Here is a 119249-nt window from a genome sequence, read left to right as displayed (position 1 = left end):
AATTGCAACTGCCTTATTGTCTCTAGGGTTCCATATAACATTTACACTTGGACATTCAGTTTCCCAGATAACTGTAAACATATTTTCACATTAGTTTGTTTGATTATACTGGTAACAAAAGAATACAAACCTGTTTTTAAATATGTACTTCTTTACATACATGTTCAATTTCCCATTCTTCAGCCAGTCCAGCAATTTTCAATTAGAAATTTTGCAGAAACCAAAGGGAAGTGCTAGAAAGAGAGGCAAATTAGCAAAAGTGTGTGTGTGTGTGTGTAATCATCCCAAAGAAACAGACAAAAAAAAAAAAAAAAACTGCCTCCAGGTTTACATAAAAGAGAACAATCAACAAAGTAGAAGCTTTTACAAGAGAGGTAGTGACTCTCACAGATGAAGCCTTCTCCCAGGGGAAATTAATGTCTGTAGTTTAATCTACCCTGGAGCGTTAGTGCACTGGGAAAGTGGAGAAAGAATATGCATAGTGAAAGTGGAGAGTGGAGTGTAGCATTGAGTTGGAGGCAGTAAGAGTGGAACCACGGAGAAGATTTGTTTGCTGGATTTACCAAAGGTAATAATTTTAAAAAAACCTTATTTTACCTTCATTGACTTCTCTTTATTTTATTTTTATGTGGTGCTGAGGATCAAACCCAGTGCCTCAAGTATGCTAGGCAAGCACTCTACCACTGAGCCACAAACCCAGCCCCATCAAAGGTAATATTTGGGCCACATTTATTTATACCAAAAAGTGATTAATTACTTTCTGAAATTCAAACTTAACTGAGCATCCTATATTTTATCTGGCAACCCTAGGAAAAGAAAAATAAAGTCCAAAAAAAGAAAAATAAAGTCCAGCGCAAGAGCCAAAAGAGGCTAAACAGAAGTACTGGAGTCTTAAAGAGAAGCTATTTCCGGTGTCGGGCTGGGAAAACGAGGGGGAGGGGCGGGAAGATTAAGAAAGCCGCGCTCAGTCCGCCAGTGTCCCACAATCCTCTTCTCTCGGTTCCTCTTTCCTCGCTCAAGATGGCGCTGCTCGCGATACATTCTTGGCGTTGGGCAGCCGCGGCGGCTGCTTTCGAAAAGCGCCGGTATTCCGCGATTCTGATCCGGTCTCTAGGCTCTGTTCGTCGCTCAGATCCGCGGTGGCTGTCACATCATCGCGGCGCCTCAGGAAACGCTCGAATCTACCAGGTGAGATGCCGTTCACTGGGAATAGTAGGGTGAAGGGCAAGGGGACCTAATAGGAAAAAGGTTGCTCTCATGACTTCAGGTGAGAGAGAGCACTTAGGAAAAAAAACAAAACAAAACAAAACATTTTCAGGGCTAACTTGAAGCAGCAGTAAGTGAAGGAAATTAAGCTGAGTAATTTTAAAAAGGGGTTAAAAAAAAAAAAACCTTTAGGGAAAGTAAAGAGGGATCAAGCCAGAGGTTCCGGGCTGAGGGCACCTGGAGTGCTGGAGTCTCATAGAATTTGTAGTTTTTTTTCTGATAGTAAAAAAACTAGGCACCATTCCCAGCCTGCTTACATTTCTAAATGAGTAGAAGACTGTACTTTTTTCTAAAGTTAGTAATGGAATTTGGTTCAAAATTGCCTATAGTTTGGATTTTACTCAGAAGTAGCATTTTGGAGGGCACTGTAAAATGACAGGAAGCCACCTATAAACAAGTGGAAAATTGAATTGGCATCAATTAATTCCCTTGCTGATAGGCGTACTCCTTGATAGGTGAAAATCATAATTATCTTTCCAAAACATAGACCGCCCTAAATTCATATATAAACAGGATGGTCCTTTGAATATTCAGAAGTATTCTGTGACCACAAGTCACTTTGGAGGCCATAAGACTGTTTTTCCTTAATTTATGAATGTAAACAGTGATTATAGTGCCTTTTAACTTTTGTGTGCATTATAATCTCTCAGGACAGTTTTTAAAAATGTTATCTGTACTTGAGTATTGTCTTTATTTCCCATATATTGACAAAAAAATTTCATTTTCACCTCTTGTTCATCGGTATCACTTTAAAGTATTGTCAGCTTTGTTTGAGAAACGATTTTTGATTGTCAATGAATATTTCATGTCCCCAACTTCCAAAATTAAAAATAATATTTAGTTGTCACACAATTGTATATATTTATAAGGAATAGGGTGATATTGCAACACATGTACGCAATGTGTAATGATCAGATCATGGAAATGGTATATCCATCACCTCAAACATTTGTCATTAGTATATTGCATAATATTTCAGATCTGGAAGGAAATTTTAGTGTAGTGTTGTGAAATCATGTCAGTGGGTTAGATCGGCACTTTTAGATGAAATTTTGTAGAAAAGAAACTAGTGCTTTTTAAACAGCTGTGCTGTGTAGTAAGGTAACCACTAGCTTGATGTGGTTATCCATTTTAACTACTCAGTTGCATTAGCCACATTTCAAAGGCTCAGTAGTCACATATGCCTAGTAGCTATTGTATCAGATGACACAGGTAATGAACATTTCTTCCATCATCTCAGAATATTCTTTTAAAAATTTTTTTATTGGTTCTTTAAAATTATACATGATGGTAGAATCCATTATGGTATAATTATACAAGCATGGAATATATCTTTTTCTTATGAGTGTATATGATGGGATTCACTTAGGTATTTTTTTATATATGTACATAGGAAATTTAAGTTAGATTCATTCTATTGTCTTCCCTATTCCTATTCGCCCTCCCTTCCCTTCATTCCCTTTTGTCTAATCTATTGAACTTCTCTTCTCCTCTTCTCCCTTATTGTGGTTTAGTTTCTACATATCAGTGACATCATTTCACCTTTGGTTTTTTGGGATTAGCTTATTTTACTTAGCATGATAGTCTCCCGATCCATCCAATTACTGGTAAATGTCATAAAGTCATTATTTATGGTTGAGTAATATTCCGTTGTGTATATATACCAGAAATTCTTTATCCATTCGTCTATCGAAGGGCACCTAGGTTGGCTCCATAGCTTAGCTGTTGCAAATTGTGCTGCTATAAACATTGATGTAGCTGCATCCCTGTAGTATGCTAATTTTAAATTCTTTGGATATATACTGAGGAGTGAGATAACTGAATCAAAGGGTGGTTCCATTCCTAGTTTTGTGAGGAATCTCCATACTGCTTTTCAGAGTGGTTGCACCAATTTGCAGTCCCACCAACAATTTATGTGCTTACCCTTTTCCCCACATCCTTGCCAACATTTATTTTTTTCTTGTGTTCTTGATAATTGCCATTCTGACTGGAATGAGATGAAATCTCAGTGTAGTTTTAATTTGTGTTTCTGTAATTGCTAGAGATGTTGAGCATTTTTTCATATATTTGTTGACCATCCATTTTTTTTCTCCTGAGAAGTGTCTGTTCAGTTCCTTTGCCCATTTATTAAGTGGTTTTTTTTTTTTTTTCTGGTGTTAAGTTTTTGAGTTCTTTATACATTCTGGATATTTATGGTCTATCTGAGATTCGGGTGGCCAAGATTTTCTCCCATTCTGTATGCTTTCTCTTCAGGTTCTTGATTGTTTGCTTTGCTGTGAAGAAGCTTTTTAGTTTGATGCCATCCCATTTATTGAGTTTTTATTTTACTTCTTGCACTTTAGGAATCTTGTTAAGGAAGTCAGTTCCTGAGCCAATATATTGAAGTGTTGGGCCTTTATTTTCTTCTAGTATGTGTAGGGTTTCTAGTCTAATTCCTAGGTCACTGATGCACTTAGAGTTGGTTTTTGCATCATGGAAAGTTCTCTCAGACAGTGCTGCTATAGAGTGTTATATCCAGCCCTTCTAATTTTGCAAATGAGGAAACTAAGTGCCAATATGGATAAATGACAGCCTTCAGGGCCTTTCATTTATTGCCTTCTGTGTGTCAGGTACTTATTTAAGGGTTAAAAGGACTCTGGCAGTTACTAAGGACACAATAAATGTTGACTAATAAAGATAATTACTAGAGCACTTTTATTAGAGAGAAACACCTTAAACAAAAATTATTCTTAAATTGGAATATTTCATATAAGATTTAAATTGTATGATTTATTATACAGCTGCCAGTCTACTGCATCATTTAATATTAAAAATTTTGTAAATTTTGAATGATAGAATTTTGGGTTTATTTCATTAATATGTAAACTGAGATATCATATAGTTTCTCCTCAGTATCTTAAAGCTGAGTTCAAAGACTTCTTGACTGTTGATCCCAATACTGGTTGTACATTTCTTCATTTATTTTTTGTAACATCTTTATTGAGTTATAATTCATATGCCATATATTTCACTTATTTAAATGTGCCATTTAATGAATTTTAGTGTATTCAGTTTTACATATCACCATTGGCACAATTTTTGCATTTTTATTAACTCAAAAAGAAACCTAATACCCTTTGGTTGTGACCTTTCTATAACCCCTCCTCCTATCCTCCTTACCCCTAAGCCACCACTAATCTATGTTCATTCTGTGTATGTATATAATGTCTATTCTGGATAGTTCATATGAATGGAATTATATAATTGGTCTTTTTTGATTGGCTTCTTTTACTTAGCATTATGTTTTCTACATTTATTCATATTATGGCCTATATAAGTACTTCATTCCTTCTCATGGTCAAATAATGGTCCATGGTATTGATATACAATATTTTCTTTATTCATTCATCAATTGATAGACATTTGGGTTGTTTTCATGTTTTGGCTATTATGACTAATGCTGCTATATAAACATAAATATATTAGTTTTTGTACAAACATAAGTTTTTAATTCCTTGAGATATTCATATTCCATACTTCCGTAGAATTGCCAAATCATTTAATAACTGTTGAATTGTTGAAGGGACTGCCAGACTGGTTTTTCAAAGTGGTTACACACTTTATATTTCCACCAGAAACATATGATAGTTCCAATTTTTCCATGTTCTCACTAAAACTTTTTATCTGATTTTGCTTATAACTATCCTAGTGCATGTGAGATGGCATCACATCTTGGTTTTGATTTTTATTTCCTTTATGACTAAAGATATTAGGTATTTTTCAGTTTGCTTTTTGACCATTTGTTTATCTCTGGAAAAATGCCTATTCATATCCTTTGTGTGTTTTTTTAATTAGGTTATTGTTTTTGTTGTGCTTTTGTTTGATGGAGGGGAGTGAACTTAGCCTAATTCATGCTAAACACATGCTTGATGACCAATACACCCATAGCTTAGGGTGTTTTTTTTAGATTAATTTTCGGACTGTATTTTTTAAAAAATATTTATATTTTGTTTTAGGTGGACACAATATCTTTATTTTATATTTATGTGGTGCTGAGAGTTGAACCCAGTGCCTCATGCATGCTAGCCAAGCACTCTCTTACTGAATCACAACCCTAGCCCCTAAGTGTTATTTATTTATTTATTTTTTGTACTGGGATTGAACCTAGGGACATTTAATCACTTAGCCACATCCCAGCCCTTTTTCCCCAGGCCTTTTTATTTTTTATTTTGAGACAGGGTCTCACTAAATTGCTGAACTTGTGATCCTCTGGCCTCAGCTTCCCAAGTTGGTGGGATTACAAGTATACAGCACTGTGCCTGGCTAATTTGATCTTTTAATGGCAGGAGATCTTGTGTGTTTTATTATTTAAAATATTTTTTACTTTTTTTTAAATGTACTGTTGTGGCAGAGTTGTTTTCAAGCTCTGATATTCTTCTGATTGATCTAATATGTTGTTGAGGCTTTCAACTGAGTCTTTTGTTTAATCTGACTTATTGAGCTTTTCATTTCTATAATTTTGATTTGGTTCATTTTGAAAACCTCTATTACTGAAATGCTCATCCATAATCTTAATTGTCTTTCACCTGTTTATTAGTATTCTCTAGTATTTATTCACCTGTTTATTAGTATTCTCTTGGATTTCATTGAGCTTTTTTTTTAACCTTTATTTTATTTATTTATTTTTATGTGGTGCTGAGGATCGACCCCAGGGCCTTACACGGGCTAGGCAGAGTGCTCTACCCCTGAGCCACAACCCCAGCCAAAATGAGCTTTTTAAAAATTTTTTTCTTACTTATACATGGACACAATATCTTTATTTTGTTTATTTTTATGTGGTGTTGAGGATTGAACCCAGTGCCTCACAGGTGCAAGGCAAGCACTCTGCCACTGAGTCACAACCCCAGCCCTTCATTGAGCTTTTTAAAGATAATTCTTTTGAATTTTTTGGCATTTCATCCCCTTTGATATCTTTGGCACATGTCACTAGAGTTATGAACTTTTGAGGTGTCATATTGCCTAAAAAATTTTCATATTTATTGTGTTTCTATGTTGAGATTTGTACATCTGTTGGGATGGGTGTCTCTTTCACTTATATACAAGGACCTTAATAAGCAGCCTTCTCTTGGTGATGTGTTCTGGGATATCCATTTGTTGTGTAGTGTTGAGTTGAATTTCAATTGGACTTCATACTGTCGTTTCCTTGTGGCTTCTTTGGCTGTGATTAGTGAGTTTTGACACAGTGTGTACTGGTTCAGAGCTCGAGTGACCCTCTTTTTCTGTAGGTCTTGTAAGAGTGGAGTCCCTGTGATAGTTCAGGCAGATGTGGTGTAAACAACAGAATATGTGGGGTGCAACCTCTATGGTTACTCCTAAAGTGGGAATAGAAGTTCTTATCAGGTTTGGGGGGTTTTCCTCAGGCTCTGTTTATATTGGCTATGTTACTTGAAAGCAGTTTTGCTATTGGTTGTTCCCATTGTGGCAATGAGTCTAAAATTTTTCTCCTTTTGTTTAGACATTGGTGTCATTCCAGTTGTTTCTTGGGGAGAGGTAGGGGCCACTATAACTGCTCCCCTTCTGTGTCACTCACCTCTAGTTTATCAGCATTGTGCTATCTGATAAGGTCTGGGAGTGACTGATGCTGAGGTCCCTCATAGGTTTGGTGCCCACAACAGTTGTGTTATTTTTCTCTGCTGTTGCTATGTGGATGAATGTTGAGAAGTAGGACTTCAGATCTCCCCTTGCCTTTCTTTTTTATCTCTCCTGTTCTTTTTGAAGTATCTCCCAGGGTTTGAGTGGACCTAGGTCATGGCCAGAGCAAGATATAATTACTCTGAGCTGGGCTGGGCATTGTAGCTCAGCAGGAGCACATCCGCTCAATGTGCTGGACATACTGGGCTCAATCCCCAGCATCACAAGAACAGAAGAGAGAATAGGAAATAAAGCAGATAAAGAAAGTAAAAACCAAATAAAAACAACAGCAACACAATCAAAAACCCAAAATAAAGGGTGAAAATAATATTGAATAAAATGAAAAGCTAAAAAAATTGAAGGAAAAAATGTAGCAGGAGATAAGGGAAAAATGAGAAACTGGAAGAAGAAAGAAAAAGAAGAAAAATATCACTAAGAAGTGAAGTGAGAGAAATAAAATATCAACAACAAAAAAGTATTAATAAAAATAGCCTCTTTGCTGAGGTGCTTTGATGAGTAGGCAAGAGTGAAAACTCAGCCTATACTGATCAGAGCTTCTCTTCATCTTTACGCTGCACAGAGCAAGGGCTGGGGGTTTCTCATATTCCCCTTTCTTTTTTTGTGGTGCTAATCAGGTGACTAATGGAATGGATTTGTAGCTGAAGTCAGTTGGAATACCTCTCAGCTTCTTTGTATGCTGGAACAAGCTAGGGCAGAAGGCAGAACTTAGAAAACAAAATCTCTTCAGAGCATTTGGGTCTTATGCACTCCAAGAACAGGGTAGATGTTTTTGCTGGGGTATTTCAGAAAGCCAGCACAGAATGCAGATCTCTCAAATCTTCTGTGCAAATCTGTACACTTGGAGTATAGGGCTGAAACTGGTTCTGCAGTATGCCCTGTCCTAACCTGAGGGCAGAGGGATGCTATGTATTCTCAAAGATCTTTGTTGGAAGGGATATCAGCAAGTTCTGCATGATCCCAATGCCCATGATTTTGATTTTCCCACTTCTATTTCCTGTGCACCGTCAACAGGTGATTGCTCACTCCCCTAGACTGATAGATGGCCTGGTAAATCACTGATTCCAAAGGGAAGTGCCTTTGTTCTCCCACATGATATTTCCAAAAGCAGCAAATTCAAACAATAGGGCATTTCTCAGGATGGCTCCTGGTTAAAGTACTATCAACATATGCTGGGAAATGCAGAGAACTTCTCCATACTGGTTCCTCATGCGAATCTTAGGGCTATTGTTTGTTTAGCCTGTATTTCTGCAGTGTGTTCAGTCCTATGCCAGTGGTGTTCACTGGGACTTTGCCTGTTTTCTCCTCTATACCCACCGAAGGTTCCATGCAATCAGTGCAGGGGCGTTCTGTATCACTTACTATTCCACTAATCAATGTCTCTGGATTTCTTCAACTCTTTCCACTGTTGAACTCCAGTGTTCTCCCATGATCATCTACCTCAGTGAGCAGCTACCCTCCACTTGTTTTAATTCTGTTTCATAGAAATGCAGGTGAGGGCTGGGGTTGTGGCTCAGAGATAGAGCACTTGCTTAGCACGCGTGAGGCACTGGGTTCGATCCTCAGCATCACATAAAAATAAAATAAAGGTATTGTGTTCACCTACGACTAAAAAATAAATTTTTTTAAAGAAATGCAGGTGAATGCTGGGTGCCTTTATTCTACCATCTTGGCAAGTCTCACTTTCATTTTTGAATAATATCTTATTGGATATAGTATTCTTGCTTGAGAGTTTTTTCTTTGAGCATTTTTGAATATGCTAACCCACTGCCTTCTGGCCTCTATTATTTCTTTAAGAAATATTCTATTATTCTTCAGGTTCCTTTGTTAGTAAGAATTCTTTTTTTCTTCTTCTTTCAGGAGTTCAGTAGTTTTACAATTATGTCTCTGTGGCTCTCTTTGTATTTTTCCTATTTAAAGTTTGTTAAGCTTCCTGTATGTGTATGTGTTTATTCTAGTTAATAAACTTTGGGGGTTTTCAGCCATTTCTCATCAAATGGTTTTTCTTCTACTTTTCCTTCTGTTCTGGTACCCTTGTCATGCATTTGTTGGTGTGCTTAATAATGTCCTATATTTTTCTGAGACTCTGCTCATTTTTCTTCACTCTTTTGTCTCTCTCTTATGCAGATTGAATCTCTATTGAGCTGTCTTTTCTTTCACTAATTCTTTTCTCTGTTCAAATCTACTGTTGAACCCCTCTACTGAATTCTTCAGTTACTGTACTTTTCAACTCCCATATTTATATTTAAAATAATTACTTTCTGTTCATTATATCCTATAACGCCACATTGTTATCACACCTTCCTTTGCTTCTTTGACATGGTTTCCTTTGATTTTTGAGCATATTTATGATGATTTTGAAAGCTTTCTCTCTTCAGTATAACTTCTGCTCAAATCCATAGACAGTTTCTTTTGTCTCTTTTACCCCGGGTCATATTTTACTGTTTCTTAGCATATTTCACAACTATTTTTTGGAGCTGGACATTTTAGATAATATAGCAATTCTGGGTACTGGTCTCCCTCCTAGGGCTTGTTTTGCCTTTTTTTGGTTATTGTTGTTTAGAGACTAGGTGGATTATTTTAGTGCTGCCTCTGCCCTGTCACTCCCCACCCTTCTGTTAACCCTCTGACCTTGCTTCTCAGAGGCAAAGCCTTGGGAGTACCTGTGGTCACCCTCGGATGATAGTGATTTGGGCAGGGCTGTCTTTGTCTCTCTCCCAGTTGTGCTCGCATTAATTGCTGGTAGATCATACCATGCCCTTGGGCACAAGTCAGTTTCCCTTAAGGGGTGGTTGCTGAGGTCTGTGTTTGAAAATTTCTTTCTGACTCCAGGATAGTGCCTTCCAGTCGTCTTCCTCATTGGTTTTCTTTAGGCAAGCCAGCTTACCTATAGTTTAACCTCTATGTCCAATGATTTAGTCAGTCTCCTTTCTTTTTTTATTTTTAATTTTTTTATATATATATTTATTATTATTAGTTGTTCAAAACATTACAAAGCTCTTGACATATCATATTTCGTACGTTTGATTCAAGTGGATTATGAACTCCCATTTTTACCCCAGTCAGTCTCCTTTCAATTGCTTTTCACCACAACCTCCACTTTTAAGAGAAACTTAAGGCTTGAACTTTTTCACACTGAGTTGCAAATGAGTCAACTCTTCTGGGAAGAGATTAAGAGCTACCTGTTCTAGGACCACCTTCTCCTGCCAGACAAAATCTCTGAGTCACAGTCTGGAGACTGAGGTTGGAAACATTGGTACATTTCTGAGTTATACTCTCACTTGGGGAGCTGAGTTCAGGTGAAAGTGGGAGCAGTGGCTTGCCTCTCTTGGTATAGAATCAAGATTTTACAATCCAGCTCTAGGGTAAATGAGGCCTCATTATTCTCAAAAGTATCACATCAAGGCAGAGCTTATATTGTTCCAGTGGGGATGTGTGGAACAAGGGAGCTCTTTCCTTTTTGGCACAGTAACCCAGAATTTAGATTCAGCAACAAGTCCCTGAGGGCAGAATGAGAAATGCTTCAGTTCTGCCTTTCCTAGAAGATAGGAACTTGAGGGGAGCGGTCCATGTCTCTCTCCAGTGGACTTTTCATATCACTGAACTGGGACGGGAAGGCAGGGAGTATGTTCTGGTTCATCACCACAGGCTCTTGCTGTTCTTGGGAGCTTTCATATATTTTCTTCAATAAATGTTATTTCATTTGCTTTATGCCCTCAGGACCATTTCTAGGGACTTCAAATGGTTGTTCTTTTAGAATTTTACCAGTGTTGCTGGAGAGTAGTTTCAAGGAGCTGCTTATATTTTCATGCCAGATTCAGAATTTTCATTTGTTTTTTACCAGCTCAAGCCCTTTGACATGCAGCAAAATAGTCTATTCTTTCTCTTAGGTTTGTGTGAGATATTCCCAGTGAGGTTTAACACACCTTTTTTCTTAGCATGCTTACTTTGTACCATTGTGTAGTTGTTTTGGATAGAAACTGTTTATTTTTACTTGTTGGCTCTGGCCTCAGGGACAATGGATGGGAGTGTTAATTTCTTCTAATAGTAAGTTCCCTCTTTACACTTTTCATCTCTGACTGACTCCTGATAGTTAACCAAGCAGATGAAAGTTAAAAGACCACTTTTTTTTAGCATTTATATTAACCAAAGTGGGAATATAATGATGATTAGGCAAATAATCTTCTTACTCTACTTTTTAGAGATCCTAGTTCATGTTTAACTTTCCCAGCATAGGTGCATATCACTACAGTGATTACTGAACAGACCAAAAATATACTGAGAATGAAAAATAGAACTTACAGGAAAAAATAAGGGTGTCTTTAAATAGATGGTTTAGCATGGAACTCAAAAGGGTAGGAGGAGATTTGGTGACACTTAAAATACAGGAAAGATGATTGCTTAAAGTTAAAAGCTGTCCTTCTAACAGTTGAGTAATACCGACCCTACCTGGGGCATTAAATTATGATATAAAGATGGTGAGTTAAGTTGAAGGAAGAGGGATTTAATGTGCATATAAGAAAGAATTTCTTTTTTCTCTTTGCAGTGCTGGTTGTTGAACACAGGGCCTTGCATGTGCTATGCAAGTGCTCTACCACTGACATACATCTTCAGCTTCAAGAAATAATTTCTTAGACTAATCATCTTAGTCTATTTGGGTTCTTGTAATAAAATACTATAAATTGGATGGTTTCTGGTGAGTGCCTGCTCTTTGGTTCCTGAACGATGCCTTTTAACTATGTCCTCACTGGTGGAAAAGGCAAGGCAGCTCTGTGGGGACTCTTCTGAAGGCACTAATCCCATTCACAAGAGCTCCAATTTTATGCCCTAATCACCTCCCAGTGGCCCCACCTCTTAACCCATCACATTGATGATTGTTTAAACATAGATGTTCTGGGTGAATATATCCATAACATAGCATAGTACTTTTATTGGGAGACCAAGAAAGACATTTACATTTAAATTTATTTTTAACTGATACATGAAAACATAAAAATTGGTATTGAGGTTGTGGCTCAGTGGTAGAGTGCTTGCCTAGCATGTGTGAGGCACTGAGTTCAGTCCTCAGCACCACATAAATATAAGTAAATAAAATAAAGTTATTAAGAAAAAAAGAAAACATAAAAATTATCCTAATTATGAGGTGCCATGTGATGTTTTAATACATGCATACATTGTGTAATGTTAACCTCTAAGAAGCAGAATAAATAACCATTAATGATAACTTAAATAGGTATCTTCTTAAAGATAGAACTGACTTTGTATCATTGAGGATCACAACTCACTTTAAATATGGTTAATCTTACAGAAAGAACATTGATAAACCAGTGATCATAAGAGTTGGATTTTAGTCTTGGCTCTGGTATTAGGAGATACTTGAACAAATCAATAAACAATAATTTGCAATCATTACAAAAACAAAAGCTGTTAGGAAATAGCCAGCTTGATTTTAAGAAGAATAAGATATATAGAATTTATTCAGTTCTTCTTGAGAGTGACAGTGCACTTAAAAGTACAGTCTATTTTGATTTCAGTAAAGCTTTTAATTGTTCCCCTGTGTCATTTTCACCTAATAAGCTACAGAGGAATGATATTGAATACTATTAAGGGGTCTGAGCCAATAATAATTTAGTCTTACTATAAAGAAAATACAGATAATTTAAAACATTTTGATTTTAAAATATTAATGAGGTTAAAACAACTGGTGTTCAAAGGGCACAGCATGTCATAGTGGAATGATCATTGGGCCAGGACCCTGGAACATCTAAGCTAAATTTTTATTTTTTATTAACTTCTTTAATTAATGCATTTGTTCTTTAGGATCTCTGATTCTGTAAATGAATAATATTTGGCTACCAGATCACTAAGGTGTTTCCCAACTCTAATTTATTGGGACGTGCTCTTTGTATATAGTGCCTCTTTGTGAGTCTGTTTTATTGGTAGTAATAAGCTTTTCAGAAGCAATGTTGGCAAAGTGGAAGTATGAATTTTTTGGGGGGGAGGGGGGTATACCAGGGATTAAACTGGTTACTCAACCACAGAGCCACATCCCCGGCCCCACTTTGTATTTCATTCAGAGACAGGGTCTCACTGAGTTGCTTAGTGCTTTACCTTTACTGAAGCTTGCTTTGAAATTGAGATCCTCCCATCTCAGCTTCCCAAGCCACTGGGATTATAGGCATGCGCCACCGTGCTCACCTTGTATGAACTTTTAATGGCACAAATTTGTATTTTTCTGCCTCTTCTCATGGCACTTGTAGATCTAAGGATAGGAGTAGAAAAATTGAGACTGATGACAAATTTAGTATTTGTTATTATTGGAGAGATGGTAGTAACATGGAGGAAAAAGTAAAATAAGTTCTGAAATCACCTAGGAAAGTAAGCATAGGTTTTAAGGTCACCTAGTGAAGAACAATAGCAGTATTATAAAAGTTGTGAATAAAGGTGAAGTTTACATAGACTATAAATGATAAGGAATAGAAATATAAAAGTCTTAGTTTGAAAATGGCAGTGGGGAATTGAGAGGAGTAATTCAAAGGACTCATCAATCAGATAGTTGAATAAATAACATTCTTTAAGCCATTGACACATTGATTTGAATTAGTTATTAAGATTAGTAGGGGGAAGCCAAAGTTCATAACAGTGTTATAAGCTTTTCATTTACAGCACTAGACCCTTTGAGACTAATAAAAGCCATGGACTCTCTCCTTAGAAAAATGCACCAACACACACTTTATTTTGCATGTAGTTTCAAGAGGATCAGGTATGTGGTTTCCTCTGTGTGTGTGTGTATCCTGATCTCTGCTTAGAAGGACACTAGTTATATTGGATTGGGGCCCACCATAAAGACCTCATTTAACTTTTTAATTGCCTCATGTAAGGATCTATATCCAAAAGCAGTTATGTTATAAAATACTGAAAATTAGGACTTCAAAAATATGAATTTTGGAAGTGTGGGACACAATTTAGCCCATAACTGTGTGTGTGTGTGTGTGCGCGTGTGTGTGTGTGCGCGCGCGCGCACATGCATGTAAATGCAAAGAAAACTGGAAGGATGTACTCCAAATTGGCAATGGTGCTTACCTCTGGAAGAGAGGATGGGTTTGGAAGCTAGAAGACAAACTGTACCGTGATATTTTAGATAACTAGGCAAAGTTTGATATACTTGTGTTTTTTCTTTCTTCTGTATTTTTGTTTTTGGTAGTACTTGGGAGTGAACCCAGGGCCTTACTCATGTTACTCTACCACTGAGCTACATCCCAGCCATCCCTCCCCCCACCTTTTTAAAATTTTATTTTGAGACAGGGTCTCGTTAAGTTGCCCAGACTGGCCTCGAACTTGTGATTCTCTTGCCTAGGCCTTTCAAATAGCTGGGATTACAGGCATGGGTTACCAAGCCTGGTATATATTTGTCTTTATAATAGAAAAAAATCTTTTTTAATCTTTTCAGTTGGTGAACTGTCCTTTTTTAGGTTGTGTTAATATATTCATTTATTGGAAGTCTAGTTCACTTTGTCTACTAGTAATACATATTAACATCCCTGTATGTGACTCAATGATTATTTTGTATAATGTGAAAAGGTCTTTAACATGTTTGCAATGTTTTCCTGGAAATATTCTGCTGCTTTTAGATTTAACCAATTTTTCATTGTTATTTTATTGTAGGATTCTTTAAAGATTGAGGCCCCGTGTTTTTTTGTTCATTTCAGTGGTTTCTTCTACTCTGTAACACAGGCATTCTGCTTACTGTATTTGATTCTGCCTAATACAAAGCTATATATACTTAGCTTTCTTTTTTCAAAACAGGTTCTTATATTTAAAAGAGTTACCAAAACAGTACATACCCACTATTGAAAGATTAGGAAATACAGAAAAAAAAAGAGAAAGAAAGAAAGAAAGAGACAGCTATGCTAGCACTTTGGTGTAACCTATACTTATAATAGTACTAGCTATTTTTACAATGTTTTTAGTTTACAAAATAATTTAAAATTTCACATTTTCTGTCTCTACTTACTTAGTGGTTTTTCTCATGGATCAGGAAATAAAATAAAGGCTCCATATTAGTGCTTCACTGTCTAGTATAGTAGGTATTAGCTACATGTAACTATTTAAATTTCTATTTAAATTCATTAAAAACAGTAGCTTAGTCACATTAGACATAATTTAAATGCTAAGCAGCCATATGTGACTAAGTGGCTATTGTATTTGACCATACAAGCTGATAATAGAATATTTCTGTCATCACAGAAAGTTCTTTTGGACATGTCTAGTCTATAAAGTATAGTAGATGCTCCATATCCCTGGGTTCTGCATCATAGATTCAATCATTTGCAGATCAAAATAGTTCAGGACAAAAATTGCATCTATATTGAATATATATAGACTTTTTTGTCATTGCCCTAAACAACACAATATTGTAGTTCTTTATGTAGCATTTACATTGTATTAGGCACTAAAAGTAATCTAGTGGTGATTTAAAATATATGTGAGGATATGTGTATATTTTATGAAAATACTATGCCATTTTATATAAGAGACTCGATTGTGGTATGGGTGGTGTCTTGGAACTAATCCTCCCTGGATACTGAGGGATGGCTAATATTAAATAAGGGATGACATTTTCAAATTTGTTTCAGGAATGTGCTTCTGGCTGCAGTTTGAAGGACAGATTAGAAATAGACAGGAATTGTAGATAGGGGCATCATAAGTTAGGAGGATATTGAAGTAATATAGGAGAGAAGTGATAAGGACCTGCACTGCCTGTCATGAGACTTTTTAGGACTTGTCAACAAATATTTTTGTACCATGGAAAAAGGGCAGGGTTTAGAAGCAGGAGAGTATTCCCTTCCCTTAGTTACTTTATCTCAGTCTCAGTGTGTTTAGACTACAAAATGAGCATTTGAATAAGATTTACCTTACTAATTTCCCACAATTCTGGAGCAATGATACATGTAAAAGTACTTTGTGAATTATTAAGTCCTTTAAAATTCGCCATACAATTTTGGTTTACTATGATTCTTTAATAAAATACAATCTTTGTAGAGACTGCCTATACAGCTCATATGGTTAGGCTATTATATTTATTTCCATTTTGAATTCCTCTCAAGTAGTTCAGTTACGCTCCAGCTAATTAGTGACAGAACTAAAACTCTAATACAGGTCTTTTGAGTTATTTCTTTCCCTTCATCTTGTTAGCTCTACAGTCACAATTTTCATTGATGAATTTTACTTCCTATTTAGTTGACCTTTTGTGTACCCAGATCAATTACCTTGATGAATAGCTAGATTAAAGCTTTTAAAATAAACCTATATGTAAATTTAAAAACTGTCTTTTAAGCTGATCTTCATATATTATTAGCTTAGAATATTGTCATACATTCAAAAGTAGTAAAATCATACTATTCTTTTAGGCTTTATTACCACCTAACAGTTCTATATTTACAAAAGAAATGCCACTATCATCTTAAGCCATTTTTGGGGTGCTGGGTATTGAATTAAGCCATTTTTACTTTGATTTAGCACCTGCCATTTGGTAGACGCTGGCAGACAAGGTCATACAATTTTGGTTTACCATGATTCTTTAATAAAATACAATCTTTGTAGAGACTGCCTATACAGCTCATATGATTAGGCTATTAAGAAATTAAGATTTTTAAGGAGAAAACAGATAAACCAATCCAAGTAAGGTGTGGGAATTGCTTTCATAGAGCTGTGTACTAGATTTTATGGGAGCCCAGAAATGGAGAAACACCTTCAATCTAGAGAGGTCAGGAAAGATTTTCCAGATGAAAAATTTGTAGATAGTCAATAAAGGCTTGTAGGTAGATGTTGGCCTGGTGGGTAGGTGGAGAAAGGGTATTTTAGGGGGATGAAATGGTAAATAACAGGTCTTCTTTGGAAAATTTGAAGATTGGAGGGTGGATTGTAGGTAGACAAGATTGGAAATGTGGAGACATTTTGTTTGTAAGTAACATAGAGTGTTTATAGTAATATTGGAGAGAAGGGACAAGGTCTTAGGGAGAGTTATGGTGTTGATTTTGGAGATGTTCAGAAGGTAAAGCTGCAAGAGTTAATGATTAGTTTGATACAAAGGGTAAAGAAGAATAGGGAATAGCTCCTAAGTTTCTAGCCTAGACAGCTGGGTGGATACTGATGCTGTGAATTAAGATAGGGAGGAGCAGTTCATGTGGTGGGGAATTAGAATAGATGGAAAAAATAAGCTCATTCAGTTTAGGTGATATAGAGTTTAAGCTGCTTGAGATATGGTGAAAATGTCTCATATATAGGGTAAGTACTCAAGGAAGAGGTCTGGGCTTAAGGTGTAAAGTTTGAGAGTCATTGTCTTGGAGGTGTTTTGTTTATTTATTTATTTATTTTGGGGTGGTAATGGATAATTTCTGGGGACTTTATAGGATGAGAAAAAAATAGAGGGCCAAGGAAGAATCTCCTGAAACCATCAATATTTGCATGTATGTGTAAGTGCACATGCGTGGGGCACATTTTACTGGGAATTGAACCAAAGACCTTATGCTTGCTAAGCAAGAACTCTACCACCAAGCTACATTCCTAGCCCCTGAACTCATCAGTATCTAAAGGGAAGGAAATGTTTAAGAAGAATCAGTAGTGCCAGAGAGGTTAATAAAGTGGAATAGATTGGTATGCTAGAAGCTAAGGGAAAAGGGTCTTCAGAAAGTTAGGAATCATTAATAATGTTATACCACAGAGGTGATACATAAGATGAATATGTGAAGTGTTTGAATTTGGCAATATGAAGCAGTTTCAGTGGTAATATGGAGGTAGAAGCCATATTATAATGTTGTAAGCAGTCTTAAGAAATTATGCTGTGTCCTTCTTAATGTATCCTATTGGGGGTATGTGATGTTGATAAATCTTATTCCTGGTGATGTTGATGACCCTCACTTGGTTAAAGTGGTGCCTCCTGCGTTTCTGCATTGAAAATTACTCTTTCCCTCTTTATAATGAAAAACACTTTGGGAGAGATTCTTTGAGAGTGTGCAAATATCATTTTTCCCCCTTAACTTTCACTAGTTAATTTTAGTATGCATTAGTGGATCTTGTCTATAGCAATTATTATTGTAGTGTTTGCTTAATTACATTTTTCTCTTTCCCTCATTCCTTCTGTATTTCTTAATTGGAATTTTTCTATAGGAAGAATTGTTCCTTCTCCCTCATGTAATTGTGGACTTATTTATTACAGGATGGACCCATAGATGTTGATCTAGCACGCTCATTATTTTGTTGTTCTGTTGTTCTAGCTTTAGGCCATTGGGAGTGCCTTAAGATTGGCTCCTGAATCCTTTGGTCATTCCCCCCAACTTTTTTTCAGGTTCTTCTTTACTTTCTGGCATCACATGAAATTCCAGGTTCATTTTACATTTTCTCTGACCTAACCCTCCAATCAGTCTTTTTTCAAGGAACCTTGTACCTTGTATTGGAAAATGGTATTTAGAAACCAAGATTGGTTTGCTGGATGACTATATATTTTTAAAAATATCAGTTTTCAAGTTCTAGGGACCATCATTATCCACGAACAAGTGTATTTCCTGGTCTTGCTACTAAAATTTTGTATGCTTTACAATTAGTGATGTTAACCATTAATATCACATGAGACCTGTGAGACCGTTAAATCTAGTTTTTGGGGAAAAATTACGATTATTTTATTTGATAAACTATCTTCAGAAATATGTGTCAGATTTCATTTGATACTTATAATTAAGTACTCTTGATATAATTCTGTCATAGATCACTTTTTTAAAGCACTGAGGTGAAATTTACACAATATAAAGTTAACCACTTTCAAGTGAAAAATTCATTGGCATTTAGTAAATTCCCAGTTGTAAAACCAGTACCTTTGAGTACTTCCAAAATATTTCTATCACTTCAAAGTAAAATTTCTTATCTGTTGAGCAGTTTGTCTTTATTCCTTTCTCCCTTTAGCCCCTGGCAACCCATCTCTGTAAATTTATCTGTCTCATACATTCCATGTAAATGGAATCATATAATACATAGCCTTCTGTGTTCTCTTTTCTTTCACTAAGCATAATGTTTCAGAGGTTCATCTATTTTGTGGCATGCATTATTACTTCAATTTTTGTAACTGGATAACTGTTTTGTACTTACATACCACAGTTTTTTAATCCATTCTTCTGGAGAGGACATTTGAACTACTTCAAGCCTTTTGGCTATTGTGAATAGTGCCATCATTAACAAGCATGTTCATATAGTTTGTTTGTATTTTGAGTACCTGTTTTCCATTATTTTGGGTATATACCTCAGACTGGAATCGCAGGGTCATGAGGTAATTCTATATTTAACTTACTGAGGAACTGCCAAACTATTTTCCACAGCAGTGAACCACTTGCATCCCTAATAGCAATGTTTAAGGTTCCATTTTTTCCACACTTCTGACAGCACTTTTTATTTTCTGTATTATTTTTATGTGTGTGAGCGTGTTTGTTTCTATTTTTTAGTGTAGCCATCCTAATAGATAAGAATTAGTACCTTACTGTGGTTTTGATTTGCATTTTCCTAATGACTAATGATGTTGAGAATCTTCTTATGCGTTTCTTCCACTGCCAAAGCTAAGGTCAGGAGGATCCCCCCTTTTTGAGCCTAAATTCTTTTGCACGTGGATATCCAATTGTCTCAGCACCATTTATTGAAGATACTGTTCTTTCTCCTTGGAATTATCTTAGCGTGCTTGTCAAAAGTTCAACATTTTACCTAGGGGTAGCACTTTAAGGTTTTTTCCTTGGCATATCCAAATTGCCAGCATTACTACTTTTGTGCTTGGGGGTTGTTATTAAGTAAAATAAGGATTGCTTGTACACAAGCACTGCAGTACCTACCCCAGTAGCCAATCTGATAACCCAGACAGCTACTAACTGACTAACAGGCAGGCTGTATATACAGTGTTGATATTTGCAATTTATGTATCTGATATGGAATTAATATCCTTACTTTGGAAGACTCACACTTTCTGATTTGAAAGCCTACTGCAGAGCTACAGTAATTGAAGGTGTGGTTATCAATTTAAGGATAGACCAGTGGCATAGAATTAAAAGCTCAGAATTAAACCCAGAATTATGGCCAATTGATCCTTCCCCATTGGATAATTTGTCTTTTAATGTGCAGAAGTTTTTAGGTTTGATGTACTCCTATTAATTTTTATTTTTGTTGTCATATCCAAGAAATAATTGCCAAAATTCTATTTCATACAGTCTTCCCCCTGTAATCTTCTGTAAGTTTTTTAGTATAGGTCTTACATTTGATTTTAATCTGTGTTGAGTCTATATTTGTACATGGTGTATGATAAGAGTCCCATTTCATTCTTTTGCATGTATATACCCATTTTTCCCAGCACAATTTGTTGAAGAGACTGTTTTTTCCCCACTGTGTATTGTTAGCATCCTCATCAAGCATCATTTCACTATATGCATGAGGGTTTATTTCTGGGCTCTGTATTCTGTTCCATTGGCCTATATATGTTTATGCCAGTACCACATTATTTTGATTTCTGTAGCTTTGTAATATGTTTTGAACTCAAGAAGTTGTGAGGCTTACAATTTTATTCTTCTTAAGAGTGTTTTGGCTTATTCAAGATCCCTTGAGATCCCATTGGAATTTAGGTTGTTTTACTTAATTTCTGTTTAAAATGCCATTAGTATTTCAGTAGGGATTGCATTGACTCTGTAGATCACTATGTATTGAATGGTCATTTTAACAATGTAAAGTCTTCCAGTCCATGAACATTGGATGCCTTTCCATGCATTTGTGTCCTCTTCAGTTTCTTTCAACAATATTTTGTAGTTTTCAATGTATAAATCGTTCTCCTCTTTGATGAAGTTTATTCCTAAGCATTGTATTTTATTTTTTGATACCATTGTAAATGAGATTTTCTTAATTTTCTTTTTGTAATGTTCATTGTTAGTGTATAGAAATATGATTGATTTTTGCTTTGCAACCATTACTGAATTTGTTATTTTAACAGGTTTTTTGGGGGAAAGGCAGTATTGGGGATTGAACCTGGGGCGCTTTAGCCCTGAGCTACATCCTCAGACCTTTTTAGTTTTATTTTGAGACATAGTCTCAATAAATTGCCAAGACTAGCCTTGTACTTGTGATCTATTTGTCCCCGCCTCCTGAGTAGTTGGGATTACAGATATATGCTACTATACCCTGTCTTTAACAGTGTTTTTGAGGAATGTTTAGGGCTTTCTGCATATATGATCATGTCATCTGATCATTCTTCCTGTACACTTTGGAGGCTTTTTATTTTGTTTTCTTGTTTAATTTCTCTGGATAGGACAGCTAAATACTGTATTGAATAGAAGTGGTAAGAATGGGCATCCTTACCTTGTTCCTAATCTTGGAGTAAAAGCTTTCAGTCTTTTGCTGTTGTATATATTTTTTATATAGCACTCTTTTTATATTGAGTTAGTTTCCTCCTGTTCTTAGTGTTTTAAACATTTTTGTCATGAATGGTGTTGAATTTTGTCAAATGCTTTTTCTGCATTGAGATGATAGTGTGGTTTTATCTTTCTACTAAAGTGATGTCTTAAATCGACTGATTTTCGTCTGTTGATTCATCCTTGCATTCCAGGAATAAATCCAAGTGTTGTGACCAAACTTAATTATTTTATTTACTCTTTAATGAACTTACTTAGTTTATTTATGATATTTAAACTCATCTATATCTGAACTATCATCAGTGTTTTTAAAACCTTCATTTTAATGTTCAGACGTTTAATAATTTAGGTTGTACTTAGGATAGAAAAACATTGAATAGCAAGTAATTATAGTTTTTATAGCTAATATGGTTTTCAGGTTACTAGTCATAGGATGTATTATTCTAATATGTTAAAATTTCTTACAAGGCACACAACTGTGTTCTTTTTTTTTTTTTCAAAGTAATCTTGTCCTATCCAAGATCCCTTGGGAGTCTATAGGATATTTAGGATGTTTTTCTCAATCTCAGCACAAAATGCCATTAGGATTTTGATAGGAATTGCATTGAATCTATAGATCACTGTGGGTTGAGAGGTCATTTTAACACTGTAAAGGCTCCCCATCCCAAATGTGTGTACAATTATGTCATGTAGTCATTTTTTTTTTTTTTTTTTTTGGTATGAAGGATTGAATTCAGGGGCAGTTGACCGCTGAGCCACATCCCCAGCCCTATTTTGTATTTTATTTAGTGTCTCACTGAGTTGCTTAGTGCCTCACTTTTGCTGAGGCTGGCTTTGAACTCACGATCCTCCTGCCTCAGCCTCTGGAGCCTCTGGGATTACAGGCATGCACCACCACACGCGGCAGTGATCTTTTGATGAGTTCACTTTCAGTTTTGATTTGCTGAAGTTTGAAATTCATAAGTACTTCATGAAAGAATTTTACTTAAAAATAGAATTTTAGTGAATAAAACAGATTTCAGTGATAGTCATATTGGAAAGTCAAATATTGTATTCCATCCAAATTTCATTTAAGTAAACTTGGTTTACTCTTGGATGGCATTTCAAATGGCTTGTTAGCTAATGTTTTAATTGCCAGAAAAAGCAGTTGCTTTTCTTAAGTACAATAAGCAATTACACATGAATCATAGATTTATCAGATTTGGCATTAGGAGACTTCAGGGGTAATCTATTCCATTTTACTGATCTTACAATTGAGAAAATGAAGAATCACATGGCTTGTAGCATAGTGAGATAATGAATGAACCCAGCTCAGAAGAACCAAGTGCTCCTAACTTCTAATAGAAGATTGTTCTGCCATGGCATTTTAGGATTTTAATTCTCTTCATTTCAGCAGACTTTTATGTATATTAACCATTGCTCAATTCTTCCTGGAATTCTGACCTAAGGACTACTGAGATGAACATCCACAAAGAAATTCGGGAATGGGTGGAGCTGTCATTCTCTTCTTTCCTTGGGTTTTCTGTTACCATTATATTTGAAATCAACTGAAAAGTTGAGAAGTTGAACCAAATTTTAAAGACAGTTGCTGGTAATAGAAATGTCAAGTTACCCCAGATTTACTGTTAGTGTTTTTAACTGTTAATTTAACAAATAATCAGAAAGAATATTGTGTGTCAAGAAATGTGGTTGGCCAGGGGTAAACAGGCTTAGTCCTGCCCTCCATGGACCAGATGGGTCAAATAGATGGGGATATGGAGATACAAACATGAAATGATGACAACAAATTAAAATGCAGAATTGGAAAAGTGACAAGTGCTATACTGGAAGGTGCATGCTGCCATGAGACTTGCACCTTATCAAGAAAGTTAGGAGAGCCTTCTATGAGATAATGATGCCTGAGCAAAGATCTGAAGGATGAGTAGGAGTTAAATAGGCAAAGAAGAAAAGGGAGAGCATTCCAGGCAGAAGGAAACACATGTACTAAAGCTCTGTAGTGATTGGGAGTCCAAGAGCACAGGGTAAGATACTATAAGACTAGAGAAGAAGAGATAGAGGTGTGGGTCTAACTATGCAGGGCCTCCTGAGTCATGTTAGGAAGCTGATAGTCTTAGTAATTATAGCAATCTATTCTTGGGTACTTATAAAGCATTCAAGATTTCAGGAAGGAATGTTGCCTAGGGTTGGGAGTTGAGGGGAGAATATATTCTTTAAAAACACCTTAATTGATTCTCACAGATGGTTTCTGTGGAAATTTCTACATGCAAGCTTTTAATCTATAAATGTATAATCATACAGGTTAGTACAAAGGTTCCACATGCTTCCATGTATTGCAGAGATGTTCTTAGTTTATAGAAAATAAAATGAGTGGATTCTCATGATATCAATAGTGTATATGCACATTAGCAATAAATTTATATAGAATGTTTGAGACCATATGACCAAAACTGTAAAACTTAACTGAAGTACATTAAGGAAAATTCAAATGAGAAAAATACTAGATTATCCAATATTATATTGATGTTGATGTTCCCCAACATCAATCTAGTTAATAGATTGAGTGGAATCTAGTCAACATACCTACAAAAATTTAAGGAGGCTTTGACAATATTATTTTGTCAAGCTGCTCTGGAAGTGTTAACTGGTGAGACAAACCAATGAAATTTGGTTTAGAGAGTAATGCAGGTGTGTTTGAAAGGAAAAACTGATCCTATCCGATATTAGGCTATATTATAAAGTAAGCAATTTGGTACTGGCATATGTATAGTCAGGGAGGTTAATGAGACCAGATATCAAATGTTGAAACTGACCCAAATATAAATTTGGTATTTGACAAATTTTTCAGAATTCAGATCAGTAGAGGAAAAAAGAGATTTTTACTTAATATCATATGCCAAAAACAGCAAATGAATTAGGAATTAAATATTACCAAATTCAACCTTAAAAGAAAAAAATAATATGACTATTCCTTTTAATATTTGACAAAATAATTTATTAAGAAAACTATTCTGTGATTATTTGTTGTTGATGTCAACATTACAAAAATGATGATTTACAACAACATAACAATTGTGTAAATCAGATATATCAGAGGGAGAATTATCACTTTCTAAATAGTATCATTTATGAGGGACAAGGTGCAGTAGGGAGGGCAGAAACCATAAATATATCTTAAAGAGGTATTATTTACAGGGTAAGAATGGATTTTCTAAGCATGAGAACAAAGAAACAGAATTAATAAATTCGATGGTGGAAAAATAGTACATATGTCTTTGTCAAAGATGACATAAAAACCATAAACATTTATAACATAAGGTCAGTAAAGGGTTAATACACTTACACACGAAGAACTTATACAGATGAATATTTTTTTAACAAAAAGACCAAAAACCCAATTGGAAGATAAAGAAGTGATGAGGCTATTCATAAGCAAAAGGAATATGGGATAAATAGTTAATACGTATAATAAAAGATGCCCAACTTTGTTTTTTTAATTATTTTAGTTATAAATGGACACAATACCTTTATTTTATTTGTTTATTTTTATGTGGTGCTAAGGATCGAACCCAGTGCCTCACACATGCTAGGCAAGCTCTACCACTGAGCCATTACCCCAGCTCCCCAACTTTATTTTTAAAATCAAAGAAATGAGTTAAAAACAGGAAGATCCTCAGTCCTATTGACAATAGTAAAAAATATACATACATATACCTCAGTGTTGCTGTATTCAAATGATTTTTATGCACCACTACTGGGAATGTAAGTTGACACAGCATTTCTGGAGGGCAGTTTCTCAGATAAAATAAAAAAAAACCTTAAAAAATGTTCATGCCCTTTGACCCAACAATTCTACTTCTAAGAATCTATCCCAAGGATACAATTAAGAAAGTGCACAAGAGTTTATAAATGAATTCAAGGATATTTTTTACTGTATTAATTGTAATAGAAAAGTTGAAAAAGTTTTATAACACTTAGGGAAATAAAATGATGTTTTGCCAAGAAAATTTAATGACAGAGAAAATGCATGTCATGTAATGTTCAGTATAAAAAGCAGGATACAAATTCAATAGGCCAAATAATTGTACTTTTAAAAAATTTTAGCCAAATTTTTAATTGACATAGAGATTATAACATTTATGGCACATGATAATTTGGTACATATATTCAATGTGTAGTGATCAAATCAAGGTCATTCGCATTTCCCTCTCCTTAAATTGAAAAAAAAATATATGTGAGAGAAAAAGAAATAGTTTGAAAGAAAGCACATGCAGTGCTTGCTTTGGTAGTAAATGTACTAAAATGGGAATGATGCAGGGAAGACTAGCATGGCCTCTGCACACAAGGATGACATACAAATTTGTGAAGCATTCCATATTGTTTCTAAAGAAATAAAAGAAAGCACACCCAAAAAAGAAAGCACACCCAAATGTAAAAACTGTTTATTTCTGGGTGCTAGGATAATATATGATTATTATTTTCTAGGCTCTATATTTTCAAATTCTGTATAGTGAACCTAATTTATTTTTGTGATACTGTAATATGTTGAAGTAAATATAAATTTTAAGATCCCACTTATATTTTCCCCTTTGCTGTTACCTTTAAGTTTCTCCAGGAAGCAGCTGCTAGAACCTGAACCGATTTCTGCCTGTGTGACTTGATTCAAAATTATAAAATACCAACATGCTGGTGAGAGATGACTTTAGCTTGTCTGTCCTGTGCTGCACATTGCATCCTGATCACATTGAAGTCTACCATTTAAAAAAAAAAAAACTTCTCAAGATTTTGTCCTGGTAGTATAGCTTCTGTTTTTTTCCCCCAAGTCTGATAGTTCACAGGTAAAATTATGAAGAATATAGGAATTTTGTGATAGAGGAGGAGAAGAATAAGAGAAGTGCTATAGCTTTGTTTTCTGGTTTCTCTGGATTTTAGTTTTGACTTGGGATGCCTTGTCCTTCCTACATCCTACCTTTAAATTAAAGGAAGTATCAAAATAAGGCCAGAGATGAGAATGTATGGAAGTAATAACTGTACACTAATAAAAACATAAAAGGAGAAATCTTTCCTTTGACTCCCAAACCTATGTTAACCTTTCATCCTAGTTCTCTATCAAAGTGAGAGTGAAGACCTTCCAGGTGGAAGGGATTTCAATTAAATCAATGTTTATATGAGTATTTTCTTAGTGAAGCATTATGAAACTTGGTATGGTAGATACAAAATATGTTCTATGCCCTTATTGAGTATATAGACTAATTGGATAAAATTTAATACTTAAACCTAAATTTTAAAAAAATGATTTAAAGAATAGTTTAGAACCATAGTAGAAGAGATTACGTGACCAATTGATTAATTGACCAATGAGGTAGGTAAATCAGTACTCAGAGGAGGGAGAATTACTTTAGGCTTGGAGAAGAGAGTGTATGGATAAGATTTAGGAAGGAGGTAGCGTTTTGAGTGAAGTCTTGAGGGACTTGTACTCAAATAAAGAAGGGAAAAGACATTCTAGGCAAGAGAATTGGTGACAGTAAAAGTGCAGAACCATGTCTGGGGGTTAGTGAATACAATCATCCCTCAGTATGTATAGGGGATTGACTCCAGGATCCTCCTCATACCAAAACCCACTGATATTCAAGCCCCTTATATAAAATGGCATAGTATTTACATATAACCAACACTCATCCTCTCGTTTACTTTAAATCGTTTTTAGATAACTTATAATTCCTAATGCAATGTAAATGCTTTGTAAATAGTTGTTATACTATATTGTTTAGGAAATAAAGACAAAGGGAACAAGCCTATATGTGTTCAATACAGATGAAACTTAAAAAAATATTTTCAATCTTTGGTTGTATCTGTGGATGAGGAACCCATGACTAAGGAAGTCTTAACATCAGTTTGAATAAAGTGTTGAATTTATGAATTAGAGCTGAGGGAGACAGGACTGAAAAGGTCAGTTGGCATCAAATCAACAAAGAACTTGAATACTATTCCAATAGTGTTATAGTTTGCAGGGAGCCATTTGAGAAATTTTGAGGAGGAAGACTAAGAGTTTTAAGGGTTTTGAAGAAGATGAGTCTTGAATGGTATATAGCAATGAATGACAGGTGTGAGCTTGGACTTAGGTACTGGGTTAGCTGCATCAGAATTACCTTGGGGTTTTTAAAAATAGTTTCGGATCTCTGTATCACATCCTTGAAGATTCTTGTGCAGCATGTCTGGGAGCATAAAGAGCCTATATTTTTAAAAAGCTCCCAGAGGATAGTCAGGCTAGGAAACAGCTCTCCTATAGAAAGTATGAGAAGGAATAGGGATTGTTTAAAAAGTTGTTCTATGTTTCAAGTTCCTTGCTAATGGCTATGAAATGATATGAAATGTATTTCTTAATTTCCTTTTTTAGTATTAATATCTGGTTTGTAGGAACACTTATAAAGATATTTTATCAAAACTTAAAAAGAAAAATATTCTAAAGCAGCCAACACTTAAAATTGATTAAATACAGATTTGACCAGCATTGCCAAGCTTGATTTTTGTATATTGTATACATACATATCTGTGTATATGTGTGTGTGTGTGTGTGTGTGTGTGTATATATATATATATATATATATATATATATATGTACATATGTGCCTAATAACTATAGAATACATACTTTTTCTTCTGTTGGAGCTCATTTGTATATACAGTATTCTCCCCTTATCCACATTTCTCTTTCTGTGGTTCATTTACCTGTGGGTCATCTGTAGTCCAAAATATTAAATTGAAAACTCCAGAAATAAACAATTCCAAAGTTTTAAATTATATGCCTTTCTGAGTAGTGGAAACTTATGCCTGATGCATAAATTATTCCTTTGTCCAGTGTATCTAGACTGCATGTACTACAAGTCTATTAGTCACTCATCAGATTGACTGTTGGTATCACAGTGCTTGTATATAGGATTTGGTGCTATCCACTAGGGATCTGGGAACATATAGATATGTGCAGATAAAGAGGGACTACTGAGGGTTCCAATTTCTTCATATCCTTGTCAACATTTGTTAATATTTTTTAAAATTTGAGTCATACTAGTAGATGTGCAGTAATGTTTTATTGTGATTTTTATCTTGTATCCTCCTGAAGACCAGTGTTATTGAACATCTTTTCATGGATTTTTTTCTTAGGCTTCTTTAGAGAAATGCCTGTTGGATCTTTTTTTAAAATTTTTAATTGGGTAATCTTTTATTGTTATATTACAAGCATTCTTTATATATTTTTGATACCAGTCTTTTACCAGCAGAATCATTCTTAAGGATTTTCCTGTTCTGTGAGTTGTCTTACACTTTCTTGACATGTCCTTTAAAGTAAACAAGATTTTAATTTTGGGGGTGAGGGTACTGGGGATTGAACTCAGGGACACTTGGGCACTGAGCCACACATCCCCAGCCCTATTTTGTATTTTATTTAGAGACAGGGTCTCACTGAATTGCTCGGCACCTTCCTTTTGCTGAGGCTGGCTTTGAAGTTGCCATCCTCTTGCCTCAGTCTCACGAACTGCTGGAATCACAGGCGTGTGCCACGGCACCCCACTGGTTTTAATTTTATTTAAGTTCAATTTGTCTGGGTTTTTTCTTTCTTTGCCAATGCTTTTAGTGTCTTATCTAAGAAAATTTTGCCTAACCAAGGGTCATGAAAGAATTCTGTATTTTCTCCTAGGGCTTTTATGGTTTATATTCTTCTAATTTGGTATTTAATCTATTTTGAGGGTCATTTTGCATGTGAATATCCAGTTATCTTGGGAGCATCTAGGGAAAAGACTATTTTTTTGTCCCATTTAATATTCTTCACACTCTTGTAAAAATTAGATAACCATAAATGTTTAAATGTTCATTTCTAGAATTTCCATTCTACTTCATTGATCTGTATTTCTGTCTTTGTGGTAGTACCACCCTGTCCTAATTACTGAAGTTTGTAGTAAATTTTTTGTTTGTGTGTTGCTGGGAATTGAACCCAGGGCCTTGTGCATACGAGGCAAGCACTCTACCAACTGAGCTATATCCCCAGCCCCTGTAGTAAGTTTTGAAATGAGGAATTGCATTTTTAATTTTCTTCTTCAGGAATATCTATTACTCATTTGCTGGATCCTCTTTGTCTATGGTAAGTAATGTTACTTTCTCTTGAATCCTTTTTTGTCTCAATACTTCTTTTTTGGGTGGGCTGGGGTCCTGGAGATTTTATCCAAGGGTGCTTTACCACTGAGTCACATCCCCAGCCATATATGTATATTTTAATTTTGAGACAGGGTATCACTAAGTTGCTGAGGGCCTCAGCCTCCCAAGTTGCTGGGATTGCCATTGTGTGCCACTATGCCCACTTGTCTCATTTCTTCTTGAATTTTAACATTTTCTTACTTTTTACTTTTTATTTTTCTGGAGACATTATTCGTTATGTTTATTCTTATTTGGGCTTTATTTCTAAAATACCTTTTCTAATTCTTTCTTGAGTTCTCTATTATTTATGAATTTATCTAACTTGGATTTATGTTGTTTTTTCATGTCTGGTATCATTTTCTTATTCATCTGTTCTGTTCTTGGTTTTATCTAGTTGTTCTGTTTTTAACATGAGAATTTGGGAAAATGAAAATAATACACTTCCATTGCCTTACCATCTCCCACATTCTGTGCTTTTAAAAACTCTTTATTGAAGTATAATTTATATGTAGAAAATGCAAATATCATACATTTTATATAGATACATCCATGTAAATTCGTGCCCTGTATGCCATCATATTTGAAAGACAAATTTAATTGCATATAGAAATCCGGGTTCAACACTCATTCTTTCCATTTAATGCTTTGAAAATACTACTCCATTATCTTTTTTGAATCCAGTATAACTATTGAAAAGTCTGATGTCCATCTTCTTTTTTTTATTTCATATGTTATTTGTTTTTTCTAGATTCTTTTAATGTATGTTATTTTGCTTTGATATTTTAAAATTTAATTATGAGTAGGTTCAGGTGATATTTTCTTATTTCTCCTTTTGGCACTTTGTGGGTTCTTCTAATATGAACTCTTTCATCTTTAATTTTGGCATATTTAATCTCTTATTTTTATAAACATTTCTTTCTCTCCATTTTATTTTTTCCTTTCAAATAGATGCTAATACACCTTTCTTTTCCTTTTATTTATTGTTACTTTTCATACCTAATATTTCTATTTTGTTTTCTCAAATATGTCTTCTTCCCCAGCCTCTTCCTTTTTAGGCTTTTTATTTTCCCTGCCTGTCTGTTATTCATTGCCCCAGGCATATGTCTTTGTGTCGGACCCCTCACCGGCAAGGGAAAACACGACACAGGATTCTTCTTTCAGCAGTTTATTCAGGCCTTGATTCAAGTATCATCTTCTAGTGACCCCCTGCCGAGCGCCCAAGCACAGCCTAATAAAGCCTCCCGCATACCAATCCCAAGCTGCCACGTGGACCTTTCTCATAGGGTGGGAAGGGATTGCGTGCCAATTCTCCATATTAGGAGTTGTTTATCACAGGCCACAGTGGAAGCCAGCGCCATCTTCTAATGGCGGCCACGGTCTAATTAGAACGGCTCACCACATCTTTGTATGCTTTCAACATATGACCCTTGGTAAACCACTTCAGCTCCAAGGTAGTTTTGATGAGTGCAAAACAAGGTGAACTCTTGACCTAGTTATTCAGGGATCTGCTAGACAAGTCAAAATGTACAACCAGATTTCTTTGAGAGCAAGGTCTCTGTTTTTCCCTCTGATTCCAGCAAGTAATATCTAGAATATGGGTTGCTATCCCTATGGGGGATTGGGAGGATTGTATGTGAGTAAGTATAAATGTCACAACACTTTTCAGAAACTTAGCAACTTCTTTTTTCCTTGTGTACTCCTGGTTGCTATTAGTTTTTCATTACATTCCAGAGTTCAGAAAAAGTTGATTTCTATCTGACAGTTTTTGCCAGTTTACTCATTGCATTAGTGAAGGGATGAGTTTTTGGAGTATTATACTTTTGTCATTTTTTTGTTACATCACTCCTATATTTTTTAACATCTCATTTACATTGATGCTTGTACCAAAAAATGTGTATCTTATTCTTAGTAGAAAAATCATTCTAAAAGTTTCAAGATTATTGATCTGCAAGTGACAGTAAATTCAATAGGTCCACTGATATTGTTAGTATTAATAGTGTGTTAGGAATAGATATCTCTATTTCACTACTTACTGGCTTTGTGACCTTGAGCAAGTCAGCCTCTGAGACTCAGTTTCTAGTCTGTTAGATGGCAATAACAACAACAACAATAATAATACCTATCTTATAGAGTTGGAGGAAGAATGAAGTAAAACAGTGTAGTGTTGGGCATTAGACCAGCCAAATAATATGTGCCCAGTTAATGGTAGACACTGTTGTTCTTTACCAAATATGATTATAGAATTGCTGTTCTTTAAAAAAAAATAATGTTGCAGTGGCAGAACAGCAAGGGCTATATTCAAAGCAGAAAGTGGACCACTGTTACATTTTCCCTCTGTTAATTTCTACATTTCATTTCTATGGAAAAATAGGCAACAACATCTCCAAGCTCTTCCTGCTGAAAGAGAGTCAGGTTGGGAGAAGTAACCCTTGTTACTTGTTCTCTGCCAAAGTCCTATCAAATGGGGTGTGGATAGTTAAGGGCATTCAGCATCAGAGCATTCCAGATGTCCACAGTGGCAGATGGCAGGTGACTGGACAAGGCATACGTAGGGCAGGGATCATGCTAAGACAACAATAAACAAGACAGAAAAGCATTACTATTTTTGTAAACAATGAGCACAAAAGCAATTAGTTAGTATTTCATGCAGTCTTGGAAAACCATGAAGACAGTAACTCATAATCATATCAGTGAAAAGCAGATTGAGTTTATCAATATAGGAGGTTAGGAAGATTTGTAGATCTATGAGATCAGACTCAAATTAACTCAGGACAGCTTGTGACTTTGTGATCATCATTATTAGGCACTCCCACACAAGAATCCTATTTTATAGCCTCCAGCTTTGCTTACTTTTGGTAGAGCTGAAACAAGTATACATCTTAAGTTACATTAGAATAGCTGTTCTTATAAACATTGCTGTATAATATAAAAATCCTTAGAAGCCAAGATCAAAATGAAAATATGGAAAATTGTAATATAATAACTATTCTATCCGTTAGTGATATTACAACTGTTTTATATTACAACTGTTTTGGACTAAGCATCTCTAGGGATGAAGTAAAACTAAAGGTTTTTTTAGGGTAGATGATGGTGGCAAGGCAGTCAAGAGACCATCTCATAGCATTTGTCTTGCTGTGACATTTATTTCTGGATCTATCAGCTTTAGGTTATGAACTTTAAAAACATAAAGATTGTGTATTTAGAAATTTTTGTTGTACACAGTGTGTAAGATAAAACCCTTATTGTATCGCAATAGTGAGTACAGTTCAAGAAGTTTGGGAAATTTAGAGCAAAGGTTTGTTCTTGTATCATTCTAGAGTGACTTGAAGGCTCTAGGTGCTTTTTTCAATCAGGGCAGCTTTTTAAAAATATAACTCTTTAAATGCTTCTAGGAGAGCTGTCAGTTTTCTACCTGGCATTATTTGAAAACAAGAGTTCTAGCTATTGTATTGTATGAATCATGATCACCTTTTGGAATTGTTGAAGTGTGTTTGAAAAGAAGAGTGGATATTTTTAGAAAAAAAATGGACAGATTTTCAGGGCTTTTTTTTATAGAAAAATGAGAGGGAAGAAAAATTAAGACCTTTTTTTCTGTTTGTGTTTTGAGGGTGAATTTGCAATATCTTGAAAATGTCCTCTTTTTTATTTGAGAAGCTACTTCAGTCAGTTCAGGCAATAATAGTGCTATCAGAAATACACAGTTACATTCTAAATCATGTTTCTGTTCAAATAGACCACGAGAGATAATTGAATAGGGGTTAGCAACCTTCTCAGACTTGAGTATCATTAGCAGTACTAAACTAACAATTAAAAATAGGCAGAAGAAAGAGAAATCAATACATAAAAAGAGAGAAACAAAAAATGGGGTAGCAAGGAGATAAAGAGAAGACACTATGTTGTGGAGAGTGGCAGATGATATCAGAAATTGCCCCAAATGCCTGTGCTCACCTACCTCTCTCGTAGAAATTAGCCTTTAGCATTCTATAGAAACTAGATATGGATAAACCAAAAGGCATTTCAAATCTATAAAACCAAATACTTTCTTGAGTATACCTTTTCCTTTGAGTGCTAAGCTTCTAATTTCATTGGGTATCACTTGTAAGTCCTGAGGTTGGGTTTGCATTTATATCAGTATTCTTTTAGAGTAAACCTATTTATAAGCACGCTGTGTCATGAATTTCCTACCAAAGGACTGCCTGTTATCAGCCTTGCTGGAATGCTTATAAAGAAAACCAAGGTGTTTTGGATATGACCTGCATAGTAAGCCTTGCAGAATGACCCAAGCAAATGAAAATACTATCTTTTGAGTTTAGGGTGATTTTCCAGGTAATTTAGTCATCAGTGGCAATTTGATCCATCCATAAAAAGCAACAAATATAAACAAGCATTTATAGAAAAATATAACTAAACAGAGTGGCATATCTACTGATTGAAATTGTCTAGCTATGGAACTGAGAGTTAAGACATGTGCTTGAGGGTGCTCTTCCAGGTACACATTAGTAAACAAAGAATAAGATGACTAAATTACTGAAATTTGAAACTGCAAAATAGCATAAAATAGGTCCATTTCCACTTTCTCAACCTCTCTCACATTATCTCAGTATTCCAGTTTCAGAGGGAAATGCGTAATAATGTCTCCATTCTATGTGCAAATACAATAGGGCTATGAATCTTAAAAGTACTAAGATTCATACCAATTTTAAGTTTTGGGGTTCTTTTTTTTTTTTTTTTTTTTTTTTATTGTTGGTTGTTCAAAACATTACATAGTTCTTGATATACCATCTTTCACACTTTGCTTCAAGTGGGTTATGAACTCCCATTTTTACCCCATATACAGATTGCAGAATCACATCAATTACACATCCATTGATTTACATATTGCCATACTTGTGACTGTCATGTTCTGCTAGTTTTGGGGTTCTTAACACAGTGTATTCACTATAAAATGTGTCCTTGGTAAATTCACTCTTAATATGATAATGAGTTTGTGTTTGCCTCCTAATTTCATGATTTAAACGGAGTTGGTTCCGATTTTTTTCTTAACTTTTAGTATTCAGGTTTTTGTGTGTGTGTGGTTCTGGGGAATGAACTCAGGACCTCACAGATATTAGGATAGTGCTTTGCCACTGAGCTATACCTCCAGCCCAGTTTGGTTTTTATTGCACTGAATTTGGCAAATGCTGTATAATTCTTTGTTAGACTATTAGCAAGCTGCATGGAATCTCACACCACTTAGCTAAAACTTACACAGCAGTTGATTGTTTCATGACAAAAAAGTGTCATGATAATGATCTTATGTGAATGGGAACAAGGAAACTTACTTCATAGAAGTTGCCTAAACAGCTATTATATGAAGCCTTGTATTAGCTGCTAAATAGGACTAGCTGCTGGTGTTTATGTCCCTAGAGGTATGGAAATATTGGTAGATAAAAGGAAAAATATTTGAGGAAGAGGGGAAATCTGTACAGACTTTTCGTTTGTATGTTGTTTTTTGTGATGGTATTGGAGAAGTTTATTGATGGGGATTTCTTTTTAGCATGTCATTCTCAAAATCCTTGGAGGTTGAAGGATTTTATAAATCATCCAGAGCAGGGGTCAGACTTAAACAAACATAAGACCTGAAACCAATTCTAGCATGCCACCTATGTTTACAAGGCCCCTGTGCTAAAATATTTTTAACCTTTTTAATGGTTGTGAAAACAATCCAAAATATTTTATTGTCCATAAATAAAGTTTTATTGGAACATGGCCACATTCATTTTACTTTTGCATTATCTATGGCAGCTTTCAGTGCTAAAATGACAGAGTCCAATAGTGTCAGAGACTCTATGCCTTCAAATCCTAAAATATTTACTATCTGGAAAAGGACCTCAGAAGAATAATCCCATTTATGATAGCATCAAAAGGAATAATATACTTAGAAATAAATTTAAACAAGGAGGTAATATATCTGTCCAATGAAAACTATAAAACACAGATAAATCAAGATGCAAATAAATGGAAAGATAATGTGTGTTCACAGATTATAAGACTTATTATTATCAAAATTTCAGTAGTATCCAAAGCAATATATACATTGAACGCAATCTATCAAAATTCCAGTGGTGGTTTGGGGATGTAGCTTAGTAGTAGAGTGCTTGCTAGAATGCATAAGGCCCTTGGTTCAAGCTTTGCCTAGCATACATAAGGCCCCTGTGTGTGTGTGAATGTGCACACATGCATTTGCATGCATACACACACAAACCCAGTAGTTTTTTTTTTTCACAGAACTTGAATAAACAATCCTAAGATTCATATGGAATCACAAAAGAATCCAAATATTCAAAGCAGTCTTGAGAGGGAAGAACAGAGTTGGAGGCATTCCACTTCCTGAGTGCAAAGCTATAATACTCAAAACAGTGGAGTACTGACACAAAGACAGACACATAGACCAATGGAACAGAATGAGAATCCAGAAAGAAACTCACATATATAAATCAAATGTGAAAAGAAGTCTCTTCATTAAATTGTGTTGTGAAACTGGATATTCATATGAGAAGGAATGAAATTGGACCCTCATACCATATACAAAAATTAACTCAAAATGAATAGCAGACTTAAACATAACACCTGAAACCATAAACCTCCTAGAAGAAAACATAAGAGAAAAGCTCATTGATAATAGCCTTAGCAATTATTTTTGAATATGCCACCAAGAGCTCAAACAACCAAAGTAAAAATAAATAGGATTACATTAAACTAAAAACCTTCTTCACAGTAAACAAACAATGGAATGATAAGGGAACCTGTGAATTGGGAGAGAAAGTTTGCAAACTGTATATCTGATAAGTGGTTTATACCCCCAAAATATAAGGGACTCATACAACTCAGTAGCAAAAAATTCAATTTAAAAAATGGGTAAAGGACCTAAATAGACATTTTCCAATGAAGACATAAAAATGCTTACCAAGTATATGAAAAAGTGCTCAATATCACTAATCAACAAAGACATGCAAATCAAAACAACAATGAGATACCACATCACTTCTGTTAAGATGGCTTATCAAAAAGAGAAGCCAGGCACAGTGTCACACACCTGTAATCCCAGCGGCTCAAAAGGCTGAAGCAAGAGGATAGTGAGTTCAAAGCCAGCCTCAGCAACTTATTGAGGCACTAAGCAACTCAGTGAGACCCTGTTTCTAAATAAAATACAAAATAGGGTTAGGGATGTGACTCAGTGGTTGAGTGCCCCTGAGTTGAGTCCCTGGTACCAAAAAAGAAAAAACAAAGAGAAGAGAGATAATAAATGGTGGTGAGGTAGTGAACCCTTGTTCCATTGTTGATGGAATTGTAAATTTTCATAGCTATTATTGCATTCTCACTTTCATTGCAGCATTATTCACAGCAGCCAAGATATGGAAACAACCAAAGTGTCTGTGGATAGATGAATGGATAAAGAAATTGTGGTGTGTGTGTGTATACAAAATGGGATGTTATTCAGCTTTTGCAAAGAAGGAAATTCTGCCATTTGCAATGAGCAGTTGAATGAACCTGGAGGATATTGTGTTATGTGCAATAAGCCAGACAGAAAAATACTACATAGTATCTAAAGAAGTCAAGTACTTAGAAACACAGAGTAGATAAACAGTTATGGGAGTTGGGCAGAGAGGCAGGGAAAATGGGAAAATGTTAGTCAGAGGGCACAAAGTTGCAGCTGTGTAGAATATGTAAGCCTAGAGATCTGTTGTATAGCAACAGATCTAATTCTACATTGAATATAGGAAATTTGTTAAAAGAGTAGATTTCAGGTGCAGTCACCATACACACACAAAAAATGTAACCATGTGAGGAGATGGGTATGTTAATTGCTTTGACTAATAATCATTTATATATATACACATACACACACACATAGTCATCCATCATGTTGTATAATAAAAATAAAATAAGTAAATATAAAATATGTCATGGCGATAAGTACTATTAGCAGGAATAATGCCAGTGTTGAGAGCCACAGCCGAAGGGGCCCCAGCAAACTTCCAGCTGCCAGCAAACTTCCAGCTGCCGGCTGATGATTGGCTCACAGCGGCCCCAGCAACATCTAGCTGATTGGCTCCTCTGCGGTGATGCTCATTGGGCTGTTTCCCTGCCCTTTCAGACCACGGAGATGCTCATTGGGGGACTTTTTTGGCTCCGCCCACGTGACCCAGCCAATCGGCCTCAAGAGCAGGAGGATTGTGGGAGGGGGAGAGAAGCTGGTGTGGGAGGGAGAGGCTTGTGGAAAGCCGGTGGTGGCAGTTGAGGCTCTGAGGGTTTTTCCTGAGAGGCTGTTTTGTTTGGCGTGTGTGGTTCTAAAAATAAAGTTAGTTTCTTTTGACAAGTGGCTCCTGATTGTGCCCAGCCAGACTGCGGCATGCCAGATACTGGGGGTAGAAAGTAGGTTAGTATTGCTGTTTTTGGTGTATTATACTTTTATGTTATCTTCTTAAAGTTAACCTTGTTAATAAATATTCTACCCCCCAAATTACTATCTAGCTCTTTATAATTACCAACCCCATTCTAGAGTCATCAACTTTTGTACTAATAGAGGTCTACCTGATGATTTTGTGGCTTAATGAATACTCGGGTGATGAAGAGAACTGTCCAAAATCCTTATGCTATGCTGTCATTTATCCATTCATTGTAAAAGCATTTACTGAATACCTAACACAATAAACAAATCCTTTATCCTTCAACTTTCAGCTGAGAATTATAATTAAAAAATATAAGAAGTCATCCTACCATTCCATTCTGTCTCCCTCTCTCTCTTTCTCTCTCCCTTTTCCTCTTTGTCCCCTACACCTCTCACCCCCAACTAGTTTCTAGCCAGTTGAGAAGAAAATCAAGTTTTATGTTGTAATTTTATACTTTTAAAGTACACTAAATGTAGTTTTTTTTAAAGAGAGAGGAGAGAGAGAGAATTTTTTAATATTTATTTTTCAGTGGACACAACATCTTTATTTTTATTTTATGTGGTGCTGAGGATCGAACTCAGCACCCCGCGCATGCCAGGTGAGCGTATTACCACTTGAGCCACATCCCCAACCCACTAAATATAGTTTTAAATCATAGCAGTTTCTCTTTAAGAATGTATTAAGAGCTTAAGTGCAAATGTTTTAGGTTATGATCACAGTTGATTAATGATCAGATGTTAACAGTATTCACACTTAACTCTTTACATTGTTAAGCATTCCATGCATATTGTATGAACAGATGTAAACTTTCTTTTTGTTCCTGAAGCTTCAGGAATATAGAATATGTAATTGACTCCAAAACCTTGATGGGTTGATAGTGAGTACATTGTTTTAAAATTACTTTTTATTTATTTTTTTCCTTTTTGCAATGCTAGAAATCAAATCCAGGACCTTATGCCATGCAAGTGTTCTACCAGTGAACTACATCCCCAGCTTTTTAATCTCTCTCTCTTTTTTTTAATTTGGTGGTAGTTCAAGGGTTATAAACATAACATAAATTAAATTATGAAAGTTAAACATCATTAATAAGTACTAACTAAATTTATTAGTAGAATTTTTATTGTAAAGATTGAATTTTATCCTAAAGGAAAAAAATAATTGTAATGTGAATGGGTTTCGATTTTATTACTCTTTTCTCTTGAGTCTTGATCTCATTTACTTAAAGAAAATTTTTTTCTACGAGGTCAATGATTTTAGTATTAATATTCATTTAATAAATCTTTTTTTTTTTGTACATTGGTATTAAACCCAGGGGTACTTTACCACTGAGCTACATTCCCAACTCTTTTTATTTATTTTTTTAATTTTGAGACAGGTTCTTGCTAAGTTGCTTAGGGCCTTGCCAAGTTGCTGAGGTTGACCTAGAACTTGTGGTCCTCCTGCTTCAGAAGCCTCTTAAGTTGCTGGGCTTACAGGTGTGCACTACCACGCCCAGCATTATTTTATAAATCTTGAATTTCTGCACAGAACATGACTTTATGCCCATTCAACTGTTTATCAAAGATTTATATATTTAATGATTAGTAGATGGAAAGTGCTCTCCTACATGAGAACATGCATTATTGTGCTCAGAAGTCTTAGATTCTTTAATTTTGGATTCTTCCAGAATTTCTTCTGTTTTAGGTGAAATAAACACAAATCTCTAGGGAAAACATTTTAACTTGCCTCTTAAAATGAACTAGCAGATTATCATTTTCAGTACACTTGATTTCTTTGGTAGCTGTGCACATTTGTCATGTCTGTTATCTTCAGTAATATATGGTTTATTACTTTGTATGTCTTTGGAGGGATGGTGTTCTAAATAAATTCAGATGCTAGGTATATTAAAGAAATAAGTTATAATCTACTCAGTTATGTTTTTAAAGAATTCTATTAATAATACCAGGCTTTTTGTTTCATTTCATAAAAATCATAGAATTTCAGAGTTGAAATGGCCTACAGAGGGCAACTAATCCAAACCTCTAATTTTCAAATCAAGTTTCGTAGAATTAATCTTGTTTTCTCCTATTGTCCACCTACCTCAGTTTGTATGAGGAAGATGTTTTGCTATAAACCCTTCCCTTGGGATTTTAAAATTAGAGCTATTCTCTAATTTACAAAAGCAAATTGTTTTAGAAATGTTTATTAGTCTATTGTTTAGATTTCAGCATTTTTCCATAGACACAATAGGGTAAGGTTCTAGGACTAGCCCTTAAAGGTGTTATACCATTATGTGATTGAAATTTTTATCCAAATGAAAGAAGTTTTGAATAATCAGTGCTGGTTATCTCTAGGGAACAGGAGTAATGACATTTTAGAGGAATATGTCAGGGACTCTCTTTTTTATCTCTTACACTAGACTGGGTGTGAGTACACATGTATTCATTTTATTGTGTTTTGTTTTTTATATGCCTGAGATATTTGAGAATTTTAACAATGCTGTTTTAGTACTAAAAATTTAGTTAGGATATGAACATTCAGAAATTATTTACCTTGAATACTGATGCTTAAGGGAAAAAAACCAGTTGGATTAGAGAAGTATAAAGAGGTAGCTAGATTTTCTGAAGGGGTTTTATGACTTCTTTCAAGGACTTAGGTTTGATGGTGGTTATCTCATTGTGCAAAGTAACACTTCAGAATATGTTTTTGCTGTTAATTTAAGTATATTGCCAACAGTCTTTTATCTAGCAGCCATATATAGGCATGGTTTTGAGCAAGGAGAGAAGAGTCATTTACTTGAGATAACCGGACAAGTTGTGAAAGGCAGATTAAATTGCAGATGCAAGTACAAATATAGGCAAGATCTTGCTTTGATGTAGTTACTCAAACTAAGGTCTTGTGAAAAAACAAGAAAGTGGGGGAATAAAGCTTGTGCGAGAGCCAAATATGGAGAAAGGGGGAATGAGGAAAACGTGCAGTTAAGCACCAGAAGGGCATCATTGATAGTGAATGGCTTGATTATTGTGGTAAAGAGGGTATATGAAATGGGGTAGGAGCTTTAGTTCAGCCCAACAGTGTGCAAACAGCCATTGGTATTATTGAGATCTTCCTATATTAGGAATTGCATTAAATATTTATAAATATAGGGCTGGGGATGTGGCTCAAGTGGTAGCGCGCTCACCTGCTGACATGCGTGTGGCCCGGGTTCGATCCTCAGCACCACATACAAACAAAGATGTTGTGTCCGCCGAAAACTAAAAAATAAATATTAAAGTTCTCTCTCTCTCTCTCTCTCTCTCTCTCTCTCTTTCAAAAAAAAATATTTATAAATATATATAAGCAAATCAACTATTTATTACATTTTAGGAAACATCTGGGCTAATTTTCTCAATAACTTGGTTACTTATTTGTGTATGGAGGTGTTTTGTTGCTATTGATTATTTAGTTTTTGGTATTTTGCAGTGTACAACATTGTTTTTTTTATGTTGAGGCATTTATCCAGCTGTACAACCCACATATAGCTTAGGAAATCCTAAGTATTACTTGCCTTTTGGGGAGAAACATGACTTAAGTGAAGCTTTCCTCACTATATCCATGATGCATATCACAAAGATATGTGTCCATTTTACAGCTATTTGGTATTACCATGGAGAGATTCTTTATTCTGCCTTTTCCAGCTCTTCTTCTGGAATATTACCAAGAAAAAAAAATGCCCCCTGAGGAAACTTTCATTGGATTCCATCAGCTAGTTACATAGAATTGTTTGGCAAATCTTGTGACTGGTATCTATATTTATTTATTCAGATTAAGACTAAAGAGGGAACAGACATTTGGTAGAGCACAATTAAACACAGTAAGGGAGTTAGAATAAAAGAGGATTGTTTGAAAAAAGTGTAAAAGCCATTTAAGAAAGAAATGAGGTTGAAGACTTTGGGGGCTTTAAGAAATAAAGATATAAAAAAAGAAGAGAAACAAAGACAGAAACTATTATGGTTTAGTTATGAGATGTCCCCCAAAAGCTCATGTGTGAGACCATGCAAGAAAGTTGAGAGGTCACCTGATCGAGTTATAAAAGCCTTAACTTAATCAGTGCATTAATACACTTGAATGGATTAACTGGGTGGTGAGCATAGGCAGATAGGATGTGACTGGAGGAGGTAGGTCACTGGGATCATACTTTTAGGGTATATATTTTGTCCCTCATGAGTAGAACTCTCTATCTGCTTCTTTGTTGCCATGTCCTGAGCAGCTTTCCTCCTCCCTACTCTTTGCCTTAATGTTCTCCTTCATTTGGGGCCCATAGCAATGAAATTAACTGAGACCTCTGAAACTGTGAGCTCCAAATAAACTTTTCCTTCACTGTGTTGTTATTGTCAGATATTTTGGTCACAGAAGCAAAAAAGCTAACTAAAACAGAAACTTATAGAAAAGGGGGATAAAAATAAAATACAATTTGACTTTTTTTTATTTTTTATTTTTTTATTGGTTGTTCAAAACATTACAAAGCTCATGACATATCATCTTCCATACATTTGATTCAAGTGGGTTATGAACTCCCATTTTTTACCCCAAATACAAGTTGCAGAATCACATCGGTTACACATCCACATTTTTACATAATACCATATTAATGACTGTTGTATTCTGCTACCTTTCCTATCCCCTACTATCCCCCCTCCCCTTCCCTCTCATCTTCCCTCTCTACCCCATCTGCTGTTGTTTAGAGAATTTGACATTTTTAATGGGTAATATAACTTACTTTCTATAGCTGGACCATAAATTTGATATTTTTGCTTTTCAGACATGTGTTCAAAACATAACCAGTTCTATAACATTGCTATGGTTTTAACTTTAGGATTATTTATGTGTTAGTCAACTTTCCATTGCTGTGAAAAAAAATATCTGAAATTAATACCTTAAAAAAAAGGAAAGGTTTATTTTGGCTCATGGTTTCAGGGTTTTCAGTCCACAGTCACTTGTTCCTGTTGTTTTGGGCTTATGGCAAGGCAAAACATCGTGGCAGGGAGTGGATGGTGGAACAAAGCTCCTCACCTCATGGCAGCTGGAAAACAGAAAAAGAGGAAGGAGCCAGGTTCCTAATATACCCTTCAAGGCATACCCCCCAGTTACCTATTTCCTCCAACTAGTCCCTACCTTCTAAAGTTACCACCAGCTTCCATAGGGTCATCAGCTGGGGATCATGTCTTCAACACTTGAGTTTTAGGGGACATGTAAGTGTCCACTCTGAAATTCTGCCCCCCTTTTTTCTTTTCAGGTCCCAGAGTCATTAAGAAATGCTACATGGCAGAGATGGGGAAGAGACAATTCAAGACTGTTATTAGATGCTACAAAGGTAAGATTAAGCCAGTACATCTACATATAGTAGGAAAAGTGTGGAAGCCCTTATAACATTTTCCAATTTATACTACATATGTTTTATATTTCCCAAATAATTACCCATTTCACATTTTTCTAAATACTGGCACGAAGGTATGTTACTGTTACTAGAAATGTAGAGAAAAATCTTGATATTTTTTCTACCCCTGGAGAAATCTATCTGAATCTCTTGAGATCAGTGCCAACGGGAATAACATTTTTCATAAAGCTTTTATACAAGTAATGGCAGCTTGTTGACACTTAAATTTATCCTGGTAATTTGTACCTGATATATGGAGTGCTGTAGTTTTTCAAGTGAGTTAAGATTTTCAGATAGCAGAATACCAAGGGATTCTAAGCTTATTAGAGCCCATGGGGTAAGTGATGCTGAGTTTACATGTTGATGAGGGTTATTTTTCATTGCTAATGTAAGTGAAAGACATCTTTAAAAATTCCCAGTGCTTTAAAATGAGACACGTAAATCTCCACGATAGAAAAAGACTGAAAAATTAGAAGATGGTCTAAATCCTTGGAACTTCTGTATTTTTTATTTCTGATTAATAATTATTTGCCACTAAGGTACAAGGCATTGTTCTAATTTATGCAGAAACTATAGAAATTAATTAGATTTTCTATTATTAAATTAAAGCTTTAAGGGGAAAGTGTGCTTAATCTTATTGCCCATGATACCACTAAATTTATTTATATTTTAGTTTTTTGCTTTGTTGAAGACCTCATTATCTTGTGTGTGATATGCAACAAACCCTTTATAAAAGTTGTTGCTCAGCCTTTTAGAGGAAAAAATGTGTCATAGAGAGGCATTGCCAGACTAAAAATTACCTTTTGATGTTTTTCTTTTACAAAATACTTTAAGGTTGTTGATCTAAAAATCAGTAACCCATTTATAGCAATTGCTTTTTGTGTCTCAACTGGTGAGAACAAGAAGTTACTTTTGCTTTTTTTAATTCCATTTTCATAACTTGGACCTGAGCTGATATTGTTATGTGCTATATATAGTATCAATACATGTTTGTGTTTGTAAAGGACTCTGTCCTGGTTTATTAACTACTGATTATTATGAATACTGAAAAAGCATCATTATGTTAGTTAGCTTTATACTGCTGTGGCAATATACTTGAAAACATGAACTTAAAGAAGGAAAGGTTTATTTTGTCTCATGGTTTCAGTCCACAGTCACTTGGTCCTGTCTCTTTGGGCCTTTTGGTGAGGCAGAACATTATGGCAGAGAGCATGTGATGGAGCATAGCTGCTTCTCTCATGGCATGTGGGAAAGAGAGACAAACAGGCAAGCAGGCAGGCAGGCACATGGGGGAGAGAGGGCGGGTAGAGGAGAGACAGAGACAGGGGCGGGGACAGGGACAGGCAGGGGACTGACAAGGTGTACCCTTATCAGACATGCCCCCAGTGACCTGCTTCCTCCAACTGGGTTCCACCTCCTAAAGTTTCCACCACCTCCCAATAGCGCCACCAATTGGAGACCAAGTCTTCAACACATGAGTCTTTGGAGGACATTCCAGATCCAAACTATGTCACTAAGTCTGTGTTCTTAATTAAGTATTTTTTTTTAATTGTTAAAGCACTTTCAATATTAATAAGCCTAAATTCTAAGCCTTGTTGTTTGTATCTTGTTAATTATTATAGCAACAACCTAAGGTAAGATAATGAAAAAATTTATAATCGGTAAGATAATAGGTAAGGCTAGTTGGGAGATTTGTAGATAATGCTATTTTATAAGCTAACCTAACAAGCATTCGCCGGTATATAAGACACTGTGGTATGTACCATGGGAGATAAAAAGACAAAAGATACTGTTTCTAATCTTAAGAAATTTACTGTGTAAGAGGAAAGACAAAATGTGCTAACAAATAGCTATAGCACAATATAGACTGAAATATTAAAACGTAATATTTCTAAATAAGTACATTAGCCACAATAATAAGAAAAAGTATCAGTTGTGTAAAATCAACATTTTAATTGTAAGACAAAAATATATGCACAAGAAAAGCAAGTGATATATAAATTAAATATATATTATCCTTGTTTGCCAATAATAGAGTAATAGATTACCAACTACAGTAGTGAATGACAATAATAGAGACAGATTAAGTCAAAAGTGTAATACAAGTTAAATCTTTTAAATATTAATTGCAAAAGCTATTTAGAGAAAGTGACTTCCATGTGAGTATTTGTTATTTCTCAGTATTCCTTATATAAATTTAGCTATAAGTTAATTCTGAAGGTGTATTGCTTTACTATGCCAGGCTAAAATCAATGCCTTTGAATTTGTTTTGGGGATATTCATTAGATTACAATGTTGAATCCAGACTTTTAAACTTCTGAAATTCTGTAAAAGCTAATGGGTTGCTTGGTATCATTTTTAACTAGGCTCTCCAGACATGGCCACTGATAGAAAAGAGGAAATGTTGGCATGGTCACGCTGGTGGAGGACTCCACACAGACCCTAAAGAAGGGGTAAGAGAGAATAGCAAGTAACCGGAAATTCTTTTTGAGGATTGTGCTTACATGGAAGATAGGCACATTTAAGAGTATCATATTCTAATATATTTTGATTGACCCATCAAATTGCATGTTCTTTAATGCAAAACCACATGAACTGACCAATATTATATATATGAAATTTTCTTTGGCTTACAACAAACAAAAATTCATGACTGACTAAAATGGAAAAGGTATTTATTAACCTAAATATTCTTATTTCTCTAAAATAACAGTTTGACTTTGTTATATAATCTGCCCTTATCAATAAATAGGCAAATTAGATTTAGAATTTGTAAATACTTTTCAAGTTTGTGTGTTTGAAGGTTAATATTTTCTCTTTTATATACTTAGATCTTAGAATATCCCCTAGCTTTATAGTAAATCCTCTACCCTGATCCATCTATTTAATTATCCATATTCTTTATCATTATCATTATCATTGTACAAACATGTTAACCAGTAGGGCTGCTGAAATAAAAAGGTTTAATTGCTCTATATTTTTTCTCAGTGAGGGAAAATATCATTGGAATACTGTTACATATTTCCCCATCTGGCCCTTTTTCTTTTTTTTTTTTTTTAATTTTTTATTGTGGGTTGTTCAAAACATTACAAATTTCTTGACATATCATATTCCACACTTTGATTCTAGTGGGTTATGAACTCCCACCTTCACCCCATACACAGATTGCAGATTCACATCAGTTACACATCCATTGATTTACAAATTGCCATACTAGTGTCTGTTGTGCTCCGCTGCCTTTCCCATCATCCACCCTCCCCCCTCCCCACCTCTCCCCTCCCCTCCCCTCCTCTCTCTCTACCCCCTCCACTGTATAACCCTGAGGGTCTCCTTCCATTACCGTGCAATTTCCCTTCTCTCTCCCTTTCCCTCCCACCTCTCATCCCTGTTAAATGTTAATCTTCTTCTCCTGTTCTTCGTCCCTACTCTGTTCTTAGTTACTTTCCTTATATCAAAGAAGACATTTGGCATTTGTTTTTTAGGGATTGGCTAGCTTCACTTAGCATAATCTGCTCTAATGCCATCCATTTCCCTGTAAATTCTATGATTTTGTCATTTTTTAATGCAGAGTAATACTCCATTGTGTATAAATGCCACATTTTTTTTATCCATTCGTCTATTGAAGGGCATCTAGGTTGGTTCCACAGTCTTGCTATTGTGAACTGTGCTGCTATGAACATCGATGTAGCAGTGTCCCTGTAGCATGCTCTTTTTAGGTCTTTAGGGAATAGACCAAGAAGGGGAATAGCTGGGTCAAATGGTGGCTCCATTCCCAGCTTTCCAAGAAATCTCCATACTGCTTTCCAAATTGGCTGCACCAATCTGCAGTCCCACCAGCAATGTACAAGTGTACCCTTTTCCCCACATCCTCGCCAGCACTTGTTGTTGTTTGACTTCCTAATGGCTGCCAATCTTACTGGAGTGAGATGGTATCTTAGGGTGGTTTTGATTTGCATTTCTCTGACAGCTAGAGATGGTGAGCATTTTTTCATGTACTTGTTGATTGACTGTATGTCCTCCTCTGTGAAGTGTCTGTTCAGGTCCTTGGCCCATTTGTTGATTGGGTTGTTTGTTCTCTTATTGTCTAATTTTTTGAGTTCTTTGTATACTCTGGATATTAGGGCTCTATCTGAAGTGTGAGGAGTAAAGATTTGTTCCCAGGATGTAGGCTCCCTATTTACCTCTCTTATTGTTTCTTTTGCTGAGAAAAAACTTCTTAGTTTGAGTAAGTCCCATTTGTTGATTCTAGTTATTAACTTTTGTGCTATGGGTGTCCTATTGAGGAATTTGGAGCCCGACCCCACCGACTGTAGATCGTAGCCAACTTTTTCTTCTATCAGACGGCGCGTCTCTGATTTGATATCAAGTTCCTTGATCCATTTTGAATTCACTTTTGTGCATGGCGAGAGAAAGGGATTCAGTTTCATTTTGTTGCATATGGATTTCCAGTTTTCCCAGCACCATTTGTTGAAGATGCTATCCTTCCTCCATTGCATGCTTTTAGCCCCTTTATCAAATATAAGATAGTTGTAGTTTTGTGGATTGGTTTCTGTGTCTTCTATTCTGTACCATTGGTCCACACGCCTGTTTTGGTACCAGTACCATGCTGTTTTTGTTACTATTGCTCTGTAGTATAGTTTGAAGTCTGGTATCGCTATACCGCCTGATTCACACTTCTTGCTTAGCATTGTTTTTGCTATTCTGGGTCTTTTATTTTTCCATATGAATTTCATGATTGCTTTCTCTATTTCTACAAGAAATGCCATTGGGATTTTGATTGGCATTGCATTAAACCTATAGAGAACTTTTGGTAATATCGCCATTTTGATGATGTTAGTTCTGCCTATCCATGAACAGGGTATATTTTTCCATCTTCTAAGATCTTCTTCTATTTCTCTCTTTAGGGTTCTGTAGTTTTCATTGTATAAGTCTTTCACCTCTTTTGTTAGGTTGATTCCCAAGTATTTTATTTTTTTTGAAGATATTTTGAATGGAGTGGTTGTCCTCATTTCCATTTCAGAGGATTTGTCGCTGATATACAGGAATGCCTTTGATTTATGCGTGTTGATTTTAAATCCTGCCACTTTGCTGAATTCATTTATTAGCTCTAATAGTTTCTTTGTAGAGCTTTTTGGGTCTGCTAGATATAGAATCATATCATCTGCAAATAGTGATAATTTAATTTCTTCTTTTCCTATTTTTATGCCTTTAATTTCTTTCGTCTGTCTAATTGCTCTGGCCAGTGTTTCGAGAACTATGTTGAAGAGAAGTGGAGAGAGAGGGCATCCCTGTCTTGTTCCAGATTTTAGAGGGAATGCCTTCAGTTTTTCTCCATTCAGAATAATGCTAGCCTGAGGCTTAGCATAGATTGCTTTTACAATATTGAGGTATGTTCCTGTTATCCCTAGTTTTTCTAGAGTTTTGAACATAAAGGGATGCTGTACTTTGTCAAATGCTTTTTCCGCATCTATCGAGATGATCATATGGTTCTTATTTTTAAGTCTATTGATGTGGTGAATAACATTTATTGATTTCCGTATATTGAACCAGCCTTGCATCCCAGGGATGAATCCTACTTGATCATGGTGTACAATTTTTTTTATATGTTTTTGTATCCGATTCGCCAGAATTTTATTGAGGATTTTTGCATCTAGGTTCATTAGAGATATTGGTCTGTAGTTTTCTTTCTTTGAAGTGTCTTTGTCTGGTTTAGGTATCAGGGTGATATTGGCCTCATAGAATGAATTTGGAAGTTCTCCCTCCTTTTCTATTTCCTGAAGTAGCTTGAAAAGTATTGGTATTAGTTCTTCTTTAAAGGTTTTGTAAAATTCTGCTGTATACCCATCGGGACCTGGGCTTTTCTTAGTTGGTAGTCTTTTGATGGTTTCTTCTATCTCCTCAATTGATATTGGTCTGTTTAGGTTTTCTATATCCTCCTGACTCAATCTGGGCAGATCATATGACTTAAGAAATTTATCTATGCCTTCACTGTCTTCTAATTTATTGGAGTATAAGGATTCAAAATAGTTTTTGATTATCTTCTGTATTTCTGAAGTGTCTGTTGTGATATTGCCTTTTTCATCCCGTATGCTAGTAATTTGAGTTCTCTCTCTTCTTCTCTTCACTAGCATCGCTAAGGGTCTGTCGATTTTGTTTATTTTTTCAAAGAACCAACTTTTAGTTTTGTCAATTTTTTCAATTGTTTCTTTTGTTTCGATTTCATTAATTTCAGCTCTGATTTTAATTATTTCTTGCCTTCTACTTCTTTTGCTGTTGTTTTGCTCTTCTTTTTCAAGGATTTTGAGATGAAGTATGAGATCATTTATTTGTTGGTTTTTTCTTTTTTTAAGGAATGAACTCCAAGCAATGAATTTTCCTCTTAGAACTGCTTTCAATGTGTCCCATAGATTCCGATATGTTGTGTCTGTGTTTTCATTTATCTCTAAGAATTTTTTAATTTCCTCCTTGATGTCTTCTATAACCCATTGATCATTCAGTAACCTATTGTTCATTCTCCAATTGATGTATGCTTTTTCCTTCCTTCTTTTATCGTTGATTTTCAGTTTCATTCCATTATGATCAGATAAGATGCATGGTAATATCTCTACTCCTTTATATTGTCTAAGAGTTGCCCTGTGACATAATATATGATCTATTTTTGAGAAGGATCCATGTGCTGCTGAGAAAAAAGTGTAACTGCTTGATGTTGGGTGGTATACTCTATATATGTCAATTAGGTCTAGGTTATTAATAGTGTTATTGAGTTCTATAGTTTCCTTATTCAACTTTTGTTTGGAAGATCTGTCCAGTGGCGAGAGAGGTGTGTTGAAGTCTCCCATGATTATGGTGTGGTGGTCTATTAGACTCTTGAACTTGAGAAGAGTTTGTTTGACGAACATAGCTGCACCATTGTTTGGGGCATAAATATTTATGATTGTTATGTCTTGTTGGTGTATGGTTCCCTTAAGCAGTATGTAGTGTCCCTCTTTATCTCTTTTGATTAACTTTGGCTTGAAATCTATTTTATTTGATATGAGTATGGACACGCCTGCTTGTTTCCGAAGTCCATATGAGTGATATGATTTTTCCCAACCTTTCACCTTCAGCCTATGTATGTCTTTTCCTATCAAATGCGTCTCCTGTAGGCAGCATATTGTTGGGTCTTGTTTTGTGATCCATTCTACTAGCCTGTGTCTCTTAATTGGTGAGTTTAAGCCATTAACATTTAGGGTTATTATTGAGATATGGGTTGTTCTTCCAGCCATATTTGTTTATTTCTGTTACTAAACATTGTTTGTTTTCCTCTTTGATTGTTCCCCCCCCCTTTACTGTCCTACCTCCCACTGTTGGTTTTCATTGTTATTTTCCATTTCCTCTTCCTGTAATACTTTTGCTAGGATGTTTTGAAGAGATGGTTTTCTAGCTGCGAATTCTTTAAACTTTTGTTTATCGTGGAAGGTTTTAATTTCATTCTCCATCCTGAAGCTTAATTTCGCTGGATACACAATTCTTGGTTGGAACCCATTATCTTTCAGTGTTTGAAATATGTTATTCCAGGATCTTCTAGCTTTCAGAGTCTGTGTTGAAAGATCAGCTGTTATCCTGATTGGCTTGCCCCTAAATGTAATCTGCTTCCTTTCTCTTGTAGCTTTTAAAATTCTCTCCTTATTCTGTATGTTGGGCATCTTCATTATAATGTGTCTAGGTGTGGATCTCTTATGATTTTGCACATTCGGCGTCCTGTAGGCTTCTAGGATTTGGGATTCTGTCTCATTCTTCAAGTCTGGGAAGTTTTCTTGTATTATTTCATTGAATAGACTGCTCATTCCTTTGGTTTGGAGCTCTGTACCTTCCTGTATCCCAATGACTCTTAAGTTTGGTCTCTTAATGTTATCCCATATTTCTTGGATGTTCTGCTCATGGTTTCTTAACAGTCTTGCTGAGCTGTCTATGTTCTTTTCCAGTTGAAATACTTTGTCTTCATTGTCTGATGTTCTATCTTCTAAGTGTTCTACTCTGTTGGTAGTATTCTCCATTGAGTTTTTAAGTTGGTTTATTGCTTCCTGCATTTCTAGGATTTCTGATTGCTTGTTTTTTATAACCTCTATCTCCCTGTATAGTTGATCCTTTGCTTCCTGGATTTGTTTGCGTAATTCGTTGTCGAAGTGATCTTTCATTGTCTGATTTTGCTGTTTAATGTCTTCCTTGATACTCCAGATCATCTGAAGCATGTATATCCTGAATTCTTTATCTGACATTCCATCTGCTGCAGCTGTTACCTCTTCTAAAGTTGCGTTGACCTGCATTGCTTGTGGTCCTTTCTTTCCTTGTCTTTTCATACTGCTTGCGTATCTTTCCTGCAGGTGCGGGCGGCGGCTCTGCTCTCTCCTTATTCCAATTGGGGTGTCGTGGCTACCACGCCGGCAGGTCACTGGGCCTGTTCTGGGAGCTGGTGGCGGCTCTGTTCTGCCCCTACTCCAATTGGGGTGACGTGTCTGTCGTACCAGCAGGCCACTGGGCCTGTCCCGCTGGTCGGTCGCAGATCTGCCCACCTTTCGGGCACGGGTGGAGGCTCTGCTTTGCCCCTACTCCAATTGGGGTGTCGTGACTACCCCGCCTGCAGGATGCTGGGTCTGTTCCTGGCAAGGGAGGCGACTCTGCTCTGTCACTACTCCAATTAGGGTGGTGTTTGTACCCCGCCGGCAGGCTCCTGGGCCTGATCCGCCGGTCTGTTGTAGGTCTGCCTACCTTGAAGGCGCGGGCGGCGGATCTGCCCTGCCCCTCCTACCACGCCTGCGGACCCCTGGGCCTGATCTGCAGGTTGATCACTGGTCTGCTCACCCTGCGGGCACGGGTGGCGGTTCCGCTCCACCCCCACTCCAATTGGGGTCACGTGACCACCACACCGGCAGGGCCTGATCCGGGCGTGGGATAAGGATCTGCTCTGCCCCTACTCGAGTTGGGGTGACGTGTGTACCACACTGGCAGGCCACTGGGCCTGACCCGCCAGGCTGTCACAGGTCTGTTTACCTTGCAAGCGCGAAGGGCGGCTCTGCCCTGCCCCTCCTACCACGCCCATGTACTACTGGGTCGTGGGTCTGCCCACCTGGCGGGTGTGGGTGGCGGCTCCGCTCCGCCCCCTCTCCAATTGGGGTCACGCGGTCACCACGCTGGCGAGCCGCTGGGCCTGCTCCGGGGGCTGGCGGCGGCCCGGCTCCTTCCCTCTGGCTCGAGGACAAATTGAGGAGACTCGGGTGACTGTGCCTCACCCCCCTTACCAGGAGACCAACTGCTTATGTCACCGCTGGTATTGATGAAGATCTCTCCTCCACCGCTTTCTGCTGACATCAGATCTCTGCCATGTTGGTATCCTATGCGAATGGCAGCATTTCGTTCCCCTTGCCAGGCAACCCAAGCAATGGGTGAGTCCTGACCTGCCCTCAGCAGGACCCGGACCGAGACACAGTTTCCGCGGGCTCCTAGCCCCGGTCCAGGGAAGTTCCGGGAGCCGGAACTCGGCCGCTCCGTGCTCGGTGTAAGCTCCTGTAAGTGTAGGCTCCAAGAAGCAGCCCCCGCGGGCTCAGTTCCGGGAGCCGGAATTCGGCCGCTTAGTGTTTGGTGTATGCTCTGATAGTAGCAGGGTCCAAGAAGCAGCCTCCGCGGGCTCCGCAGCCCTGAGCCAGGGCGGTTCCGGGACGGTTCCGGGAGCCGGAACTCGGCCGCTCTGTGCTCCGTGTAAGCTCCTATAAGTGTAAGCTCCAAGAAGCAGTCCCCGCGGGCTCAGTTCCGGGAGCTGGAATTCGGCTTCTTGGTGTTTCGTGTTTGCTCTGATATTAGCAGGGTCCAAGAAGCAGCCTCCGCAGGCTCCGCAGCCCGGAGCCAGGGCGGTTCCGGGACGGTTCCGGGAGCCGGGACTGGGCCGCCCCGCGCTCCGTGTTCACTCCGATAAGATCAGATTTTAAGAAGCCCCCAGGCGCTGAACCCTAGCAATCTGTCTGCAAGCCGCAGGCGAATTGCAGCCTGAAATTACCTGTTCTATGGCTGAATGAGCTGCGGTCAGTCAAAAACCTGGCCCTTTTTCTTTGAATTCGCCTTTGTTTTCTTCCTCTTTCTTGACCCAACCAGTTTGTGTGTGTGTGTATGTCTCTCAAGTAGAAATGTTTTCAGAGTTGGTAGTCAAGTGAACAGATTTTATGTAAAATTGCTTTATAGATTGTAGAGATCTAAGTAAATATTAGTTATTATTGGTAGGAACCAATTGATATGAGTAAGTTTTCAAATGCGTTTCTTCCTCTTTCCTTCATTTCTAATGCAACTTTTTTTTTAATTTCAAGGAACTCAAAAGCATTTTACATTCATGTTTTTATCCCATTTTTGTATATTACTATCCTTCATGGCTGTCTTTAGAAACAGCAAAGTATCATAAGAGAGAATTTTTAAAAATTAGCCAAGTAGTGAGATTTGTTTATCCATGTGTTTATCTTTAGCATGATATTTGACCGTTTTCAGGATCATCTGTCCCCAAGGCCTCTGAAGGATAGCTGCTAATAATGGTCTAAATATAACTAAGGATATGTTGACTAAGGAAGGACAAGTAATCACTTCTCTTTAAGCTCAAGCAACTTCAGGACAATTTCTTTTCCAATAGAATAGAATAAAGCAAAAATTATTGTGATACTTTATATTTGATCTTTATTCTTTTCCCCCTGCCATCTTTGTGTTAATTTAATCTTGTTAGCCAAATAGAATCCTAATAACATTTAGAGGTTATGCCAGAAAAGAGGTAATATGGAGTTGTTAAGAGCCTGAGCTCTGGAACCAGAGTGCCTGGATTTGAATTGTGGCCCTATCACTGTATAATGGATGGACCTGCGCAACTTACTTAATCTCTGTGCTTCAGTTACCTCATCTATAAAATGAGGATGGTGATAACACTAAAAGGTATTTAAATGAGTTAATTCCTCACACCACATTAAATTTCTCAAATAGTGCCTAGCACACAGGAAGTATTCAGTAAATATTAACTGCTGTTATTATAATAATGTGAGATTGTAAGGTCTATCCTTTACCATAATCCATTCATTTACAAAGCATGTATTGAATACTTGCTTTGTGCTGAACTCTGTGCTGTGTACAGGAAATACAATAATGAACAGGACAAAGTCCCTGCTGTCTAGAAACTTAACATTTTAGATGACAGAATATCTATACTACCATGTAGAAGTTTAATCAGTCTGAGAAATAATACATTTTACCTTAAAATAAACTGAAATCTCCACTGCTTTCCTTTTTATTCATTTCAACTTGTGTATTTTTAACAACTACTAATCAGAATAACATATCTCAGAATTTATTTCAATCATCTATTTAGCCAATGTGTCTATCATAAAGGGTTTGTGAAAAAGGAGTGATAGTTTCAATATTTGAATACTCCTGTTTTTAAATTAGATGAACTAAGGAATTATTTGTTTTGTCATAGAACTTTAGGATTTTGGAGTTTTATTCTTAAATTTACAATTTTAGTTATATCTCTTTGTAGGAACATCTGTTAGTGAATTTATTCCTGTGTTCTTAATAAAAACACAATGCAGAACTTAATGAAGGGCCTACCTTCTTTTCTTTCTTTTTTGTGATACTAAGGTTTGAATTCAGGGGCATTCTACCACATCCAACCCTTTTTCATTTTAATTTTGAGACAGGGTCTCTCTAAGTTGCCCAGGCTGGCTTTGAATTTGTGATCTTCCTGCTTCAGCCTCCTAAGTATCTGGGAGTACAAGTTTGAACTACCATGCCTAGCTACTTATTTTTCACTAAGAACTTTGCTTGACATAGTCTTTTTTTATATTAGAAATACTTCTTCTTTGAGTGGATACAATCTGAAGTCAGTATTGCTAAGAAAGATTAGCCAATATTACTGAGAGATTACTAGAGCAATCAGAGAGCTTTGGTACAAATCTTGATGTAATCGGAGGAAGTGAAACAGCAACTTGGAGTATTTAAAATTGGAGGATTGGAAAGATAATAGAATAATGAATCTCTAGGCTTGTTAAAGTGATTGTGCACACAGATGAGAGACAAGAATACCTGGATGACATGGGCAGGCTGTTTTATAACCTGATTTTATACAGCATCAAGCAGCTCTATGATCTTTATTTGATTTCTCAAATTGGCTTCCTTTTGGGATAAAGAATTCACTGACTGGCCAATATGAGCATCAGTGAACTTCGTAGTTATTTTTTTATGGTGAATTAAATGGATTGTCAGGTACAAATCCATTTCAGGTGTAGCATAATCCATTTTTCTCATAGCCTAATCACTACTAGTTAAGCTTTTCATTGAAATTTCAGACCAGCAGAGCTTGGAAAATAAACTGAGTTATAGAGAAAAATAGCAGTAATTGCAAAGCCTTTACTGACAGTTTGTATTTTCTTCAACCATCCCAAACTCATATACCATGTCCCTAAAAATGTAGGGAAAGTTTTCCAGTCACCCTCTTAGTTTTTCAAGTCAAAAGACTACTGAATTTTCTTCTTTTTTTGACCGAACTTTTATCAAGTCATTGTTATCTCTAACAGCATTGAAGTAGTTGTTTTAATTTTTAAATTTTTTTTCAGTTGTTTAAATAGGACACGTACCCCCATTGTTTTCATTTTTTATACATATGGTGCTAAGAATCGAACACAGTGCCTCACATATACTAGGTGAGCACTCTACCACTGAGCCACAACCCCAGCCCTTAATTGTTTACTTAAGTCACCATTAGTTTGAATTGAGGAGACAGTTCTCTTCCTTGGACAGTTTACCTATGCCTGAAATTGTGCTAGATTAATTTTTTTAAGGAGAAGATATTCAGCATATGCCCATATTTTTACAAAACAGATACCATTCTGAAATTGTTTTTGTAGTCTTTTTTCTTTCTTACCACAAGTTTTGTTCCCAAGTAGTTTCTTTCAAAACCAATTACTTGCTTTCTGTGAGTTAGTACATTTCTTGCTATTAAAATTTAGAAATGTCTGTAAAGCCAGAATTCTTGGGTAAATTCCTCATCAACTAAGGAAAAGGTGATTCTGCTATCTTTGTCAAAAGCCCATTTCCTCTCTTCTTACTCTTTCATTTTCTTATCCAAGCCTAAATGAGCTTTGCTCCCTTGAATGGAATTGAGTTCTTGGTGGGAAAATTTGCTGTGCTTCATGCTTGAAAATCTTTTCTGGTTAGTGATATCAAGTTACCTACCTGAGAAGCTACTGTCTGAAAGTTCTACCATGTGAAGCACTCTGGATGTTTTGATTTTTTTTAAAGTTCTTGTTCCTAGTCTACATTATTATTAACTATAAATTTTCACTTATGACACATTTGGCCATGAAACTTCTCTTCTGCATGTCACACTGTTAAAGGAAGCACTGCCACATGTAATCAGTACAATTTGTGACTTTCTAATTATACTCTATTGAGTCAGGTACTTGCAATTTTATTTATGTACAGACATGTGCCTTACAATGAGGTTTCGTGAACAAGGGACCATATGTACAGTGGTGATTCCGCAAGATTCTAATGAAGTTGAAAAACTTATTGCTTAGTGAACACATAGCTAAAGAAGAGTCAAGAGAAAAGGAAACTACAGAAGAAGAAAAGAAGTAATCCTCAAGAAAATTTGAGTGATGGGTTTAGCAGAAGTTTTTGCAGACTGAACAAGCTCCTTAAAATGTTTGAACACATGACCCCAACATTAAAAGGTTTTCATTAAGAGAAAAGAAGGTTCATGGTGTTTTATATCTGCTTACAAACAAATCTGTGATTAAAAAAAGAAGCAAGCCACCATAGACATATTTCTGATAAAAAAAATTATATCTCCTCAATAAGAGCTTCAGGCAGGTCCTTCAAGAAGGGATTTCAGAAGGAAGCATTGTTATCATAGAAAGATGACAATTCCATGGGTGTTAAATGCATTGCCCCTGAAGACCTTCCAGTGGGTCAAGTTGTGGAAGTGGAAGATTTGGTGGTCCTGACCCAGTGTAGGCCTAGATGAATGTGTGTATTTGTGACTTAGTTTTTAACAAAACAGTGTAAAAAAGTTTAAAAAACTTTAACATAGAAAAAGCTTATAGAATAAGGATATAAATAAACTATTTCTCTACAGCTATATAAGGTATTTGTATTTTAAGCTAAGTATTATTACAAAAAAGTTAAAATAACTAAAAAGCATATAAAGTAAAAAGAGTTATAGTAAGCTTAGTTTATCATTAAAGAAAAATATTTTTATAAATTTAGTGTAGCCTATTGTAGAGTATTTATAACATCTACAGCAGTGTACAGTAATGGCCTAGGCCTTCACATTCACTTACCATTCACTCACTAAAACCCAGAGCAACTTCCAACCTGGAAAACTCCATATTAAGAAACCTAGACAGTTGTACCATTTTATGTATCTATTTATTTTTATTTTTTGTGGTGCCGGGGAATCAAACCCAGGGTCTTAAGCATTATAGGCAGCTACAGGTGTACTGTAGGTGTACTCTACAGCTGAGCTACAGGTGTACCATTTTAAAATCTTTTAATATGTACTTTTACTATATCTTTTCTATGGGTAGTTATGTTTAGATACACAAATAGTTACCCTTGTGTTATAGTTACCTACAGTATTCAGTACAGTAATCAGCTGTAAAAGTTTGTGGCCTGGGAGCAATAGCTGTACCATTGTAGCTTAGGTGCATAATAAGCTAGCCCATGTAGGTTTGTTTAAGTACATTCCATGAGGTTCAAACAGCAAAATCGTATAACTATGTATTTCTCAGAACATATTCTTATGACTATATTTGTTTTGGGCCTTTTGTGTGTAATTGTGCTGATCTGTCTTCCTGTGTAGATGTTCCTTTCATTATTTCTTTTAACCTATCCAGCTTTGTGAGATTATTTCTTTTAACTTGTCCATCTTTGTTAGGCTTTGAAGCTATATTTTAATATGAAATAAGTGAATATTTAAAAATCTGTCAAAATTTTTGGCAGGGGCTGATGTTGTGGCTCAGCAGTAGAGCACTTGCCTAGCATGTGTGAGGCCCTGGGTTCGATCCTCAGCACCACATAAAATACATAAATAAAATAAAGACATTGTGTCCAACTACAACTAAAAAAAAAAAATTAAAAAAGTTGTGGCAATTTCTTTTCCTTTATTTTTTTTTTCTTTTTGCAGTATAGAGATTGGAACCCAGGTTCTTGAGCATGCTAGACAGCCGCTCTACCACTGAGCTACATCCCAATCCCTTTGGTAATTTATAAATTTATCAAGTATTAGATGTACATCCAGAATACTTTTATGAAGATTTTGTTCTTATGTGTTTGAGAATAAATAAATTAATTGAGTGAATATTTATTGAGAATTGTTGCCGATATCAGTCAAGTTTTTTTTCTTTTGGCACCTGCTTTTTTTCTCTTGGGTCACCTTGTTTTCAGTTACTTTCATTTCCCCTGACAGCTCTCTGACGTTACTAAAACTTTTTCTTTTAAACTCATTTCTAAAACAAAAAAGCACAATAGAAATTTGTTATTATTCAAGGATCTTAGTGAGCCAATTCGAATTTCTTCTTTTGTTACCCTTAAGTTTTTTTTTTTCCTGAATCTAATTACTTTCATGTAATTGTGGCTGTCTTAATTCCAGTATATAGTTGAGACCTTTCTTTAAAAACCTTCATTTCTCATACTGACACAGTACTAGTTTTACATTATAATGAAGCTTAAAATGTTAGTTCCATGTGTTAAATTTGAGACTATTTAGCTATAGCAAGAAAGCCATGTTGCATACATACTGTTAGCAGGGAGGAAAGTAGATTGACTTCTACTTTTGTGGGCCTTTAAAAAATATTTCCGTAGCATTTACTTTTAGAGAGCTTTAGTTTCATGATATGATCATCACCATTATGTTTTTTAAAATAATTTTAAATTCAATTTATTATGAAAATGATAAACAGAAAAATTAAATTTCATGATTTCTGCTTACATATAAAAAAGACTTAAAGAAAAACTATTACAATATCTTCCATTAGTTACTTCAGGAATTTTGATCCTGGGAGAAAAAACTTCATTTCCTTAAATCATTGCTTCATTTATTTTCCCTATACTATCATGCTATTACTCTTAAGACAGTATTTTCTCATATAACCCAATTTCTTGTCATATTCCTTGACTATTTCTTGTATTTCTCATCCTCTCTTTAAAAATGTGGTCTTACAGGCCTGACATGGTGAAATCAGTGCTGGGCAAGGCCCCTCAACCCCTAACATCAGGCCAAAACTCATGGGGTTCTCAACCACTGGATTTCCATTCAGCCAGTTGGCTGGCTGCCTCCTGCTCCTCTTCCAGCCTCGGGCAGCAGAACTGGGAGAAGAATTCTGCCCACTGTGAGTGGGGCACCAGACCTTGCACAAAGTTTTGTCTCAGAGCCCAATGCCTAGCCAACTATGGTGAGAACCACTGCTTGATAGAAACTTGAAGTCTTATATACAGGCCTGAGCTAACAGATGGAGCCTCCAGACCAGCTCACGCGCCCAGTGGAAGCCTGCGTGTTTGCAGGGCAGACTGGAGTTTTGGCTGTATTTCCAGCCTTGGAGTGGACCCAGGACAGACCTACCCTCCCCCCCCCCAAGATTGTGCAGGGCCTTGCAGCTGTGAAACTGAGAGGCAGCCCAATTTAGCATCAGCCTTAGGGGCCAAGAAACTATCTCTGCCACCTGTCCCCCAACTTTGGGCAGCACAGATATTGCCAGGCCAGTGTGCACAATTGGGCTCTAGAGCTGCCCCAGCACCAGGCAGAGACTTATGCCCCATGTGTCAGCTTATATCACTCCCAGCTGCGTCATGGGCCCCAGTCTACCCCTGAGACCATGCAGGTCTTTGCCACTGTGAGACCCAGGAGCAAACCAGCTTAAGGTCAGCCTAGGGGACCAAGGGACTGACTTCACTAACACTACCCAGCCTCAGGCAGCATAGCTTGGTGTGAGACTCTAAGCTCTGGGGTAAGACAGATGGAAAATACAAGATTTTGCCCTGAAACTCAATACTGGGCTGCTGAAACCTAATGCTGGGCAGATCCCAGCAGAATCAACATTGCTAAAATATCCATACTACCCAGTGATACATAGATTCAATGCAGTCCCTATCAAAATACCAAAGGCATTCTTCACAGAACCAGAAAATAAATTCTAAAATCCATATGGAACCACAAAAATCTGAATAGTCAAAACCATCTTGATCAAAAAGAACACAGCAGGAGAAATTATACTACCTAACTTCAGAATATACTACAATGCTGTGGTCATCAATACAGCATGGTATTTGCATAAAACCAGACACATAGACAAATGGAGTAGATTAAAGAGCCTAGAAGTAAACCTATACATCTACAGCCAACTGATTTTTCACAAAGGTGCTAAGAACATATATTGGAGAAAGGACAGTGTTTCCGAAATTGCATATCTACATATAGATCAATGAAGCTATACCTCTATCTGTCACCAGTTACAAAAGTCCACTCAAACTGCATCAAATAATTAATTGCAAGACATGACACTACTAGAAGAAAATGTAGCAAAACACTCTAGTACATTGAAATGGACAAGGATTTTTCAGACAAATCCCCAAAGCAAAAAGGGACAAATGGGATTACATCAAGCAAAAAATCTTCTGCATGGCAAAGGAAATCATTGATGGAGTGCAGAGACAACCTACAAAACAAGAGAAAATATTTGCAAACTGTAATGTGACAAGGGGTTGCTATCCAGAATAAATAAGGAACTCTAATAACTCAGTAGCAGAGAGAGAGAGAGAGAGAGAGAGAGAGAGAGAGAGAGAGAAAAGAAAGAAAAAAGTGAAAATATGAGCACTAGATCTAAATAAACTTTTCTCAAAGAAAATATACAAATGGGGCCAACAGGTATCACTCAGTATCATTAATCATCAGGGAAATGCAAATCAACATTTCCTTACAATCAGCTATCACCCCACCCTGGTAAGAAAGGCTATTATAAAAAAGATTAAAGATGCACACCATTGGTAGTAATGTAATGTAAATTCATTCAATCATTGTGGAAAACAGGATGGAAATTCCTCAAAAAATTAAAAATAGAACTACATATGATAGAGCAACCCCATGCCTAGGTTTGAATACACAAAAGAATAGAAATCAGTATATCTGCACTCCAAGGTTCATGGTAGCACTATTCACAGTAGCCAAGAAATGATAACAGCCTAAGTCTCCATCAACTGATAAATGGATAAAGACATTTTGGTACATATACAGCAGTGGAATACTATTTAGCCATAAAAAGGAATGAAATTCTGTCATTTGCATTAACATGGATAGAACTGGAAATCAATCATTATGTTAAATGAGATAAGCCAGGAATACAAAGAGAAGTACCACATGATCACTCATGTGGAATCTAAAAAAAAATCGATCTCAAAGAAGTTGAGATAGAATGTGGTAACCAAAGGCTGGGGAGAATAGAGGGAAGGTAGGAACTGGGAAAAGTCAATCAGTATGTATCTAAGCTACAGTTATGTAGGAACAAGATGTTCTGGTATACTGTTTATTGAACAATAGGGTGATTATAGGTAATAAAAGTATACCATACATTTCAGAAAACTAGAATAAAGAATTCTGGAAGATTTTACCATAAATAAATTATACATGTTTGGGAGATTTTTACCTGAATTAAACATTACACATTACATACATGTATTGAAATATCACATTGCCCCATTAATATGTATAGTTTTTATACTTTAATGAACCAGTTAAGAAATTTAATTTAAAAACAACAACAAAAGAAGAACATGGTCTTAAAGAGGTATGTATACTATTGGTGTTATCTGTTTATATCCTACTGAATTGGAGTGAAAAGTGTTGCTAATTCTGTCCCAAGCTAGCGGCTGGTCTCTTTCTAGTTTTAAATAATCCTTTTGTCTTTCAGGATTACCCTTGGGTGTCCAGTATTAATTAACTGAGGTAATTTTGAAAGATGGTGTATTATCTTTCAGGATCTTTATTGAGGCCACCGATTTTATTTTATTCTTATACAACAGGAGTAAGTTGGTTTAAATTTTCTTTAAAAATGTGCCTCAGTAGCATCTGAAATGCCTCATTGATTTGGCCTCCACTTTTTTTTAAAAAAAAGACATTATTTTTCAAACTTTATAGTTTATCTAAACTATAGCTGAAGTCATGTCCTTTACAGCTTAATGGACTCATAATGCATGATTACACAACTTCAGAACCCATTTTGTTAAATGAAGTGGTGACATTTTATGCACTATTAAGCCAACTAGAATAATTTTCTTGCTCTTAGCCATAACTTCTCTGTGTCCTTATTGAAAAAATTCTGGGGTGTGTTGTAGAAGGTTTTGACAGGAGAGAGTGTTTCTAAAGATATGTGGAAACAGGGCCTTTTTACCATTAGTCCATCAAGAAAAATATGGCAGAAAAAAATTCATGCAATGGGAAAGTGGTTGAAATGCCCCAGTTTGTGTTATAATGCATTAAGTTATATTTATTTTGTAATAGTTCGATTGGAAAAGTGAATTTTAAAATTACTGCCTTATTTCCTTTTTTTAATGCCTTACCAGTTATAAGAGCACTAGTGTGTGTGTGTGTGTGTGTGTGCGCGCGCGCGCGTATGTGTGTATGTGAAATAAAAGTATTAAAAACTATACTTTTAGCATTTCATATTTGTGCCATCTTATTTATTTAAAGCATTTCAGGTTGGTAGTCCTTCTGTTTTCAGTACAATATGAACAGTTTTATTTCTGTTATGTTTTGCACAATAAACTGCCTAAAAGACTAGCAAAATAATTTTCTGAGCCCTATGGGGATAATCATAATATAAAAGTACCCTGTATTATATAATGTTCTGTCTTGGGTTTCTTATATGTTGACAGTTTTCCCTATTCCTTGCTGTGAAAATATACTTGAAATTGTATAACCCTTTCCCCTTTGAAATGAATTAATTTTTTTTATTATGTGTAAATTATAGAAAATACAAGGAACCAAAAAGAAGAATATAAAAAATTATCAAAGATTCCACCCACTCCAGCTACTGTTGTTAACACTTTGGGGGGTCTTGCTTTCTGTATCCGTTTGTATGTACATGTGACTCATTCATATGTCATGTTTTTTCCCCACAAAATAAGTTTTTTATTCTGTTTTTATCCATTTAACATGTTTTTGCGTCACTACATATATTTCTGAATGAATGTGTTTTGTTATATGTATTCACTCTAATTTGTTTATGCTATTCTACAATGTTGATCATTTACACTATTTCCAATTTTATTTCTATTAAAACAGCATGAACATAAACATCCTTCTAACTAAATTTTCATTCCTTTATGCAATACTCATTGAGTAACTACTGTATGTCAGCCACTACATTTGGTACTGGATTACAACTGTGAGTACAAAACACAGAGTTACTACTCACATGGAATTTAAATTCTAGCAGGAGAGTGGATGTCAATCAAGTGATCATACTGCTGTATAGGTAGATTATAACTGAAGTGGATCCTTTTGAAAAGGTTGTAGGGCTGGGAAGGGATGTATTGCAAAAAGAGATTATTCTAGACACAGTGAACACTATTGCACAAAGGCCCTTTAGCAGGAGGGATTATGGCATGTTAGAGGAACTAAAAGAAAGCCAGTGCAGCAAGTGCAGTGCTATAAGTCATGACTGAAAAGGAGTCAGGGGCCAAGCTAAGCAGAGCCTTGTAAGCTATGTTATAGGCTTTGTTCTTTATTCCAAGGATGATTGGATGCTGCCTAATGGCTTTAAGCTGGAAGTGCTATCTGATTACAGGTGAATTTATTAGATAGGGAACAGAGTAGATGCAGGGAGATAATTTAGGAGGTCATTGCAGTGACTGAATCACTGTGAGTATTGATGATAGCTTGGTGGTATGTTGGTGGTAGGCAAATTCAAGAGATTTTCAAGAGGTAAAGTTGATTCAACTTGGGGCATATTTTAAAGATGTTTTTAGCATAAGTTCCCAGAAGTTGAATTTTTGAGACAAAGGGCAGAATTATTTTAAAGGCTTAAAATAGATATCAGATTGCTTTCTAAGATTATTTCAGAGTACTCTTCATTAATAGTGCATTAGAATGCTTATTTCTGTACACCATCACCAGCAATGAGCATCATCTTTTCCTTTTCTTTTTTGAAACTTTTCCAGAAATTGAGTTAATATTTCAACTTTTTGAATGGGGACTTTTATACCAAGTATAATGATGTAGTGTGTGTGTGTGTGTGTGTGTGTGTGTGACACACACACACACACATCCTTATTTTGGTTTTAGGAAGTATAGATATGATTCTTTTTGCGGGTGGGCAATTGAACCCAGAGGTTCACTTAACTACTTAGCCACATCCCCAGACAATTTTTAATATTTTACATAGAGACAGGGTCTGTCTGAGTTGCTTAGGGCCTCACAAAGTTTCCGAGACTGACTTTGAATTCGTAATCATCCTGCCTCGGCCTCTGGAGCCACTGGGATTAAAGACATGTGGCACCATGCTTAGTTGGATATGATTCTTCTTCTTTTTGTGGGGGGGGGTTACTATGGATTGAACTCAGGGGTACTCAACCACTGAGCCACATCCCCAGCCCTTTTTTTGTGTTTTTTTTATTTAGAGATAGGGTCTCACTGAATTGCTTAGTGCCTCGCCATTGCTGAGGCTGGCTTTGATCTCATGATCCTCCTGCCTCAGCCTCCAGAGCAGCTGGGATTACAGGCATGCACCAACACACCCAGCTTGGATATGATTCTTAATATTCCACCTCTAAAGCCGAAACCAAAACCAAAAGACTTAATGGAACTGTTGCCCCAGGAAGATGGAAAAAAGAAAATTGTGAGCTGAATTTAGGGTAGATTGATTATGACTGGAAAATTGCATTTTTGTTGACATTTTTAATAACCACCTCTGCTTAATATAGCCAATACCAAAACCCCTACTTTCCTAAATGCAATATTGTAATTCTTCTTTACCATGAGTTTGAACCTAGGATTCCACAATTGACTACAAAGGTGGAAATATTTGTAAAGTTATATGTAGTGGTATATGGCTTAATAGATAAAAAAATAAAAAATAAATGTATAGTATATGCCCCCTTGCCATTACTCAACTATTTTTTAGTATTATGTGGATTACTATAGTTAAAAGTAAGAAATCTAAGAGAAATGAGTAGCTTTTTTAAAAAAAAACAATTGAAATAGTTTATTTTTCTCCAAAGTATCTTAAGTTTGGAAATAATGGCCTTAGATTTATAATAAAAGTTATATATAAAATTTTGTGTATTTCTCAAGTATTTGCATAATTCTACATTACTAACCTATGGTTACATTTGGAATGACATTTTATTGCTTTGTTTTCTCTCTTTGAACAGTTAAAAGATGTTGATACTCGGAAAATCATAAAAGCAATGCTTTCATATGTATGGCCCAAAGACAGACCAGATCTACGAGCTAGAGTTGCCATTTCCTTAGGATTTTTGGGTGGTGCAAAGGTAAGAAGGAGAGAAATGTATTGTTTTGTTGCTGTGCTAAGAAATACTGGGACATTCTGTAGTCATTGTAGTCATGAACTCTGAGTTAGTATAAGCCACACCTCGGGAAGCATGGCCAACTTTTAGGATCATCGTTTAGTTTATATAATTATTTTATGCAATGAGCAGAAATTATATGGTAATATATTATCTCTAGATCATACATCTAACAGCTTTAACTTAATGGAATTCGCTCCTAAAATCCAATATAAAATACAGGAACATTGGTTGTAACAAAACTCAAGGAACTTTATAAAAGACATTCCTCAGAGTCATCTTGGCTCTTTTTTAATACATATTTTTGAGTCAGTATGATCCCCAGTTCCCAGTAAATTAAAAAGAAGATGAAGGAATCTTAGGTGCTTGATAGCCTTAAGTGGTAAATAACAGTTCAACATCAAGGGGAAAAATGGGAAACTGAATAAAGAGGAAACAAAAAGCCACAAAAGTTGGGTGTGTTCATTATAGGGATTCTGTAATTCAGCAGCCTATTTTTCATTATACTGTAAAGCAAAGTTGTAATGACAACTGAGTTTTCAAGGAAATAATATTTATTTTCAATTTATTCAGATTAAAAAATCAGGCACATATACATTGAAAGGTATAATATATTGTCACCATGTAGAATGTGGTCTCTGGAGTCAGACTGCCTGGACTCTAATTAACCTTGTAATCTTGGGCAAGTTGCTTTGTCTCCATGCCTCAGTTTCCTAATTTATAAAACTGGGTTATTATAAAGATTAAGTAAATTAACATTCAAAAAGCTTAGAACTATACCTGGTGGGTAGTTAAATATAAATGTTAAAATAAAATTTAAATGTTCAAAACTATGGTAAAAAGTGTTTGCATAAAATATAAATGAAATTGGCAATAATTTGGTTATTCTTTTTATATATGAAGATTAATAGTTTGTTTAAAACCTGGGTCTTGCCACTTCTTTCTTTCCTGTATCACATTTCCTTCTATTTACACATTCTTTTCCCTACTCTGAAAATATATTGACAACTTATAACTACTGTTCTTGGCATTGCATTTAAATATAACTAAAGCTAATTTCTTCCCACAATTCATACAGATTATGGCCACTTTTATTTTATTGCTTTAATACAAAGTAGGTCATAAATGATTTAAAGAACTACCAGCCAAGTGTTGTTTTAGGGTAAAGATAGAAGTAATCACTATGACGAGAAATCAGGAAGTGTTACACAGAGGAGATGGCATCTGAGACAGGCCTGGATCAAGGAGTAGGATTGTTACAGGCATAGAAATAATTTAAACGATGGTCTAGGGAAAGCATATAGAATGTATAGAGAAGTGAATGGTCTATCTTGCCTCCAATGAGGGAAAACTGTTTTAGAGGAATGGGAAGTAAGCTTGGAAATAAATAGAGCTCCTGATGTTAAATGCCTTAACTGTAAAACAAAACAACAACAGTATATATATTTAATTATATAAGAAATAGGAACTTTTATTTGTTTATTTTTGCGGTGCTGGGAATTGAATCCAGGGCCGTGTGCATGCGAGGCAAGCATTCTACCAACTGAGCTATATCCCCAACCCCTTAGAACCTTTATTTTGAGGAGAAAATTAATAAAGTTAGAGTTATGCTTTAGGGAATTATTCTGGCCTTGTTGTAGAAGACAGATTAAAGTAGAGATACCATTCAGTTCATACATTTTTTTCAGATAATATTTACCAATTAGTTATGAGGCTAAAGTAATAATCTAGGTAAGTAGTAATAGCAGTTTGTACTAGAGTGATGGTAAAATGGTACCGTGGAAGGAAAATATGTCAGAGATGTGAGGTAGAGTCAACAACACTTAACAATGGATTGTTTATTAGAAGTAAAAAAAAAAAAGGAATAGGGTTCATAGATGATGCCAAAATTAAGACAATAATAATGCCTTTAACAAATAGGGACCAAGTCAGGAGATCTTGTTTAGGAAATGCAGATCTTGCTTTTGGCCACGTTAAGTTTTAGATGCTAGTAGAACATCTAGATAGAGCAGTTGAACTGATAATATAAAATCAAGACAAGCTGGGGTTATCACTCAGTGATAGAGCGCTTGCCTAGCACATGTGAGGCACTGGGTCCAATCCTCAGCACCACGTAAAAATAAATAAAAGTGTGTCCATCTACAACTAAAAATTTTTTTAGTAATGCAAGACAAGATCAAGAAGGAGCCCAGGGTTAGAGATTCAAGAGGTGAATGTTGAAACAATGCAAATTTGTGAGTTCACCAAAGGAAAGAACAGAAATAGAAGACTACTCATGACAGAGCCTTTGTAGTAGAATCTGGGAAGGAATAATTGAAGAGGTAAGAGTAAAACGAAAGTAATTCATAATCAGATTCTCCATTTTCATGTCTCCTTTCTCATCAGTAGGCACTGTTGAATATTCTCACAATGAATCTGACCCATTCCCAAAAGAGTACTTACTTAAATCAACATGCTGAGCAACAGATCAAGAATCCCATGCTTTATTCTATTTGTTTAAGCTGAACAGAGAAAATGATATTACAAATCTAATTTTGGTAGCTAATGTTAAAATTTTTAAACTTTCATTTCATTTTTAGCACAGTACTGGCTGCTGGATTGTCCTTAACATATGAATTACTTAAGGATAAATATGATTCTGTGCTGTTATGCAAGGCAAAATTAGCAAATTGGCCTTTATTTGTTTATTGGCTGAATGTATATACCTTGCTGACAAGTTAAAGAAAGATGATTTTCTGGACTTTCCTTTGACTTAAAGAGAACAGGTTAGAGCAAGACTAATTAAGCTAGTCAAAAGGAAGAGTCTTAAATAATGACATTTATATTAGGATTTATTTTTAGAGTGAGTTCCAATGCTTCAGAAATATGGAGTTCTGTTGCTTGGTGACAGGTCAATATCGGTATGAAATCTAGATCTAAGCTAACTTCCTTAAGGGCTGAAATATTATTAGAACGCAAATTTATTTTGTTGTTCAGTCAATATATACTGAATATCCACAGAATGGAAAGTGTTGTACTAAACTCTTATAAATTAATTGCAAATAAATACAAATGAATATCGAAAATCCTTAAAACATGTTTGATTGCTTTTGAATCAAGAAAATAAGAAATTGCCAGATGTTATGAGGAGTGCCTTCTAGTACTTTCAAAGAATATAGTAACAATTTTCTTTTTACTAGACAAGAAATAGACCATAGAATAATAATTTGATGCATTCAGAACATAGCATTAACCATTGTAAACACCCATTTTCCAGCTTGTAGACTATTCTCAGTTTAAAATTGATCACTCTTCCAAATCTCCAAAAACTGATTATTGTTTTTTTTAGCAGTATTGCAAGTGTGCTTTATAACTGGTGTGCAAAGATGGATTGTTATTCCTTTTTGTTCCTTGGCTTCCTATTTTTCCTTCAAACCTGATTGCACACTTTGACCTGTAAACACTTTGGAGTAATTAAGACCCATTGTACTCTGGTCTTCTCTGATCTTCCCTTCCTCCACATATTCTTGGAGTTTTAGTACAGGGTCTAGGAACTTTCTCAGCTCTAAATGCCATCCATCTGTCTGTGTGGCATTGATGGTATTATGAATAAGCTTGAGGCACAAGTGAGAAGGAAGAAAGAAATATCAAGTGAAAAGAAGAAAAAGGGATGAGGGAGCTGGTGATATATCTCAGTTGATAGAGTGCTTACCTCGCATGCACAAGGCCCTGGGTTCAATCCCCAGCACCAAAAAAAAAATGGATGAGGATCTCATGCATGGGCCCACATACCATCTACTTGCTTATTTACCTTTGAATGCTCTTGATTCTGAAACTGTTAAGGCTATCACTGTCACCAACAAAGATTTTAAATAAACAGCATCATATAGAGATGATTTGGAGTAAACCAAGAGGGATTGGCATTCTTTTTTTAAAAAATATTTTTATTAGTGGTTGATGGGCCTTTATTTTATTTATTTATATGTGGTGCTGAGAGTTGAACCCAGTGCCTCACACATGCAAGGCAAGTGCTCTACCACTGAGCCACAACCCCAGCGCAAGGATTGGCATTCTTTGTATCAGACAAACAGCAATTCTATTTTAATATGTTGGGGTTCTATATGTGACATATTTTAGGGGTTCTGCTGCCAAGTAAGAGAGAAAAGAATGCTATTTTCCTTCATTCCTTAAATTCCTACATATTTTATGCAGTATCTTTTATCACAGTCTGTGCATATATCATAGGAGTATCATATCATCATTAATTGAGGATTCTGAGATCTTTTAAGGTTTTTGTTTTTCAAATTCAATCTTTCTATTAGTATTTTTCAAACAATCAGGATTTAAGGGAAATATAAAGAAAAAGAAAAATCACCTGATTTTACAAAACAGATATTACTTTTAATATTTCCCCCAAAAGTTTATTCATATTCTCTAACCTCCCCCATCTTGGAAACCACTGTAGGCAAATGAAATTAAAGTATCAAGTACAAAAAGGCACTCTTGATTAATAGTCTGTTAAAGACCAAAACAAGCTATCTTTAATATTATAAAATAATAACTAGAGATAGTGTGATTTATCAAAATGAAATCAATATCTTTTTTCTTCAGGGATGCAACTCTTATTTAAACTAAGGACTAATGTGTGTTTTGAGCATACTTTTATTGAGTGACCATTGAGTAAAAAATACTATGCTGGGCAAATGGGAATAACAAAATGAATAAAATGTGGGCCTTGCCCTCATGGAGTTGCCGTGTACTAACAGTGAAAATATAATGATAAAAACCTGTGACATTATATAAGTATCCAAAGGGAGATGCAAGTGAAATTTTATGGGAGTGCAAATGATTAGACATTTGGGAAAGGCTTCAAAAATTTCATACATTTCTTGCTTGAGTTTGATGTTTTGAAAATCTTCTGAAAAATAAAACATCGCTATTTGAAGTCTTTAATTAAATTGAGAAATAGTATTTATACCCTGAAGTATTTTTAATTAAAAGATTTATATTTTAGAGAAATTTTACATTTATAGAGAAATTGAAAAATAAGTAAAGAGTTCTTATATACCTCTTTTCCTTCCCATATATGCAGTTTCTTCTGTTATTAATATCTTTTATTATTGTGGCACATTTGTTAAAGTTGTTGAGCCAATTATTTAAGAAGGAACATTATTGTTAACTAAGTCCATAGTTTATATTATGAGTTACTTTTTGTGTTGTACAATTATGTGGTACCATACAGAAGTGTTTCACTGCCTTAAAACTCCTGTGTGATTGACCTATTCATCCCTCCTTCCTTTTCCCCAAATTCTTAACAACCGATGATCTTTTTAGTATCTCTCTAGTTTTTTCTTCACAAGAATGTCATATTGCTGGGATCTCATAGTATGTAGCATTTTCCTGTTGGGTCTTTTCACTTAGTAATGTGCATTTCAGGTTCTTTCATATCTTTTTGTGACCCAATAGCTCATTTCTTTTTATTGTGGAATAATATTCCATTGCCTGGCTGTAACAGGGTTATGTCTATCCAATCACCTGTTGAAGGACATTTTGGTTGCTTCCAGATTTGGAGCAATTATGAATAAAACTGCAAGAAACATTTATGTGTAGGTTTTTGTGTGGATATGTTTTCAACTCATTTTTGTGAATACCAAGGAGTAAAATTGCTGGATTGTATCATAGTTTTTTTTTAAAAAAAAAAAAAACCTGCCAAACTGTCTTCCCTGTTAGCTGTACCATTACCAGTTATGAATGAAAGTTCCCATTGCTACATGTCCTCACCACCATTCAGAATTGTGTTTTATATTTTAGTCATTCTAATAGATGTGTAGTGTAATCTCATTTTTGTTTCTAATTTGCATTTGCCTAACTGACATATCATATTGAGCATCATTTCATATGCTCATTTGCCATCTTTGTATCTTCTTTGGTGAGATGTCTACGTCTTTTGGCTCATTTTAAAATAAGGATGTTTGTTTTCTTATTTTGGAGTTTTAAGTTTATTCATGCATTTTTGATGATAGGCATTTGTCAGATGTGTCTTTTGTAAATATTTTCTCCCAGTCTATTCACTTTCTTGATAATGTCTTTTGCAGAACAGAAATTTTTAATTTTTGTGAAGTCCAGCTTAGATTATTGAGTTTAGATCTTCTTTCCTAATATACACATTCAATTTCCCTCTAAGAATAAGTTTCACAGCATCCAGAAAATTTTGTTAAGTTGTAATTTCGTTTCTATATTGTTCAAAGCATTTTAACATTTCTCTTGAGACTTCTTTGACCCATTTACTATGTAGAAGTGTGCTGTTTAGTCTTTGGTATATGTTAGCTATTTTTCTGTTTATGATTTCTAATACCTCTGATTTTTAATAGCATTAATAGATAAGAGTTTTACTTTATGATATTGATGTATTTTTTAAATTTGGTAAGGTGTTTTATAGCCTATAATGTGGTTTATATTGGTGAATGATCTGTGTGCTTGACGAGAATATGTATTCTGCTGTCATGGGATCAAGTATTCTGTATGTGTCATTTAGACTCATGATTGATAGTGTTCATTTCAACTATAGCCGTACTGATTTTCTGCCTATTCTTTTTAAAAATTTATTAGTTCTAATCAGATATACATGGCAGTAGAAAGCTCCTCGATTCATTGTACACGAATGGAGCACAAATTTTCACTTCTCTGGTTGTGCATGAAGTAAAGCCACACCATTTGTGCAGTCATACATGTACCTAGGGTAATGAAGTCTGTCTTATTCAACTGTCTTTCCTACCCTTTTGACTATTACTTCTGTCAATTACTCTTGAAGGGGTGTTGAAATCTCCAATTATAATAGAGAATCCATTTATTTTTTCTTGCAGTTCATCAGTTTTTGCCTCATGCATTTTGATATTTTGTTGTTAAATTGCATACACAATACAATTGTTATATGCTTTAGGATAATTGGCCCCTCTGACATTACGTATTGCCCTCTATTATCCCATTTTATTTTTCTTGATTTGAAATCATCTTTGTCTGAAATCAGTATACTTATTTCAGCTTTACTTTGATTAATGTTAGCATGGTACATATTTCTCCATCCATTTACTTTTTTATGAAATATTTTTAGTTGTAGACAGACATAATACCTTTATTTTATTTATTTATTTTTATGTGATGCTGAGGATCGAACCCAGTGCCTCACATGTGCTAGGCAAGTGCTCTACCACTGAGCCACAACCCCAGCCCTCCATCCATTTACTTTTAATCCATTATGTCTTTGTGGTTCAGGTGGGGTCTATAATTGGGTTATTTGGGGTGGGGGGGTACCAGGGATTGAACTCAGGAGCACTTAACCACTGAGCCACATCCCCAGTCCAATTTTGTATTTTATTAGAGACAGGGTCTCACTGAGTTGCTTAGCACCTCACTGTTGCTGAGGATTTCTTTGAACTCGTGATCCTCCTGTCTTAGCCTCTCGAGCTGCTGGGATGACAGGTGTACACCACCACGTATGGCCTATAATTGGGTCATTTTTAAAAACTTGCCCTGATAATCTGTCTTTTCATTGGTGTAGACTATTCACATTTTAAATGATTAATTGATATAGTTTTATTAATAGTATTGACCATATGTATAATTGCCTTGTATTCGTTGCCCTTGTTCTTTGGTTTTAATTTAGTTTTCTTCCAAACTACTTCTGAAGTTGACCATTTGATGTGATTCTAATTTTTGTAATCTTTTAATATTTCAGTTACACTTAAATTTTTTTCTTGATTGCAATATAGTTTGCAATATACATTTACAACTAATCTAAGTCTACTTTCACATAACATACTGCTGCATGGGTAGTGCACATAATAGCATTACCAGTTTAATCCTCCCATCACTTACAGATTGTTGTCATTCATTCCACTTATCTATAATTCTAATTACCCAATGTATTGTTTTTGTTATTATTTTGAATAGACTGTCATCTGTTAGGTAAATTAAGAATAAAATTAGTACTTTTACATTAAATTTCTCCCCTAACACTTCTTTTTATGTAGATCAAAGGTTTTATCTTTATCATTTTTATTCTCTTTGAAGAAATTTTAAACAGTTCTTGAAAGGCACATATACTGGCAACAATTTCCCTCAACTTTATTTTTAGAAGGTGTGTATTCTTCACTTTCAAAGGAAACTTTCACTTAGTACAAAATTCTAGGTCTGTGGTCTTTTCCCGTTTTAATAATTTAAATATTTCACTCCATTCTCTTCTTGCTTGCATGTTTCTGAAGAAAAGTCCAATGTTATTTTTGTCTTTGTTCTGTAGGAAAGGTGTTTTTTCCTGTAGATTCTTTTAAGATTCTTTGAATTTCTACAGTTTGAACATGATATGCCAAAATGTGTTATTTTTCCCCCTGTTTGGTGTTCTTTGAGCTTCTTGCATATGTGGTTTTGTGTCATTCATTTTAGAAAATTCTTAGCCATTATTCCTTCAAATATTTCTTCTGTTCCTTTTCTCTTTTCCTTCTACTATTCCCATATGTTATACCTTTTGTAATTGTCCCATAGTTCTTGCACATTCTTTTCTACTTTTTTTTCATTGCTTTTCCCTTTGTGAAATTTCTTTTGACATATATCTTCACGTTCACTGATTCCTTCCTTAGTGGTTGTGTTCTGTCTACCAATGAGCTAATCAAAAACATTCTTTAATTCTGTTACAGTATTTTTATTTTCTTGCATAACTTTTTGGTTCTTCCTTAGATATTCCCTTCTTTCTGCTTACATTACCCATCTGATTTTGCATGGTTTCTGCTTTTTCTATTAGCACCTTTAGTCTTCATCATTTTAAATTCCTTACCTGATAATGCCAAAATCTGTGCTTTAACTGAGTCTGATTCTGATACTTACTTTGCCTACTCAAGTTATTTATTATCTTTTTGCATATTGTAATTTTATTTTTTGAAATCTGGACATGATCTATTGAGTACAAGATACTGAGGTAAATAGGCTGTTAGTGTGAGATTTTGTGTTTATCAGGGTGTGAGTTGACTGTGTTTAATGTTTGTCATAGCTGAATGTGTCAGGCTAATATTTCCTCTAGTATCTGTTTTTTTGTCACCCCATTGTCTTTCTCTGGAGACTCCCTTTTAAATAGGTTCTGAGTCTTGTAGTCTTTTCAGTTGTGTAATTGCCTGTTATTATAGAGGAGCCCTATTGATGTGGAGCACTATTAAGTAGGTGAGAGGAATCCTTATATAATCATATAATTACATCTCAGAATTATCATGAGCATGTATCCCTAGGATATGAACCTCACAATTGCTTTCAGCTTTCCTTTCCTCATTTAGTAAGATAGGAATGCTAGAGGAGGTAGAGCTGAGTATTTTCCTTCTCCCAGGTTAGTTATACTCTGATAAAACTTAAGTTGGTTATGCTTTGGTAAAATAGTTTCTCTTGAGGGAAAGCCTTTGTTAATGAGAACAGAATACTCAGGTCATATTTTGAAACAATTATTTCCCCTCACCCTACTGTAAATAATGAGGGGATTTTTTTCTCATATATTTATCCTTAGAACCTGGTGTGGCTACTGGAGATGCTGTGGTTGGATAAGTGTCCCCTAAAGGCCCAGGTATTAAAGACTTGCTCCCCAACCTTTGGCACTGTTGAGTAGGTGATAGAATGTTTCAGAGGCTGGGCCTACTGGGAGGTCTTCCAGTCATATGGGAGCATGCCCTTGAAGAGGGTATTGGAATCTTGGCCCCCGTATCTCTCTTTGTTTCCTTCCTGGTCTCCATGAGTTGAGCAGCTTGTTCCACCACGTACTTCCTGCCATGATGTACTACTTGACCACTGGACCAAAAGCAATAGGGCCAACCACCTATAGACTGAAACCTGTGAGTCAAAATAAACTTTTCTTATTTTAAGTTGATTGTCTCAAGTGTTTTGCCATAGTAATGAAAAGTTGACTGACACAGGAGGTAAAACTTATGAAAGTGGGGACCCCCAGGATTCTAGTCTTTTGAACTAGTTCTTGCTCATTCTTTAGCAATTAATGTTCCTAACTTACCATTTGCTTGTTTCCCCCAGCCATAACACCTTTTCCATGTAAACTATGATTCACCTAGTTTTGGGGATAGCAGTTTACCCTGTTACCTCAATTTTCTTTTAGCTTCAAGGAGGTATTTTCAGTTCAACATTTTTAAAATTATGAGCAGGGGAGTGATTTTTAAGCATTTTATATATTATACAGGAAATTGGGACTCCTACCTTGTAATAGATCTTAGCTGTGTACCAGTTATTCCACATAAATGCTAATATTACATCAAATAAGATGTTGTGGTATAAGGCCATTTTTTTAAAAAAATTAATGAATCAAGCAAACAAATCGTGTTACTTCTACTGGTTGCATTCAAAGTTTTCATTAAATATCAGTCTGATCCACTTTTCCCCTCTAAAGTTTTTATCTCTTAAAGGACTTATGTAAGAGGATTTGTCTCTTAGATTTGATTAGTAGAGTTAAGACTCTAAACTCTTGCTCTTCTGTGTGCTTTACTTTGCTCTCAGTTAGGTGTTCTTCAGCTGTGAAATAGATACAACAAATTTGTTTTATGGCTATGACCTCTAGGTTTTCAACTTGCTTATACATGTTTTAGGTGTCTGTTTTTTGACAATGACATATGGTCTCTTTCTATTTATGTCTCAGTTTTGTCATGTTTATATTTTCCTAATTAAACTATCATGTTAAGTATAAACAATCAGTGGATTTCTTATAAATATTATATTATGTAACATTCTTGAATATGGACTCTTTGTTTTGTTATTTTTGTTCTTAAGTCATAATTCTTATTTCATCTTCTTGGAATCTATATTCAGATATGTTGCAAGGATTGGACTAAACAGGCTGTTTTCTGTTGTGGTTATTTTTAATACCCAAAATCAGCTTTAAGACAGAAAAGTTTACTTATGTGATGGGACTCTTTTATGGCATTTGCTTTATGACTCAGGCCTAATTTTCATGAATGAGTAACTTATAAGGTGTAAAAGAATTTCCATTTTCAGGTAGTTGTTTTCTTTTTGTTATTGTTTTTCTCCTTTTAATGAGAATAGACTTAAGTTCTGTGAAGGTCCTACCACTACCTGATGGTCTTTACAAATCATGTAAGTGCCTTGTTCAGTTTTATTTTCTCTGTTTTGCCTTGCTAATCAAATATCCTTTTAGAGTCTTTGGTCTTTATTTTCTTTCTTTCCTCCTGGTCCTTTTATGACTAGAGAAGCAATTAACAAGGTAAAAAATTCTCTGTTTCTTATTCAAATATATTTGGCCCTTCTTGGCAGCACTGCTATGGAGCCATTAGTTAACTGAGGCCACTCTGAAATTCAAAGACTCTGAAATTCCAGTCCCTGAAGACTCACTCTTTGAAGAATTAACCCATTACCACAAGAGTGGTCCTAATCCCTCTTAGCAACCTAATCACTGCTTAAATCACTGCCCCATGTCCCAGTACCACCACAGTGGCAAACAAATGTCAGTATAATTTTTGGAGGGAACAAGCCATATTCAAACCATAGCATATGATGATTTTACTTTTTCCTTAAGTCTGTTCTTCAATCACTGTCCCAAACTATATATTTTTGTACTAAAAATTAAGTGAATTCAATTTCTTAGTGATACACAATCTCTGAGCATTCAAAAGTTTAGCAGATGAAATATGATTTAAATTAAGGTCTAGAAAAGAAAAAAGTTTGTAAGGATAAGTGATTTTATTTCTCTTGTACTTAATGTGTATGTTGCAGTTACAGATTAAATATACCTTTTGTCACATGTTTAAAATCTAGTAAAAATAACCAATTTCTTAATTTTTAGGAAGTGACATGGTATGAGGCTTCATATTGAGTTGATTTTGATTTTGATTTCTCTTGTACTTAATGTGTATGTTGCAGTTAATGTACTTAATGTGTATGTTGCAGTTACAGATTAAATATACCTTTTGTCACATGTTTAAAATCTAGTAAAAATAACCAATTTCTTAATTTTTAGGAAGTGACATGATATGAGGCTTCATATTGAGTTGATTTTGATTAAAATACATTGTCCTATAGCTTTAGATAGTTAGCTCCTGTGCCTAGGGAATCAGGTCTGTTGTAACCTGAGACACTGGCTTTGTTGGTTTTTAAATTAATTTTAATGAACATACAGTAAAATGAACTCTTTCTGGTATACAGTTCTATGATTTTTTAACACTTGTATGTATTCATTTAATTGCAACTGCAGTTAGGATACAGAAAAGTTTCATCACCTCAAAATCTCCCATGAGTTACCCTTCATAGTCATACTTTCTTCAGATCCAGAAATGGTGGGAAACACTGATATGTCCTCTCAGTATAATTATTTTTATTTCGAACATATCATATATATTCATCCATTTTCTGTTGCTGTAATAAAATATGGGAGACTGGGTACTTTGTAAAGAAATTTTGTTTAGCTCACACTTCTGGAGATTTAAGAACATGTCACCAGCTCAACTCTGGTGAAGCCATCAAACTGCATCACAACATGATAGATAGCATCAGGGCAGGAACACATGTCAAAAGGAGAGATCACATGGCAAGACAGGAAACCAGAGTTTCAGGGATGAGGTTTACTCTTTTTATAACTCACTATCTCAAGCACTAACTAGGGTTCTGTGAAACTTAATTAATCTCTTCTGACGGTAGTACCTGATGCCCTAATTACCTCCCAGTAGGCCACATCTCTTAATGGTTCATCACCTCTCACCATCCCCACACTGGGAACCAAGTTTCCAACATATGAATGTTTGGAGGATACACTCAAACCATATCTGAACCACACCATCATATAAATGGAATCATGTCATATATGACCTTTTAAGCTGAATTCTCTCACTGAAAATAATGCCTCTGTCATTCACCCAAGTCACTGAGTATACCAGTCCATTTCTTTTTTGTTGTTGAGTGGTTTTCCATGGTATGAATAAATAGTTTGTTATCCATTCACTTATTCAAGGACATTTGGGTTCTTCCTACCTTTTAGTGATTATAACTAGAACTGCTTTAAATATTCAGGTATAGGTTTTTGTGTAACCCAACTTTCAGTTTATTTAGAATAAATACTAAAGAGTGGAATGCTGGGTCATGCTAAGTATATTTTTAATACTATAAGATGCTGCCAAGCTGTTTTCCAGAGAAGCTCTTTTTATATTCCCATCAATAATGTGTAAGAGTTCCAGTTGCTTTGCTTCTTGGCTGCCAGCACTTGGTACTATCAGGCATGCAGTAGTATCTGGTGGTTTTAATTTACATCTCCCTTCTTAGGAAATTGGCTAATGGTATTGAATATTTTCATATGTGCTTAGTTGCCATCCAGATATCCACTTTTGTGAAGTGTCTGTTCAAGTGTTTTGTCCGTTTTTTTTTTCATGCACAAGTTTTAATTTAATCGGTAGAAACATTAAATTATCACACACAATTTTTTCCATAAAGCTTAATAAATAGAATCTCCTTTTTAAACGCTGTACAAGGGACTGGAAAACAAGCTTCCAACAAAATATTTACTCATACTACCCTTTTATTGATTTGAAACACTTCCCTCCCTGCCCCCCATGTCCAAGACAGAGCTCACACTTCAGGGATCTCTCTGAGCACAGCCAGCCAAAGTCACCAGGTTCCTGGAGCCTTGGAGGTGATGACTCGCTCTGGGGCTGGGGCTTTAAGCACTTTGCGCTTGGGTCTAGTCTGCAGCCCCAGCAGCCCGGGGTGCAGACAAAATGAACCGTTTCAGTGGCTGTTGCCTATAGGAGCCCTTCTCTGTCCAACACACCAAAAGGGGTGAGAAAAACAAATGAGAAATGTCCCCCAAACACACACTCCCCAAAAAACAACACCAATAAGCCACAAACTGGTCCTCCTCCCCCTTCTGTAAAGAGCAAGAGGAGTGAGGAGAGAAAGTGTTTCTTCCCTTCTCTTCTGACAGAACCTAGTGGGTTCTCTTGCTGGGTAGAGTGGCCCTGGCTCACAGTGGGATCACTGTGCACCCCTGCAGGATGTCCATGATGTCTTGAGACCCTCTGTTGTGCCAGCTCCAAGGGTGTAAGCCCCCTGGCATCCCTGTATTGAAGATCAGACTCAGGAGCCAGGAAACTGACCACAGCACTGTGGCCCTCCTGCACAGCTAGATGGATGGGGAGCGCCTCAGTGCCATCAGGCGCATTGACATCAGCACCATGCTCCACGAGGACTTTCAGGGTGTCCAGGAATCCAATGCGAGCTGCATCGTGGACTAGACTGGTACTGGAGGCATCCTGAACATTGGGGCTAGCACCTTGCTTCAGAAGTTCCAGAGTGATGGCGGGACTGCCAAACATCATGACCTGCAGAGCCGTTTTGCCGAAGCGATTCAGGGCCCCACTCAGTCTGTCGCCAACATGTTGATACTGGTGGCCCTCCCTCCTCCACGATGGGCGGGGTCTGTTCTCGTTTTGTCCGTTTTTAATTGAGCTGTTTTGTTTTTCCTCTTGAGTTTAGGGAGTTCTTAATATAATCTGGGTAAAAGTTTTTTCTCAAATATTTGATTTGCAGATAGTCTTTCTATCCATAACTTGTTTTATTGCCTTATATGGAACAAGTGTTTTATCATTTTTTTATTTATGTATTATGCTTTTGTTGTCATGTCTAAGAACTATCTGCCTAACTCGACATCATTGAGAATTTCTCCTGTTTTCTTCTATTTTTATCTTTTACATTTAGATCTGTATTCAGGTTGAATTCTTATATAAGGTTTAGGTGGAGGTTTATTTATTTTTGTTCTCTAATTGTTCCAACACCAAGGCTATCCTTTCCTCATTGAATTTCTTTTCTTCACTATTGCTGGTACAACTAATTATCACAAATTCAGTAGCTCAAAACAACCCAGATTTATTAGTTTACATTTATGGAAATCAGAGGTCCAAAACTAGGTTTTACTAGGTCAAAATAAAGGCAGAGCTCTGCTCCATCCCAAGGCTCTCAGGGAGAATCCATTTCCTTGCTTTTTCCTGCTTCTAGAGTCTACTTGAATTTCATGGCTTGTGACCTCTTCCTTCATCTTCAAAGTCAGTAGCATCTTTAGTTTTTGTCTCATTCTGACCCTTGTGCGTTCGTAGTCCCATCTGCTCTCATGACTTTGACCTTCTTGCCTCCCTAAGGATCTTTGTGATTACATTCAACCCATCAGAATAATTCAAGATACTTTTTCCTGAATTTCCCATTTTCTTTAGTTTAATCACATCTGCAAAGTTCATTTTGTCATTTAAGCTATCATTTCTACTAACTTTAAAGAAAATATACATGGAATTCTTTGGGGAGCCATTATTTTTCTACCTTAGTTATATGTGTGGGATCTTTTTCTGAAATCTATTCTATTTCATTGGTCTATGTGTCTCTTACTTTGCTAATACTACATTATCCTAATTCTTGTAGACTTATAGTAAGTCATAAAGCCAGTAGTATGATTATTTCAACTTCTTTTCTTCTCCAGTGGTTTTGATTATTTCAGTTCCTTACCTCTCTGTATAAATTTATCCATAGTTAACAAAGAAGCCTAATGGTACTTTTAATGAAAATTTAAAAAAAAATCTATGTTCCAATTTGTGGAGAATTATTATCCTTACTTCATCGTATCTTCCACTGGATGAATGCCTTATGTCTCTCCATTTACTTATGTCTTCTTTGATCTATTTCATCAGCATTGGTAGCTTTCACACACAGACCCTGTTCTTGTTGGATTACACTAGTGGTTCCCAATCAGGGATGATTTAGAACCCAAGGGAACATTTGGTAGTGTCTGGAGACTTTTTTTTGGTCACAACTGGAGGAGGTAGGGTATGCTTCTGAGATGTAGTGTGTAGAAGTTAAAGACAATGCTAAATATCCTACAGAGGACAAAAATAGTTCCTCCCCTAAGAATGAGCAAATCAATAGTATAACAAGAGACTTTGAGTTAGGTTTATTCCTAAGGATTTCCATTTTGGGGGGATGGATAGGGAGGGATGTTGTAAATAGTTTTCTTTTCTGAATTTAGGTTTCTAATTGTTCTTTGCTAGTATATGGGTACATAATTTATTGATTTATATTGCTTATTTAATATGTTGGTAATTATAATGATATTATTAGTATATTTGAATTTAATTATACCATTTTCTTACTGGTTTTCTGCAAGATTATTCTTTATTTTGTTCCTGTTTCACCTTTCCTGTCATCTTTTGTATTTGAGCAGGTTTCATCTCTAGTTCCATCCATGTTGTCATAAATGAGAGTATTCCATTGTGTACATGTATCACATTTTCTTTATCATAACTTGATAGGCACTTAGGTTATTTATGTTTCTTGGCTATTTTGAATAGTGGTACAATGAACATGGGAGTTTAGTTATCACTTTCTATACTGATTTTATTTCCTTTGGATATGTATATATATATATATATATATATACACATACATATATACATACATACATACATACATACACACACACACACACACACACACACACACCTAGGAGAGGGATTGCTGTATCATGTGGTTATTCTACTTCTAATTTTTTGAGGAACTTCCATATTGTTTTTCATAATTGTTGTACTAATTTACATTTCCATCAACAGTGTGCAAGAGTTCCCTTTCTCCACATCCTCTTCAACCCTTGTTATCATTAATATTTTCAATATTAGCCATTATTACTGGGGTGAGGCGATATCTCATTGTGGGTTTTGGTTTACATTTCCCCAATAATTAGTGATATTGAGCAATTTCAATATATCTGTTAGCCGTTTGTATGCTTACTTTTGAGAAATATCTACTTAGATCTATTGCCCATTTTTAATCATTTTATTTGTATTTTCCTATTGAATTTTTGGAGTGCTATATATACGTTCTTGATATTGACCCTGGTCAGATATATAGTTTGCAAATATTTTCTCCCATTCTGTAGGTCGTCTTTCCATTATATTGTTTCCTTTGCTATGCAGAGGCTTTGTAGTTGGATGTAATCTCATTTGTCTATTTTGGCTTTTGTTTTCTGTGCTTTTGGCATCTTATCTAAAACAAATCCTTGCCCATTCCAGTGTCCCGAAGTGTTTAACCTTTGTTTTCTTCTAGTAGTATCATAGTTTCAGGTCTTAACGTTTTAAGTCTCCTATCCATTTTCAGTTTATTTCTTTTTTACAGTACTGAAGATTGAACCCAGGGTCTTGTACATGCTAGCCAAGAACTCTACCACTGAGCTATGCCCTCACCCCTGTTTTGAGTTGACTTTTGTAACTGGTAAGAACTAGGGTTCTAGCTTCATTCTTCTGCATATAGATATCCAGTATATAGTAGATATCCATTGTTTTCTTAGTACCTTGTTGAAAATCAGTTGGCTGTAGATGGCATGGGTTTATGTCTAGAGGTTCAGTTCTATTCCATTGATCTGTGTGTCTGTTTTTATGGCACTGCTGTGCTACTTTACCTACTATGGTTTGTAGTATATTTTGAAAGTTGGCTAGTGTAATGTCTCCTGCTGTGTTCTTTTTTTTTTTTTTTTTATTGTTGGTTGTTCAAAACATTACATAGTTCTTGATATATCATCTTTCACACTTTGCTTCAAGTGGGTTATGAACTCCCATTTTTACCCCATATACAGATTGCAGAATCACATCAATTACACATCCATTGATTTACATATTGCCATACTAGTGACTGTCGTGTTCTGCTACCTTTCCTATCCTCTACTATCCCCCCTCCCCTCCCCTCCCCTCCCTTCTTCTCTCTCTACCCCCCCTATTGACCTTCATTTCTCCCCCTTGTATTATTTTTCCCTTTCCCCTCATTCCCTCTTGTATGTTCTTTTGTATAACCCTGAGGGTCTCCTTCCATTTCCATGCAATTTCCCTTTTCTCTCCCTTTCCCTCCCACCTCTCATCTCTGTTTAATGTTAATCTTCTTCTCATGCTCTTCGTCCCTACTCTGTTCTTAGTTACTCTCCTTATATCAAAGGAGACATTTGGCATTTGCTTTTTAGGGATTGGCTAGCTTCACTTAGCATAATCTGCTCTAGTGCCATCCATTTCCCTGCAAATTCTATGATTTTGTCATTTTTTAATGCAGAGTAATACTCCATTGTGTATAAATGCCACATTTTTTTAATCCATTCGTCTATTGAAGGGCATCTGGGTTGGTTCCAAAGTCTTGCTATTGTGAATTGAGCTGCTATGAACATCGATGTAGCAGTGTCCCTGTAGCATGCTCTTTTTAGGTCTTTAGGGAATAGACCAAGAAGGGGAATAGCTGGGTCAAATTGTGGCTCCATTCCCAGCTTTCCAAGAAATCTCCATACTGCTTTCCAAATTGGCTGCACCAATTTGCAGTCCCACCAGCAATGTACAAGTGTACCCTTTTCCCCACATCCTCGCCAGCACTTGTTGTTGTTTGACTTCATAATGGCTGCCAATCTTACTGGAGTGAGATGGTATCTTAGGGTGGTTTTGATTTGCATTTCTCTGACAGCTAGAGATGGTGAGCATTTTTTCATGTACTTGTTGATTGACTGTATGTCCTCCTCTGTGAAGTGTCTGTTCAGGTCCTTGGCCCATTTGTTGATTGGGTTGTTTGTTCTCTTATTGTCTAATTTTTTGAGTTCTTTGTATACTCTGGATATTAGGGCTCTATCTGAAGTGTGAGGAGTAAAGATTTGTTCCCAGGGTGTAGGCTCCCTATTTACCTCTCTTATTGTTTCTTTTGCTGAGAAAAAACTTTTTAGTTTGAGTAAGTCCCATTTGTTGATTCTAGTTATTAACTTTTGTGCTATGGGTGTCCTATTGAGGAATTTGGAGCCCGACCCCACCGACTGTAGATCGTAGCCAACTTTTTCTTCTATCAGACGGCGTGTCTCTGATTTGATATCAAGCTCCTTGATCCATTTTGAATTCACTTTTGTGCATGGCGAGAGAAAGGGATTCAGTTTCATTTTGTTGCATATGGATTTCCAGTTTTCCCAGCACCATTTGTTGAAGATGCTATCCTTCCTCCATTGCATGCTTTTAGCCCCTTTATCAAATATAAGATAGTGGTAGTTTTGTGGATTGGTTTCTGTGTCCTCTATTCTGTACCATTGGTCCACCCGCCTGTTTTGGTACCAGTACCATGCTGTTTTTGTTACTATTGCTCTGTAGTATAGTTTGAAGTCTGGTATCGCTATACCGCCTGATTCACACTTCCTGCTTAGCATTGTTTTTGCTATTCTAGGTCTTTTATTTTTCCATATGAATTTCATGATTGCTTTCTCTATTTCTACAAGAAATGCCTTTGGGATTTTGATTGGCATTGCATTAAACCTATAGAGAACTTTTGGTAATATCGCCATTTTGATGATGTTAGTTCTGCCTATCCATGAACAGGGTATATTTTTCCATCTTCTAAGATCTTCTTCTATTTCTCTCTTTAGGGTTCTGTAGTTTTCATTGTATAAGTCTTTCACCTCTTTTGTTAGGTTGATTCCCAAGTATTTTATTTTTTTTGAAGATATTTTGAATGGAGTGGTTGTCCTCACTTCCATTTCAGACGATTTGTCGCTGATATACAGGAATGCCTTTGATTTATGCGTGTTGATTTTATATCCTGCCACTTTGCTGAATTCATTTATTAGCTCTAATAGTTTCTTTGTAGAGCCTTTTGGGTCTGCTAGGTATAGAATCATATCATCTGCAAATAGTGATAATTTAAGTTCTTCTTTTCCTATTTTTATGCCTTTAATTTCTTTCGTCTGTCTAATTGCTGTGGCCAGTGTTTCGAGAACTATGTTGAACAGAAGTGGTGAGAGAGGGCATCCCTGTCTTGTTCCAGATTTTAGAGGGAATGCCTTCAATTTTTCTCCATTCAGAGTGATGCTAGCCTGAGGCTTAGCATAGATTGCTTTTACAATATTGAGGTATGTTCCTGTTATCCCTAGTTTTTCTAGAGTTTTGAACATAAAGGGATGCTGTACTTTGTCGAATGCTTTTTCTGCATCTATCGAGATGATCATATGGTTCTTATTTTTAAGTCTATTGATGTGGTGAATAACATTTATTGATTTCCGTATATTGAACCAGCCTTGCATCCCAGGGATGAATCCTACTTGATCATGGTGCACAATTTTTTTGATATGTTTTTGTATCCGATTCGCCAGAATTTTATTGAGGATTTTTGCATCTAGGTTCATTAGAGATATTGGTCTGAAGTTTTCTTTCTTTGAAGTGTCTTTGTCTGGTTTAGGTATCAGGGTGATGTTGGCCTCGTAGAATGAATTTGGAAGTTCTCCCTCCTTTTCTATTTCCTGAAGTAGCTTGAAAAGTATTGGTATTAGTTCCTCTTTAAAGGTTTTGTAAAATTCTGCTGTATACCCATCCGGTCCTGGGCTTTTCTTAGTTGGTAGTCTTTTGATGGTTTCTTCTATTTCCTTGATTGATATTGGTCTGTTTAGGTTGTCTATATCCTCCTGACTCAATCTGGGCAGATCATATGACTTCAGAAATTTATCGATGCCTTCACTATCTTCTAATTTATTGGAGTATAAGGATTCAAAATAATTTTTGATTATCTTCTGTATTTCTGAAGTGTCTGTTGTGATATTGCCTTTTTCATCCCGTATGCTAGTAATTTGAGTTCTCTCTCTTCTTCTCTTCGCTAGCATCGCTAAGGGTCTGTCGATTTTGTTTATTTTTTCAAAGAACCAACTTTTAGTTTTGTCAATTTTTTCAATTGTTTCTTTTGTTTCGATTTCATTAATTTCAGCTCTGATTTTAATTATTTCTTGCCTTCTACTTCTTTTGCTGTTGTTTTGCTCTTCTTTTTCTAGGATTTTGAGATGAAGCATGAGATCATTTATTTGTTGGTTTTTTCTTTTTTTAAGGAATGAACTCCAAGCAATGAATTTTCCTCTTAGAACTGCTTTCAATGTGTCCCACAGATTCCGATATGTTGTGTCTGTGTTTTCATTAATCTCTAAGAATTTTTTAATTTCCTCCTTGATGTCTTCTATAACCCATTGATCATTCAGTAACCTATTGTTCATTCTCCAAGTGATGTATGCTTTTTCCTTCCTTCTTTTATCGTTGATTTTCAGTTTCATTCCATTATGGTCAGATAGGATGCATGGTATTATCTCTACTCCTTTATATTGTCTAAGCGTTGCCCTGTGACATAATATATGATCTATTTTTGAGAAGGATCCATGTGCTGCTGAGAAAAAAGTGTAACTGCTTGATGTTGGGTGGTATACTCTATATATGTCAATTAAGTCTAGGTTATTAATTGTGTTATTGAGTTCTATAGTTTCCTTATTCAACTTTTGTTTGGAAGATCTGTCCAGTGGCGAGAGAGGTGTGTTGAAGTCTCCCATGATTATTGTATGGTGGTCTATTAGACTCTTGAACTTGAGAAGAGTTTGTTTGATGAACATAGCTGCGCCATTGTTTGGGGCATATATATTTATGATTGTTATGTCTTGTTGGTGTATGGTTCCCTTAAGCAGTATGTAGTGTCCCTCTTTATCCCTTTTGATTAACTTTGACTTGAAATCTATTTTATTTGATATGAGTATGGACACTCCTGCTTTTTTCCGAAGTCCATATGAGTGATATGATTTTTCCCAACCTTTCACCTTCAGCCTATGTATGTCTTTTCCTATCAAATGCGTCTCCTGTAGGCAGCATATTGTTGGGTCTTGTTTTGAGATCCATTCTACTAGCCTGTGTCTCTTAATTGGTGAGTTTAAGCCATTAACATTTAGGGTTATTATTGAGATATGGGTTGTTGTTCCAGCCATATTTGTTTATTTATGTTACTAAACATGGTTTGTTTTCCTCTTTGATTATTCCCCCCCCTTTACTGTCCTACCTCCCACTGTTGGTTTTCATTGTTATTTTCCATTTCCTCTTCCTGTAATGTTTTGCTGAGGATGTTTTGAAGAGATGGTTTTCTAGCTGCATATTCTTTTAACTTTTGTTTGTCGTGGAAGGTTTTAATTTCATCTTCCATCCTGAAGCTTAATTTCGCTGGATACACAATTCTTGGTTGGAACCCATTTTCTTTCAGTGTTTGAAATATGTTATTCCAGGATCTTCTAGCTTTCAGAGTCTGTGTTGAAAGATCAGCTGTTATCCTGATTGGCTTGCCCCTAAATGTAATCTGCTTCCTTTCTCTTGTAGCTTTTAAAATTCTCTCCTTATTCTGTATGTTGGGCATCTTCATTATAATGTGTCTAGGTGTGGATCTCTTATAATTTTGCACATTCGGCGTCCTGTAGGCTTCTAGAATTTGGGATTCTGTCTCATTCTTCAAGTCTGGGAAGTTTTCTCGTATTATTTCATTAAATAAATTGCTCATTCCTTTGGTATGGAGTTCTATACCTTCCTGTATCCCAATGACTCTTAAGTTTGGTCTCTTAATGTTATCCCATATTTCTTGGATGTTCTGCTCATGGTTTCTTAACAGTCTTGCTGAGCTGTCTATGTTCTTTTCCAGTTGAAATACTTTGTCTTCATTGTCTGATGTTCTATCTTCTAAGTGTTCTACTCTGCTGGTAGTACTCTCAATTGAGTTTTTAAGTTGGTTTATTGCTTCCTGCATTTCTAGGATTTCTGTTTGTTTGTTTTTTATAACCTCTATCTCCCTGTATAGTTGATCCTTTGCTTCCTGGATTTGTTTGTGTAATTCCTTGTCGAAGTGATCTTTCATTGTCTGATTTTGCTGTCTAATTTCTTCCTTGATACTCCAGATCATCTGAAGCATATATATCCTGAATTCTTTATCTGACATTCCATCTGCTGCAGCTGTTACCTCTTCTAAAGTTGAGCTGACCTGCATTGCTTGTAGTCCTTTCTTTCCTTGTCTTTTCATACTGCTTGCGTTTCTTTCTTCTTGGTGAAACTGTTGTGTTTTTGAAATTTTCCCCCCCCCTATATATTTATGTTGCTCTTGTATAGTTGAAAATTCTCCCTTGCAGGTGCGGGCAGGGGCTCTGCTCTGCCCCTCCTCCAATTGGTGTGAGGTGTCTACCACGCCCGCGGACCCCTGGGCCTGATCCGCTGTTCTGTCGCAGGTCTGCCTACCTTGCAGGTGGGGGCGAAGGCTCTGCCCTGCCCCTCCTACCACGCCCGGGGACCGCTAGGCCTGATCTGCAGGTTGGTCGCAGGTCTGCCCACCTTGTGGGCAAGGGTGTCAGTTCCGCTCCGCCCCCACTCCAATTGGGGTCACTTGACCACCACCCAGGCGAGCCGCTGGGCCTGATCTGGGCGCGGGCTAAGGCTCTGCTCTGCCCCTACTCCAGTTGGGGTGGAGTGTGTACCACGCTGGCAGGCCGCTGGGCCTGATCCACAGGTCTGTCGCAGGTCTGCTTACCTTGCCAGCGCGGGCGGTGGCTCTGCCCTGCCCCTCTTACCACGCCTGCAGACCGCTGGGCCTGATCTGCAGGTTGGTCGCAGGTCTTCCTACCTTGCGGGAGTGGGCGGCGGCCCCTCTCCTCGCCTCTGGCTCAAGGACAAAGCGAGAGAGACTCGGGTATCTGTGACTCACCCTCCCTACCAGGGGACCAACTGTTTCCGTCGCCGCTGGCACCGATGAAGTTTTCTCCTCGGCCGCTCTCCGATGACATCAGATCTCTGCCATGCTGGCATCCCCTGTTCTATGGCTGAATCCCATTTTCTTCTCTTCCAATAGGCGGAGCTGTGCCCTCTGAGCTGAGCTTCTGCCCTCTATGTGCTGACAGAAATCCCTGTACGGTGGCTCCTGGGAGTCTCTCAATCCTGTTAGTCCAGAGCCCTTTCACTTATCCGGCCCCTCCCCCTGTTCCTCCTCCCAGCCAGCCAGCCAGGTCCTGTTCACCAGAGGCGGTTCCCCAAGGATCTGATTACACTTGCAGCCCCACCGCGTGTCCTATATCCCGAACGATGAACACCCTCTCTGTCATTCAATTAAGCCCCAGTGCTGTGGTGGGGTGATCTGGGAACCAACAGTTAAATTTTTCAGGACCCCTTTGGTGGGCACGCCCCCAGAAACTGGCGGCTAAGATCTTGGGTGTCGCCGCTGGTGTTAAGGGGAGGTGGGGATCTGGAGTCCCCTCTGCTTCCCTACAGACACGCCCCCGGTGGTTTCCTGGCTGCTTGTATCTGGAGGGGGTGGGAGTCACACACCTGCTAATGTGGATTCCGCTGGGAAGGAATTCTGTCGGCGGAACTCTGGTGATGTCACCACTCTGCTATGGCAGGCCCCAGGCTCCTTGCCAGAGTGTCCGAAGGGAGGGGTGGGACTGGTCTGTCTCTGGTTGGTTTCAGCTCCCGGTTTGCTATTTCATGAAGGCTTGGCGAGAGGCCTCTTCCTAGAGTCCCTACACCACTCCTGCTGCGCTGCGCCTCGGAGGCTATCCGCCCTGACGCAGGGGCGGCGTGCAGGCAGCCGACAGTCGCCGAGTCGCGCGGGCAGCGGCTGGCGGGTCTGGACCTCTGCGCTGCGTGGCGGAGATTCACTCGTCTAGCGCAGACTGTCACCTCCAAAAATCCTTCCAATTCCCGGCCGGTCTCTCTTTAGTGGAATTTTGCTAGGAGTTTCTCAGCAGGTCATATCTAAGCGTATCCATGCGTCTCTCTGACCCCTTTGTTGAGGAGGTACTGAAAGCGCTGCCTCCCCTCTCGCCGCCATGTTGGATCTCCTGCTGTGTTCTTTTTGCCAAATTAGGAAGTAGAACGATACTGATAACTCTTCTCTGACCTTTCCATTTCTCCATGGAGCCTAATCCATTGAGTTTTTATATTTTGGTCATTATATTTCTCAGTTCCAAAGTTTTCATTTGTTCTCAGTGTATTTGTTGAGACATTTATTATTTTCATTTGTTCCAAGCACATTCATAATGTTCCTTGAAGCACTTAAACTGTTACTCTGAAATATTTGTCAGATAGTTCTAACATTGTGTCATCCTGATGTTAGTGTCTGTCGATTTTCTTATTCAAATTGATATCTTCGTGGTTCGTGATATGATAGTTGATTCTTTATTCAAACATGGACATTTAGGTTATTACGTTGTAGAGCTCTGGACCTTATTTAAATCTTCTGTTTAGTACGCTTCCTATAATACCACTTTCCTGGAGCAGAGGTGTTGCTTCATTAGTGCTGGAGAGGGTAAAAGTGCAGGTTCCTACTTTAGCTTTTTTGACTCCTGAGAGATGGAACTCCTCTTTTCTGTTAACTTGGGTGACAGTTCAGGCTCCTTAGCAGAATGAAAGTCAAGGGAGAAAATATTTGCAGATCACATATCCAATAATTACTTTATACTAGTATCCATAAAGAATTCTTAAAATCAGTAGTAGAAAAACAGGCAATCTAGTTATAATATGTACAAAAGACAGATATTTCAACAAAGAGGAGAAACAAATGGCCAATAAGTACATTAAAAGATATTCATTGCCATTTAGGAAAATCAAAGTAAAACCACAGGGAGCTATTACTACACACCTACTACAATAGTTTCAGAAAAGGAAAAATAGTGATAATGTCAAATGTTGATGAGGATGAAGAGGAACTGAGTCATTTATGCTTTGCCAGTTATTATAAAATGGTACACTCTGGAAAGAGTATGGCAGTTCTAAAAAGTTCTACATAGATTTAGTAGTTGAACTCCAGTACATTTATCCCAGAGAAATGAAAATTTATGTCCATCCATATGAGAATGTTCAAACATCTTTAACCACAATACTCCCAAAATTGAAACCACCAAAATTCCTTTACGGGTGAATGGTTGAACAAATTCTGATACATCCATGGATTAATGCTTAGCAATAAAAAAGGATGGTCCTTTGATATGTATAGCAACCTCGATGAACCTCCAGAACATTATTGTAAGTGTAACAAAAGCCAATCTCAAAAGGTTATGTATTGTCTGATTCCCAAACCATAGAGATCAAGAACAAATTAGTGATTGCTAGGGTACAGGGACTGGAGTGGAACAGGTGGGGTGGGAGTGAATACAAAGATGAATCAAAATCTGTTTTCCTGTGGTGGTGAAATAGTTCTATATCTTGATTGTAGTGGTAGTTACATGAGTCTAAACATGAGATAACATTGCATAGAGCCAAATAGACAAATATACATACACATGAGAACATGTTAAAAATGTTGAAAAGTAGATAAGTTCTATAGTTTTCTTAACAGTAATACACCAATGTTAACTTCCTGATTTTGATATTGAATGACAGCTATATAAGACATCATTAGGAGATGCAAGGTTATGAATACATGGATCTCTTTGTTCCATTTCTTCAAGTTCCTGTGAATCTATAATTACTTCAAAATAAGAGGTTTTAAAAGAGATTCTCTTTTGAGATGGTTTAAGTCTGGTTCTGCTGAAGGTGGAATATTAGGGAAAATCAGTATTTGTCACATCGTACCCTCAGCATATCAGAAGGCCAAAGAAATCTACACATGGCTGGTAATGAAAATATTTACAAATAATATAATGCCTTCTATTTTATTAGTGCATTTCTTTCCTTTTTAAAATTATTTTAATGGGAAAACCAACAGTATTCAATGATAATTAGAGGTAGTGCCATGTTCTTCGCACTCTGCTAATAACTTCAATTTTTCTGCCAATAACTCACAGGATAGATGATGTTCACATATTCTGCATTCTTCAAAGGATGTTCCCAAACTTGACCAAACCCCAAAACATTTTCAAGAAAGTAAAATAGCATCACCTTATTGGTGATACATAACTTTCAGTCCTCACTCATTGTAGCTGTGGTGAAGGTACAATAAGCTATGAGTTAGAAAAATTGCATAGTTTACATCTGTAGCCAATTTAAATGGGACACTTAAAAGTGTCCATTTTACGGTGGAAAAGAAACTAAATATATAGTTCCTGCCTTGTAAGCTGCTAATATAGGTATGCCATACAAGAAATAGATTCTGACTTCAAGTATCAGACCTGAATTTTAATCTTAGCTCTGCTGCTCAACCAGACAAATCATTAAACCTTGTGGAACCCGAGTTTCCTCAACTATAATGATAATACCCATTTCATAGAATTGTTATTTGTTTCAGTCCTCACTTTTATGAATGGCACTTAGTATCATAGCTGACTCAAAGCTGTTGTTCACTAAATGTTTTGTCACAGGTTTGTATATGGATTAAGAAGACAGTATATATGGACATATGCAAAGTAAATGAGAAATATAAAAGTGATAAATATCAAGGCATAAACTGTTAAAAAAAAAGAGAAGGATTGGGAAATGCAAAAGGTCAAATTGACTGCAGATATCAGAGAAGTCATTATGAAAGAACTAGAAATCAAATTGGGCTTTGAAGAGTGAAGATGTAGAGAGGAGGAGACCATTTCAAGAGAAACAAGAGCCTGAGCTTAGATGGCTATAAGAAAATCAGAATTGAGAAATTTATTTTGGGGGACGTCCCATGTATTCTATATTAGATTATATTTTGGAAGTTAAAAACCTTGAAGTTTTAAGCAATTTCTCTCATGTTACATTCTGAAAAGCTTTCCAACAGCTGTGTGTATTTCAACATTATTGTTGAATGTTAGAACACCTGCTTGGTTGCAAAGAACTCTTGTATACTTTCAAATGTTGCTTGGTAAGATTTACATAACTTCTATCAGTTGTAGCTAAACTTAGACTTGGTGCCTATAAATCACTGTATTTAACAAAGATGGGGATAGCACAATACTGGAACAAGAGCTGGAATATCCATGTTTTTATTAAGCCTTATAGAATTGTTTTCACTTGTTACTAAAGAAAGTTTTGGCAGGCTAACAAATTTTGTGTTCCTAAATGGTGGTTGATGTTTTAGACACTATAATTCTGCAGAAAGTGTAGAACATGAATGATTAAATATTTGCTCTGAATAAATGAAAGCATTGAAACTTTTAAGTTTTTAGGTTTTATTTTGGTGTATTTTCATGGAGATGTACTTTGGTTAATGAAAACTTAGTTTGGCATTCAGTGGGTTTTGCTTTTATGGTATTAAAGCAAAGGATCTTTGGGGGGAAAATAAATCTACACATATTTTTAAAAATAATGAATCAGCCACAGATACTTGTACTTTATCAGCTTTTGAGGTCCTTTTTGCTATATAATTTCAGTTTTTACCATTTTCATGGTGAAAAAAATTCATCTTTAAAATGTGAATTGAATATCAACTATATACAAAGCATTATACTCAGCATGGGTAAGACCAAAAAGTAATGAGATACAGACCCTCAAATTTACAGTAGGAGCGGCTGGGGTTGTAGCTCAGTGGTAGAGCACTTGCCTCACACATGTTTGATCCTCAGTACCACATAAAATAGATAAATAAATGATAGATTGATAAAAATAAAGATATTTAAAAATTTTATAGGAGGAAAGCAAAATGTGTACCCAAACAAATAAATATATAGCAGTTTGGCACTAAGTTCTATGAGCTCTGTAGAATTTCAGATGGCAGAAAGCACATTTTTGAGTGACCGATCAAGGATCATTCCATGGAAGCAGGAGCATTAGACAAATTCACATAGCTTGTAAATGAACATTAACATGGTACTGTGATATAAAAATCTTGAAATGATAGCTCTCCCAATGCCAAAGATTTTATCTTTACAAATTGGGGAAATCATTCCAATACCAGCAAATGGTTAATTTCTGAACATTTCCATAAGTATTAATTAAGTTTGTACTTTTACAAATAATTATTTTATGTATGGTGGATAATGGATGTTTTTATGTTTTTAGGCCATGAATATTGTGGTTCCCTTCATGTTTAAATATGCTGTAGACAGCCTCAACCAGATGTCGGGAAACATGCTGAACCTGAGTGATGCACCAAATACAGTTGCAACCATGGCAACAGCAGTTCTGATTGGTTGTATGTGTGATTCTTTAATCTGTCTACAGGTGTTGACTTTCTTCAAGAAGGGTTCATCATATTTGAGCAGATGACCTTTTCACCACAAACACAACTTAGTATTTTGGATGTTTATTATTTTATGTGAGATTTTCTATATATGATTTTTAGAATTTCTTTGTATGGTATACTTTGCAAAAGTCTATGATAATAGTGGCATTCTCTACATTCTAGAAAATAATAATATTAAATAGGACATTAAATTTATAACAACCATTTTTAATAGGCTTTTTATAAATACCTTTTCAATAAGGCCAGTTATTTTCTTGCTATTGTTAGCTATTAAAGAAAAAATAGGTAAATAATGATAGATATGTAAATAAATTTAGTAGTTATGACACAAATGTGAAATTTTTAAAAACAGTATGAATCCCATGTGGTTCCATGCATTAGAAAGGAGATTTTATGAAATATGAGTAGGAGCATGCTTTTAGTTAAAACTTGAATTTTCAGGATCTTATTTTTATTATTTGCTATTTCAGAGAATTGAACTAGATCAAAAACCTTAACAGATATTGTACATGTATCCATAATAAGGCCATATGGTCTATTATTTATTGAGAGTATTTTAATGGGAAAAATCAGCCTCTGAAATCTGGGGAAAAATAAAACCAGGAGAGATTCATCGTGCCAGAAAAGTCAGTTCTAGTTAGGATAAAGGATTTCTAGGTTTCTTTTAGTATAAATATTCTGTGATATATTTGTTGATTGAGTATTCATTGTACAAACATTTTTTCAATCCCTTGATTCTAATGTTTTTACACCTCATTTTTTCTTTATAATGTATTACTAGATGGTGTATCAAGAGCTGGAGCTGCCTTTTTTAATGAAGTTCGAAATGCAGTATTTGGAAAAGTAGCCCAAAATTCAATTCGAAGAATAGCCAAAAATGTCTTTCTCCATCTTCACAACCTGGATCTGGGTTTCCACCTGAGCAGACAAACAGGAGCTTTATCTAAGGCTATTGACAGAGGGACAAGGGGTATCAGTTTTGTCCTGAGTGCTTTGGTATTTAATCTTCTCCCCATCATGTTTGAAATGACACTTGTCAGTAGTGTTTTGGTAAGTAAAGCAGTCTTTATAGCAAGTTTTTATCTTATTAGTATTCTCATTGGCAGCTACTGAATATTTGAAGCTGCTGTGCTATTGCTTGCCCATGGTTTTGAAAATTAAATTCAGAAAGAAAGATTATGCAGTTTGTTTAATTATTTTGCCACAAGCTTTCAAGGGCTGTCCAAGCTCTTTACATGTTGTTATTGTTTAGAACTGTTTAATCCTACACATAGACCATTAATTAGCTAGTGTTTGTGAAGTGTTTTTTAACAGAGATTTTTATATATGGCATCAGATTGATATGCTCAGAGTATCTAGGTTGCTATTCACCATTCATAAAATTTATGACAATTTCATCTTTTATACTTAAAATATGTATACATGTACAGTTTTTGTTCCTCTTCAAGCTTATTGTACTATTTTAGTATTAGCATTTGATGACAGTATAAATGTGGCAAGTGAAATTTGGCTTTCTTTCCTTGTTACCCAAAGTAGATTGTCTAAGGTTTTTCACCAGTTATTGTCATATATACTTCCTACCTTAATATTTTTAATTAATATCTTGTGACTGAGATTTGCTGTTGGATCATATACACTGTTTGACAAGAACAATGATTGTTTCTCATTTCTTCTCTTGAACTTTTTCCAGTATTACAAATGTGGTGCCCAGTTTGCATTGGTAACTCTAGGAACACTTGGTGCATACACAGCATTCACAGTTGCAGTCACACGGTGGAGGTATGGTATTCCTCAGGGCCCAGTCAAAGTCCAGAATTTAGCGATGCTTTTATAACATACATTTCATGCCTGTGCAAATCTTTGTCTTACAGAACTAGATTTAGAATAGAAATGAACAAAGCGGATAATGATGCAGGTAATGCTGCTATAGACTCACTGCTGAATTATGAAACTGTGAAGGTAATGTGTTTAATTGTACTTTCCTCTGCCTTTCATACTGCACCAAGATTTGTTCTGCCATTTAATTTAATAGGTGCTATAAGTGAGAGCTTTGTGTTAGGATAAGGATAGGATCTCTAGGTTATGGAATAATACTAAGTTTTTCTTCTGTTTTAGACATTGCCCTTTATTTTTACCTGTTTTTATTTAGCAGCATCAGAATTTTACTTTCTGAATTAATTATAATGATCATAAATATATTGTTAACATCTTGATTCAGAATGAACATTGAGATAATTAGCTGGCATGTAAGTGCTTAACCCTTTTTGTATCTCTTAGGGTACCTAGCATAGTGATTTTCATTAATTCTTTCATTTATTTGTTCATTTTTCCATTTAACAAATAGTTACTGAATTCCCCTTATATGTAAAGCATTATGCTAAGTGCTGTATAGGAGAGGGTAGTAAAAAATGATTATCGCGTAATCCCTTCCCTCCCAGAATTTTATGATATACCAAAAGTAGAAGAGTTAAAGTAAGCATGCAGATGACGAACAGAAAGACATAATTTGTAGCAAAGGGAACTGCCAATTCTGAGTCTCAGAGGATCTGGGGCAGGTTTCCTGAAGGAAGTGTCATTGATCTAAATAAATTTAGATCTGGGTTCACATTAGGTATGCATTCAGTAAATGTTTACTGGATGAATTTTATGAACTTTTATAATATAACCTATCATAGAAAACTGCAGGAGTACCATAGTCCAGTGTATCGAAAGTAAGTTTGTAAAATGAAGTCTGTAGTACAAGATTGTATCCAGATATGAAGTCAGGTGGAACCTATACTAATCACTTAAAAAAAGAATACATACCTGTTATACTTGTCCATAGTTACTGTTTCTATGTATTTTGCAGTATTTTAATAATGAAAAATATGAAGCACAGAGATATGATGGATTTTTGAAGACATATGAGACTGCTTCATTGAAAAGTACCTCTACTCTGGCTATGCTGAACTTTGGCCAAAGTGCTATTTTCAGTGTTGGCTTAACAGCTATAATGGTGCTTGCCAGTCAGGGAATTGTGGCAGGTAATGCATCTGTGGTTATCACATTTTATAGACTATATAAAACTTAACTTTTGTAACTAAGATTAATGAAAAGAATGTGTATATTAGTCTTAGTTATAAAGGGTGTTCAATAAAGTACTTTAGCACTTTTGTAATGGTTTCCTTTTTGTATCAGAATGTGTGTTCTCGAGTGATCATCTCTTCTTTTTGTTTAGCACTGGCTCTCTCATTGATTGGGATTACTGTTTCTACATTTTATGGGTCTACAACCTGAATCTTTGAGGAGCAAGGTTATTTTAGTGTTCAGTATTTCTGGTTTCACTTATAGGCCTGGAAATCAAAGTCATTAGTTCAGTGTTTAGTCCAAAGGATTAAAAGGGAAAAACATCTTGCTTTTAGAATTACCATAACCTTATAATCTTTTATTAATATTTTCATTTCTATAACTTCAAAAGTAATATGTCTGTACCTCTTTTGTGTAACCCCCCTCAATTAGAATTCATTCATGGTGAAATTAATATGAGATTTAATATTCTCAGTCATGATATATCCATTAGTTTCAATTTTTGAATGTATACTACAAAGAAACAATCACTTATGTTTTAGAGAAGAAAGTTTTTTTAACCTTCCATTTCTATCATTAATTAAACCATTTTTTGTGTGTCTTATAGTGTGTAGATGGACTTTCCCATTGCACTTAATATATACCAAGTTCCCGGTATTATCTGAATCATGGATTTGAATGCTTTGAAATTGAAACAGCCTAAGAGTTGTTGATTATACATATTTTACACTGGATTTCATATTAATAGCTATAAAATTCTCTTTAAACTGGGAAAGTTTATGACTCTCATCTAAAATATCTTTTTTTTTCCTTCTGCCGTTTGCATATTAAGGTACCCTTACTGTTGGAGATCTAGTAATGGTGAATGGACTGCTTTTTCAGCTTTCATTACCCCTTAACTTTCTGGGAACTGTATATAGAGAGACTAGACAAGCACTCATAGATATGAACACCTTGTTTACTCTACTCAAGGTAGACACCCGAATTAAAGTAAGTAATCTATTTAGTACCTTTTCAAAAATATATGAGCATCATCTCATTATTATTGGATTATTCTAGGGGAATACTCTTATCATGTTAGCAAACTAATTTCTCTCTTGCAAGAATTGGGGCTGTCAAGTGTACTAAGAGATTGTTATAGATTTCATTTCTATGTTTAAAAACAATGTTAGGAAAAAATTTTATACCTAGAAACTAAAACTTATTAAATTATTCATACTTATACTGGATTTATATTTGCTAATAATGCTGCAGAATATATGATTGCCTCTCCTCACATCCTTCAGCCCTTTACTTCCCTGCTAACCCTCCCCCACCCCCTGCAAAAGTTGTCCAGCAGCCAAACCATTCATGAATTTTTTTTTAACCTTAGCAGTGAGGAGTAAAAAACACAAATCTTTAAAAGCATGCTTGGAAGTGCTCTAATTCCACTTTCATAAACCTTCTCCTTCCCCATTATTTTCCTTTTATCTCTCTGTTAAAAAAAAAATATCGGTATAGCTGTACTCTAAGGTAGTATGTAAAGTGTTTTTTTTTTTTCCTCTTCCCTGTTAGGACAAAGCGATGGCATCTCCCCTTCAGATCACCCCACAGACAGCTACGGTGGCCTTTGATAATGTGCATTTTGAATATATTGAAGGACAGAAAGTCCTTAGTGGAGTATCTTTTGAAGTCCCTGCAGGAAAGAAAGTGGCCATTGTAGGAGGTAGTGGGTCAGGGTGGGTAATTTAGTTATTTATAAAATTCTTCATTACTGATTGAAAATTCTGAATGTGATTTTATTCTTATCCTAATGAATTGATTACTGTGGTTTAAAATTAGGGTTTCCTGATGCCAATGGAAGCTAAATGACCTCTCCTTGTCTCCAATTTCAGGAAAAGCACAATAGTGAGGCTGTTGTTTCGCTTCTATGAACCTCAAAAAGGTAGCATTTATCTTGCTGGTCAAAATATACAAGATGTAAGCCTGGAAAGCCTTCGGAGGGCAGTGGGAGTAGTACCACAGGTACTTAAAAACAGAAAAATACAATTTTTGGAAGATTTATTGGGTTGATGGTTATGTAAACTATAATAATTTGAATCTGAGGAGTCAGCATATGCTAATTAAGTGGGGAGTGTTAGGCCCTACAGTTCAACTTCTTTTTTAAAAAATTTTATTAGTGCATTAAAGTTACACAAATATTGGGGTTCATTTTGACATCATTATACAAGCATGAAATATAATTTGCTCCAGTTTAGTCCCCAGTACCTCCCTTTCCTCCTTCCTTCCCTGTTTCTTTTCTTGTATTTATTTATAGTGTTTAAAAATTAGTTAATTATAAATCTACATAAAGCCAAAATTCACCATGGTATATTCAAATGTACATAGGACAGTTTAGTCAGTTTTATTCTACCATCCTCACTTTTCCAATCCCTCCTCTCTTCCCCTCAAACTCGTTCCTCTACTCCACTGATCCCTCTTCTATTTTCATGAAATTTCCTCCATTTTTCCCCTTATTTTGGTCTGGGTTCTGCACTTGAGAGAAAACATTCAAACCTTGATTTTTTGAGTCAGGTTTATTTCACTTAGCATGATAATCTCCAGTTGCAACTACTTACCAGGAATTGCCACAGTTCTTTCTTCTTTATGGCTGAGTAGAACTCCATTTTGTGTGTGTGTGTGTGTGTGTGTGTACCACATTTTCTTTATCCATTCATCTGTTCATCAGTATCTGGGCTGGTCTCATAACTTGGCTATTGTCAGTTGTGCTGCTATAAAGATGGGTTTAGTTGTATCTTATAGTATGCTGATATTAGGTCTTTGGGATAAATATTGAGGAATGAGATAGGTGGGTCATGTGGTGATTCCATTCTTAGTTGGAATCACCATTCTTAGTTGTGAGGAATCTTCCTACTGCTTTCCAAAGTAGTTGTACTAACCCTCCAACAATGTATGAATGCACCTTTTCCCCCTACATTCTCCACAGTATTTATTTGTGTTCTTGATAATTACCATTCTGACTAGATAAGTTGAAATCTTAGTGTAGTTTGTATTTGCATTTTCCTGATTGCTAGGGTTATTGAACATTATTCATATATTTGTTGGCTATTTGTGTTTCTTCTTTGAAGAGATGTCTGTTGAAATATATTGCCCATTTATTGATTGGATTTTTTTGATGTTGAGCTTTTTGAGATTTTAATTTATTCTGGATAGTAATCCCCCAAGAAGCAGGTGACAAAGATCTTCTGTCATTCTGTAGGATCTTTCTACAGGTGAACGTCTGTTACCAAAAAGAACATTTAACAAAAGCATAGGAAAAAAAAACTTGAATGGGATATCTGCATGATGGGAAAATTACTAAGCCCTAGAATGATGGCATAATAGAATGGCACAGAATAAAGTCAAGCTGACCTAGATTCTAATGCCACCTTTAAACCTCATTAGTTTTATAACCCTGGATCTCAGTTTCCTCATCTCTAAAGTAAGGATACCTTTTATCTTACAGGATAGGATTATTGTTACATATTAGAGATAGTATGTTTAAAGTACCAAGCACAATATCTATCACAAGATTGTTCAGCAAATGAAAACTATTATTATAATTTTGAACAGCTTTTAATATAATGAATTTATAATTACAGAGCAGTTCAACTGCCAGTTTGCATCATGTCTTGAACACTACTGCCCTTAGTACCAAGCACATTGCCTGACCCATAGTAAGCATTTAATAAATATTTGCTGAGTGACTTTGTGAGAAAATAAATTCAAAATAATACCTGAAAAGACAAAAAAATAGATAAATTTAAAAGGATGTGAGATTTTTCTGATGTTGAAAGCACATAGAGAGACTTGGGGATTAGTTGCAGCTAGCAATTATCATAAAGTTGATTCCTGAAACTGGAATAAAATCCCTGAGAGAACAGATCAAAATATGGAAAAGAGGGAGGGGAGAAACTGTAAGAAAGTGATTAGAGTAGGATATGTATCTTGTAAAAAGTCCCCAAGTAATCTAACACAGGACAGTCTTTTCTGTCCTCTCTTTTAATGAGAATTCCAGATTTTAAGTGAGTATAAGTCACTTAGGGAGATGATTGAAATTTCACTTCTTCACACACCCTAGTTGTGATTCTAGAGGGCAATATGGGGCCCAGAAACCTGCATTTTTTAATATGTATCCTATGTGATTCTGATAAATGGTATGTAGACCTGCTGAGAAACACTGTTTGTCAAGTGATCTGGATTCTGGACTAACTATATAGGGCTCAATATTCTCATTCATATAACTAAATTCCTGCCATTCTCTTGGGCTATTTAATGTTTACCCTCATTCTTTTGAGGAATAAAATACTTCATTCACAAAAGAAAAAATATACTGTCAATAAACAAAAGAAAAGTTACTTATTCTAATAAGAGGCTTTATACATGTAAATTAAATGAATAATGTTTTTTTTACCTATTAGATTAACAAGGATTTTGAAATTCATAACATTCAGTTTGTATAAACTGCAGAAAGATAAGTAGTGGTATAACGGGAACAGTAGGAGGGAGGAGAGAAGAGAAGGGGGAAGTACTGGGGCCTGAATTAGAGAAAATTATATAGATAATAAAATGGTTACTGTAGTGAAGTAACATCTCACATAGTTACTCATTTATTGTATGTGGCAAGAGCAGGTGAAATCTCATTTAGCAAGTCATGAAAAAAAGTCCAATAGTTAATTAATATTTTTTTACCTTTATTTTCTGTTTTCAGATTTTTAGTATTTGTTAACTTTTTCAGAATATAGTACTTTGTATATATACAATTTTGGACTTTTTGGATACCATCCCAATATGAGAACTTTTTTATTGTCAAATAATATTGTTATTATTTGAAATAATATCTGAAATTCTGAGTGTGATTTTGATGTCAAAGAAGATTTTAATTGTATATCCTGGTTCATGTGAACTAATGGCATCATTTTATTTCACCTTACTAACTATAGCCTTTCACCTATTTGAAGACTGAAAGAAAAATGTGAGATGAATGTTCACTTTAAGTAAATTAGTGTTACTTAATATATTACACATATGTGTAAAAAATTCTTTTTTTTCTGCATTTCAAGTCCAGTGTCAAAGCTTCCTAGAAATATAGAAAAACATATTCAACCTCATTAGTAATTAAGGAAGTGCTCATTTAAACAGCATTCTACCTCTAGAAATAGCAGCAACTTAAAATTAATATGCAAGATTGCTAAAGATATGGGGATTTGACAACCTCATACTCTATTGATTAAAGTATACTCAGATGCACAGTCATATATATAATGATGCTTTATTCCAACATTATAGCCACAGTTATTTATTAATCACATTGATGTCAATCAATAGGAAAATAGATAAATTATGGTATGTCCATAGTCTAAAATATACAATTAGTAAAAAGAATGAAGTAGGCTTCTTTTATTAACTTGTAAAATCTCCAGGATATGTTAAGTGGAAAACCCATTTGAAAAATAATAAGTACAGGATGGCCCCACTTGTTTTGGGGGGAAAACCATATATATTTAGGCTTACAAATGCATTTTTTAAAAATCTGAAATTATATGTAACAAACTGCTCATGGTGATAGTTCTGAAAAGGGAAATGGAATTTTAGAGTTGGGGTGATAAAAGGGGCTATCATATTTTATTCTTTATGCCTTTATATCTATATAATTGTTCAAATTCTTTTGGAATGAATATAAATATATGTGTGTCTGTATGTAAATCTGCTTCAGGATGCTGTCCTCTTCCATAATACTATTTACTACAACCTTTTATATGGAAACATCAATGCTTCACCTGAGGAAGTATATGCAGTGGCAAAATTAGCTGGACTTCATGATGCAATTCTTCGAATGCCACATGGATATGACACCCAAGTAGGGGAACGAGGACTCAAGCTTTCAGGTGATCAGTGATTTTAGACCTGCCTCCCACTTGTATACTCCTTTCAAACTTATTTATCAGAACCACTTATATGCTACATCTCTACATTTATTCTTTGTTCTAATTTAGCTTATGGAGGAAATGTATAGATTAGGGGCAAAGCAAGGCAGAAATAAAGAATCTCTTACATGAATCTTAGTGAATTCCCATTCCTCTTCATTACAAACCAACTTCATTTAGTAGGTGCATACTATGTGAAAGTTACTATGCTGAATGATTTGAGGGTTAAAAATATGAAAAACAAACAAGTCTGTTGTCATGGAGTTAGCAATCTATTGGAAAGTTTTAATGTAGGTTTAGAAAATTTTAAGAGAAGCTTATTTTCAAGTGAAATTAGATTGTGGTAATTTGGTCATAACTTGGTAGTATAATATGCTTTTATCATTCTAATTCACCTTTATACTTAGCCATTGCTCTTAATCAAGTTGTTTTCAATTAACTAGCCCATCCTCAAGTATGGGTCCATTTATCAAATTGTAATGATCCCCAATTTACCATGTAATATAGATTAGCCTTCTCAGTACTTGATTTTGCCTCAGCCAGCTATGCCACATTCTGTTTTCTAATATTTTTTGCCCTCTACATGCCTTTGGAGGTAGCAATAGCTAAAGAAAACTTATTCTTACTTATTTTATATTGCCTTAAACCAAACTCCTTAAAATGAGCAATGTATTGCTTAATATCTAGCTTTTCTTCTCCTAGTTTTAAAATACTATTGAATAGAATTAAAACTAAGTTGATTTTCTTGAAATTTGAAAGGCATGTCAAAACTAATTCTTCTTAGAAACTACTTCTTTGAGGAGCTTTCTGCTACTGAATTGATAGGTGGGCAGGTAGATAATTCTGGTATGGAACCTGCTTTGATAGGAGAATTTTGATCTTATGAAATAGGGATAGCATGAATATAAATTTAACCAATATTAGACATAAGGAGATCAAATATAATAATCATTGAAAAAGTAAAAAATAAAATAATACTTAATGGACCAGATAATCGACCAGGAGAGTTTGTTCCTAATGTTACTAAAGTGGAAAAATGCAAGTATTTTTCAGACTGTTAATTTAATATGTAATGGAAAAGAAAAGCCAAAATAAAGCTCTATGTTTTCTACTTCCAACTGTATTTTTTAAAAATATATATATGTATACATATTTTTAGTTGAAGTTGGACACAATACCTTTATTTTATTTATTTTTATATGGTCCTGAGGATCGAACCTAGCACCTCGCACATGCTAGATGAGTGCTCTACCACTGAGCCACAACCCCAGCCGCCCCCAACTGTATTTTTATATAACAGTAATGACTTTAGACCTAGAGGAGTCCCAGTGATCGAAGAAAGGTTTTTTTTTTTTTAATATTTCACTAAATATGTTCACTACTTAAGACAAATATTTTCTAAATATTTATTTCTGTGAATAAATGTGGGCTTCTATATTGTGATAAGAGGAATATTGGACTGGGAATCAAATCAGGTCTAGTCTAGATTCGCTAAAACTTGCTTTGTGACCTTGAACAAATCACATAATCTTTTGGGCTTTTGTTTCCTTTTAGTTTTAAAAAATATGTTATGCTAGATACCTATAACTAATAACTAAGTGGAAATAAGAGATATATAGTATATACCCTTAATTTTGAAGAATAAATAGCATTCTATCAAAAACATCCTTGAGAATACTGGCTGAATGGAACTTGTTTATGTCAAGGCATCAATTTATATTCATAGTTTCATGTTTTCAAGTTTTCAGGTTTTTTTGAGGGGGCAGTGTACTGGGGATTGAACTCAGGGGCACTTGACCAGTGAGCCACATCCCCATCCCTATGTTGTATTTTATTTAGAGACAGGGTCTCACTGAGTTGCTTAGTGCCTCGCTGTGGCTGAGGCTGGCTTTGAACTTACAATTCTCCTGCCTCAGCCTCCCGAGCCACTGGGATCAGGTGTGCACCACCATGCCTGACTAAGTTTTCAGATCCAATTTGTGTTTGGCTTTGTTGGTTCTCTAATATTGAATTTTTTTCTTTCTGAGATTGGTATTCATTGAGAAGTATTTATATTATAAACAACATATAATGAGCATGTTTTTGGTGAGAAGAACAATTACAGAATTCAAGTTGTTAGGCTCCCTACTCATTCTCGCTCTTATGCCTGCTACATAGTCAAATTTCAGTATTTATGTTCAAGGAAATATAGTTTGGTAAAGGATATCATACATATTATATCATACACAATAAGATGAAAAATAATCAGGAGCATAGTTGAATTTTGATGATATTATTTGATGGTCATAACCAATAGGAATACTAGCAACATAAAATATTTCTGTGCTTTCTTAAATTAAAATTTTTCTTCATCAGGAGGAGAAAAGCAAAGAGTAGCAATTGCAAGAGCCATTTTGAAGGACCCCCCAATCATTGTCTATGATGAAGCCACTTCATCATTAGACTCAATTACTGAAGAGGTAAATGATAATGAAAATATATAGCTCTTTAATGTTTAACATTTTTCCTTATAAGTTTTAACAGAATGACTGCATTTCTTTGTAGTTTAAATGATCTTCAAGTAGAGGTACCATAAAGCAAAATGCCTAGCCCTTTCCCCCATGTAGGAGGTGTTGATGGTTAGAATGCCATTTCACATCAAACTAGCTATCACATTAAGTTTATTTGCAAACATGTCTCATTTTGGAATTATGTGACACCTTATAATGATGTTGTATTACCCCTGCACCTTGCAAAGTTGTACAAATTGCCTAATGTGCTGAACAGAAGAGGATTTTTGTTTCTCTCCTACTGCCACTTAGTACTTATTAATGTAAGTCATGTAAGTGATTGTGACACTTGTGATACAGTGCTCACCAGAAAGCCTTTCAATTCTTATAGATCAACTCATTGAGGTGCAAGTCAGGTACACACAACCTTCAGCACTGGTATCAATTTATACTCATTTCACAGGAAATATTTTAAACACCAAGATATTGTGGCACTGATGTTACGATACTACCCCAGCAACTACATTACACTTTGTAAAATCTTTATATTACACACTTAAGTCTCAACAGCAATGATAATTTCATTAACAAATCCCCTTAATCTAGAACTGAAGATAGGCAGATTTTGTCAGTTGCCTCCATCAACAGTGGTTGATGCAGATGAAATCATTATCATCTACCTTCTAATTTAGTACTTAGTATTAACCTAGTGTTGAAGGATAGCTCTACTTTCAGATTTATAGGCTGTATGATGCAATATTTGCTTAGGGAGTTACATTTTAGGACACATTATTAAATAAGCAGCATGTTTAAAGCAATTTAATTCTGAAGTGAACTGGTTAGCATGGGGATTTATATTTTTGTTGTTGTTCTTGTTGTTTTTTGTCTATATAGTGCTAGTGATTGAACCCAGGGCTTCACATACGTTAGGCAAGTACTGTACCACACAGCTACATCCCTGGCCCTTTTAACTTTAAGACAGAGTTCCACTAAATTGCCTAAGATGACCTCAAACTTGTGATCCCTTCTGCCTCACCTCCAAAATAGATGGGACTACAGTTATGCACTACTGCACCCAGCTGATTTGTTATATTTAAAGTGAACCTTAACTTGGACCAAATCCCATTTATTTGAGTAGGAACCTGCTTATGAGAACTTTACACTGAAAAATGGGTCATACTACCACAAATTAAAAGTGTCTTTATGGGAATCACTTAGTTTTATTATGTCATAGAATATAACCCTTTAAGAGTTTGCAGAGAACCCCCCGCAAAGGGAAAGAGTTACCAGAAGATTGGGAAATTTGAATAAGCCTTTATAAAAGGTCCAGAGCACTCTATAGGATGTCAGAGTTTAAATTCTTAAGGATAAAAATTGCAGTTTTTCTTAGTATTGGCCCTGTACTTGATTTTTGGTCTGCCTTAGTAAAATACAGGTCTTCTTTTTTGTGTAGCCATCTGCTGTCAATAATTTTATACCTTTAATAAAGAAAATGTTTAGAAGTAGCTGTAGGAAACCAGTGGCACATCCCCACCAGCTACACTGCTATTTCCATCTGGCCAGCTGTACTTAGACCCAGGTTTCCAATTTTACAGTCAACAAACAAAAATGTATTTTTCAGACTGCATTAAGATTTCCTCAAGTTAAAAATACACGGATGTCTTTATCTCCCCTTCTGTCCTCTGAGTTTCAACTAAGGAAGAACTAATATTCCTGTACTCTTCAAGTCTCCCTGTCTTTCCCTGGTTGATTTAAAATTTTGATGTGTCCTATCATTTGAGAGCCTCCTCATTTTAGTTTTGTTCTTGTTGACAAACATATTTGGCTATGCTCCTGATGTCACTGGAGTTGCTGATTGTTTGTTTAGTTTTTAAGTGAAGGAAATATCTACCTTTCCCCAGACTTTGTGTTTTACAGAAATGTCACCTATCTTAATAATTTTTCCCATTACTATGTAGTTGTATTTACTTTTCCTTTCTGCTTGATTTTCTCTTCCTCTTTTAAAATTAGAGGTCAGTTATTTGGTTCTGGTATAAAACTTGCATCATAAAATATTAATTGACATTTTATATGTTCCATTAAGAGATATATGATTATTTTCATTTACAGTTACCTAATGGGTTGATTTTTTTCCATCTGACTCTTCTTGTCAAACTTGCAGACTATTCTTGGTGCCATGAGGGATGTGGTCAGACATAGAACTTCTGTTTTCATTGCACATAGATTGTCAACAGTGGTTGATGCAGATGAAATCATTGTTTTGGACCAGGTAAGAGATTAAATGTTAGTATTCAAAGAGCATTGGGGATTGTTATTGATATAAGAAACAAATATTGTTTCTAATAATATATAGAGAGTTTATGTTCTTTGGATGAGATTGAATACCCATGGGGTTCTGATTTTAGCCTCTTTTGTAGGAAAGAATGCATGTCATTTCCAAGAAGGAGTAAACTCTATTAACTCTCTCTTTGTTAAAGCACTAAAAGCAAAAATTTGATAAAGAAAGCATTAAATCTTCAGATAGAAGCAGGTTTTCAAGGGTGTATATGTAAAAGAATTTTTCTTTTTTTTTAAACATCCCATTTTCTTTTTTTAAAAAACCATTGTTTTTTTAAAAATATCTTTATTTTATTTTATTTTTTATGTGGTGTTGAGGATCGAACCGAGCACCCCGCGCATGCCAGGCGAGCACACTACTGCTTGAGCCACATCCCCAGCCCCATAAATGAATTTTTCTACATTAGTTTTTGCTCCGAGTAGAAGCTTTGCTCTATGCCTTTGCTATGATATGTATTTTAATTTTTCTAGCACAGCTCGTACCCTTGATGTCTAAAAGATAATAAAGTAAACTGGTGATTTTCAAACATGATCATTTTTATTTTGTTTTTTCTTATGGAGAAGATAAGAAAATAGGCAGCTTTATCTCCTTTGAAGGAATTACTTACTATACAAGTGTCCTGAACAAATCAGAGTATCACTAGTGTGATTGATAAATTTTAAAATTTGTAATATTTTCTTTTTCTCCTTTCTGTAAGGACCTCTTCTCCCCAACTCTTAGTACTTGATTGTGTCTAACATTGTTCAGTTTTCCATATCATATTCAGCCTTTTCTATGATTATTTTTCCCTTCTAGTAACTTCTAGGAAATTAAAATTTTGAAAGCCTATTCACTGAGAGTTAACAGAGAAAAAAAGTATTATGTGCTTTCTGCATATTGAGTTATTGGAAGGTAATTTTTCAGTCCCCTAAAACTTTTTATATGGTGCTGAGTGCTGTGGTGTATATACTATTTATTTTCTATGTGAATTTTATACTTGTGACTTTAGGCCTTTCTGTTACTTAGTTTATAAATGTTTATATTCATTAGAAAATAAACTGATTTTTCTAGTATTATTATACCAGAATGTCTTAAATGGAAAATATTTAAATATACCATCTCATATCATTGGCATTCAAGAATCTGAAATATAATCTGGTGATTTTTTTAAACTGGGGAATGATATTGACCAAATTATTTTTTGAAATCTGGGTTTTGTGCTTATTAGTAAGCTTTCCAGTTATAGGCAGTCATATAGTTAGAGCCTCCCCTTACAAATAGAAAATGATCAAGTACTTTAACAGTCATGGACTTGTCTATCTCATGCCATGAGGATCACAGTGTGTATTCATTTATATCATAATGTTGCCAGTGGGTTTTAGATTATAATTGGAACTAATTTATTAATGAACATAGCACCTAGATCTAAAATCTCCTTATGTTGATAATTTGATGGTTCTACAGTTGCTTGATTATAAAGATAACAGATTTTCATTTTCTAGTGAAACTAATGTGACCTTTATTTCAGTTGGTTGTTGGTCAACTCATGTGTTCTGTCAGTAGTCTCTTAGAATATGTGTGTTAAGATGGCATATCTAAGGGATATTTAGTTAAACATAGAAGATTAGACATATTTGTTTATCTCTTCTCTCTCCAATCATACTAAAACAAACATAAAGGAGTAAAATAAGTATAAACCCACAAGCACAAATATACTAAGAGAGGAAATTATAGTGAACAAAAGACATCAGCAAATGTGGGGAAGATGTTAAGTAGATAGAGAGATTAGCACAGTTGATATATTTGAATATTATGTGCCAAAATGGAGAGGAAATCAATAAAAAGCAACTTGGTATATGTTGTAGACCCCTGAAAACATTCAGTAATTGGAGCCACCCAGGTATTGTGCAAAGGCATAAGATTGATATAACAAAATTAAATGTATATAGAATAAATAGTGTTTCCAGGGCTCTTCCTCACCCCACCCCGCAGCCTGGTGTTTAATCCTTCCCAACCTAAGCAAGGAGCAGGAAAGTTTCTTATCAGGACATCTCTAGATACAAGAAAACCACCAAATACATTAGCAATGAAGGTAAAATTAACTGGAAATTAAAACATACCACAGGATCAAACCATATCCCTCATATCACTTGCTCCAGGAATTTTGCCACAGTTGTTTATTTCTGCCATCACTGTTCCTTTCCTCATCAGCAGATAATTGGAGTATTCTGAATAAACAAAGGTAGCCCCGGAAATAAAAGATGTACATTTGGGGACCCCAACAAAATGGGCTAGTTGCCCATCCTGATCAGCTCTTAATGCTCTATTATTAAATATCAGTGGATAATAAAGGAAGACCTCTAAAACAAACAGAAAAAAGGAACACAGTAGAAAATGTAAACAGCACAGAGAGTGTAAGAAACTTTAAAATATAATATCTCTAGAGGTCATGGAAAATATAGCATTTCTAAAATAAGAGCAAATGCTGTTAAGAAAAGTAAAGGAAACTTATGTGGCATGATTTCTAAGGTAGATTGTTAAAAGGGAAAAAAAGTAGGCTTCAAAAGAGTACATAGTATATAGTATGACACCTTTTGCAAGGAGGATGAAGTAAAAAGAATATATGTATATGTGCTTATATTTGGAAAAAGAAACTCAGAAGGAAGCAATTGGCTACATACAGGATGGGAACGGAAAAGGGTGATAACAGATAGGGAAGAGAATGTGACTTAGGAGTATACTTTTTTATATTGGTTTTACTTTTGAACCGTATTGGTATTTTTGTTTATTCAAAAATAAAATTAAATCAACAAGGATGGGGGGAAATTGAATATAAGCAGAAAGCAGCAAAACTACGTATAAAATTGATAACCACATAGAATACAAATAGAATTAGGGCTAGGATTGTGGCTCAGTGGTAGAGTGCTTGCCTAGCACATGTGAGGCACTGAGTTGGATCCTCAACACCACATAAGAAAGAAAAGAAAGATAAATACTGTGTCATGTATACTAAAGTATTTTAAAAATAGAATTAATCCAAATGACTTTACAGCATATTACTCCAATTAAATATACTCTCAGTGGAGTATATTATAAGTATAAAAAGAACTAAAGAAAATTTATTCTTTATTAAATTTGTTGTTGGTTAGTATTATGAGGATAGGAGCCATTTGGAAACTATTTTTTATCTGAGACTGAGCATATGAGTATATGTGTTGATGGTGTTAGGAATAGATATCTCACTTTGAATAATAAAGATACAAATATGCAATGGTCAAAAAAAAGAAGACTCTCATAATGTTATATTGGAGTGGAATTATCAGTGTGAATTTATGATATTTAAACAATATTCAGATTTTTGTGGAAAAGGCCTAGAAGCAATGAAAACCTAGTAGCGATGAGTGTTACTGGCACACAGATTTTGGCCACTTAATACTGCATCTCATTAAAAGGAACCAAGATTCCTTGGAGAAATAGTTGATTACAAGTGGGGGTGGGGAAATTAGTGAAAACACAAGGACACAGGAACCATTTTGAATGGGCCAAATTTGGGATAATTAGAGCATAAAAAAGAATAATGACACTAATGAATTGTAACACACTGAGTAGAAAACTAATCCCTGCATCCGTAATAATACTTCTAAAACAAAAAGTGCCAAGGGGAAAGGGAAAGCTGTTCTTTAAGAATGTCAGCTAACACATGTAAAAGAAATGATAAATGTAGAAAATTTTACAACTACCATTGTAATAATTGATTCACTTAAGGATCATCACTGGTTGCTGAAACATGATGAGAAGCTATTGGGGAACAGAATATTCACAGATTTTGAACATATAACCTATATATAACTTATTAGTTACAAAGAGAAAAAGTACCTTTAAAGAGAGAAATCTCACCAGACTCTGTGGCACACACCTGTAATCCCAGACATTTGAAAGGCTGAATGAAGCAAGGAGGATTGCAAGTTTGAGGCCAGCCTAGGAAGCTTAGTAAGAAGACCTTATCTGGAAATTTTAAAAATTAAAAATAACAAGGGCTAGGGATGTAATTCAGTGGTAGAGCACCCCTGGGTTTAATCCTTGGTGTACTGCAAAAAAAAGACTTTTTAAAATAAAATATTAAAAAGAGCCAGGGGTATGGCTTATTGATAAAGCATCTTGGGACTTCAGTTACCAAGTAGTACAATGAGAGAGGGAAATCTGGTAGACATCCTTAATCAAGTGATCAAATTTAATATCAATAATGGAAAAATTGACCTCATATACCTCCTGATGTGATGCACTGAAGGTACATCATCACATATTTCTTACAAAAATGTTTAGCTTGGATCTTTATTTTTTAGCTTAGATATAATAATTAAGAACAACTAGATAACACAAACTGAAAGGCATTGAAGAAAAAGCAGGACTAAACATTTTAAATATGCCAGTGACTGTTCTCTCCCCGCCCCCCCCCTCTCTCTCTCACACACACACACACACACACACACACACACACACGGAAGCTGTTATGAAGTCAATGTGTTGATCCTGATTTGTTCTTAGAAAAAAAATAAACATTTTGGGGAGAAATTGATGAAGTTTGAATATGAATTTTATATTAGAGTATCATATCATTGCTGAATTTCCTAGGTATGATACAATTATATTCCCATCAGTAAGTAAAATGTCCTTATTTTTAGGAGATACATGCTAATGAAATATTTAGGGGTAAATTATAATGATGTCTACAACTCATTCTCAATTTGGTTTGACAAAAATATATATATATATTTAGAAAGTGTGTAAAGTGAGCTATGTGGTAGTACACACCTATAATCCCAGGCCCTAAGCAACTGTGAGACCTGTCTCAAAATAGAAAATAAAAAGGACTGGGGATTTGACTCAGTGATTAAGCACCCTGGTACCAAAATAAATAAATAAAAACTTGTAATGTGACATAAAGCAAATGTTGAAATAACAGTTGTTAAACTAGGAGAAGCATATATAAATATTCATTGTATAACTTGCAACATTGAAAAAATTTAAAAATAGAGATGGTAAGTAAGTAAATAAATAAATAAATAGATAGATACCCAGAGAACAAGAGCTTTTGGAAATGAGAAATATCATTGTTGAAATAATGCCAAGGATAATTATGAATGTAATATACTCCACTATTGTCATGTAAGAAATAAATAGATAAATAAATAATGCCAAGGAAATATCCAAAGGATAGAGCAAAAATAGTGAAAATAAAAGTGAGAAAAGAAAGAATTAGTCAAAGAGGCCCAACATCTGACTAGTGGTAGTTTTTTAAAAACATTTTGTATCAAGATATAGCATTTCTTCTCCATAATTAAAATTAAAAAGATATAAAAATTAGTATCCAAAAATTAAATAAGAGGCTTATTGAATATACTATGTTTATACGCCATATTAAATTAAGGAGAAAATTTTAAAAAATCTAGCATCTCCAAAACATACTTTTTAAAAATGTAGTTAAAGGAAACCATTTTAATATATCACTATATTTCTTTCCCAATGAATGTTTTATGTGTATATTCATATACATGTTTTCCCATATTCTTTTTTATTGGTTCTTTTTAGTTATATATGACAGTAGACTCTATTTTGATATAATTATATAAACATGGAATATATCTTATTCTAATTAGGACCTCATTCTATAATGGTGGATTCACTGTGGTGTGTTCATATATGTACATAGGAAAATTAGGTCAGATTTAATCCACTGACTAGTGATAGTTCTAAAATGAGAGAATAAGAAAATTATCAAAGAAATAATACTCAAAGAATGTCCAGAAGTTCAGAGCAAGAGTTTCCAGATTGAAAGTTCCTACCAAGCATCCACTACAATGAATGAGAAGCAAAGAAAAACCCATACCATGGTGCTTTATAAAACTCCAGAATTGAGGCTACAGAAAATAATCTAAAAGCTCTGAGTGGTAGAAGAAATTGAACTAATACATTGCCTCATATAGTTGATTATGAGGAAAATAATGATCAAAAGGGTTTTATAATTCAATAACAAACTTTGGAGAGATTTCCAATAGTTACCAAAAATTAAGCAAATGGAAAAATAAAGCAGTCACCAAGTCTAGGAAGAAAAAAAAACATGCAAAAATACCTACTTGGTGCAACAGGAGATATTTACATAGTCATAATAAAGTAAGCACTAAACTAAAATTTGAAATATTGCTGATGTTATTTGAAGAGTGAAAAATGGGACATTGGGAATGTGGGAAAATATAAGAGTGATGAATCTCCATCTTCCACAACACTCACACTCTCTCTCTCCCTCCCTCCCTCCCTCTCTCTCTCTCTCCCTCCCTCTCTCTGTCTCTCTCTCTCTCTCTCTCTCACACACACACACACACACACACACACGCTCACGGACGTACGTAAATACAGAACTCAGACTTGAGCACAGACAAATTTTAGTTATTTTGCTTAGGGGTGTATTTGTAAAGGTCCTATTACCAGGAGTACCAGTAAAAGTGACAAAGTTCCTTTTGTCTCCCAAAACGTTTAACAGACAAATTAATTGAAGATCAGAGTTTGGAATCTATATCAAATATATGCAATGCTAAGTTTAATAGCCATTGTTAACAAAAAAAATAGCCACTGGAAAAAGTAAAACTTTATTTTTATGAATTTTTTTCTATTACATGAAATCTTTATTTCAAGTTACACATAAGGCTTTTAGAATATTAATTTTAGATCCTTGTATAAATAACAGTGGTTTGGGTTTGAATATTTACTGATTATAGAAAATATTACCTTCTTAAATTTTTAGACTTCCCTTTCTGCCCTGAAAAATAAAACATTAAACACTTATAGTATTGGGAGTTTCATGATGTATTGTTTATTCACTGGAACTGATAGGTCAACACTGAAGATAGCATTCTTACCTCAATTTCTCCTACTTATTCTATAAATGAGGAAGTAGGAGAAGTATTCTAATGAATGCAAGTCCTTCAAATCTTTCATTACAAATTATCATATACTTTTAGGGTTTTTTTGCTAGTTTGATGACCTTTTTCTGTGTTTCTCTTGTGTTTGCTTATTAGGGAAAGGTAGCTGAACGTGGTACCCATTATGGCTTGCTTGCTAACTCTGGCAGTATTTACTCAGAAATGTGGCATACTCAGAGCAGCCGTGTGCAGAACCATGATAACCTCAAATGGGGTGCAAAGAAAGAAAACATGTCCAAAGAGGAGGAAAGGAAGAAACTACAAGAAGAAATTGTCAACAGTGTCAAAGGCTGTGGAAACTGTTCCTGCTAAGTCACATGAGACTTTTTCTTTTCTTTCATTTTGTTTTGCTTTGTTTTGGACTACACTTCAAGTACAATTCTGCCCTGAAAGCAGAAATGTTTAAATTAAAACAAAAGTCATACATTCCCATTTTCTATAATTATTCTTTTAGATAAGATTTGTTGAAAGGGGGATTTGAGTTACATCTTTCCCAGTCTATTTTGTGCTATCTGTATTTAACCATGAATTATTTTCTTGTTACTGCCCTGGTTATAGTCATCACACAATTTTTGTTACTTTGGCTTTACCCCATTACCCTTTTGAGACCCAGTATGCATTTAACATCCATAACCAGATGAATCGGATAAGTTTCCAAACTTTTGTAGTTTTTCAAGGCTCCTTTATGCTGACAATTTGACAAAAGACAACTTAGTGTCTTTTTCTCAAAATTAAACAGACTATAATATGAATTTATTGTTCTTCCTCATTTTCCCTCCAATTAAAATACTTCATTAATGTGAAAATTGGATCTTAAACATAAAGTAAGAGCTTTTCAGAAATAGACATGCATTTATGGTTTAAATGTCTTACCTGATAGATAACTATACTTACCTGTTTTAAGTATTTCCAGCTATGTACTTTTTGGAAGAAAACCTTAATATACATGCATATACATGACCTTTGGTATGTAGGAAAGGATTCCTATAGATGCATGTGTGCGCACATGATGACAAATATTCATTAGATGACCATCATTCTTATCTGTGTTGACATTTCAGAATTACTTTATCATAGGTATTATTTTACTTTTTTAGTAATTTAATGAGTTCCTTTAAGTCTGACATGACAGTTAACCCAAACACTAAATCAATTTTTAACTGGGGGTAGGGGGAACATGTTTTTCTTACTAGAAATAATTATTAAAATAATTATATGTTTCACATAGAAAGTTCCTCTCTTAAGCTGGGCATGGTGGTACACACCTATAGTACTAGCTACTTGGGAAGCTGAGGTAGTAAGATTACTTGTGCCCAGAAGTTCAAGGTCAGCCTAGACAACATAGCAAGACCCTATCTCTTACAATTAATAAAGAAAAGAAAGTTCTCTCTTCTTCAGTATGAATTTGCTTTAATTTGTTTGATAGCAATTATTCAGTTTGAAAAACTGTTTCTCATGAATGGCTACATAACCATGTATAATAAGGTTTTATTTCTCAGGAAAGTACTTATTTTATTGGTTTATAGTTCTGATGTGTTTTAAGTGATAATTTAGTATGAGAGTGATTATTATTTCTTCTTTTATACTGTGGATACTATGGATAAATGTAAACTTATCTACTTTAGGCTATTTGATAAGGAACCTGAGGCCAGTATTTCATAGTCAGTTTTTGATACCAGAGTAAGTGATGCAGGATCTTGGGTTTTAAAGTTGAAATGAACACTGAGTTGTGTAATCAGTAGATTGGCTTTCTGTGGGTTTTTTTTTTTTTTTTTTGGACATTTTTTTACTCTGAAGCCAAATAGCAATAGCTATTCTGAAAGTAAAAGAAGCCCTTCCTTTGAATAAATCAGCTACATTACTGGAAATGTGGTTTAGAAATCTAGAGAGAAATTTTTCATCTCTGTTAATTCTTTCTATACATTTCCAGTGATGCTGGTGGAAAAGATTTAGTGTAGTTGCATAAACAAGCAGGTAAGATTGAAGTAATCATTAGTAATAATTCCTTTCGAAGTGTGAATAGCAGTGTCCAGAGCAAATTATTTTGTGATATGGGGATGATTTAGTCCAAGAGGGTAGGAATATTTTCAGGGTGGAGATAATTTCCCCACTAAAAGATTGCTAAGCTATTTTCTTTTCATATGATTGCAGGTGGTCCCTAGGCCACTGTGGTCATTAACCAGTATTTTCAGTTAATAAAAACTTAAATTACCTGGAAAACACAATTATTATAGAGGCCATAACTAAGTCTTAAAGACATTTCTCTTAAAACCACATTATATTAAGGTTGTTCTATACAGGGAAATAATAGACAGATTAAGATGAAAGAAAAGCTTCCTAGGATGATTCACTCAGAAAATACCAAGAAAAAGGGTATTTAATTATAATGTACTAATTTTACATTGCAATATTACATACTTACACAAAAGGATAATGTGGATAAATTTTTAAATCAGCATTGCAACAATGCTTTTTTAATGTGTTGGGATGAATAAGCTGCAGTTTTGAAGTTTGAGCTCTGAAAAAGGAATAAGGTGATAGGGCTTTATTTCTTATATCCCTTTATTTTAAAGACTGAAAATTTTACATTCTGAGGGAATCCCAATTTACAGAAATTAACTTGAAACCAAGGTAATTTGGGATCATAAAAACTGGGCCAGATGCTTTACTGAAGGTTCTTAACATGGAAATATCTTGGTGAGCATATGGACTCATTTGGAAGTTTTTTGAACAGCTCAAGTGTAAGGGTCATTTGTCAGAATCAGAAAGAGGCCTTAGCTTTTGGACATGAACAAGCCCAAGATATGCGTTTACTGTTCTTCTGCAGGGATTTGCACCTTTTCTATACCTTAAGATGAATACTTTGTGTTTCCCTTCGATGTTGATAAAACTTGGTTTGTGAAGATGGCTATTGTAAGAATATGTTTTGCTTTAAAGGCAAGATATTTAAAGATTGTATGATTCCCTATTTCTAGATCACTTTGTCCATACTGCCATCTTGCTCCTCTCCTTCTTGCTGAATATGTCAGCACTTTTGTCAATATGTATTCATATTTCTCTTACCTTGCAGCTTTATTACAGACTATTTTGTTGTGAACTAGTAATTGAAAGCATTTAAATGTATTTGCAGTTGCAGTTTTCTTAAATTATAGAAAGTTTCTTCTTTGAGTATATAGATTCTGAATGTAAAATGTATAATACATCACAATATTAAATCAAATAAGCTGGTTAAAACTGGTTAAGACAAAACAACTCAACCAAGGAAACCCTTACCACAGTTTTATTGTTTATATCAACATGTGTAGAAAATCATTACTAAATAAACATTGTCTTTGTGACTAGAAATGGGTGATTGAAGCAACTCTTTTCTGCAATAACTAGGGAAAATTGATATTTTGTCATTTGCACACTCAAAATAAATACAGATAATTAATAGATACTCTGTGAGTATAGCCTTATAGCCTTATGCAGAAAGTGAAAATTTGGCATTGTTTCAGAGAGAAAGTAATTGTTTGCAGAGCTCATAATGGGGGTAAAATGGTAGCAAATTATAGTGATTTCATTAA

At 35.5% G+C, this 119249-nt stretch overlaps 1 protein-coding gene, 1 non-coding gene and 1 pseudogene across 3 annotated transcripts; 2 read left to right on the top strand and 1 right to left on the bottom strand.

The window, feature by feature from the left end:
* Positions 1–1001: 1001 nt before the first annotated feature.
* Abcb7 (ATP binding cassette subfamily B member 7) lies at positions 1002–119028 on the top strand. Of its 2 annotated transcripts, XM_046462129.1 has the most exons (16): positions 1002–1188; positions 43254–43331; positions 45761–45847; positions 65820–65939; positions 94706–94838; positions 95671–95939; positions 96580–96668; positions 96761–96848; positions 97738–97912; positions 98788–98945; positions 99510–99673; positions 99830–99959; positions 103690–103861; positions 106256–106359; positions 108551–108658; positions 115780–119028. In XM_046462129.1, the coding sequence occupies exons 1-16, from the start codon at positions 1021–1023 to the stop codon at positions 115993–115995; spliced, it is 2259 nt and encodes a 752-aa protein (XP_046318085.1). In that variant the 5' UTR covers positions 1002–1020; the 3' UTR covers positions 115996–119028. The 2 variants fall into 2 exon arrangements, with proteins under 2 accessions (XP_046318085.1, XP_046318086.1); XM_046462130.1 differs by lacking the exon at positions 65820–65939.
* LOC124105089 (U6 spliceosomal RNA) lies at positions 25658–25762 on the top strand. Its single transcript, XR_006855624.1, has one exon. It is a non-coding gene; the product is annotated as a U6 spliceosomal RNA (small nuclear RNA).
* Positions 79372–80338, bottom strand: LOC124105035 (cyclin-dependent kinase 4 inhibitor D-like; annotated as a pseudogene).
* Positions 119029–119249: the final 221 nt, after the last annotated feature.

Source organism: Marmota monax, unplaced genomic scaffold (genome assembly GCF_021218885.2).
Source record: "Marmota monax isolate L192 unplaced genomic scaffold, Marmota_monax_Labrador192_F-V1.1 WCK01_AAM20220418_F8-fsc00192, whole genome shotgun sequence".
Classification (NCBI taxonomy): domain Eukaryota; kingdom Metazoa; phylum Chordata; class Mammalia; order Rodentia; family Sciuridae; genus Marmota; species Marmota monax.
The sequence above is the reverse complement of the archived record's forward strand: the minus strand, read 5'-3'. Positions and strand labels throughout refer to the sequence as shown.

Bases quoted from the DNA above. Each gene is read 5' to 3' on its own strand.
- Abcb7 (XM_046462129.1), top strand. From the start codon at position 1,021: ATGGCGCTGCTCGCGATACATTCTTGGCGTTGGGCAGCCGCGGCGGCT. The intron at 65,940-94,705 runs GTAAGAAGGAGA...TTATGTTTTTAG, and splicing joins GATTTTTGGGTGGTGCAAAG to GCCATGAATATTGTGGTTCC. The intron at 108,659-115,779 runs GTAAGAGATTAA...TTTGCTTATTAG, and splicing joins AAATCATTGTTTTGGACCAG to GGAAAGGTAGCTGAACGTGG.